Source organism: Lipophrys pholis, assembly GCF_963383615.2.
Source record: "Lipophrys pholis genome assembly, chromosome: 22".
Lineage (NCBI taxonomy): Eukaryota > Metazoa > Chordata > Actinopteri > Blenniiformes > Blenniidae > Lipophrys > Lipophrys pholis.
The window spans coordinates 3893345-4023107 of record NC_137644.1 but is presented as its reverse complement, the minus strand read 5'-3'; the positions used below and the strand labels follow the sequence as shown (position 1 = coordinate 4023107).

The 129763-nt window shown below is 45.4% G+C and overlaps 6 protein-coding genes across 10 annotated transcripts in view; 3 read left to right on the top strand and 3 right to left on the bottom strand.

The window, feature by feature from the left end:
• The window catches only part of tmem178bb (transmembrane protein 178Bb), an 82063-nt gene extending 78950 nt beyond the window's left edge, over positions 1–3113 (top strand). Inside the window, exon 4 of the mRNA XM_080492374.1 lies at positions 1–3113. This exon is cut by the window's left edge and continues 448 nt beyond it. The gene's annotated coding sequence lies outside the window, so the exon portion shown is untranslated.
• A 6172-nt stretch (positions 3114–9285) lies between these two features.
• LOC308126920 (toll-like receptor 1) lies at positions 9286–12666 on the bottom strand. The gene is made up of 2 exons (XM_080491616.1): positions 12605–12666; positions 9286–12510 (listed from the first exon to the last, which is right to left on the bottom strand). The coding sequence occupies exons 1-2, from the start codon at positions 12616–12618 to the stop codon at positions 10056–10058; spliced, it is 2469 nt and encodes an 822-aa protein (XP_080347742.1). The 5' UTR covers positions 12619–12666; the 3' UTR covers positions 9286–10055.
• Positions 12667–22158: 9492 nt separating this feature from the next.
• mkrn1 (makorin, ring finger protein, 1) lies at positions 22159–38202 on the top strand. Of its 2 annotated transcripts, none has more exons than XM_080492201.1 (9): positions 22159–22227; positions 22547–22833; positions 24580–24711; positions 31013–31194; positions 32748–32968; positions 33771–33985; positions 34237–34347; positions 34806–34950; positions 37193–37986. In XM_080492201.1, exons 2-9 carry the CDS (start codon positions 22760–22762, stop codon positions 37403–37405), a joined length of 1293 nt encoding a protein of 430 aa, XP_080348327.1. In that variant the 5' UTR covers positions 22159–22227; positions 22547–22759; the 3' UTR covers positions 37406–37986. The 2 variants fall into 2 exon arrangements, with proteins under 2 accessions (XP_080348327.1, XP_080348328.1); XM_080492202.1 differs by lacking the exon at positions 22159–22227 and adding an exon at positions 38036–38202 and having other exon boundaries at positions 22672–22833; positions 37193–37333.
• Positions 38203–39294: 1092 nt separating this feature from the next.
• tmem121b (transmembrane protein 121B) lies at positions 39295–40485 on the top strand (the record flags this gene model as incomplete). Its single annotated transcript, XM_080491567.1, has 1 exon — positions 39295–40485. One exon carries the CDS (start codon positions 39295–39297, stop codon positions 40483–40485), a length of 1191 nt encoding a protein of 396 aa, XP_080347693.1.
• A 2407-nt stretch (positions 40486–42892) lies between these two features.
• Positions 42893–54322, bottom strand: il17ra1a (interleukin 17 receptor A1a). Of its 4 annotated transcripts, XM_080492200.1 has the most exons (12): positions 54023–54322; positions 52166–52294; positions 51966–52038; positions 51499–51645; positions 50153–50274; positions 49432–49558; positions 48569–48616; positions 47651–47796; positions 46514–46588; positions 46357–46426; positions 45965–46075; positions 43809–45889 (listed from the first exon to the last, which is right to left on the bottom strand). In XM_080492200.1, the coding sequence occupies exons 4-12, from the start codon at positions 51635–51637 to the stop codon at positions 44469–44471; spliced, it is 2259 nt and encodes a 752-aa protein (XP_080348326.1). In that variant the 5' UTR covers positions 51638–51645; positions 51966–52038; positions 52166–52294; positions 54023–54322; the 3' UTR covers positions 43809–44468. The 4 variants fall into 4 exon arrangements, with proteins under 4 accessions (XP_080348323.1, XP_080348326.1, XP_080348324.1 ...); XM_080492197.1 differs by lacking the exon at positions 52166–52294 and having other exon boundaries at positions 42893–45889; positions 51966–51990; positions 54023–54290; XM_080492198.1 differs by having other exon boundaries at positions 51966–52178; positions 54023–54311.
• A 3434-nt stretch (positions 54323–57756) lies between these two features.
• On the bottom strand, positions 57757–116242 carry arhgef39 (Rho guanine nucleotide exchange factor (GEF) 39). Its single transcript, XM_080492089.1, has 12 exons — positions 116167–116242; positions 113602–113794; positions 111328–111422; positions 103986–104106; positions 101223–101341; positions 89004–89074; positions 82721–82849; positions 73533–73762; positions 62265–62353; positions 60365–60482; positions 59241–59314; positions 57757–58800 (listed from the first exon to the last, which is right to left on the bottom strand). The coding sequence occupies exons 2-12, from the start codon at positions 113749–113751 to the stop codon at positions 58761–58763; spliced, it is 1236 nt and encodes a 411-aa protein (XP_080348215.1). The 5' UTR covers positions 113752–113794; positions 116167–116242; the 3' UTR covers positions 57757–58760.
• Positions 116243–129763: the final 13521 nt, after the last annotated feature.

The following is a 129763-nucleotide window of genomic DNA, read 5'->3' as shown; positions in this document are numbered from 1 at the left end:
CAGCGATGGACTGAGAGACTGCAGAGGACTGAAGGAAGAATGAAGTGGTGGATGAAAGAACTCCTCCGTGCTGAAAGAGACAGATCGTGGTGCTCAGCTGGAGATCCGCTTCACTCATCTCGGACTGCGACTGCTGAGGGCTCAGTCAGGTTCTGACGGACTTCTGAGAAACCTGTGTGGAATATCCGGGAGCACTTTGTGACTTTGGGGAGGCGGGTTCATGTTCCAGCTTCAGAACCTCACCTGATGTACATTCTTGTACAGACGTGACGACCAGGACCTGCCATGTTCACCACGTTCCTTCCTGTGCAGGTTCGTCGCTCTCCGTCGACGATCCGGACGCCATTCAGTATTTTATACATGTATTCCTCTTTTCTCAAAGTGTAATTTCCTTTTTATCGAACCCTCGTGTTGTGAACGATATTTGTTTGATTTTATTCATTCTAGTCATAAACTGTGTGTCTGTGTGCAGGGCGGTTCTTTTGCAGACATTATCGAGAAAAAAGTAGTAAAGAAAAAGCTGTGAGTGACAAAGTGAAGCCCAGTCAGCGGCTCTGACGGATGCAGTGTCCTTTATAACCCTTCTGGATCTTTTCTGGAGACTCCCAGCAGACATGGAGGAGAGTCCTGAACAACTAGTTACTCCTAATGAAAACCCTCTGTGAGAAGCTGGTTTCTGTGACTGGAGCAGGTCCCGCTGGTCTTTATCCTGGAGAGTTGTTCAGACCACATTCACACAGCAGGAGTCGTGCTGACCGTCGGTCATGAGCAGGTACTTCAAGTTGGTTCACGATCAAACAGCATCGGTGACTTACTGAAAAGAAATTGACCAAACCGATGAATGGATTAATCAGTGTGACCACCGACACTACGCACATTGGAGCTACGTACTGCCTGCAGGCCAAAACTGGTCCCACAATATGGTCCAGACTTTACAAACAGAAATTAAATGATATCAACCCCAATGATTCAATAGAAATAACTGCTGTTCCTGGTTTAACCACTCGGGGGGGTCATCACGGAAAACCGAGTACAAACAGCAGATGTCATCAATGTGATTTACAGATGTCCCTGAATGCCTCACATGCACATGACAAAATAAAATGAACGAGACGACCTTAAGTAGCCATCCAGCTAGCATTAGCATTGAAAATGTGCTTGTCGGCCACAGGAGTCCTGTATTCTGACAGTATTAAAACTTTAGCAAGAAAAGATCTGTTCTTTATAACAATGTTATAAACTGTTTTTTTTTTTTTTTGTTTTTTACTTCAAAATGCAGCAAATCCAAAACATTTTGAGGGGTAGACATATGCACTGAAACTGCTGGAAAACTTTGGACAAACTTTGACGTCAATAATTGTAGATACAGATGTGAAAACCACTGGAGTTATCAAGTAACATTCAAATAGTTGGTTTATTGTATTAATGGGCTCAACCTGAGTCAGTGTTTAAAGAGAAAGCAGAGCCACACGTCTGCTGAGTGAATCTGGTCGGTACAATAACAATACAAACGTCTTCAGTGTTTCCGATCCAAAAGCCAAGATCCAGACGGATCTGTTTTGTTACGGATTTGTTTTCCACCTGTGAGGAAGTTTTTATCTCTGTGCTGGTGCGTTTGAAGGAATATGGACTCAGGTGAAGATTGTGAGGACGCTGCATCGGTTGATGATGTGAAGAATCCAGCGAATATCCAGGAGCCATCTGGGCTGGCTCTGTCAGGACTGAGTTCCTCCAGCAGGTACCTGAAGAAATATTGTTCCAACTCAATACCATCTGCCAGTTTTCCTGAATGAACCTGTGCGATGACAAACCATTTTACTTTCAGACGAGCTCAAGATAAAGGCATAAGAAACTGCTCATTAGGTTTTTCACAACTGCTTCAACTGGAACCAGGAAACCTGTACTTGTACTTGTACCTGTACCTGTATCTGTAACCGTACCTCTACAGCCACCGTCCCACTGTGCAAGTACGTGCCGGAGCGGAGCAGGAGGGTATGGTATGGCAAAGAGCGCAGGCCCAACTCTATCAGACAGTACGGTTCAAATGTAGGCGGGGTTGTGAACGACGTGGGGATGTGTAGGGCGAAGAACACGGAAGCGGCCGGCAGCAGACGGCTGTCCAAGTAAAAGTCTTGAGGGTCTTGTCTCTGTGACACGGCTTAAATGGTCTCATAGTGAACAGCAGCGTCCAGCTCCTGCTGAATACTGAGAGGAGCGCCTGCTGCATTGTCGCTCCTCTCTATGAGACCCTTCGTCAGCGCTAGGTACCTCAACGGAGGGGTGATGAAAATCGTAACAGGTGATCACGGTTTTTTCAATACCATCCACAACTTTTGTCAGTGGAGCTGCATGAAAACTTATCTGTCCCTGTTCCGTTCCGGCACAAACAGCGCGGTGGGACCCCGGCTTACCTGTACTTGTACTCATGCCTGTACCCGTACTGTACTGTACTGATGCCCGTACCATACCTGGACATCTACCCGTATCATGCCATACCATACCATACCCATACTATACCGCATCTATTTGTACCCGTACCATACCGTACTGTACCATACCCATACTTGTACCTGTACCTGGTTGCAGGCGTGTGAATGTGAGAAAGTTCTTCCTGAATGAAGGACGGCGTGCAGCAGAGGCTCCTGATGTGGACCCATGCAGCCTGTTTCTTTGGTTTCCCTTCAGTGTCCAGTTGGAAAAGTCTTCAGCTTCTCTTTCCAGACTGGTTCTGGAGATGTTCTGCTGCCTCCTCACAAAGATCAACCCTGAGAGTGGATGCTTGGTGATGCCTCATGGATGTGTGGTCATGGTGGTTGTCGGAGATCTTCTCCACAGACGACAAGGCCTCCCGGGGTCCGGCTCGACCTCGTCATCTGTGTGCTGACGTGAAACTAATGACGACTTTCAGACCAGAAACGACCTTTCAGGTCTGCTCCCATCATCTCAAACTCAACCAAGCAGTCATCAAGCAGCTTCTCGGTGTGTGAGGGGGATTCACCGTCACACTGGCTGAAGGGAAATCATTTCAGACGCAAAATAAAGGTAGAAACTGTGTGGTTGTAAAATAACTCAGTAATGTTCTAGATCAAATAAAGTAGTCTTGTCTCCAGATGAAGTCTGCAGCTGAAGTCTGGTCCTTGTGGGTGTGCTGGGGGAGACATGAGAGGAGACAGTCTGAGGCGTTAACGTCCGTCAAAGCGTCTTTAGAAGAGAAACCGTCCGGACCTGCTAAACCCTGACAGTCACACATGACGGAGTCGGGTTTCTAATGGAAAGATGATTCCGCGTGAAACCCGCAGAGACGCTCTGACTGACCACAACACATTTACCATATGTCTTTTATGACAAACATCCAACATTTATAAAGTGTCCATCAGCCATTGTTTTCCAGGAACTGCAGGACATTTTATATGTACGACTAAAAGTTGTTTTTCTTTACACGAGTGGGCAGATCAATAATAACAATGGAGGATTCAGACTTTTATTACCATCGACTACACCACCGCCTGCCTACGAGGTTTCTGTGCCTTGTTTCATCTCAAAGACGAAGCACTGTACATTTTCTATAACTGAAAACTCATTGGGTGGTTTCCAGCAGGTCACTCTGAACACGCTGATATTCTTAACATCAGAGATGAACCACATTCAGCACTTTGACCTTTAAAGAAGGAAGCTCCTGAGGTCTACGTTGGGGGTTCCTGGTCCGCTTCAGTCCACAGGATCATCAGCAAACAATAAAGATTTACAAAGTCTTTATCTTCACGTTTGATCAAAGTTCTGGCTGTTTGTGGTTTACGTCCTGGAAACAGCTGCTTCAGTAGGAGTAACATAAAACCTCGCTCTTAATACCGGAGCAACTTTATTACAATGTGAGGGCAAATTGATAAAACGAGCATCCTGAACGCCGCAGAAACCCGAATCATTCGATCCGCTTTTATTCACAACCTTTCACAATTTTGAAAGAATAAAAAATGACAAACGAAAAAGAATTGGGAGCTTGAATCTGTTGTAATTGTACTATTTTCTTCATAAACTTAAACTTTTACTGAATCCCTAACTTTAAATCCATCTCGACATTGAAAGTGTCACATAGCGCAATGAGGGCTGAAAATAATACGACTCAAATAACTCGCATTTCAACATTTTCTCATTTTGCCCGTACGGCACCGGATCGCTGTCAGAAGAATGAGCGGTGCGCCGAGTGAACTTGACAATGATCGGTTTGGAAATGCAATAGTTACCAACCATGAACACAACGTCCAAAAAATAAGGTGATTGAGGATCCGTCCCAGGAGGAGCTGCTGTGGCTGCATGGATTGGAGCTGCGCCGTTCTTCCGGCTGCGCTGTTTATATAAACAAATGTCCATGTGGTGCACCCAGACCCCAGGTTTCATGTGGTGGAATCAGAGTTTTTCTTTACAGGCCAAGTTCATTTTCAACTTTCAACCTCCAGCAGCTGCTCTTAAAAATACTGAACTCAAGAGTTTACCCAGATTCCATTACATTAAACAAAAGAATTAAATGAGGTTGAATCTGAATGAGCAAGGATTTTAATATATATATATATATATTTTTGTAGCTTTAATTATGTCATAATGAATCGAGGCGGCCCCAGAAGCAGACTCACACAGGAGTTTTGATTTGAACAGCATTTATTTACAACGATAAAGGCAGAAGTGTCCAGGGGCTAATCCACACTGATAAACTAATCCATGCATTTGTTACTTCCAGAGTAGACTATTATGTTATCAGGGTGTCCCTATAGCTTATTAAAAAAATGTTCAATTGATTTAAAATGCAGTGGAGGGAGTCCTGATGGGAACCAGCAGGAGAGATCACAATATGAGCTTCTCTGCATTGGCTTCCTGTTAAAGCCAGTATAGAATAAAAATCCTTCTTTTAACTTAGAAATCTTCTATTAACCAGGTTCCATCATATCGTAAAGAACCTTAGTCCCATATTATCCAGCAGAACACTTGGTTCTCAGTGCTGCCCCCTGGAGGTTTCCCACCGGTAGACTGGAGCTTTCAGCTCTCAGGCTCCTCTCATGAGGAACCAGGTCCCAGTTTCAGTTATGGAGGCTGACACAGTCTCTTCTACTTTGAAGGTTAGTCTGAAGACTTTTCTATTTAATAAAGCTTCAGTGAAGCTGCGTCAGGACCCTGGAACATTTTCTAGTGCAACTGCTGGAGGTTTAAACTGCTGGAGGACCTTCCTTCCTTCCATACTCACCATGTGTCACTTCTTAGAGAGAGAGAGAGAGAGAGAGAGAGAGAGAGAGAGAGAGAGAGAGAGAGAGAGAGAGAGAGAGAGAGAGAAGGATTTTGAATATATAAATGGCGTTTTAGTGGCTGTAATGTGACAGGAAATACACGTGAGGGCGCCAGAGGTTGAGCCGCTTGTTAGATGAGCTGGTGTGAAAAGAAGCTCAAAATGTTTGCTGCAGTGGCCACAAAGTTGTGTGTGTGTGTGTGTGTGTGTGTGTGTGTGTGTGTGTGTGTGTGTGTGTGTGTGTGTGTGTGTGTGTGTGTGTGTGTGTGTGTGTGTGTGTGTGTGTGTGTGAGTGTGTGTGTGTGTGTGTGTGTGTGTGTGTGTGTGTGTGTGTGTGTGTGTGTGTGAGAGAGAGAGAGAGAGAGAGAGAGAGAGAGAGAGAGCTTCAATATTCACAAAAATCAAATGTATCTAAAACGTACATGGAATACGTTGGACTTAGTTTTGACTTCATATTTTCAATTTCAGTTTAGGTTTAATCACATATCCGGGTTTATTGTGTCTTGAAAGTCGAGTTCCATTTATAATTCTGTTGTGAGCATGGAATCATACACACAATGACGATAAAATGATTCTGAATTTATTTTTATACATGTTTGCTAGTTTTGTTGAGTTTAGATTATTTTACATATGGCTTAATTTCAGCCATGAAATTAAGACAATTCCGTATAAAATTGGAATATCATTCAGGTGCAACAGGAGAGAGAATTGGAAGCAGCTACAAATCCATCCATCCATCTTCTTTCCTGCTTACCCCATCCAGGGTGGCGGGGCGCTGGAGCCAATCCCAGCCTACTGTGGGCAGGGGCGGAGTACACCCTGGACAGATCACCAGTCTGTCACACAGCGTAAACACATATAGACAAACAACCACACACACTCATATTCACACCTCGGGGCCATTTAGCGTCACCAATTGACCTCATGCATGTTTTTGGACGGCTAAAAAATAAATATAAAAACATGATTCAGAATGAAAAGACATATATGCTCACTTTGATTTTAATTCCAGTATTTAAATTGATGTAGGCTATTACATTTTTAACAATAATTATTCAGTAGTTACTTCAAGTAGTAATTTAAACCCTGAACAAAGTGTTGTGAACCCGTCCTCTCTGTTATTAACCTACTGAGGAGATTAACACAATGTTTACACATTGTTATTACAGTGGAGTCATTTAAAATGTGAAGCACACACACACACACACACACACACACACACACACACACACACACACACACACACACACACAGAGAGACAGGTAATTTGCCCATGCAGCAGATCGTTCTATGAAAATGGAAAATTGACCAAATGAGCAGTTACTGACATAAACTGACTCAGCAGAGTGTTTTCTCTGTGGAGCCTCCAGACTGTCCGTCACAGACCAGATATAATAAATATGAGAGATATTGGTGGGATCTGTCATGTCTTCAGTGTGGAGCTGCTGGCTTCCACCACTGCACTCATTTTTATCCTTCAAATAGAAAAAAGACAGAGTGTCGTCACATGTTCAGTCTGTGTTCAGTCTGTGTTCATTCTGTGTTCAGTCTGTGTTCATTCTGCTTTGTTCAGTCTGTGTTCAGTCTGTGTTCAGTCTGTGTTCATTCTGTGTTCATTCTGCTGTGGTCATTCTGCTGTGTTCAGTATGTGTTCAGTCTGTGTTCATTCTGTGTTCAGTCTGTGTTCAGTCTGTGTTCATTCTGCTTTGTTCATTCTGTGCAGTCTGTGTTCAGTCTGTGTTCATTCTGTGTTCAGTCTGTGTTCAGTCTGTGTTCATTCTGTGTTCATTCTGTGTTCATTCTGTGTTCAGTCTGTGTTCATTCTGTGTTCATTCTGTGTTCATTCTGTGTTCAGTCTGTGTTCATTCTGTGTTCATTCTGTGTTCATTCTGTGTTCATTCTGTGTTCAGTCTGTGTTCATTCTGTCTTCATTCTGTGTTCATTCTGTGTTCATTCTGCTGTGGTCATTCTGCTGTGTTCAGTATGTGTTCAGTCTGTGTTCATTCTGTGTTCAGTCTGTGTTCATTCTGTGTTCATTCTGTGTTCAGTCTGTGTTCAGTATGTGTTCAGTCTGTGTTCATTCTGTGTTCAGTCTGTGTTCATTCTGTGTTCATTCTGTGTTCAGTCTGTGTTCATTCTGTGTTCATTCTGCTGTGTTCATTCTGCTTTGTTCAGTCTGTGTTCATTCTGTGTTCATTCTGCTGTGGTCATTCTGCTGTGTTCAGTATGTGTTCAGTCTGTGTTCAGTCTGTGTTCATTCTGTGTTCAGTCTGTGTTCATTCTGTGTTCATTCTGCTGTGTTCATTCTGCTTTGTTCAGTCTGTGTTCATTCTGTGTTAATTCTGCTGTGTTCAGTCTGCCTTCAGTCTGTGCTCATTCTGTGTTCGGTCTGTGTTCAGTCTGTGTTCAGTCTATGAAACAGTCCGACTGCACACGCCTTTCAGGAAAATCTACCAAATAAACACTTTTTATTTCCCCATTTAGACCAAAATAAAGCTCAGCTGGTTCCTCTTTGTTTCTGCGAGGAGCAAACACCCACCAACAGTCACTTTAATAATATCATATAATAAATGTGGCAGAGAGGCGAGGCAGCGCACCTCATTCCCCTGCAGGAGGCGCCGCCCACAGTCTCAGCAGTGTCTGAGTTTGTGTGGAGTTTTACTTTAACTCAAGAACACTGTACCAGCAAGCATTTACATGCATAGAGAGTACATTAAAATATATAGAGAGTACATTAAAATATATAGAGAGTACATTAAAAGAATAATAAAACAATAGAGAGACGGGGCCACTGGCATCAGATGGAAAACTTGACATGATCTGTCACATTCATCCAGTGAGCAGCTGGTGGAAACGAAGCTGGCAGCATAAAGATTGAGCTCACGAGAAGTTGTGATTTATCTACTAGAGCTGCCGTTTGTTTCAGTTTGAGACAATAGAGCCGTGCAGCAGCATCACGTCCAGCTTTTGGGGATTTACTTTTATTTCTCTGAAAATTGTACATGATTCTGTCCACACAAGGAGCTGAATGGGTCAGGAAGGGAACCGCAAACCTTTCTACTCCTACTTTTATTTAATCCTCCATTTAACCAGTTTTTTTACAATGACACACTGGAAATAAGAGGCGGAGTTATTAAGAATATCAAGGGAGGAAATAATCATAATTCTTTTTATTTGTATAGCACTGCTTTAGACACTCAAAGACACAGCATTATTATATCAACAAGCATGAAATGGAGAAATACAAACAGTCATAAAAACACATAATAAAAGAAATAGAATGTCCCTTAGGTTTTTAAAGTCATCCAGTTTTCAGTTACCACACTGACATCCGGCTCCGGCGATATGAGAACCTCAGTCTCTTTATTTTCTCAGCTTCAGTGTAGTTTCACACAAAAGGTCCTTCATCCCTGAACAGTCCAGTTCAATCCGTCACGGAAGTGCGTCGTGTTAAAAGTTGTGTGAGGATTGAGAATAAAGCACAGATCATGTCTCTGCTGCTGTGATGCCTTGCTCAATAACCAGAGACCCCGCAGGACGAGCAGAAGACAGAAGAGGACGTCACCGCTCAACCATTGATTTCACAACAACATGACTGTCTGAGCTTATTTCATTATTTAATGACTCATCACAGATCGTATTTAAAATGGTTTCACGCCTTTGTGTGAATAATATATATATATATATATATATATATATATAGAGCACGTTACATTAGACTCTGTAAAAGGTTTGACATGCCGGATGTAGAGCATCGTTCTAACAGTAGATGGAGACTCTGGAATCTTTGTCCTGTCCAGTTATCTGGAACGCCTGAATTATCTGCAGTTCTGTTTTTAGCGTATTAAATTCCAGGTTTAAGTTTGAATCAACTTTTATTTAACTTTGCTTCTTAAAAACTAGAATAATCATGAACCAGAGATTATAAAATATCACCCAATGATTCTTATTTTACTCAATGAAACACCTGGAAATTTGAGAAATTAACATTTTTACTGTTTGTTTTTATCTTTGTGACGATTTAAGGTCAAGAAACAGAAACCAAATTATATTCTATTCATCAAAAGAACCTTTGAATATTTTCTATCATAAAAGCTCTCTCTCTCTCTCTCTCTCTCTCTCTCTCTCTCTCTCTCAGTACTTTTACTTGTCTTGGACTCAATGCAACTATAAAAACACACAGACCTACGTTTAAATACCTTTTGACGTGTGCTCTGCGGCGCATGTGTTTTTCTGATGTTTCAAGATGTTGAAATATTAGAATTTAGCAGGTTTTATGAAAAAAAACAACACGGATTACTGTTTACATAATTTAATCACATTGACCTTCATCGATAGACATTTAAAATTTATTTTTTTTAAACGTAGAAATCATCAGATATGGTCCCAATAAATAGATAAGAGTCGTTGATCTGATTAGTTTTTGTGATGTGCATTTGAAGGAAATGAGGAAATCTCAGAATATGACAGGTTCTTTGTAATTACCAATATCTGGAAGTCGACGGGTATGGATTTGTTTTTAGACGTAATTTGAAAAAAAAAAACATGACGGTGAATTCATGTTGCTGCTTCTTCAGAGTTTTTCTTCTTTTCGATTCCAAATCAAACATGTTGTATCTCCGGCAGTTAGAAAAATATGCACCATTTCTTGTGAGTTAAAATGGGTTAAAATGTTGTACTGGGGTCAAACCTCAGAGGAAAATGTATTGTTGTCAAGCTGCGAAGGTTTGGTGTGGACCTGAGTATCACTTCAACATTCCATGTTCTTCATGTTCTTCACATGCTACAGCTGACCTGACAGCAGGGGAATTGTCTCTGAGGTTTCCATCGCCACGTTCCTCTGCACGGACCTGTCTGCACTGTGCAACATGGAGCGAAGGCTGGCCCAGAAAAGCTGCTGCTTGCGGGGCTCAGCGGGCCACTCCAGGTACGTCTGCTGCCTCAGCAGGCTCCTCAGTCTCAGGAACTTCTTGGGGAGGGAGTCTGTGGGGATGGGCTCCAGCAGAATGAAGACCAGCGAGTCCCGCTGGACGCTGATGGCTCTGTGCTGGGCAAAGAACAGCTCGTAGTTGCACCACTCGCTCTGCACAAAGTGTCTGGAGAGGACAAACAGTGTCTTATAGCTGGACTCCACGCAGCTTATGATGTTGTCTATGATCCATTCCCCCGGAACAAAGTCACGCTCGTGGACACAGAGCGAGAAGCCAGCGCCCTCCAGAGAGGCAACCAGCTGGTTGTCCACCCACTCCGAGTCATGGTGGCTGTAGGAAATGAAAGCATGATAACTGAAAGACATGTTATTCAACAGGTTGGAGCGTTTCTTGCCTCTCCTCTTCATCCTGATCCACACCCACAGCATCTTTGAGTACCACACTCCGTCACATTTATGGAAAACCAGACCTATGACTGCAGATATCACTACGATCAAAGACACGGAGACTGCAGCTTGAAGCCACACCTCACACGAGAGTCGGCTGGTTTTGTACTCGGACAGTGGAAAGCCAGAGTAATGTGGCGGGGTGCTGCAGGTGTAGTCCAGAGGCCAGTCCGGCAACCAAGACTTGTTGAATGCAGTGACAAACCAGTAAGAGTCACAGGAGCAGACGAAGGGATTGTTTCCTGCTTTGAGGGTCTGAAGTTTGGGAATACTTGCCAAGGCCTCACTGACTATGGAGGTAATAGCATTCTGGTCAATGTAGAGACTGAGCAGAGCAGGCCCGAAGAGGTCTGTGGGGATGACCTGGATGCTGTTGGAGCTCAGTCTGAGGTGGGTGAGTTTAGGGAAACCGGCCAGATCGTCCTGCATTATGGCTGTTATTCCTGTCTTTGACAAGTCCACCCTCTCAAAGTGCGGCGACAGGAACTGGAAGATGCTGTTTCCCAGGTTGTTGTTGGCCAGGCTGAGCTCGATCAGCTGGGTGGGCCAGGAGCAGGGCCTGTCCAGGGAGAGGGAGTTGAAGCTGAGGTCCAGAGACTCCACCGTGGGCATCAGCTTCATGTTGTCCGAGATCAGGGACAGACTGCTGAAGCGGTTCTTGCTCAAGAACAACTGCCGCAGTTTGGGAAACACAGAGGTGTGTGAGCACATGAACCACCAGAAGCCGGACTCTGACAGAAGGTTGTCAGACAGATCAAGAGTCTCCAGCGATGGCAGGACAGATAGAAGTCCACAAGGTAAGATATTCATCCCGGTCCCAGAGAACTTCAGAGTGGTCAGTTCGGAAACAGCCTCCACACTCATGTTAAAAGTGGGATACCTGTACTGGTAGTGGTTGATACCATTGAAGGTAAGAGTGTGCAGATTAATGGTGTGATTAATGCTGTGAAACTGGAATCCATCCGGCGTGTCTTCATTGTACGTCATGTTGACAAAGGACAGTTCGTGGACGCTGGAGAGCCACACGTTCTTCAGAAGCGCCTCCATGAAGGACGAGTTGAGCCACGTGTTCACGATGGTCAGGTTCTGGATGGAAGGCATCGTTATCAGGTTTCTGAAGGGATCCCCGCGCACGTCGCAGCTGTCCGGAAAAAGAGTGATGAATGTCAGGGATTGTGCTCCAGTCACATTCAGATCCTCGAGGAGGTGCTCAAACATCTCAAAATTTCCACAAAAAGGTGCGGAAAGAGAAAATTCTTGGATGGACCAGATTTTTGCCAAGGCTCCAGAATCATACTTCTGCATGTGAATGCCCGCCCCGAGGAACAGACGAGTGAGCGAGACGTTCCTCAGTGAGTCAAAGTCGTTGTAGCTGAGCGAGGGAGCGACGCTGCTCCCCAGCAGCAGAGTGCCCAGGTTCCTCAGGCTCTGGAAGGACGCTGGCAGCTGGTACGTGGTGTACAGGTTGAACGTCAAGTCCAGAATGCTCAGGCCCTTCAGGGGAATCTCAGGGATGAGAGACAACTGGTTGTGAGATGCATTGAGAATTTTGAGGGCTGGAATGTTACTGAACACAGCAGGAGATATCAGCTGGAGGCCACAATGGGTGATCTTCAGGAAACACAGCTGGGACAGTCCAGAAAGGTCCACTCCTGTCAGGCTGCGGATGAAATTGTGGGAAATGTCCAGGTACTGCGTGTCGTTGGGGAGACGTGAGGGGACGCTGGTCAGGTTCTGCTGGGAGAGGTCTTTCACCCCCCGTCTGGATGTGACACACAGGCTGAATCCTTCGTCATGCTCCTGCGCAGACGTGCTGTCCAGATTTTGTAGAAACGTGATGACAACGGCGTAAAATAATAAGCTGGAACCAAAATGAGATATATCAGGCCAAATAAACACCAGAAAAAACATTTTATAAACTAGGTTTTTTTTTTTTTTAGAAATGGCTCTTTTACCTGAAAGGAGGCATAGCTGTGGAGAGGGGCAGGAGGTCCGTTCCGAGCTCCACACACTTGACAAAGACTTTTCATTTCTCAATAGAAGTTTATTAAACCCTGAAAACCCACTTCTTGTTTTTTCTTTCCTATAAATTCCTCTTTTCAGAGGCTTTATTTCCTTCTCATATGACTGTAAACCATGAAAGGGGATGTGTGAACTGCTGACGACAGCAGTGAACCCACACTCAGAACTACTGTACAGGTTTTCCCCAAAAACTTTATTCATCCTCGTTATTTTATTTTCATCTTGTAAATGGGTGTGGGGGAATATATATTCTAGCTTAAGGATGGTGTGCATAACAAATGTCCGTGTTCTCTGACTTAAAAGCTGCTTAAATGTGACGAGTACACAGAAGACTTCACTACTTATTGTCAAACTCTTCTGACAGTCATCATGACCAGGTGAGAGTCTCCAGGTGTCCCCAGGATGTCTCCTGGTCATGACGCCTCACTTTAAACTGGTTTTGTGTCTACTTTTATTTCTTATTAACACAGTTTGGGCTCTTCTTGTGATCATCTCGTCTTTAGTTTGTATCCAACAGTAAAACTATAGAAAACTATTGATTCAAACTACAAGAAACTTTAATTCAAACTGCTGTTCCGGACAACTCGTCCACAAACTGCAACGTCTGACAACTCGTCCGTGTGATTCCGGACAACTCGTCCACGACTATTTTTTTCAGCATTATTGATTTGAAGATTGGATTTCAAAGTATATTTGACACATTTGGAAGGATTATCAAGTATATTTTACACAAAACGAAGTGTCCCAGAGTCAAACTCAACAGGAGCGTCTTCAGAAAAGCGGTTTTCAGAAATGTATTTCTGAAAACAAATAGACTGTGCAGTGGAAATGTTAAAACGTTGCTTCGTAGCTGACAGCTTTGAGTGATGCGTTCATGTGCATCACGTAAGTCCGCCTTCCGACATGTTAATGAGCTGCTGGGCGCATACAGCAGCAACGTTACTTGATAAACATGATTAAAATATGACTGATACAGTCATTAGAGAGTTGGAACGTGCATGCGCAGCATGTGGCAGTGCTGAAGTCATGTGCGCAAAGAAGTCCATTCTTTGCGAGAAACAAAGATATATGATACTATACTAAATATATGTGGACATATACTAGATATATATAAGATATATCAAATATGATTTAGAAATAATATTTAAAAGTACATTGTACAGGATTTATTTTCTCAAACTAAGTCTGAAATCTCATCCATGGACGAGTTGTCCTTCAATCCTTTGCTTCTATATGGCCTGTGTCCTGCTGGGTCTGAAGTCCTGTGTCCAGCTGGGTCTGAGGGCCTGTGTCCTGCTGGGTCTGAAGTCCTGTGTCCAGCTGGGCCTGAGGGCCTGTGTCCTGCTGGGCCTGAGGGCCTGTGTCATGCTGGGTCTGAAGTTCTGTGTCCTGCTGGGTCTGAGGGCCTGTGTCCTGCTGGGTCTGAGGGCCTGTGTCCTGCTGGGTCCTGTGTCCTGCTGGGCCTGAGGGCCTGTGTCATGCTGGGTCTGAAGTTCTGTGTCCTGCTGGGTCTGAGGGCCTGTGTCCTGCTGGGTCTGAGGGCCTGTGTCCTGCTGTGTCTGAAGTCGTGTGTCCTGCTGGGTCTGAGGGCCTGTGTCCTGCTGGGTCCTGTGTTCTGCTGGGTCTGAGGACCTGTGTCCTGCTGGGTCCTGTGTTCTGCTGGGTCTGAGGACCTGTGTCCTGCTGGGTCTGAGGGCCTGTGTCCTGCTGGGTCTGAGGACCTGTGTCCTGCTGGGTCTGAGGGCCTGTGTCCTGCTGGGTCTGAAGTCCTGTGTCCTGCTGGGTCTGAGGGCCTGTGTCCTGCTGGGTCCTGTGTTCTGCTGGGTCTGAGGACCTGTGTCCTGCTGGGTCTGAGGACCTGTGTCCTGCTGGGTCCTGTGTTCTGCTGGGTTTGAGGACCTGTGTCCTGCTGGGTCTGAGGGCCTGTGTCCTGCTGGGTCTGAAGTCCTGTGTCCTGCTGGGTCTGAGGGCCTGTGTCCTGCTGGGTCCTGTGTTCTGCTGGGTCTGAGGACCTGTGTCCTGCTGGGTCCTGTGTTCTGCTGGGTCTGAGGACCTGTGTCCTGCTGGGTCTGAGGGCCTGTGTTCTGCTGGGTCTGAGGACCTGTGTCCTGCTGGGTCTGAGGGCCTGTGTCCTGCTGGGTCCTGTGTTCTGCTGGGTCTGAGGACCTGTGTCCTGCTGGGTCTGAGGGCCTGTGTCTGCTCTGCGTTCTGCTGTGTCCTGCCGGGTCTTCTGACCTTGGGCTTACCCTGGGTTATTTTAGTTGTATGAATGCGTAGGAGAAGTTTTTATCTCCATAAATTGTCTGATCATCTGTTTCTGGTGATCTGATTTATTTGATCTTTTCCTGATTTGCTATTTTTTGGTATTATATTGTCAAGCCTTTGGATAGTTTTGTTTAGTTTGGTTTAGTTTTCAGGCGATGGCATATAACCTGTGATATTCTTTTGTTCATTCCATTGGAATGAATGTGTTTAGGATTAATGCTATTTGGTTTATTTCGGCTGTGTGATTGGAGGGAAGCCCCTTTTTAATTGCCTCTTTCCTATTGTTCAGAAGCTGAGTGTGAAGGTGGCACGGGTGTCCTTGGGTGGCGTCTCCATCCTGTGTGATGTGCTGTGCACCCCTGGTCCCGAGTGTGTCCATCACACTTTGAGTGTATGCGTGTCCTTTTGAGATCCTCACCTACCCTAGTTGACAGTTCACCCCACTGGAAACCTCAGTTCTGATGAGGCTGGCCTCTTGCTCTCTTTTTAGTGTATGAATGAGACTCTTAAAATTGTAAGTATTTGCTTAATAAAATTTTAACTTCTTTGAAACAGAACCACGTCTCCTGCTACTTAGTAAACGAACCTGAGTGTCCTTACCCATACTACCACTGGTACTCGAGGTGATTTAATTCCCTGGGTGGCGTCTGGATTTCAGTGTCTGGAGTAAATACATGTTGACTCTCTCTAGCTCATATACATCTTACCTCCCCTGTCTTGCTACATAAAGAAAACTGTTGATACAAACTCCAGGAAACAGTTGATTAAAACCACAGAAAACCTTCGATTCAAACTATGGAAATCTGTTGATTCAAACTATAGAAAATTGTGGCCACAGGATGTTGAATATTTCTCCTCTTTCGCCTGTCGTCATCAAGCTGTGAATTGTGACGTTTGCAGACGGTGTCTACGTTCTGAATAAACTCCCATCCTCAGTCAGTGGTTGTAGTAAGTTCACGGGATTTAAAATGCAGAATAACTAAGGAAAGAGCTTTATTAAGACACATTTTATAAGGTAAGTAAAAGTCTACTGATTATTCAAAAGCCTGTGCGAATAAGAGTTGCTGAGAACAAAACACACACACACACACACACACACACACACACACACACACACACACACACACACACACACACACACACACACGGGGATTCCAATATTGCTGAATATGAAACCACATTGTGAGACACAAACTCTTCATGGTAGTGAAACTGATGTTGTGAAACATGTTGTTGTTCCAGTGTTTTCTCAGCTACAATCAGTCCGACCGCGAAAGTAAGAAGTGGAGTTGTAGTTGAAGTTGAAGTTGGAGATGTCCCACAGGGGGTGCTGCAGTCAGGACTCCTCCTCCTCCTCCTCACTGCTGATGAAGAGTTGTTTTCAGGTATTTCCTGTCACTCTCTGCCCTGTTGTGTTTTGTTTCCACCTGGTGAGTCAGAACAATGAGCCACGAATCCAGAACCTTGTCAACCGGCTCAGAAACAGCAGAGGGAAGCTCGGGAAGAGGAAGCAATAAGTTACTGATTGATATCAAGAGCGGAAAAGCTTAAACGCAATACAACCATTGCTTCTAGTTACATGGACGTTTTCACTTGGCGTTGAATTCAACGCTGCAGTTATAAAATATTTACTCTAAAATGATGTAAAATTTGTTTAAACGGCTTTTCTTCTTCTCATAAACCAACAGTGCATGTACAGTGTGTTATGTAAAGAACGGAGCCTGGGGGTCTGCATGTGGCCCCGGTCTGATACGAGGACCAGTCTGATGGAAGTGACCTGCAGGGTCCCTCACATCCAGACTCCTCAGTTTAGAAAGTCTTCAGGGATTACCTCAGTGTTCCCAAAGTATCTGTAATCTTGTGTGCAGCTCTTCACGGGAACACATGAAGAACAAACGACATTCATTCACAGATATTACAAAAAGCCAAATATTTACACTGGTTGTACAATCCCCAAATATTAAAGGAAGGGTTTCACACAAAATCATGAATAATGACTGTGCTATGATCGCATATTCCAGAAAATAATAATCATCCAGGACAACGATGGTTTTTTTAGCAGTATGGTTTAAAAAAGAGGTCTTCAACAAGAGGTCAGCCACCTCTGGGAGTTTGTAGAGATACTGCAGGCCACACTCCATAAATGGAGGAAAGACTTAACTTTATTCAAAAACACATAAATGGGTAACAAATAAAACATTCAATCATCCTCATAAGCAATACAAAGGAGACAAACAGCCTGAAACCAGAGAATGGTTTCACACTGTGTGATCAACAAAAACTAAAATCAACACAAGATCACACACAGTTTAAAAATTCATCATAGGACAGTTTCCCTCTCTCACGGAGCGCAGGCAGGACCTGCCCAACTCCCCACACTGAATAAAAAACATCTAAGTTCAATTCAAATTCAACTTTATTTCTGTGGTACCGAACACAACGCAGTCACTTCAGGATACTTTTACAGGGAAAAAACCCAACAATTCCACTTGAGCCAGCTTAAGCAACTGTGGAAAGGAACTGTCGGCCTCGCCAACCCAACTGGGAGCTGGTTCCTCATGAGAGGAGCCTGAGAGCTGAAAGCGCCACCTCCCCTTCTACTTTTTAAAAAAAACAACCTGGGAACCTCCAGTAAGCCGCATTCTCAGAACAGTGGGGTGCACAGACATTTTGGGGGGGGGGGCAGCTGCTCAGTGAAAACTAAGGGTACCGTGTGCAGCATGTGGAAACGCCGTGTGCAGCATGTGGAAACGCCGGCTGCCTTACTATAGCAGTGTCAAAACAATCTTCCCTCCATCGCTCCTCATTTTGATCACCAGAGAGCACTGTTTCTGGAACTGTCCGTGAGCCTGGCGCTGCTCTGGACTCTAACATTTATGCTTCTCTGCTGCCTGTCATGTATTCTGATGATCGAACTGCCTCATCGTCCGTGCAGGTGGAGGCTCCATTGCAGGACAGCAGAGAGAATAGAATAATGACAAGAGTAAATGCGTCACAACACTCCAACTAACACCAGACTGTAACTGTCATAGCCTAACTTCAATACCACACTGCATAGCTGTGTTCTGCAGACAAATTTTAATTGGGTAATTATCATTGTCAAAGGTTTCATAATGGCCTATTAAGGTAAATGCAAGATTACCGCAAGAGTTCTAACATAGAAATAACCACTTTGTGGACAGCTTTTTACTGCCCCATGGGGCCACCCCCGGCACCATGACTCATCCTGAGGCAGAGGCCCAGAATCCCCTCGGAGCCCATCCCCCCCCCCCCCCCCCCCCCTCCCTATGTGAGTGAGTGTACATAATGCGTTAAAAACAGGTCCACCAGGTGTGGGGCATTAAAATGAGTGTGAAGTGTGGGGTGATTGTGATGTGATGTAGGAGGCAATGCAAGTGTGCGCCTGACCAGGAAAAGACAGGACAGGGAGGTGCTGCTGACCCCCCCCCCTCCCCCCCCCCCCGCAACCCCAGCGCCCCCCACCATGCGCCCCCCCCCCCCCCACCCACCCACACACCCACACACCCACACACACACTTTCTTTTCCCTTTCATGTTTAGGTATACTGCTATTGATAAACGAAAAGGGACCAACAGTATCAATTGGTGACATCACAACAATGCAGATGGCGACTTTTTCTGTTTGACATTTATAAAATAAATTACTGCAAGTGTTGTATTTGGTCTAAACACGACTTGCACAATAGTAAATATTCAGCTATCATAAATAGTACGATAGCTTCACGTGCTGTACCAAATTATAAATTTGGTACAGCAAATTATAAATTTGGCAAATTTGGCAAATTATAAATTTGGTACAGTCTGTGTGTTTAAAAAATGAGAACTTTGGTAAAGGCACTTAATCGTCCACAGGGCTACAAGCAAGTGCTCTAGCACCACCTAGTGTCTGTCTGTGCACACCTCTGTCTGAGAACCAGTGCTGTTTGATAAAACGGTATGGAAGCGAATATGGCTGAAAAATCCATTTGAAATGTATTAACAGAAATACTTTTTCATTTTACATTTCAGTTAATTCCACCCCGGTCAGTGCAGCAGCCAATCACTGACAGGTTCGTACGTGGCAGCGGTAATATATCCAATCAGCAATGTGGATGTTGATGCTGCAAGGGCCCCATGACGAGGCTTTCCTGGGGAACATCACATGACATAAATGCCAGAATGCTCTCTCACACTCACACTCACACTCACACTCACACTCACACTCACACAACTGCATATACAGAGTAGTTCATAAAGTACAAAGAGGGGGTGCGGGGTAAACTTCGGCTACACTGTATTGATGCAGGAATTGTGTATACGTTAGTGTCTTCTGGGTTCTGCAACTTCCTTCCTCAATCCTAAATCATGTGTTTGAGGGTAACTGGTGACTCTAGAATGCCTGCAGACATAAAGTGTGTTTGTTGTGTAGTTTGCCTTCACCCACGATGCTCAGCTGGATAAAACCAGATACAACATAGATGGATAGTTGTATAAATACATAATCACTGCATTTGACAGAAGCTGAGTAAACAACACAAAGTGATTGAAGGCTTTCGTATTATGATTTAGAAGTTACACGTGAGTATTCCAATTCCTTGCTTCACTTTGTCACGTTGCAGCCACTGATTGTGTGGATGCAGGTGCTCTCTAACAGGTGCACTGTTAAAGTACGTTCCTGCGAGGACAGCCTCCGCTGCAGCGTTCGCCTGTCTTCCGTTTGTTAGCCGGGAATAATCAACTGCAGCCTCGATCAACCCAGTGAGCCAGTGGTCTGCTTCAGGCCACTTCCTCTTCTGAAGACAATGGGGCGAGAGAGAGAAAGAGAGAGAGAGAGAGAGAGAGAGAGAGAGAGAGAGAGAGAGAGAGACATCGTATCACGGGGTCCTGTCATTGGTATGAAAGACAGGCTCAGATGTGCAGGGAGATTCATGAGCTATTTGCAGGACGGTTAGAGGGCGACAGGAGAAGGAAAACAAGCAGACATCAAGGAAGACATCTTTTTGACCCCTGCTGAAGAAGATCTGTCAGAACAACGACCACATTGCATATAACTTGGTGTACCCGTGGTGTGTCACATTGTGGTGTGTCATATTGTGGTGTGTTATATTGTGGTGTGTCATATTGTGGTGTGTCATATTGTGGTGTGTCATATTGTGGTGTGTCATATTGTGGTGTGTTATGTAGCAGAAGCACGAGCGTTTCAGGGAAGACTGACATCAGAATTGCAGCAAAGTTGCTGAAACCAAAGTGGGAAGTGGAGTCAGCAGGACCTGCAGTCCCCAGTGGATCCCACTCTATTAATTCCTCGCTTATTTTGAAGATAAAGAGGCTGCTGTGTGGAAAACAATGGCCCCATTCATGTTGTTGAAGTCCCCGTGTCTACTGTCCACGGGGATGTCAGAGGTAGCCAAAGTCAAAGGCGTCAAAAGTTAATGTCCTGGTTTTCGCCATATGAAAGCATCAGTGAACAGTCCAATAATCATGGAGCCCCTCCATCAACACACCAACACCCAGGAGCGTCCGTTGGGCCTGAAGCTATTTTTGTGACGAGGGCTGTCAGTCCACACGTTCACTCTGACTGATGTGAGGCGCAGATGAAGACTGTCACTATGGCGGAGGGGACAGAGCCGTGATAATTCACCCCGAGGCGGAGCAGCCTGACCTAACTGAGTCCGTCACCCAGTCTGAGGCGCGAAGAAACTTTTTCTTTCATTTCAAATAAATATGTTGAATTATTGCATCAATCCTTCTCCTTTTAGAAAGATTTTTTTTTTTTTTTACAGTAACAAACCGTCCTTGTTCTAAGTCCACTTTTCACAGTAAAAATAAGAAATGAATTGTCATAATTTACAAATTAATGTGAATTCTGTATAAATCAGGATAAACATCGCTTTGATTTGGTCACAGTGATTTTCTACAGCATCAAAACTTGTCATGTGTTCTTTTTGACTAATTTCCTCAATGCTGTATGTGCAGTACCATAATTTGGTCTTTGATTTGTTGACGCGGTAAAAGTATTTACTGGTATTTTCAGTATCACGACTTTTAGTCGTTTGTGCTTTTAGTAAATTTTATCATTGTGTCATCCGATGTATTTTAAAGTTCTGATGATTCACAGTCACGAACTGGGAAGAATTCTAAGTATTTACTATGAATGTACAGACGTTTCCCACGGTGTTGTTATCAATGTGTTGTCATCAAGCTTTGCAGAATGTTGACGACGACCAGTTCACGGGAAAAGCAGGAAAACGTCTAAAGAAACACAATTTCACAATATACGAAGCATTAATACTACAAACTACACAGGAATTGACGTCAGAAAGTAGACGCAACTACGTAAAAAAAACAAGGTGAGGAAAAAAAGAACAATCATTATTTGAATTTGAATTCGTTCACCAAATAGTCACAGGACGGAATCACAAAGCAGCTCCAGCCTCTGTTTGGTTTAATGCTGATCTGAGGAGGTGGTAGGGGTCAAGTGTCATGCTCATGGACCCACAGTGATGACCTGTCTGCTGTGGGAATCAAACCTGTCAACTTCCAGTCCCAAGTTCAGTTTTCTAGCCTCGAGAGTCTCGACCCAGAACCAATGCCCGTGGCTGCCATGTAATATCGCTCTGTCCATCCAATGGGAGTGATTTGAAGTTCCGATCCTTCGTCAAGGACACGTCGACATGGAGGGCAGTGGGAGACGGGAATCGAACCTGTAACCTTCTGATTGAGAGACGACCCCATAAACTGTAAAGATAAAAAATAAAAAAGTCAGATGGAACCTTATATTTCAGAGTCACATATCTAACATTTCACACTTTATCGATATGATTAAAATACACAACAAAGGGAATTAATATATTGTTATTGTGAATGTTTAAGTTTCTCCAAAACTGGTTATATTGAATTAAACATGCTGACCACTTGGTACAGATCCATTCATTTCTACCTAAATTCTCCCTGTGAAACCTCTTCATCCCTGTATCAAACGATCAGTATATTACGGTGGCCCAGAAGGGCCAACAACACAAGACAACAACAAAAGCCACAACACACCAATAAAAGTTCCTAAAAGTTCTCCAACTGCTGCGTCCTTCCGATGTGGCGTTATGTTGTTGTGTTGCGACTGTTGTGTTGTGGCTTTTGTTGGTGTTTATTGTTATTGGCCCTTCTGGGCCACCGTAGTATAAGACATGAAAGTTTCTCCGTGAAACGACGCCTCCACCGGCTGTGACTCACCTGCAGTCTGGTTTCGTTTCGGGCTGTGGTCAAGGTGTAGTCGACTGGAATCTTTCCACAAGGTGCACAGGGTCGTTGTTGTTTATGTGGCACGAAAAGCGAAGTGAATAAAAACAGTAAATATCGACTCACCAGACCCACTTTGCACATTTCAGCTGTATTTATTTCCAGAATAAAAGAAAAGATATAAAGTCGTTTATATACAGAAATGTTAGCTCAGATGGATTTTATTTCTTGTTTTATGCGTTTTATTACGCTTGTAGGAATTAATCTGAGGCAGGACTGTGTAGAAGTGACTCAAAAACCCATTTGCCATGTTAAATACAGCTTAAAGTTTATTAAAGCTACTATCTCTATCTAACCTGTCCTTATTGCGTGCAGAAGGCCTTCGATCGGGAGACACCGGGACAGCGCCCGGTAGCCCAGATGGCCAGTCCGCCCCTGTGTGTGTGTCATACACTCGGTGTTTCTCGGTGTACTCGGTGACCCTGCGCTCGGCTATCTTCGGGTGTCGTCGGGCTTTAATGCGAAAGCAGCCGAGCCGCGGCGGAGCTCTCCGGAACATCCGGCTGTTTCCTCTCAACATAAACAGCTATGGCGGAGGCAGCAGCAACGGCTACGGGGGCTTCAGCGGGATCCGGAGGCTGGACAAAACACGTAACCTGCAGGTGAGACAGCGGCACCGGGACGGCGGAGGTGGTCCGGTGTGTGGCGGGCCCGGGCAGCGGCGGTGCGGCGCCGGAGTCCGGCGGTGGTCGCTCTGCTGAGCGTTAGCTCGCTGCTCCGTGTTGTTGTGTCTGTTGTTGTTGCTGAGAGGAAGGTTAGCATGGAGACTGCAGGCCACACACACACACACACACACACACACACACACACACACACACACACACACACACACACACACACACACACACACACACACACACACACACACACACACACACACACACACACACACACACACACACACACACACACACGCTTTAAAAACATTATCATCATGCTTCGTAACACATCACCTGTTAGCCTCCACGTCCACAATAGAACACACACACACACACACACACACACACACACACACACACACACACACACACACACACACACACACACACACACACACACACACACACACGACCTTTAGTTCTGTCAGGCATGCAGTGGTCAGGTGTGGTTAATTGTTGGATTCAGTGACTGTAAACAGCAGTTTGGGCTCTTCAGACAAACACAAAGCTCAGCTGGACATTCAGCCTTCATTCAGTCTGGAGACTGAAACTGGCTCCAGGACACCAGGCCTGGACCGCATGTGAACCCCAGCTTGGTCTCACATCAGGGTTAAATGTTGGTACCAGTGTTGACCTCTGTTATCTGATTGTAAACAGCAGTTGGGCATCCACCTGAAGGCTCTGCATACAGTCTGCACAACAAAAGTGGCTTGAGGACACAAGGCCTGGACCACACACGCTCCAACCATACTGGATGTTTACTCAGACATATCTAGTAATGTATTAAAGTCTACTTCTTCCCTGTGGAGAAAATAAATAACCATATCATAAAGTACTTTTTAGCCAAAGACACAGATGAGGACAGTTTTCTCAGAGGTTATGCGAAATGATTTGTGATGCTCAAAATATTCTGTCTTCAGCAAACAATGGTAGAACAATATCTACACTCGTGATAGAGTTAAAGCCTGTATAACACAATAACAGCAGAGAGTGTTTCTCCACTTCCTTTCAGGTGTGCTTTAAATTTTTGATATCTGTGTTATCTGCTCACAACATTACAGAAAACAGAATACAGCAGTAGTCTGTGTAATGGCGATGTAAACACCTGCTGGATAATGCTGGGCATGTTTTTCATTTCTTTCCCTTACTCAGCCTAACTTAAGATATCCGTGCCTTTTTCATGTCAGTCCAAATATAAATGAACTGTCGACCTGCTCCCATTCAGCTTATAGTTAACCCTTTAAAAAGCACTCATTAAAATACTCCCAGAGGGTGATGAAAGTATAATTTCAGGACCTTAAAGTGAGATTTCACTCATTCATGCACCACTGACCAAAACGACACTCAGTCCACCAATTCTGGCGTTTTTAAGTCACTTAAATGGGATAAACTGAGTTAGACTAAACCACTTACATTTAAAAAACCTTAACTTTTGAAGCATTCAGTCTCTGTTTGCAAAGGGACGCTAGTTTCATGAGCACATCCATGGTTTTCTTTTTCTTTTATGTGTTCAAGTTAAATAGAGCAACCCAGTGCACTTTCTCGGAGGCAAAGGTGTTTATTAGCGGTATTTGATCATGTTTCCTGTCGCAGAGGTTATCTTAACATGATTATTTCCTGATATAAGATGAAGCTGAACATAGTTGTAGTTTAACAGTGAAAAGAAACATCTGTGTCTTTGTGTTTCAGATACTTCATGCATGGTCTGTGTAAAGAGGGAGACAACTGCCGATATTCTCATGACCTGATCAGCAGCAAACCTGCAGCCACCGTGTGCAAGTTCTTCCAGACAGGAAACTGTGCGTTTGGAGACCGCTGCAGGTAACAGTCCCACTTCGAGACGTCTGAAGTTTATTCTGAGCCGACAGGCTCGGTCAGGTGGTCTCACATGTCGGCTCAGCTGTATTGGAACTGCTCTGTTAAAGCGGATGCGACACCCGAGTCTGCTGCTCATGTCCGTCTGTGTATTCCGTCTCCGTCTGTCTCCGTCGTCTCCGTCACCGTCGTCTCCGTCACCGTCTGGATATGCTTGGATTAACCATTGTTGGCTTGCAAACTCAAATTCATGGTAAATATTAGTCCACTTAGATTTGATCTTTGATTGCTTTGCTTTTAGGTTTTTGTATTTATTATTTGATAAATGAATCATTGTTCAGTAGAGATCTGAATAATCTTTTTTTATTAACTTGGTGGACATGGAAGTGAGGCCGCATTCACGCCAGTGGTCCAGTTCGATCCGGACCAGGGATCATGTCAGGGATAGTCTGCTTCATTTGGGCCGGTGTGAAACTTCACCCAGGTTCTGATCCGGACCAAACAGTGCTGCTGTGAAAGCATCCCGTCACCAGACACCCTCACTGGGCACTTTATTAAGTGCAGCTTGCTGGTTGGCACTGGGATTTCTGAAACGTTCCTCAGACATTTTGGTCCATTTTTTAAAATAATTTCTCACAGTTCTGCAGAATTGTAGATTGAACCGAGATTTGTGGACTGTGGAGGTCTTTGGAGTCCTAACAAGTCATCATCATGTTCAGAAAGATGGTCTTTGTGAGCTGCTGGAAGCTGTGGAAGGCTCCATCAGAAGTTGGTCTACTGTGGTCCATGCTCGGGTAGACTGGAGTTTAAACTTGCTCAGTCGTTGCGAAGAAAAAGAAAATCAAGTAGCATCACAGCAGCAGCAGCATTTATATTGGAAAAATTAAGGTAAATGTTTTGTAGTTTTGCTGGTTGTAGCATCATTTTACAGACTAGATTGCTCCCTCTGTTGAGCCCGGGTCCAGTTGAATAGTTTAGTCATTAAATGTGGTTTTAAGTGATTGGAGCTCCACGGTCACGTCAACTTGTCTGCTAGTGAATTTTAGTGCTGACAGATTGTAAAGCGGTGTCTTCCAGACATGTCTACACACTGCAGGACGCTATGAATGGGGGTCAGAGCATCTGTAGTAATAGGGTTCAAACATGCTGTGATAGCTGCATTCAGAGGGGATTAGACTCCCCTCTGTTGTCAGGCTTGAGTGTACCCAGACACCAGCAGCAGCATCCAGTGTCTGCTGCATGTCTGGCTTCATCCAGCGCACCTAGGGCTCCAGGAGCATCCAGCGCACCGTGGGCTCCAAGAGCATCCAGCGCCCCGGGGGCTCCAGGAGCATCCAGCGCACCGGGGGCTCCAGGAGCATCCAGCGCAACGAGGGCTCCAGGAGCATCCAGCGCAACGAGGGCTCCAAGAGCATCCAGCGCAACGAGGGCTCCAAGAGCATCCAGCGCACCGGGGGCTCCAGGAGCATCCAGCGCAACGAGGGCTCCAGGAGCATCCAGCGCAACGAGGGCTCCAGGAGCATCCAGCGCACCGAGGGCTTCATGCTAACAGCAGCAAGGGATGCCCCACTTTCACAGACTCCTTCCTTCAGAAAACCCCCTCTTTACTAGATGGTGCTCATGTGTTGATAAGTCACATTCCTTCATAATGTGATGGATCTGCATTAAGAAGGGAGGCTCATTCTGTGGGTGACCCCTGTGGGGGCAGTGTATCGGGGCTCCAGAGAAAAGCTCTCACTGTGGGGGTTTATTATGGCTGAATTCCCCCGGCTCTCTCTATTGTGACGGGCTCTGTCTCGCTCGCTCCTGCAGCCCCCAGGGCCAGACACGGTGCACTGCAGCCTGCATTGCAATTGCATAACACTGTCTGTCTCTCAGAGCTGCCCGCTCCTCCTCCTCTCTCTCTCTCTCTCTCTCTCTCTCGCCCTCCTCCCCTTCTTCCTCCTGTGCTGTTGCTGTGTTCCCCAGGTTCACTGCCGCTGCAGCAGCCTCCTTTTTGTTTGTGTGTGCACAGATCCAGCCCCCCTCCCCTCCCCTCACTCTCTGGTTAACAGTGTGTTCTGATGGAGAGACAGCCAGGTCACTGTTTTACACTGCTGTACATCCTGGTCTCCAGCACAGGGTCCACTCAGGACTGGGTTCTGTTCATCCTGCACTCAAACAGCGTCACACATGGTCCCGAAAAACTGGTTAAATCTGTGTGACCACTCTGTACTTCCATCTCCTCTTCACTGTCGGACCATGTTATCTGCTGTGATGGCGTCCTCCTCCATATAAATATTCTACAAATGGAGCAAACCCAGCTTCGTACTTGTTGAAAGGTTCAGATTGGATGGATTGAAATATTTAGGAACTGTCTTTAAATGGTAAGGTGACATGAAGTTGGAAAGTTTACCCAATAAAGTGGTTCCCTGTGTGGAAGGCAATGGGAAGACATTCCCAAGGTGTCATCCCAGATAGACGCTTCCCACATAGACGCTATATACACACGTGGACACTATTGTTGGAACCCCTCTGTTAATGGAAGAAAAACCCCCAATGGTCACAGAAATAACTTCAATCTGACAAAAGTAATAATACTCAAGAATTCAATGAAAATAAAGCAATTAAAATCAGACATTTCTTTTGACTTGTGGTTCAAAATAATGAATTTAAAAAACAAAGTCATGAAACGGGCCTGGACAAAAATGCTGGTACCCCTAGAAAAGATTGAAAATAATTTCACCATGGGGACATGTTCAACCAATGTGTGTCCTCTGATTAGCATCCCAGGTGTCTACACACTTCTAATCAGTCAGTCGGCCTATTTAAAGGGTGAAACGCCGTCACTGTGCCGTTTGGTGACATGCTGTGTACCACACTAAACAGGGACCAGAGGACGCAAAGGAGAGACTCGTCTCAGCAGATTAGAAAATAAATGACAGACAAACATCTTAAAGGTGAAGACTATAACACCATCTCCCAGCAGCTTGATGTTCCTGTGTCTACAGTTGCACATGTTAATCAGAAATTTAAGATCCACAGGACTGTAGCCAACCTGCAGGTGGAACATTGATGACAAAGTGAAGAGACGGATAATACGAATGGTAACAAAAGAGCCCAGAACAACCGCCAAAGAAATGAAAAGTCAACTCCAAGGTCAAGGTACATCAGTGTCAGATCATCTGTCGTCGTTTGAGCCAAAGTGGACTTCATGGGAGACGACGGAGGAGGACACCACTGTTGAACGAATCATAAAAAAGCCAGACTGGAATTTGCCAAACTGCATGTTGACAAGCCACAAAGCTTCTGGGAGAATGTCCTGTGGACAGACGAGACAAAACTGGAACTTTTTGGCACATCAGCTCACAGATGAGGAAAAAAAATCGCAATTGGATTATTTTCCAAAATCGTTCAGCCCTAATCTGACATAGGGTGTCTTGAATCTGTCCAATGAAATCTCAAGGTATTGTAGAGAGAAATGTGCTGCCCGGTTTCAGGAAGCTTGGTCTCAGTCGCAGGTCATGGGTCTTGCACAGGATAATGACCCAAAACACACGGCTAAAAACACCCAAGAATGGGAAAGAGGATTTGGAGTTGGACTATTCTGAAGTGACCTTCTATGAGCCCTGATCTAAATCCTATGGAACATCTGTGGAAGGAGCTGAAACATGCCGCCTAGAGGAGGCACCCTTCAAACCTGAGACATCTTGGGCAATTTGCTCATGAGGAATGGAATACCTTCTCAGAGTTGCAGAAGTCTCATTGAAAGTTACAGAAATCGTTTGATTGCGGTGATTGCCTCAAAAAGTTGTGCAACAAACTATTAAGAGTATCATCATTTTTGTCCAGGCCTGTTTCATGAGTTTGTTTTATAAAATAATCCTGTTGAGTCACATTTCAAAAGCAATGTCTGATTTTCTTTGCTTCATTTTCATAGAATGTTTATTTATTATTACTTTTGTCAGATTCAAGTTATTTCTGTGACCAGTGTGGGTTTTTCTTTCATTCATTTCTAATGAAAGAAAATCTTTCATTTGTGCCCGAACATCTCACTGCAGGGGCTCCTGCAGCCCCATGAAACTCCTCCCCCATTCCTGCTCAAAGGACACTGATAGGGCTTTTCCACCAAAAAGAACCAGGTGCTAGTTCTGGACCGGCGCTATTGCCAGTTCTTAAATGTGCACCTCCAAAGAACTGGTTGATTTTTCATTGTCAAGGGAGCCGAGTGAGAACCGGGTCATTGAGTCACTCCAAAACGTCTTACGTCACCGCATATGTAGCCCCAAGCACTTCTGTGGAAAACCTGCGAGAGGCAGCATTGTGCCGAAAGTCATCTGAATAGCCGGAAAAAGGATGAGGAATATGAAGAAGAAGCATGCAGTGCCCGCTGAACAGAAGTCCACACAACGCCAACAATGGCGATGCTTATGGTGTTTCTGCGAGCCATGCTCTCCTCTCCATTGTTGTTTGCTGTCGATTTCAAAATGCCGGTACAGCGTCTCTTCTGCCTCGTAGGTCAAGATAACTCATAACATATTCAGTCTCATTCATTCATATAACCAGGACAGTATTTACGTTGGACTCGGTGATCTTTGGAATGTATTTTCCTGCGAGGGCAAGTGAGACTTTTACCTGTTTTACCTTCACAGACCGATGCAGACCTCCGAAAAACAATTGAATGTGTTGATTCTTATAAATAGACTGAAAACCTAAACACCTGAATCGTTGTTCAATTTAGAGCAGAAATATGAAGTTTTTGTTTCCAATACTTCCAGAGGGTTTTATTCTTCCTTCTTTCAGTGTGAAGCTGCAGTAGAAACTTTTCATCGTCACAAGTGACTCAAACACTGAAACAAGCAGGACAAATCAAATGTTTTCAGAGGGGGAGGTGAGATCCAGACTTGACCTCTAATCCCTCCCTTCCCCCAACTCACACTCTCACACTCTCTCTCACTCACACACACACACACACACACACACACACACACACACACACACACACACACACACACACACACACACACACACACACACAGGTCCTCCTCTGATCAGTCTGGAGAGCTCCAGCTACATGAAGCTGCCGTTTTGTGTCATGGTTGTGGGGTTTCTCACTCCCCTCAGTTATCCTGGGCCGCTGCACTTTTGTGAGCAAACTAAATTGCCTCTATAACATCACAATTACAACATCTGCTCATTTGAGAGCGGTATCTCCCAAAACAAACACTGACCAGAGAAGAAGAGCACGAGAAAGTAGAAACGCTCATTGATGGGTCGGGACTGAAAGCGGAAATCCCCCCATTTAGCAAGCAACAGCGATATATGGTCTACATCCATAAATCATTGAGGGCTTTCCTCACGTCACCACGTCTGATTACCACCCAGAATGCACTGTGCTCTACTTCACGTCCACTCGCTCCGTCCACTGATGGTCCCTGACATGTTCACCGGACGTCAGTTCATTTGCAAGTCAACCGAGAACCACGTTGTCAAATGGACCAGAGTTCATTTGTTTGATCCAGATCAGAGTTCAGGGGAGCTTTCACACCAGCCCAAACGAAGCAGACTTTCCCAGAAAGTCCCTGAAATGAACTTTGTTCTGAATCGGACGGCTCTTATGTCTCTGTCCTTCTGTGGACCTGCTGACATTCAGAGGGACAGTGTGCTGAGCTGCAGCACGCTCCGCCCTCTCCACCTCCACCTCACCCTGTCCACCTCAAATTCCAAGGGACAGCCTGCTGAGCTCCAGCATCCTCCGTCATGCTCACCCAGCTCCCCCCACCTCGTCGCCCTCGTCCTGTCCACCCTGGCCCTGTCATCACAGGACTTCACAGTAACAAGAAAGCCTCATTCTTAAGAATTAATAAAGCTATTCTTCTTCTGGAAGAATAAACCACGCCTCAAACACAAGCTTTTATTTCTTTCTTCTTCTTACAGGAAGAATCCACTACAGACTTGTGGGCCTCACACTTGAGTGGGCAGGACTACTTCTGATTGGTCGGATATGTTAAAGACGTCGCCATGCACTGAGCATTCATCTCTGCGTGTTATCAGTGTTTGGTCGGTCTGTCATAATGCTGAGGTTACCAGGATGATGCTTTCGTGACATCAGCTCTGAAAATGTTTGTTTCAAACTCTCCAAAGTTTGACGTTACAAGAAGTTCACACTTTTTCAATTGGAGAGTAAAACGTCATCGTCGGCCTGTTTTGTTTATGGATTTATTTGCAGTGAATTTGAGGAGGAAATACAGTTCATGCTGTTAATTAATTTGAATTGTTGAGTGAATCTCTGACGTTTTGAGTTGAATATTTCTCTGCTGCTCCTCAGGTATGAACACAGTAAAACCACAAAGAGCGAGGAGCCGCAAACCTCCCAGACGCTGCCGCTGCCTTCTGCCTCGCTGGCCGGTCCTTCAGAGCTAGAGTCCAGCGGGACGCCGCCAGGATTGGGGGCGCAGGACTGGGTGAATGCTGCCGAGTTTGTTCCAGGCCAGCCGTACTGTGGACGGGGTGTGTGATACTTTCTATTAAATCTGCTCGATGGGGTTCAGCCAACCTGTTCATCGGGGTTGTTACCAGGTCCGACGGCGGTCAGCTGTGTAAACTGACCCTTTGTGTGATCAAGGTGTGCCAAGAGCCAAAGAAAGATGGCTCAAGCCAAAGATGGTCCAGTAAGAAGGCAGCAATACAACCCGAGATAATAACATAACCTGCAGGATCATTTTATATAAGCTGGGCAGGTTGAAACCTTTAATGAAATATAAGTACATTTTACAACTGAGAATGCAGTAAACACCCTGGAGGACCAGTTTTAGACCACTTGCAATATTTTTTACTACCCTGTTTATATCGATAAAACAGGTTAAAAAAAATATTCAATTCAACTATATTTAAATAGTGCTAAATGCAGCACAGTCATTTGTCATTTCAAGGCACTTTTATAGAACAAACCCAACAATTACACATGAGCAAGTGGTGGATATGGTGGAAAGGGAAACTCCCCTTTTTCAGAGGGGGGCGGGGGGGTTCGGGAAAAGTCTGCTTCTTTTGGCCAGCTGTGAACGCTCCCCTGAGCTCTGACCCGGATGCAACAAGTGGACCCTGGTCCTCTTGAAAATGGTGGTCTCAGTTCTCATAAGCGGGCGGGGTGGGAGGACGTGACGTAGAGCGCAATGCATTTTGGGTATTAGAGAAACAAAGTTAACGGTGCGAATCAGAAGAAGTGGACCTTGAAAGAAGAAATTGAAAAATATCTCACGGGCAGACATGACGACGTACAGAGGAAGAAGTAGGTTGGAACCCGGCCTTAAGCCCCTCCCTATTCTTTGATCCTCAACTTGGTTGTCTGAAAAAGTCTCAAGACCGCAAGAAACGTTTTACCATCAAATTAAACAAAGATGGCCAAATGCAATGCGCAGCACTGGGCCCTGAATGTCTCACGCAGGAGCTCAAGCAGAGTGTCCAACTTCCGTTGTTTGACATTTTCCTTCGTGATGGGGGCCACACCCCGACGATAAGTCGGCCTTCAGCGAAATTAATCTATTGTGTGTGTGTTGTTCTCTGGAGCAGCTGAATTCTAATCTTTTGCTCTGCCACCATATGTCAGGCTGATAGCAGAACACACTTATTAACGCTTATTAACAGCGCCCCCAAACCAGCAGCTGATGTAACTGCATGACTTTTTGCCGGCGGTTTGATCGGGTCTCAAAATGCAGCGTGAACACAAACCAAACCAAATGAAATCCACAGGAAAGGCTGCTATACTAGAAACTAAATTAAAATCAGAATGTTCTCTGTAGCGGAACAAAAACCCTCAATAATCAAATGCGGATTGTAAAATATCTCAATCTTTTTTGTCCGAATGTTTACTCGTAAGGGATTTGATAACTAATCACAGTTTTGATTTAAAGTAATTATGTAATGCAAAAATAATTTTAAATGTGACAGAAAGACGTGACTATTTATGATGAATTCAAATAGGCTGCGCTGAAGTCCCTGATTCAACCAGGCTGGATGGACGGCAGCTGAAATCCGTGAGTAATGAGCGGGTTCCTGTGTTGCAGCTGAGCCGGCGAAGGACGGCTCGGTTCCTGTCATCGAGGAGCCGGACCGTGAGGCGACTCCAGACAACAAGGAGCTGAGGAAGCAGCTCTGTCCGTACGCCGCCGTGGGAGAATGTCGGTACGGAGTCAACTGTGCCTATCTGCACGGGGACGTGTGTGACATGTGTGGTCTCCAGGTGCTGCACCCCACTGACAGCAGCCAGCGCTCCGAACACACCAAGGTAACAGCTGCTGGTCCTCCTGCAGAACTCCGACTGCTTCCCTCTGGATCTCACACACCCTGTCTCCGGCTACTCCTCCACCCAGATCCCACTCAGTGTGAGAGCTGTGAGGTTTAATCTCGTCCTCCCGCTGCACGAGAATCTCTTTGAGAACTGATTCCTGACTTTCTAGAGGGAAAAAGTTAAATATCCAGATATGATATTATGTTGTTTCTGTTTCATACTCTGTGTAGCAGTCTGTTTTGACAGAGTGGACATCGTGGAGGGTGCTGCCCTTTAAGCACTGAGAACTGTCCTGTATACGTCTGTCCTGTTTAACGATGGTCAGTGTGAGGAAGATGCTCTATTATCTGGATGTTACTGGGCGGAAGATGCTTTATAATCTGGATGTTACTGGGAGGAAGATGCTTTATAATCTGGATGTTACTGGGAGGAAGATGCTCTATAATCTGGATGTTACTGGGAGGAAGATGCTCTATAATCTGGATGTTACTGGGAGGAAGATGCTTTATAATGTGGATGTTACTGTGAGGAAGATGCTCTATAATCTGGATGTTACTGGGAGGAAGATGCTTTATAATCTGGATGTTACTGTGAGGAAGATGCTCTATAATCTGGATGTTACTGAGAGGAAGATGCTCTGCTAAACTCTGGATAGAAGTGATGCTGATGCTGGCAGTGAGACTTCCTCCATCTTGTCATCTGTGGGACTGAGCTAATTGTTAATGCTCAGTGTTCTATTGAGGAGATCTGTAGTTCAGCTTCACCTCTCCCCCCCCCCCCCCCCCCCCCCCCCCCCCAGGCCTGCATCGAAGCCCACGAGAAAGACATGGAGATCTCCTTCGCCATCCAGCGCAGTAAGGACATGATGTGCGGGGTGTGTATGGAGGTGGTGTTTGAAAAGGCCAACCCCAGCGAGCGGCGCTTCGGCATCCTGTCCAACTGCAGCCACTGCTACTGTCTGAAGTGTATCCGCAAGTGGAGGAGTGCCAAGCAGTTCGAGAGCAAAATCATCAAGTGAGCATGTCCTCCTGTGTGTTTGCCAAATCAGAGGGAGACTTTACCGAAGCTTTTCTAAATGATTCTACAGCTTGTTGACAAATAACAAATCTGCTAATATTTGTAAAACTAACCTGCATCAGGCTGATCATGTGAAACTTATTTCGCCATTTGAAACTTGGTCCATTTCCACCCTGACGTCAGAGGTTCGACTGCAGGTCAGCACTTAACGCCACGGTTTCTCCCTTCTGCCCGGGCTGCGTTTGCAGGTCGTGTCCAGAGTGTCGAATCACTTCCAACTTCGTCATCCCGAGCGAGTACTGGGTGGAAGACAAGGAAGACAAACAGAAGCTCATCCAAAAATACAAAGACGGCATGGGGTACAGACTCGGCGACCACGAACACCTCTCCTCAGTCCAGCTCACATGCAGCACAATGTGACCTCTGATCAATGACTCCTCGGGAACCTGAAGAACACATTTCACACACTGTTCTAACTGGTTCTAGTACAAGTTTAGATCAGCTGAACAAGCTCAGAAGTCATTTCACTCACAGCAAAAAGCCACATTCACTGACGACCATATTCACTGAGGGAGTTCTGCAGCCTTTATGGACGTTTTGACTGAATTTACTGTTTTTACTCACGGTGCTGCTGCAATGCTGACCAGTAAGCTTCCTCTCACTGGCTCCACGATACCCTGATCCCAGTCCAGTCAGATCCGTCTAATTAAAAAAGCAAGTTGGTGTTTTCTTGTGGGTCCGTTTGGGCCTCCTGGTCCCACAGACACTCTCTTTTTTCTCCGTCCTGTGACCACGTGAACTTCCTGTTCCTCTGCAGGTCCAAACCGTGTCGGTACTTTGACGAGGGCCGTGGTACGTGTCCTTTCGGCTCCAACTGCTTCTACAAGCACGCCTTCCCTGATGGACGGCTGGAAGAAGCTCAACCTCAACGCAGACAGACCGGCTCAAACAGCAGGAACAGGGTAACTCATCTCAGTACCATGACACACCAGCCCCACCAGCTCCACCTGCCCCATAAGCTCTACCTGCCCTATCAGTCCCCCACTATATGTTCCCATAATTAGTGTGATCCAAACACCCCAAAATCCTCCCGGTCCGTCTGAAACCTTAGTTAGAAACACTTGCAGCAGCACATTTCTTCTCAGAGGAGTTGAGTTGAGCTGCTTCACTGCATCTAGGACCTGAACACCAGTTTGCTATGAATCTGGAAGAGTCATGCGGCCTTTCTTACGTATGAAGACCAAAAACAGCCACTCGTGAGAAAAACAAATGGTTGGAGGTAGATTATTTTCTCACCATGCACTTCAAAAAAAAAGGGTTTAAATAGCCGGCGCATGTGACCGACTGCTTCTGCAAAGTGAAACTATACTTCAGAATCGGCTTTAGTAGCGAACACGTTCTTTCTCTCTTCGCTCACAAACACTGTGAAGTTCTCAGTATCAGGATTTTGAAGAGACCTGCAGCGTGAGGCTCTCCGTCGCTCTCCCTCACTGACTTTCTACGAAGGAGTGTGAGGGACACAGCCACCGATCCCAGAGCTGCTCCTCCGCTTGAGATCTCACTGAGAGGGTTGAGCGGTCGCTGGGGGACAGATGATCCACAACAGAGAATGAACCAAACCAAATGAATGATCTTTAGAAAGCTCTGCTGCATTGGCTGGAATCGAACCTGAACCTCCCTCTTGACGGGCGAGAATTCTACCCACCGGACGGCCATGACTATGTTTGTTCAATCGAGTTCTACTCGACTTTAGTCCCCATGTTCGCTGTATATAGTGGCTCATTCCACTATAGATGTTCAAAAATGATTAGAGACTCGAGGAGGCCTTTCCACTTTATTCTCCACATTGTAGTTCCGGTTTTTTGACATTGGAGTTAAACTTTTTTCCCGAAGTGCACGATGAAAGAATAAATCTACCTCCTATCTACCGAGCTGTGTGCAGATCGCACCATGAAACAAGTGAAATCGTGCGACTTCCCTCTAAAAATCGTGCGTTTGGAACGAAATCCCCCAAAGATTTTTCCGTCCCACAACCTCTGTTTTGACAGGTTTTTCCATCCTCGCTGCAAAGCTTCTATTTGGGTTTGGCTCCAGCGTGGCGCTCCAGCGTGGCGCTCCAGCGTGGCGCTCCAGCGTGGCGCTCCAGCGGGGCGCTCCAGCGTGGCGCTCCAGCGTGGCGCTCCAGCGGGGCGCTCCAGCGGGGCGCTCCAGCGTGACGTCGTTTCATAACTTATTTCTATTGGTTGGTTAGTTGATGAAGGTGGCAGCAGCGTCACCGTCTCCACTAATTTCTGATGCTGTCAGAATGTTGTGGCAGGTTGTGTTTGGTTAAAGACTAAAGACGGAGGACCAGAGGTTCAGACCAAAGACCCTCACCACCATTGTTTTCTTTTGTCTGGGACGGACGGAACTGCACAGTGTGCGGGGGGGACATCAGACACAATGTGTGTGGGACTCTGGGCCCTGTGAAGAGCTGGTGGAAGGCTCAGTCACCTCCCGCTGTGCTGCAGCGCCCCCTGCCTGCAGAAACAGCGAGAGCTCGACATCTTCAGCTCTTGGAATGTGTTAAGTGTTGGCCGACACATTTTTTTTTTTACCCTTTATTTTCCCCCCTTTATAAAATAAACAGCTCAGTTTGTGTCGCGTTCCCACAGTAACGTCTGCCAGGTGTCGTCAGGGCGCCTTCAATAGTGAACACAGTCGTGCGGGACATGCCGTTTCTGTTCCAAACCTCCCGGCACCACCTCTCTACAGAGGAGCCGCGGAAACACAACTTCTTCCTGTTTGAGTTCCCTTAACATTCTAATAAGTGAGGAAATACAGAGTGGAGCAGCGTCTCCAGGTCTGCTTCCGTTTCATTACAAAACCGTGGAGGAAAAGAAACTTCTCCAGTCATTTTCTGTTTTTTCACTCAGGTTTGTACTCAAGGAGTTTAAAGTTGAAGTTCAGAGAACGGATGGAGCGTCGTCAACAAGATTTTAACCTGACCTTGGAGTTTTGGTTTAGATGTGGGAGCAAAGTGCTGACCGAAGCTCAGATCAGGTCGGATTCTGTTGTACAGAGCGGAGGTGTGGCGTGTTCACTTTAACACATCGCGTGAGAGGCTGGAGCCAAAGACACAGAGTCTGTGCTCCTGGTGGCTTTTTGTAGAAATGATGGTGACGGTATTAAAGCCCGTTGGAACTGTTTCTCCCCCCCCCTCAGAACTCGCGGCGGACACCGCTCTGGGACATCTTCGACGAGAGGGAAAGCACGGACTCCTTCGACAACGACGACGAGGAGATGGTGACGTTCGAGCTGAGCGAGATGCTGCTCATGCTGCTCGCCGCGGGAACCGACGACGAGGTGACAGACTCAGAGGACGAGTGGGACTTGTTTCACGAGGAGCTGGACGATTTCTATGAGATTTACCTATAGCAGCCCCCCCCCCCCCCCCCCCCCCCCCCCCCCATGTATACTAGACACTAGAATGGACTGTCTTGTGCGAGTGATGGACAGTAGCTTTCCTCCCGCCCCCCTCGTATTGTGGCAGTGCCTTTAAGCAGGCCATTAATAACTGAACTTATACACCAGAAAAAAAAAAACTGAAAAAAAAAAAAGTTCCAACAAGTGCTCGTGCTAAACATTTTCTAGACATCTATTCTCGTGAGTCTTTCTCGTGCGGTTCTTGTCCAGATTGGAATGATAAAAAAGAGGTCAATATGAGATTTAACAAAGTGATGACTTTCTCCAGATACTAAACGGCTCAAGTTTCTCTGTGGGTGTGGGTTTGACGTGTTGATCATCTCCCAGGTGTTTGTACATACGGAGACTCTAAAGATGCACTTCAGCTTACTCAGCACCATTTACTGTACCTGTCAGGGCATGTTGTAAGATTTTTACATACGGTTTTTGAAGGCCGGCACCTTTTTTTCTGTTTATTGAAGCTGCTGATAGCCGATATATTGTGCTGATGTTTAATGAAATGACAATAATCACTTTCTTGTACAGTAGAGTATATCCAGTGTCCCGAGTGTGCTGTTTATTCTCTTTGAACGGGTCCTTTAGACGCCGAACAAGCTTCAGTCTGTCTGAGAGAGAGAGAGAGAGAGAGAGAGCCGGGCCTGATGCACAAGCTTCAATTACTGAGCAGCTCAGAGGTCAAAGGTCAGCAACACACGGCCCCCCGAAAAATAGATTTTTACTCTTTAAGAACTTTCAGGTCATTGAGAAAAAGATAAAAACGACTGAATACAATAATGACAAAGTTCTGCAGTTCTTTGATTGTTGACCTTAAATTCATGAATGCCAACATGCACGGCACGCAGAAGTAATTTCAAAAGCACAAACTCCTCCGAGCTCCAGGAAGAAGTTCCCCGGTTCAAAGGTGTGTGAAGCAGAAGGATTACAACTCGAAGAGCCGGCGAGGAAGAGCTGAGCTGTTCAGTAGTGGAGAGCGTGTCCAGGACCGGTTCTCGCCGCGCGGCCCGCAAAACTCCCAAGACTCAAAAGTCTGTCAGGTGAAACCTTCCCTGAGTGGATCCAGTGTCCTGTGGAGTCCTCTGGAGGACGACCAGTCCGCCCGAGGAGGCGTCCCCGGGACGAGGAGTCGTACACTGACTGGGTGAGCTGATCAGAAGTGACTGTAGGATCCAGATGCAGCTTTGTGCCGCAGACATGTTGGACTCCGTCGGAATGCATATGTTTATACAGAAATGTGTGTTTTCTATGTTCCACAGCCATCCATCCTAACTTGAAATTAAAGTTTATTATCAACCTCTGGCGTGAGCGTGGTCTCTCGCACCGCGATGCCGCGGCGCGTCGATCTCTTCGCTTCCCTGGTTTTGTAAGAGTGAGATCTGGACAGGAAGTCAGAAAAGAGGCTAAAATCTCTGAAAAATATTTTCCACATATTCAGGAAAATTCTTCTGAGAAAATAAGATTCTAATTCTGACTTCTGAGCAGGTAAAACAAATGTCATCTATTTTCTAAATGACAGCTGGAGGTTACTTTATAACAACAGTCTGGCGAGAAGAAAGTCAAACTTGTGATCAGGGAAACAACAAATGATTGTTTTCAATGAAAGTTTGTCCAGTTTTAATGTGACGAAACAGTCCAAATGATAAAACATCAATAATAATTGATTCAAAACAAGAACACATTTCTTTCTTCTGGGACTTTATTCTTCTTCAGTGTGAATAAAGAAAATAAGAATGTGATGAGTGTGCGCCCCCCCCCCCCCCCCCCCCCCCCCCTCCTCCTCCTCCCCTCTATGAGAAGCACCAGGAGGAGGGAGACGGAGCAGAAGGAGGCTCCGCTCTAATACAATGATCTCTGAAACCGGCTCCGTCCATCCACAGGCCGACTATCTGCGCTCCGTGCCCAGCTCCTGCCCTCCCTCCCCGGACTCCTCTTCCTCCGAAGCCGGCCAGCCGCTCGGGAGGCGGAGCCCGCAGACCAGCAGCGGCAGCCCGGTCCCGGACCCGGAGGAGGGCGGCAGCAGCAGCATCCAGCCCCTGGTCTCGTCGTCCGCGGCCGCCGACAGCAGCATGACGTCCGGGGAGCTGGCGCAGAGCGCGCCGCTGCTGGCGCAGCCGTCCCGGAGCAGCGCGCTGTACAAGGCGCTGTGCTTCGTGCTGCTCGTCCTGCAGGGCGGCGTCCTGGACTTCTACCTCATCATCTTCACCGACCTGTCCTGGTGCTCCTGGATCGCCACCGACCTGGTGGTGGTGTCCGGCTGGGGCATCTTCTTCATGAAGAACGCCCGCAGCAAGCGGGAGCGGGCCTGCGGCTTCCACCAGAAGAGCTCCATCTTCGGCTGCAACCTCGGGGAGTTCACCTACGCCTACCTGGCCTGGCTCATCTACGTGATCGCCTGCACGCCGAAGGTGGTGCTGATCCTGGAGACCTCCATCCTGGACCTGATCGCCCTGAAGGTGCCGTGCGGGCTGACGGGCTTCAAGATCGCCACGCTGCTGTCGGCGCCGCTGCTCTTCTGCCTGATCAGCGCGGTGATCGAGGACCTGAACGGCTCGACGCGGCACCGCGCGCACGGCTGCTTCCTCGGCACGTGCCTGGACCTGCTGGACAGCTTCACGCTGCTGGAGATGCTGCTGCGGAACGAGCTCCCCGGAGCCTACCTGCGCTACACGGTGCTGGCGGTGTACTTCGTGGCCCTGTTCGGCCCGGTGCTGTGGCTGTACGAGCTGACCGCCGCCGAGCTGCGCTGCCGCTGGCTGTGGGCCCGGTTCTGCGGCGGCCTGCTGGTCAACGCGCCGCTGCTGGCGGTCCGCTGCTTCCAGGTGTTCGTCTACAACTCGCCGGTGCCCCTGTTCATGCTGAAGAACGTCTTCTTCCTGGCCTGCAGGTCGCTGGAGCTGCTGGAGCAGTGCGTGGCGGTGCGGGGCGTCCGGCGCCTGGCGGGGGGCAACAACCCCGCACAGTTCTCCCACTGCGTGTCCGAGAACGACATGTGTCCGCAGGGGTACGTCAACACCCTGGCTGTCACCCAGTCCTAGAGCCCCGGGGGGGGGAGGCTGGGAGCTGCCCCAGAGAGGGGCAACAAGGTCTGACAAGCTGGGAAACCCTACACACACACTCACACACACACACACACATATATCTGCCCCAGAGAGGGGCAGTGGGGGGCAACAGGGTCTTGCAGTGACAGGATGTGATCAACCTGCTGCATAAAGTCTCTAACAACTCATTTGGTCACTTCAATGTGTATTTGAACATCTTTAACAACCATCAGCTTCAGGATCTCTGAGCTCCACCTCAAACACCACCCTGCTCCTTTAACTTCAGGTAACCAAGGTGCCACACTCATAATCCGTATTTTCCAAAGAATTCTGGATTAAATGAAATTCCCCCTGAAGTAATAATCCTGGGGCTGATTTGTAATCCAGGATATTTGGATGTGTAAACACGTGATGGCATGTTTCTCATGGAATGCAGAGGATTCGGTTTATTCTGCAGCCTGAACAGCAGGTCATCGCTCCATCACTGCACTGCTCTGGTCGCTCCATCACTGCACTGCTCTGTCGCTCCGTCACTGCATTCCTGCGTGTTTCAGTCCCACTAAACGTTTGAAGGTTTGCTCCCATGAACCTGGACTGGGGTCCGAGGTCTCCTGGTGTTGTGAAGCAGCCTTACAGTCGTCCCTCTTCAGAACAGACCACCGGTGCTACAGTCGACCTCCAACACCTTTCACAGCCTTGACGACCCCCCCCCCCCACCACCACCACCACCACCACCACCACCACCACCACCCACAGCAGAGGAGCTGCTCTCTTGGAACAGACGACTGAATCGATGCCAAGTGCAATTTGAAGAATCCCTGGCCCTGAGCTCTGCTCCAGTGTACAGCCTTTCCTCCCTGGTTCTCCTGGTTCTGCCCTGGTTCTCCAAGCTGTGCCCATAAGGTGTGTGATGCAGTGCCGCCCGTCAGTGCCGTTACTAACTGGTTTTCTATGGTCCTTTTCACACAGACCTCCTTGTTGGGGGGTTTGGCTGTCTGACTGTCTGACTTCTTTCTTCGTGCAGGACGTGACAAAAGACTGTAAATGTACACATTTATTTCTTATTACTTCACAACACTAAGGATTTTTCTTTATTTTTTTTCAAAATCAAAAATAGAATTAAGTTTTGTACAAACACAGATTTTGTGATTTTAAAGACTAAAACACGACGCATGGTTGAGAATAATTCTACTGAACGTCTCACGTTGTCATGTTACGGGCGTCACAATATCTTAACCAATCAAAGTGCCATCTTCCCTTTAAGAGCAGTGAAAACACACCACCGACCTCAGACCTGATCTCCGCTGCTTTCTCCACCTTCTCACCCGTACAAACACCAACAGCTCAGTGGGACCATGGGACAGGAAGACCCCTTCTAAATGGAGTCGGAAGGAAACTTTCCATCGCAACGTTTGACTCCTGAGGAGCCGAGCTTCTTGTCTGGAGGTCCGAGCTTCGTTCCGTAGAATCACTTTATATCTGGACACTTCTGTAATCTGTAATCTGCCTTCATCCAGAAAACACGTCTGGTCCAACATGACTGAGGGACATTGTGCAATCCGAGTCTAAACTTTGTTTAGTGCCTATTGTTTTAATCCAGGGTGTCAAACTGAGGTCGGTCGGATCTTTGTGGGCCACAACAGTAAACGTAGTGATAAACCCCAACAACTCCAAAGTTTTAGTAAAGAAACTTTAATCGAGCACACGTTCACCTCCTGAAGTAATTTTCTGTAAAATATTACAAACAAGTGGTAATTTGCCAAAATGTCGGAATGACAGTTTCTCTTCAGTCTGATGTGGTCCAAAAACCCGCAGCGTGCTATCCTAACTCATGCTAATGTTGTGACGCGTATGCAAAAAATTTTTTTCTCTGCTACGATCAGCGCTGCCCCCTGCTGGTCGATGTGTATTCTTAACCTTTATCCTCAGTGATACACTCCCAGAGGACAACTTGGGGACAAGATGGCATTTTTGGTATTTTTCCGTTTGGCAGTTTTCCCATAGCCGGATCGAATTCTGTTTGGAGGGTTCGGGTTCGGGTCTGTGGACCACATGTTTGACCCCCCTGCTTTACAGACCGATGGAGTTATAGAGGTTGAGGGAGTTGGTGCAATCAGTGCGAGCGTGGTGAGACTTGTGCCTTGTGTGGGCGACCGAGGAGGAAGACTGAGGAGGAAGACCGAGGAGGAAGGACACGCTGTGGACTTCCAGCTACTTCCGGACATCCTCCCGTTTTCAGGGCGTCAGTGGTCTGGAAGTCTGCTGGACACAAACTGGGCTTCATAGTATCTCTGACTAATGTGCAATGTGGCTGGAGCACTTTACACTGAAGCAGACGTCTGTAACCTGCAGCTGCTCTGGAGTGACTCTGGAGTGACTCTGGAGTGACTCTGGGGAGCGACTACACATTATCAGAGTTTTATTAATACAGACTCTTTCTAACAGACTCTTATCTCACAATTGAAGCGAACAAATATGACAATTGAGCTTAAAAAAATATTAACATTAAAACTGTAGTAAACAGTTCAGATTATAGCCAAAAAAGAAAAACAAAACTAATATTAGTCAGGAAGCCCCTACGTGATCTCCACCCTGTAAATGTCTTCACAGCTTCCGGGGCTCCAGATATTTGTTGGAAGGTTGACGGTTGCAGACGTCTGGTTCAGGTAGAAGAGGTTCTGCCTCGTGGGAAGAAGGACTGAGTTCAGGACGGATCTTAAACGCTGTGGATCCCGTTTGCTGCCGGTTCCCTCGTGGCTGCTGCTCTCCTGAAGACGACCGACAGGACGCTTGTGTGGACGGCGTCCTCTGGGTCTGTCGGTGCACTGAGAGCAGGACCGCTTCCGTTCGTCTTGTTGCTTATCGTATCTTGCCAAAGTAATTCAAATGTTATATTTTGTACTATTTTCTATCATTTTCTCGCCATCGCTCTATGAGGTCTTTGCTCTTTTAGCGACACTTGAACAACCTTCATGTGGATTTCTATATCAACCCGCCGCAGTTTGAGTCTTTAAAGTGACGCACAGCATGAGACACCAGTGGACATGGGACATTCAAGAAGCCAATCACGCCACAAAGACAGAGACTCTGCTTTTGATTTAGCCTTTGTGCGGTTGGAACTGTCTTCTGTCCTTTCTTTAACGTGTTGCCAGGGACAGTGGTGTTGTTTACAGACGGGAACTCGCCTGTACTGTAAAGTCATGTGCTCTGTAGCTGTACTGGTATAAAACAATTGATGTGCTGTGGCTGTAAGACAGAGTGTTCTGTGGTCCAAACCTGAAATAAACCCGAGCAAAGCGCTTTAAACTATGTTTTTTTTTTATTCTCTTTATTGCCAAGGAGCATTTTACCGACACCGCTTGTGCTTTTTCAGTAACTTCGTATGAGAGGGAAAAGTTCAGGATCCATTGGAGGCCGGATGGAAACAACTTCCCATGGTGCTCCGCTTCATAATTACAATAACAATACGGGACACTTAGTTTTAGCTTTGTAACTCAAACAATACTAACATGGTAAGAAGGTAGAAGAGGTTGGAGGGGGATGAGAAGAAACGTCAGGAGTTAAAGCAGGTTGAATCGGTAGGTCTGGCTTGTTGAGAGCTAATGAAGGTGAGGAAGAGGGAGTGGGTGAGGACGGGTGGAGGAAGGTGAAGTGCCGGTGGAAAAAGAGAGTTTGATCAAAGATGACACAATATTGGGGATGCGAGGAGACGTGGAAACTGGAACGGTCGTTGGTGTGAGTTGGGTGAATGACTTCGATCCAGTGAGAATATTTGGGGATTAATCAGTTTAACCTCAGATTGTTTGAAGCCAGGATTTTTATTTTCCAGTGTGCAGCTGCAGCTACCAACACATGTGCAGCGTACGATACTAGATTCAGTTTCCCACAGCGAGGAGAGCGTCGAGCCTACTGGCTACAGACGAGCTCGTAAGGACCAGTTTTATTTGTGAATCAGTAGAAGTCCGATCCTTCAGCATCTCTCAGTATCTCACATTCTGCTCAAACAGCGCCTCCTGCAGCCGGGCCAGCGCCACCAGTGGATCCTCTTTCAGACGGACTTCAGGCTGGGAGGACGTTTTGGATCCGTATCCCTGATCGGATCCACTGTTTGAACCTTTTACAGTCGGATCCAGATCCTGGTTTTCCTCCATCTCCACAGGATGAGAGTAAATGATGTCCGATGGAGGAAAGTAAGTGTCTTGTGTGCTGAAGCAGGACGCTTGTGAAGCATTCGAGTCCATCGTGTTCTGGAAGCTCAGCCACGTCGGTGCAACGGGACCAGAGAGCAGAGCGTCCTCTTCATCCTCCTCGGTGGGAATTCCACCAGAGGCCTCTTCACTGAGGCAGAACCGCTCCTGTCTGGGGAACGTTGGTCCGTTTATGACGGGCTGGGCGACGTAGACCGGCTCCCGACCGGAGCTGTGCACCCCCCGAGGATCCGTCAACACTTCGAGCAGAGCGGCTGGACGTTCATCTTCACACCCGGCGGGGATGACCGGTGCAACCTGTGCTATGGACAACATCTGTGGGTTCATCTCAGGAGCAACAAGGTGGATGTTCTCACCAGCGGTGCTGACCTCCACCTCTTGACTGTAGACAGGAGGCCCGTCCCTGAGCAGAGGAACACGCTCCAGAACAGGAGGCATCTGCAGCTGGTCGAGGGGCAGAGTGGCGTCCAGCATGAGTTCCTCCTCACTGTGGACACACTCCTTCTCAAACCAGTCGGGGTGTCTCAGCTGGTACGCCTGGAAGGTTTCGATAGCAAGCCGCAGGGCTTTCCCTGAGGGGCAGTTGAAGTACTCGTCTCCGCTGATGCCCTCGATGTAGTTCACCTGACCGGGCTGGTACTTCTCCATGTCCAGGATGCGGAAGTACAGCTCCTCAAAGTGCTTCATCAGGCTGTACTTGACGGCGATGTCAAAGACCGATGGCACGTCTTGTTCACAGCCGACGTCCTCAAAGTAGGCGACCATGTACTTTCCCAGCATGCCTGTGCGATGCATTTTGGGTAGGAAGAGGTTGAGAAAGGGCGTGAGTATGTCGTCAGTGGGGGAGAGGACGTCTTCTCGCAGCGTCACCTGCCCGTGACCACACATGGCCCTCCACTTGGCCTGGACGCCTCGGGAACACAGGACCAGGATTTTGTCCGAGGGGTTTTTCAGCTGCTGCTGCTGACACTCGAGCCAGCGCAGCCGCCCCACCACGCTGATGGAGGTGGAGTCCAGCAGGTCCACCAGCACCTTGGTGCCACACTTGGCCTGGAGGAAGGCGCAGAGCTTCAGCACCACGTCTCTGTACAGGTGGTGGTCCTGGGAGTAGATGACGAGCACTTTGGGGATCTGTGTCGGTGGCGGCGGCGGCGGCAGCGGAGGTTTCTCTCCCGGTCCGGCGCCAGATTTTCCTGTAGGAGGAGCCGCGTTAGCACAAGAACCACTGTCATGAATATTCACACCTTCAGTGACGGAGAGAAACTCACCCGACCTCCTGCAGAACAAACACACAGCCGCTGTGACGCCCACACACATGAAGACCAACCCCAGGACCACGAATGTGTACGGACGCACATCCGGGGAATCGCGAGGCTTTTCTACGGGGGCAAACGCACAAATCAGAAATCGGCGCTTCTGCACAAAACACTGTGCCACTAGTCCGAGTCCCTCCTCAGCAGGTCTGCTTCAGGGTGTATTTCCTTTATAAACTAAGCTCAACATGGAATAAGTGACTGATACTTCATTATAAACCAAAATAAAGCTGAAAGCCTGAAACATCCTTCAGCCGATATGTGATATATACAATATGAGAAAAGAAGATTCAACACCCAGAACTCTGGGAAGGAAAGATGTCCAATGTGTCCAATAACCAACATACCAGGACAAATATCTGAAGTGCGGCTGACTCGTCGACAGTCCTCGCCACACTGTGGAAACAGAGGTTTGATCTGCACAGAAGAAACAAAGATGGAGGTCAGCAGTGAGGCGAGAGGCCTGAAGTGTCACGCCACAGGAGCAGAAGTAAACAGGATCACCTCCACTTTGAACTGGCAGCACGACCGGGGCCACCGATCCAGGCTGAAGGTCGCGTTCAGGGCCGTCCGCCCCGCCTGGAAAACAATGGCCATCATTTCAAATGGTGGGACAACCGATTGTGATTCTTTAGATACAATCGAAAAACATGACCTGTTATTCACACACACACACTAGAACGCCACACTGAAGCAGTACCTCGGCCTCACTGTAGGGGGCAGTGCTGAGCACAATGCTTTTCTTCACATATTATCCAGCTATTCAACACGTTCACATTTGTCTTGTTGGTCCAAAAGCATTGTATTCAAGGTTTGTTGCCCCAAATCTAGTTTTTCCTTGATTTTCCTCCATTTGAATATTGGATCATAGGAGCTGCATTCAGAATCTGCTGTGTCTGTGTGAGCTGGACTGGCTCCGCCCACACATGCCCATCTTGGAAGAGGAGGAAGTACTTCCTCTCGTGGTGCCATGTGCCAGAGCAGAGCTGCCTAATTGTGGGAGGAGTCAAAGGGAGGGCCTACCTTGATTGGGATTGGCTAAACCCCCGATGACACTATTTAGGGTTTGATTTCTGATTGGCTGGTTGGAGCAACACACTTTTTAAAACCTGAAACAGGCCAGGGACAGAGAGGACAGACTGTCTTCACGTACTAAGTTGTGTTGTAATAATTCTTGCAGAATTCCGTTGTATTTATGACAATGACAATAAAGCATTTGAATCTTGAATCTTTAAGGAAATAGGTCCTCAAAACAAGAACATGGAAGTGTGTGGTAATTAAATTAAAGTTAATTAAAAGAAAAACTCAGAACATGATCATTCTGCATTAATCTAAAGGTCGAAATCTGAACTTTAGATTTTTTGAGATCATTTGCTTTTTTTAAAAAAAAAATTCAATCTGAACTAAAAAGACTGAAGTGTCTGCTTATTTAACCCAGACTGTGTAAACCTTTAATAATAATTAACCAGCTCCATGTGACACATTGTGAGGGAGGTTAAAGTCTCCGCGCTGTGTGAAGAGACAGCAGCAGACAGGACAGAAGAACTCTGGTCTATAGAGACAAAGAGGACACTCCGTTTCCTGCACTAACTTAAAAAAAATAGTGTTTTAATATTCTGGGTGAAATCCTCCGGACTCTACCTTGTAGAGGACGGCTGTGTGTTGGACTGACAAGCAGCTCACGATAGTCATGTACTTCTCACACAGAGAGTCAACCAGGAAGCTCACAGCCAGAACGGATCCTCCACCAACCACATCCAGGGTGATGTTGGGACGCCACAGGCTCCCTGAGACAGAGAGACAGAGGGACAGAGAGAGAGAGAGAGAGAGAGAGAGAGAGAGAGGAGAGAGAGAGCGAGAGAGAGAGAGAGAGAGAGAGAGGGACAGAGAGAGAGAGAGAGAGAGAGAGAGGAGAGAGAGACAGAGACAGAGAGAGAGAGAGAGGCAGAGAGAGAGAGAAAGAGTGAGAGACAGAGAGAGAGACAAAGACAGAGGGACAGAGAGAGAGAGAGAGAGACAGAGAGAGAGAGAGAGAGACAGAGAGAGAGACAGAGAGAGAGACAGAGAGAGAGAGAGAGATAGAGGGAGAGAGACAGAGAGAGAGGGACAGAGAGAGAGACAGAGACAGACAGAGAGACAGAATGAGTGAGAGACAGAGGGAGAGAGAGACAGAAAGAGAGAGACAGAGAGAGAGAGAGAGAGACAGAAAGAATGAGAGAGAGGTAAAGAGACAGAAAGAGTGAGAGACAGAGAGAGAGGCAGAGAGAGAGAGAGAGAGAGAGAGAGAGAGAGAGAGAGACAGAATGAGTGAGAGACAGAGGGAGAGAGAGACAGAGAGAGAGAGAGACAGAAAGAATGAGAGACAGAGGTAAAGAGACAGAAAGAGTGAGAGACAGAGAGAGAGGCAGAGAGAGAGAGAGAGAGACAGAAAGAGAGAGACAGAGAGAGAGAGGCAGAGAGAGAGACAGAGACAGAGTAACACACACACGTTACTCCAGGCCGTCCACTGGGAGCAGACGGAGCAGACGGAGCAGACGGAGGACTCGGGGTGGGACTCACCTCTGTCGATACAGAACCGGGTCAGATGCATTCTGGGATCGTCACAGTCTGAGAAAACAAAAACAAACAGCCTCATTGACTGAATCCACTCTCATGAGAACACACCGTGTTGAGCTGGTGTGTGTTGGTGATGAACTGACCACTAGGAGCAAACATGAGGATCCAAATGTCTTCGACTGTCTTATTACTACATGAAGTGGACACACAGGTGGGTGTGGTGGTGGAGGAAGACATAGAAGAGTAAAACAAGGTGCTGATCTGCTCCAGAGCCACAGAAGAAGAGCAACAGAAGAGATTCAGAGAGCTGAGGAAGCTCCTCCAGGCTGAACAAGTCTCAACACTACAACAACAGGAGCTCATCTACAAGTTAGAAACTGATACTGAAACAACATGAATGTTCAGACTGTCAATCACAAACTAAATGTGAAGGATCATCAAGACGTCCTCCCAGTGTTTCCAGGATGGAACAAAACTATGTGTGATTTAAAACGTGTGTCAGGTTCAGTCCTGGGAGCAGATCAGCAGGGAGGAAGGTCCTGCAGGGTTAACATTAACCACGTCATCATCATCACCACTTCATCATCATCACCACATCATCATCAACACCACGTCATCATCACCACCACGACTTCATCGTCCCCACGACTTCATCATCACCACCACGACTTCATCATCATCACCACAACTTCATCATCACCACTTCATCATCATCACCACCACGTCATCACAGCCACACAGACTGAGCAGCTGGAAACGTATCACAAAAATAAGAGATGTTGATTGTCACACACACACACACACACACACACACACACACACACACACACACACACACACACACACACACACACACACACACACACCTGGGACGGTGACGTCTCTGCTCACGTCGTACCAGGTGTGGTCCAGCTGTGGTCTGGGGACGTTGAAGACGGAGACTTTGTATTTGAGGCCGGGGTCCAAAACCAGCATGTCTGCAGAGAACGACCACTGAGGAGACATGAGAGAGTGTGAGTGTGTGCGTGTGTGTGTGTGTGTGTGTGTGTGTGTGTGTGTGTGTGTGTGTGTGTGTGTGTGTGTGTGTGTGTGTGTGTGTGTGTGCTGGAGACCGAGGTCCAGGACTTCAGTCAGAGGACAGTCACTGTCATGTCCTCTGAACAGTGAGTCTTAGAACAGGAAGAAGATGACAGGATGAACACAGAAACTTGGCACGCTGCCAGGATGTGACCAAACTGATAAAGCTGCACTTCCTGCTTTGCTCACTTTGACCTGTTGTGCTACAGTGAAGAGTGATGGTGGCAGTCTGAGGACGGAGACGTGCAGTCAACCTGCATTTTGACTGTTCCTCCTCCTCCTCCTCCTCCTCCTCCTCCTCCTCCTCCTCCTCCTCCTCCTCCCAGAACTCCACCATGAGGGAGGAGCGGGAGGTCAGATTGAGTTTCTGTTTACTTTCTGGTTTTTTTGCACCAATAAAATGTCTCGTCCCGGAAAACCTTCTTATTTAATGGTACCAGGTAAGAAAGTGTGAAAATGAAAAGCAACCCGATGAGGCTGACAGGACCAGAGGAGTGAGGAGACACTCACCTTCTCCCCCGAGGGACTCCTCATCGGGAGCTTGTCTTCGAAGGAGTATCGCACACACAGGTTCTGATTGGTGGAGAGCACCAGGACATGGAGCTCTGTGGCCTTCAGGTAACGGATGCTTCCTGCAGACACACGACACAGCTCACTCCCTGCTATCACACCAACCTCCTGTCCCCATCAACCCACAACTCGGAGGACATGCAAACAGGCACAGTGAAGAGTGAACTGGTGAAGAGTGAACTGGTGGGAGAGTAAACTGGTGGGAGAGTGAACTGGTGGAAGAGTAAACTGGTGGAAGAGTAAACTGGTGGGAGAGTGAACTGGTGGAAGAGTAAACTGGTGGAAGAGTAAACTGGTGGAAGAGTGAACTGGTGGGAGAGTGAACTGGTGGGAGAGTAAACTGGTGGGAGAGTGAACTGGTGGAAGAGTAAACTGGTGGGAGAGTGAACTGGTGGGAGAGTGAACTGGTGGGAGAGTGAACTGGTGGGAGAGTAAACTGGTGGGAGAGTGAACTGGTGGAAGAGTAAACTGGTGGGAGAGTGAACTGGTGGGAGAGTGAACTGGTGGGAGAGTAAACTGGTGGGAGAGTGAACTGGTGGGAGAGTGAACTGGTGGGAGAGTAAACTGGTGGAAGAGTGAACTGGTGGAAGAGTGAACTGGTGGGAGAGTAAACTGGTGGGAGAGTGAACTGGTGGGAGAGTGAACTGGTGGGAGAGTAAACTGGTGGAAGAGTGAACTGGTGGGAGAGTAAACTGGTGGGAGATTGAACAGGTGGAAGAGTGAACTGATGTGTGTGTGTGTGGGTGTGAAGAGATCAACAGGTTCTCAGCTGCTGGAGTTGTACTTGGTTCCCCAGAGCCCTTGAGCCTCACTGAGTTGTTGAAGAGGTACTAATTCTAGAAATCGTGGTCAAAGGTGTCGACAACAACAACAACAACAACAACAACTTCTGGTGTTTCCCTTTCATGATACATAAACTATCTGCAATCTGGAAGGTTCCAGTTGGGCTGCATGTTCTCCACCATGTTCTCCACCATGTTCTCCACCAGGTTCTCCACCATGTTCTCCACCATGTTCTCCACCAGGTTCTCCACCAGGTTCTCCACCATGTTCTCCACCATGTTCTCCACCAGGTTCTCCACCATGTTCTCCACCATGTTCTCCACCAGGCCGTTTGCTGACGGAGGCTCTGGACTCTGAGGACAGTGAGGATGAGGCGTCCTGACAGGACGACTGACCTCCATGTTTCATTCTTTGATAACAAGCTGAGCTTCAGGCGGGAGTTTAAAACACGATGACTTCCAGAACCTCCTAACGTCACAAACACCGTCGTGTTGGATCCCTACCGTCGTCTCTCAGGGTCCACTGAGCCCGGAGGACCGGCTGCAGTCCACCGTCCCCGTCCTGCCGGCTGCTGACCGACACCTGAAGACCCTCAGGACCACTGGGAGTGTAGGCATTGACCTTCAGCTCACCGGGGTCCATACAGTTACCTGGACACACACACACACACACACACACACACACACACACACACACACACACACACACACACACACACACACACACACACACACACACACTGTTTATAGTATTTCAGTTACTCATTATTTTGGATGTTTTACTCTTTTCTCAGATAGTTCGTGTGACTTATTCCTTATTTTCAGACTCAATGTCATTGTTGTGTAAAGATCAAACACACGGACTGTGTACAAGTACACACATACACACATAATAATCAGGAAAATACAGGAAACCGACTTTATAACAGTTTTATTGTGATATTAGTCTGATAGAAAAAGGCTGGACTCACTTTCACTGGCGGTGCAGTTCAAATCCTGTGAGTCAAAGAGAAAGGTGGAGATTAGAGAGAGACGAGGTCATCGCTAGAGTTCTCCAGACCGTCGGTCACCCCCGAGGAAAAGGTCATGAGTCACCAGGTGTCACTGGGTCAGAGGTCGACCCGTGACGGACAGAGCAGGATGTCGCTCCGGTACCCAGACGTTCACCAGCCTGACAAGCGCCACTGCGAAGCAGATCAACAACTCGGGAATTCATCCCAGAGTTTTCCCTTCAGGATCAGTGTGCATGGAAGGGGCGGGGCTTAAAGCGTCTGGAGAAACCCAGAGGAGCAGCTATTCCCTGAAAATATGAAGAGTTCAAACACGTCCACCGGAGATGAGGTCACGGGGTTAAGGAAAGGTGTTAGGAAGCTTCCTAAAGGAGTTAGTAAAGGTGTTAGGAGGCTTCCTAAAGGAGTTAAGGAAAGGTGTTAGGAAGCCTCCTAAAGGAGTTAGTGAAAGGTGTTAGGAGGCTTCCTAAAGGAGTTAGGAGGCTTCCTAAAGGAGTCAAGGAAAGGAGTTAGGAGGGTTCCTAAAGGAGTTAGTAAAGGTGTTAGGAGGCTTCCTAAAGGAGTTAGTGAAAGGTGTTAGGAAGCTTCCTAAAGGAGTTAAGGAAAGGTGTTAGGAAGCCTCCTAAAGGAGTTAGTGAAAGGTGTTAGGAGGCTTCCTAAAGGAGTTAGTAAAGGTGATCACGGTGGTGAGGCAGTCAGACTTTCACTTAGTGACGTCATAATAATGTGACTACGGCTCAAGTTAGTGACGTCTGCCATGGTGGGGAAAGAACTACAAGTTTCTGAAAATGAAGTACAGAAAGTTCTTATGGGTTCTAGATGATTTTAAATTGTTCTTGGCAGATTGTTGCTTTGGTAACTTACATGATCTGCTCCTTTTTCAGTCATCCTGAGTTTCCCTGAACGCTCCGATGAGCGGGTTCCTTTAAATGTAGCTGCAAGGAATTGTGGGGGACCATGAGCTGGTCTCCTTTGGTAAAGGAAGCATCAGTGGTTCCTAGGCTAAAGGAGGTTCTAAAGGAAGCATCAGTGGTTCCTAGGCTAAAGGAGGTTCTAAAGGAAGCATCAGTGGTTCCTAGGCTAAAGGAGGTTCTAAAGGAACCATCAGTGGTTCCTAGGCTAAAGGAGGTTCTAAAGGAAGCATCAGTGGTTCCTAGGCTATAGAGGTTCTAAAGGAAGCAACGAGCCTCCTTTCCTTTGCTTGTTGAGAATTCATTCAATCCTCATCATGGCCGCCACTTAAACACTTCCGGAGTGAAGGAAACGTCCATAGTTCAGGAGTTAGGAGGGACAATTCGGACGTCTCCGGAGTTTGGACACCCCTGTCCTAAGCGCTCGCTCAGCTCTTAAGCCGAACACCAATCAGAATCTTCAACGAACGGGCAGGTCATTTTCCAAGAGATCTGATTGGTCCGGAGGCGGCGCTTATATGCTGGTTGATCTCTGATCCAGAACATAAACCTCCTCCGGAGCAGGTTAGAGGGTCAGTATGTTGCCATGGTGATAATGAAGCAGCGTCGCAGGACAGAAAACCCCAAGTCCAGAGTCGTAGAGGGAACCGTTTGATGTGCACTTAATGGTTCCCCCGTCCTGCTGGGAGTGTGTGTGTGTGTGTGTGTGTGTGGGGGGGGGGGGGGGGGGGGGGGGGGGGGGGGTGCAACTAAAGAACCAAACCAAATCCACGAACCAAACAAAGACTCAACGAACTAAAGAACCAAACAAAGAATCAAAGAACCAAGGACTCAAAGAAAAAAAGAACCAAAGACCGAAAGAATCAACAAACTAAAGAACCAAAGAACCAAACAAAGAATCTAAGAACTAAAGAACCAAAGAACTGAAGACTTAAAGAACAAAACAACTAAAGAATCAAAGAACCAAACAAGCAAAACAGGAGCTTTTAGATATGATCTGTGTGTGTGTGTGTGTGTGTCTGTGTGTGTGTGTGTGTGTGTGTGTGTGTGTGTGTGTGTGTATGTGTGTGTGTGTGTGTGTGTGTGTGTGTGTGTGTGTGTGTGTACCTGTCTGGAGCAGCGCAGCTCGGACCCGGGCAGGACTCTCACTGCGGAGTTCATCGATGAGAAAAGTAACAACAACAGACACCCGCTCACACACATGTCGAGGCTTCAGGTGTGTGTCGGAGTGTGTGTCCTCAGTTGGTGAAGTCAAGGAGTCTCTGTCTCTGTCTGTCTGTGTCTCTGTGTCTGTGTCTCTGTGTGTCTGTCTCTCTGTGTCTCTGTGTCTGTGTGTGTCTCTGTTTCTGTCTCTCTCTCGCTCACTCTCTCACCCACACACACACCCACACACACTTCCTGCAGGAGGGAAAACACCTGAACTGTTTACTGTAACTCACCTCAGGCTGCGTTCAGGACGCCTCGGAATGTACAGCTCTCACTGATTGGCTTAAAAACAAAGGAACGTTTAATCACTTTTTAAAAATCACAAATATGACATCGAGGCAAGAATATATCGGTTTATAGAAAGCCGGAATTTTAAAGACAAACGTGAGAATTTTAAGAACAATAGTCCGTGTTTTGAGATGAAAAAAGTTTGAATGTTTAAAGGACATTTAACATTTTTAAAAGGCTTTAATCTTCAGTAAACCAACAGCAATCAGGGCATTTCTATGAACAACTTAAAAAAAACAACTTCAAACTCCAATCTTAAGTGAATTAGTTTGTTTCAGAAGAAAAATCTGTCACAACGTCAACATTGCTGAACACAAAGTGTGTGAAATAAACCACAAAACCTACAACGAAGTACTATATATATCCTTTTCCCACAGACATTGAAGGCATCTACAATCAGAAGTTCTCTTCCTGGTTCCTCTCTCAGATTTAACCCTTCATGGGCCAAACGACCCCCTGTGGTAACCCAGCACTAAACATTGTGCTGTGATGAAGTCTTACATGTAATATTGGGTCATTCTTTGTAAAGTATACAGTTGTTGATCTGTAGTACTATGTTATTATTGCGTATGAATGGATTAAAACAGAATATTTCCTGACTTTATTAAAAAAAAAAAAAAAAAAACCTTCAATAAGTGGTTAAATTCTTTACGTTCCATGAAAATAAGACGTCATATCGTTTTTGCTGATGACGCACTGTGTGTGAGGGTGTGTGTGTGTGTGTGTGTGTGTGTGTGTGTGTGTGTGTGTGTGTGTGTGTGTGTGTGTGTGTGTGTGTGTGTGTGTGTGTGTGTGTGCGGCAGCGGGGTTTCCCACACAGCACTCAGTTGCACTGTGAGCTTTATGCCGCCAGATGGCGCACATACACTGTATTATACGATGAATGAAAGAATCTGGTCAAATTCATTGTTTTTTTTTTTTTATTGTAGTTTAGTTTGTTATTCACTTTGACTCCAGTTCACACACACACACACACACACACACACACACACACACACACACACACACACACACACACACACACACACACACACACACACACACCGCTCCTCAGCAGTGTGTATCAGTGTGTAAACAGGTTTTTCTCTCAAATGAAACGGACTTTCCCAGAAAGTCCCCGAAGAGAACTCTGTTCCGCATCAACCAGGAATGTGAACGCTCCCCGAGGGCGTTTCCGTTTGGCGCGTACGCAATCGGATGGCAGCGCCGTGGAACCGGTTGCAGCGTTGATGAAAGACCCAGTAAAACACGTCATTAGCTTCCATGCGGTTCTCCAGTGAGGTGAACGCACCGCTGCGGTGCGATGCCCGGCTCTCCTGAGGGTCTTGGATTCAGCGTCCCGACATCCAGAACTTTTTGGGGTCTTGTGGTACCCGGCTGAGGAGCGGCGCTCCGAGAAGCTGTGCGTGGTTGGAGGCGGCGTGGGAGAGCTGGGAGTGAGAAGGCCCCGACAAACGTACGAGTTTCCTGTGCTGCGTTCAGCAACGCCGTGACGTTGAGCGTCGAGCAGAGCTGCTCCAGAGTCCAGCTGGAGGAAACCAGGACCTTCTCAGGACCTTGTGTAACTCGAGGAACGCGAGGACAGAGTCCAGACGGTCTTCGTCAGCAGCTGCTTCACACATCACCTCCACCGCCCCTGCTCAGTCTGAACTCTCACACATCAAACTCACACAAAGTCCGTTGCAGGAGACATTTTATATCTTTTATTGTTTGTTCTTTTCATGTTTTCATGTTTTCACCTGTAAGCTGGGTTTAAGTTCACACACATGGGGGCAGTTTGGGGTTCAGCGTCTTGCCCAAGGGCACATCGGCATGTAGGCAGGCAGAGATGGGAATCAAACCAACCAACCTTCTTATTGGGAGACAACCGCTCTCCCAGCCGAGCTACGCCGAGAAAGGTCACTCACCTCTTCTCAGAGTTTCTGCCGCCCCCTGGTGTCCACAGCGGGTACTGCGGGTAAAACGCCTCCATCAGTGTCAGTGAGATGAAGTGAGGTTCCATCATAGATGGTCGAAAATAGAAAGTTCATCCCTCCGCTGCCCGCCGTCCACTTTTAGAAGAGCTGAATATTTAAAACATCTTCATTAGCTTCAGGCTGCCCTTCCAACTGCCTGATGAATAATCCAAGTCAGGAGTGACTCACTTAAGGACACAATTTAACATTAAATGCTTTCTCATTAATGCAGAGCTGCAGGAGCCAGTGGACCTGACACTCTGCTCCACCAGGAGGACGCTCTGCTCCATCAGGAGGACGCTCTGCTCCATCAGGACACTCTGCTCCACCAGGAGGACGCTCTGCTCCATCAGGAGGACACTCTGCTCCATCAGGAGGACACTCTGCTCCACCAGGAGGACACTCTGCTCCATCAGGACGCTCTGCTCCATCAGGACACTCTGCTCCATCAGGAGGACACTCTGCTCCACCAGGAGGACACTCTGCTCCACCAGGAGGACACTCTGCTCCATCAGGAGGACACTCTGCTCCATCAGGAGGACGCTCTGCTCCACCAGCAGGACACTCTGCTCCATCAGGACACTCTGCTCCATCAGGAGGACACTCTGCTCCACCAGGAGGACACTCTGCTCCATCAGGAGGATGCTCTGCTCCATCAGGACACTCTGCTCCACCAGGAGGACACTCTGCTCCATCAGGAGGACGCTCTGCTCCATCAGGAGGACACTCTGCTCCACCAGGAGGATACTCTGCTCCATCAGGAGGACGCTCTGCTCCACCAGGAGGACACTCTGCTCCATCAGGATACTCTGCTCCATCAGGAGGACACTCTGCTCCACCAGGAGGACACTCTGCTCCATCAGGAGGACACTCTGCTCCATCAGGAAGACACTCTGCTCCATCAGGAGGACACTCTGCTCCATCAGGAGGACACTCTGCTCCATCAGGAAGACACTCTGCTCCACCAGGAGGACACTCTGCTGGATATGATCAACACGTGGGATTCTCTTGTCCACGAGCGCCGGCGCTTCTCGAAAGCTTTACAGTTAAATCAGTGGACATTTCATCACTGAAGAAGTTATGAGATCAAAATAGTTTATAAATGTGGCAAAAAGTTCAAACAAGGAAAACCTCCAGATTTATAAGTGAAGATTCTTATTTCTCATTAACGTTTTATTATCATGTAAAAACATAAAGTTTGTGTTTCTCCCAGCCTGAGCCGTCTTCTGTCCCATGAGGATGTCGTTTTGCAAATTAAAAGATAAATCAAAAATCATTTAGTACAATCAAAAAAGGAATTTAAGACACTTAAATGGTGAGATTAAGAAGAATTAATCCACACCCCGCTGCCTTGTGGACATGAAAGTCTTTTCCATATAAAAACTCAGACTTGCTTGATCAAACATTTATTTTCATCAGACAGTTTCAGGTAAAAATGTTTTTAAAAATAAATTTCTTTGGCCCGCAAATGTCCCCCGGATGTTTCTTCAGGTTTTATTAGGAAATGATCGTCTCCATTCATGACCCCGTCCGTCTCCAGTGGACAATAATCAATAATCAATAATCAGTCAGATGTCATCAGAAAGATTCTCAAAAGAAAAATAAATGGATATAATAAAGTGATTAACATTAAAAACAGGATATGAAGATACTCTGTCACATATAAACCCTCCCAGGGTCACAGACTTTACTGCCGTTCGTCAAACATTCAAAATCATTTCAAATCTGATGTAAAACATTAAATCTCATTAAATACAGGATTAATATAGTGAATCTTTCTAATAATGTGAAATCCTCCTCGTGTGTCAGAAACAAAGAGAAAACTGTGAGAAGCAAGTAAAACATGATTTATATGTCTGAATATATAATAAACAGCGAAAGACTCATAATAGAAAAGTGTTGAAAGGCACTGGTGTGAAGGGAAAGTAACAGACAGCAAATAAAGTGAACGCACATTTAAATATCTGGAGACACAAAATCAACTCGTAAAACAGAATCCGGTCTTTCTTTGGGTTCGACCAGGAGTGTCCCGCTCGTCCCGGATAGAAAAACACATGTCCTCACATTTAAAAGGTAAAATCGGGTTTGATTGAAGACGGGAAAAGTTTCCAGCTCCAAGTTTAAAAAAAACGATTTATAAAAGGTTTTCATGAGCAGAAGGTGAAAGTTTGCTGTTTAACTAACTCTCACACACACACACACACACACACACACACACACACACACACACACACACACACACACACACACACACACACACACACACACACACACACACACACACACACACACACACACACACACACACACACACACACACACACACAAACACACACAGGGGGTGTGGTTGGGGGGACGTGGCGACGGGACGTGTCCAGGCGTCTCACCCAGGGTCTTCAGAGCAGCACACAGCTGGAGGTCCAACCCTCGGCACTGCTGCACAGCGAGAAAAACCATCAGACGCTCAGACTCCCTGGTTCAGTGAGGTCAGTTTACAAATAAACAACAACAACAACAACAAAAAAACACACTTTTCTTTGTTTCTATTCTAAATCATGATTTTTAAAAAGTAAACAGACGTTTGATAATAAAAGGCGTCACCCAACCACTAACTGGTGAGACAAAGATCCTTCAGATTCACTGAAAAATGACCAAGAACAACCAGCAGGTCTGCCGGGGAACGTAAACTCATGAGCACGACTGTAAACGTCTGGACGGGCCGGCGTTTCTTCCTTCTGAAGAGGTAATATATACAGGAAGTGAAGGATTCACCTTCATGTCCTGGTGTCAGGACTTTCAAACACACATCAGGAGCATCACAGCCAGAAAACCTGGTTTTAGAGAAGGAGAGAGAGAAAGAAGTGAAGAGGTCTCACCTCTGCTGCGGGGCGTCGCACGGCTTCATCCTCTTGGGGGCGCTGCAGTCCTTCTGAGCATGCTCACTGCACGCCTGAGGAGACACAAACACACACATGTTTTCCTCTGCCACGTTCAAAACACACACACACACACACACACACACACACACACACACACACACACACACACACACACACACACACACACACACACACACACACACACACACACACACACACACACACACACACACACACACACCCGTCCTTGGTTCTTGGTTCTACCTCCTGGAGAGACGAGAGTCTCTGAATGAGTGGACCTGAAGCAGGGGGACGTCCACAGACGTGGCGCTTTGAGAAGAACTCTTTTAAATTCTAACAAGTGAGCAGAACCCTCCGAGTCCTCCAGCGCTAAAGGTCACCGCTCACACAGGAGCAGAAACACTGGAACTGATGAGGGGAGTTTGATTTTCCTCGTTCATGGAGGGATTTACAAAGTGCTGCACTCGGGAGGACGTCCTCGCCTGAGAGACCATCGGCTCTGCTGGAGGAAGTTTCCATTGTCAGGTCTTTTCTGACCCGTTGGAAATACGCTGTGGGCAGCATGAAGGAGAGGAAGACTCTCTCTGTGACCTCACACTTCCTGTCTGAGCTCTATGACCTCACACTTCCTGTCTGAGCTCTGTGACCTGACACTTCCTGTCTGAGCTCTCAGTGACCTGACACTTCCTGTCTGAGCTCTCAGTGGCCTGACACTTCCTGTCTGAGCTCTGTGACATGACACTTCCTGTCTGAGCTCAGTGACCTGACACTTCCTGTCTGAGCTCTCAGTGGCCTGACACTTCCTGTCTGAGCTCTCAGTGACCTCACACTTCCTGTCTGAGCTCAGTGACCTGACACTTCCTGTCTGAGCTCTCAGTGACCTGACACTTCCTGTCTGAGCTCTCAGTGACCTCACACTTCCTGTCTGAGCTCTGTGACGTGACACTTCCTGTCTGAGCCTCCAGCTCGTCTGCAGCCAGCAGATTTATAACAAGTTGTTAATGTTGCTCTCTGAATAAAGTTGAGCTGAATAATGGCGGTCAGAGTCCCGGTGCCGGGACGAGTCCTTCCTGAAGCTTTGAGACGAGCAGCAGACTCACCATGTTCCTCTTCCTGCCCTGGGGGCTGCTGGGAAGGTTCTGGCCGTCGGTGGAGTGCAGAGGTCTGCGGCTCAGCTGGTCACTCTGGTACACCACCGTCTGTTTGGACTGCAGCTTCCTGCAAACACAACTCAGATGAATCACCTGCAGAACTCCACCCTGCAGAACTCCACCCTAGAGAACGTCTCTGGAGAGGAGGACAGACGGTTTTCTGAGTTTCCACTTTCAGTGAATTGAAAAACAGAACAGAACCTTTGGAGCTGCAGTCAAACACCAACACAGTAATCAGATTACTACACAGTGGTTTCTCAGTAACTGCCGCCCCTTCAGCTGACGTCTTCCGATTGTTTAAGGTTGTTTAGGGTCGTCGTCTCCTAACCCCCACCCTAACCCCCACCCTAACCCCCACCCTTCACAACCAATCAGGACAGAAAAGCATGTTTAAGACGATCATGAGCAGCAGTGCTTGAATCAATAACGAGGCCTGCTGCTGACCCTGCTCCTCCCTCACTCCTCCACCCAGCCTGCTGCTGACCCTGCTCCTCCCTCACTCCTCCACCCAGGCTGCTCCTCCCTCACTCCTCCACCCTGCCTGCTGCTGACCCTGCTCCTCCCTCACTCCTCCACCCAGGCTGCTCCTCCCTCACTCCTCCACCCTGCCTGCTGCTGACCCTGCTCCTCCCTCACTCCTCCACCCAGCCTGCTGCTGACCCTGCTCCTCCCTCACTCCTCCACCCAGGCTGCTCCTCCCTCACTCCTCCACCCTGCCTGCTGCTGACCCTGCTCCTCCCTCACTCCTCCACCCAGGCTGCTCCTCCCTCACTCCTCCACCCTGCCTGCTGCTGACCCTGCTCCTCCCTCACTCCTCCACCCAGCCTGCTGCTGACCCTGCTCCTCCCTCACTCCTCCACCCAGCCTGCTGCTGACCCTGCTCCTCCCTCACTCCTCCACCCAGCCTGCTGCTGACCCTGCTCCTCCCTCACTCCTCCGCCCAGCCTGCTGCTGACCCTGCTCCTCCCTCACTCCTCCACCCAGCCTGCTGCTGACCCTGCTCCTCCCTCACTCCTCCACCCTGCCTGCTGCTCACCCTGCTCCTCGCTCACTCCTCCACCCAGCCTGCTGCTCACCCTGCTCCTCACTCACTCCTCCACCCAGCCTGCTGCTGACCCTGCTCCTCCCTCACTCCTCCACCCAGCCTGCTGCTGACCCTGCTCCTCCCTCACTCCTCCACCCTGCCTGCTGCTGACCCTGCTCCTCCCTCACTCCTCCGCCCAGCCTGCTGCTGACCCTGCTCCTCCCTCACTCCTCCACCCTGCTCCTCTTTCACCCTGTTTTATAAAACATTTCAAGCGTTTCTACTTGGTTCATCTGTGATAACTGATCAAGCCCAAAGTTAGAAAAATAAAGGAAATATTCCATCTGAAATATTTGTAATTTTGATTTTCAGGACTGAAAAGTTAAAATTTAAAAGAAAAAAAACAAAACTATTTGGTTTATAATAAATCTAAAATATCTGGAAGATAGAAAGTTGTAATTAAATAAAGTGAATGTGGCTTGTAAAACAATTTGTCTCATAAATAATCCAGAATATAATTCTATATATCTTTTAAGGTCAGAATTAAAGTCAAACAAGTCGACTAATTTGTTTTTTAATTGTTGGAGAAGCGACAGTGAAGCACAAGCTTTGCTCTCAATTTGTCAGATGTTCACTTTTCTCATCAGACTTTATCACCAAACATCAACTTTTATGGCTCCGAGGTGTAATTTCATTATTTCTTTGATCAGAACTGCCAGAATAAATGTTTTCATGTGCTTTTTCGTTTTTTTTTTTTTTTTAAGAGTCAAATGACGTGATTCTTGCGCCTGCCGTGTGACGGAGGTGAGGGCGGTGTTCACTGACCCGATGGCCGACGTGAGGTTCTGGTGCCAGTCGCTCAGATCTTCATGGTTGTTGGACATCAGGAGGAGTTTGGCTTTAGGGAAAGTTAACTGCAAGAAGAGCAGACGGCATGATCAGTTCTTCTCTTTCAACAGTTCAAACAGCCTCAGACGACAATGATCTGCCAACCTAATAATAATAATAATAATAAAAATAATAATAATAATAATGATGAAATGATAATAATAATGATAATAATAATAATAATGATAATAATAATAAAATGATGATGATAATAATAATAATAATAATAATAATATTAATAATAATGATAATAATAATAAAATGATAATAATAATGATAATAATAATAATAATAATAATAATAAATGATGATAATAATAATAATGATAATAATGATAATAATAATAATGATAATAATAAAAATGATAATAATAATGATATTAATAATAAAATTATAATAATAATGATAATAATAATAATAAAATAATAATAAAAAAATGATGATGGTAATAACAATAATAATAATAAAATGATAATAATAATAATAATAACGATAATAATAAAATGATGATAATAATAACAATGATAATAATAATAATGATAATAATAATGATATTAATAAAAATGATAATAATAATGATATTAATAATAAAATTATAATAATAATGATAATAATAATAATAATAAAATTATAATAATAATGATAATAATAATAATAATAATAATAATAAAATGATGATGGTAATAATAATAATAATAATAAAACATGTCAGAAGTGATATTTCTGCATTTCGTTTCAATAAAGATGAAGCAATACTTGGAAATCAACTAATAACTGAAGTAGCTTGGTCTTATCTGCGTCATTAGTTCATGATGTAACAGTAATCTATTACTACCAGAGGAGGCAGAGCAGACAGAAACAGGTTGTTAGAGAGGATCATCAGTGGTAATCCAGGGGTTGGTTGGACTCGTCTCGTCATCGGGACAGTGAGTGAGTGAGAGCAGCAGGACAGACCAGATTTATTATATATTAATTTATCAGCTGGTCTCCGGATTTGAACCATAAATCCATTCGCCATGTTGTGGCAGACAAGCTTTTATTTATAACATATATGAACCAAATTATAAGTAAAGGGAATGTGGAAATACAGTCAGTACAGTTCATCTGACAAACTGCAAAAAGCCACGAATCAGTATTAAGATGATCCGTTTATAAAGTGGGATAACATCACCCAGAGAAACAAGGACCGACTGATCAGAGTTCAACAATCTGAATATAACAGTGATGAGAAGACTCTGTAGCCGTACAAGTAAAAATAATTAGTTATTATCATTGATGGCAACTTTAATCAGACATCTTCACAAAACCCAAACAAGTCCATCTGAAAGAAAATGTAATGTAATTTCAGCATTATCGAGAAGATCTGAAATTCATCTTTTAATTAACATCAAGTCCGTGTAAAGAAGGAAAACTGGGACTGAGCAAGGCACCGTGTTTATGAACCTTCAGCCCCTCCTCAGCTGGTTTAGAATGTTTCTGCATCACTAAACAGTCTTTTCTTTTTGCCGGAGGCCTGAAACGGCCTCATGCTGGCCCTCCTGCAGTACCACCAACACAGCAGTAGAGGGCAGTGCAGATCAAGAAAAAACAAACCCCCTATCCGGCTCCTGCTTGGCAACAAAAAGAAAAAACCAAACTGATTGAATGTGGATAAAATGAAGGACGACTTCCAGAAGCAGAAAGACGAGTTCACCTCAACATCCAGCTTAAGGTCAAAGGTCATCTCACCTCCCCCCCCCCACACGCACACACACACAGAGGCCTGGAATCGAACCCAGGGCCGTGCTGTGGTGCGGTGAGCGTGCTCACCACTACACCATGAGTCCTGAGTGATGGAATGACCTTCCAGATGTGCCTCTGCGGGCCGATCGATGGGTTCAGAGGATGAAACCCATCATCTTTCTCTTCACAGGCTCTTCCTCTCCGAACATCGAAAAGATTGAAGCGCGGCGGCGGCGGCGGCGGCGTTATCAGACGAGAGCCAGCGAGCCGATATCAGACGCCCCACGTGGGAGACAAATAGATTCCACTTCTATTGCAGTGTGGTAATTAGGGATTTGTCAGGGAATCTGACCCTCTTAGGTAGAAATTACTTTGTATAATAAGAACGGCAGAGCACGCTGCCTCGTCGCCGCACATAATTTAGCTCGATTATTTATACATCAAAGAGAATGTGGCAGGGATGTGGGAAAGTGTGGAGGCAGCGGGGGGGTGGGGGGATATTAGGCTGCCGAGGAGGAGGAGGAGGGTCGAGACGAGGAGGAAGACAAAAAGGGGGGCGAGCCACAAATAAGTGTTCGTGCGACCGAGAGGACGGAGAAGAGAGAAAAAACAAAACAAAACACCACCTGAAATTTTAATAAAAGTCCGTTTTTTTTTTGTTTTTTTTTAAACTTTGCATATAGATTGCCGTGGCATTTACAGCTGTCAAATTTAATTTGCCTTTAATTCTTCATGGCCGCGCAGGAGTCGGCCCCGGAGTGCTGACAGCCCTTTTCCCTCCGCTCAGGTACGGCTCCGGGATCAATAATGTGTCCTTATGAGGAATTAGGTGTAATGCTATTGAGTATGCAGGGTCCTGGGTGGGAGAGGAGGCTAATGAAACGCCATTTCTGCCATTAGATAACGTTAGCGGGGACGGCGTGAGGAAGATGTATTCACTGCAGGACGGGAAGAGACGGATCCGCAGCCTAATCTGATCCAGCAACACACACACACACACACACACACACACACACACACACACACACACACACACACACACACACACACACACACACACACACACACACACACACACACACACACACACACACACACACACACACACACACACACACACACACTTTTGCACATTTCAACGCAAAAACACATTTGAAATTGAATTAATTTGGCTGTAATATCAAGTTGTCACAAAAAAAAGTGTCTGAACACATAAATAAGAGTGAATTTAAAGATGTGACGAGAAGCCTCGGATTCTGCTGCTTCATCTATTTCTAGTGTGTGTGTGTGTGTGTGTGAACAGAAACTGATCGTGTGCTTTAGGGCTGCATCATGTATCTCACACGCACGCACGCACGCACGCACGCACGCACGCACGCACGCACGCACGCACACAGTCGTGAGGACACGTACACTGAACAAAAGACTGGCGTGGATCAAAGTTCATCCATTCATTGTTTCCACATTACATCTAACCTGGAGACGGCGGCATCAGAAATCGAAGGAACATAATGAACCTCAGAAACACTGCTGGAGCAAACCACGCACGCACGCACGCACGCACACACTTTGCTCATTATTTTCATAGTTGTAAAAGTGTATTTTCCCGCCCTGCTGCATTCCTGGATGATTTCACTCACTCATCTCGTGCTGCCTTCTTTCATGGAGGTAAAGTGGAAAATATTTTGCTTTTGGACGTTTTCATCCATTCAATGACATTTTTAGGAAAAGATTCAGTCGTTTGCTGCTGAGCGAAATATGATTTTTTTTTTTTTTTTAATCTTTGAAAATGAAAGAAAAGCAGGTGAAACCAGATCAAAAACTAGAGTTGGAGAAAAGCAACAAAGATAAGAAGTGATGTCATCATGTCACATGTTCATTAACGATGATTCATTGGTTTCATTGATTTTGAATCTGCATCAGAAAATAACGACGATGACTTGAAGCGATGACTTTTTTAAATGTTTGAAGTGTTTTAAGTCTGAAGATTTCTGAGGTGGAGTTTGATTAGGTCTCTCAGGTCTCCCAGGTCTTGTGTGCTTGGCCTCCTGCTGGAGTTCCTGATCCTGATGGGGAGGGGACGATGTGGAGACATGAAGGAGACGCTCTACATCAGCTACTGTCGTCACCAGACGAGCGTTTGGTGGTGGAGGTGTGACAGTGAGAGCAGGTGTAGCTCGTCTGTTCTACGCTTTCTACAAGACATCATTAATCCCGTCGTTTATCCCCGGCGTGACCAACACAAGCCTCACTTCATCTTCACGGACCACAAGGCTCCAGCAGCATGGAGGTGGCATCATCAGGGGAGGGCTGCCGGAGACTAGAGACAGTTGGGATTGTCCTGAACTTTCTCAAGTCCTGAATCCCACAGAAAAGCTCTGGGATCAGCTGAGTGGCCATGAAGAGGCTCGTTACTCTGTGACCCAGAGCGTCAACGACCCCGAGGGGCCGGCCTCCAAGCAGAGCGGGACGCCATGGCTCAGCAGATTGAAGTCCTGCCCTCCACTGGAGCTGCCGTTTGTTTCACTAGATGATTAGAGAGAAGGAGCTCACCTCTTCAGCACCGGGCAGCAGGAAATAGTAAAAGACTTTCACTTATAGTGCTTTTCCAGTGTGGGGTCCAGTGCCTTGCTCAAGGGTCGAAATGGGAATCGAACCAGCAACATTCCAATTGGGAGACGACTGCTCTACCAACCAAGACAACAGCGGTGGACGGCGTGGGCGGAGCCGAGGTGAACCCGGAGAACATGCAGCAGAACTAACGAAACGCTTTGGTTCCCGGATCAACGAGGCGAAACGCTTTCCTGACAGCCGCGGCAGCGTTTAGAGGACGACTGTCAGCCGGCAGCTGCACAAAGACAGACCCACAAGAGGACAGAGGACACAGAGGAGACAGAGGAGGAGACGAGGAGACAGAGGAGGAGACGAGGACGGGGACACCGGTCTTCTGACAGACGGACTGACGGAGTCTTGCATCACAGCGACAGTTCATGAGACAAAGTGTGTGGAGTCGTTCATGTGTGCAGAGGACTGAGTGAGCAGATGTTCCTCCACCTGCTGTCCAACTAATTCCTTCACTTTCTTTACTACGTCTTCTTTTCACACCACAAACGGCTGAAACCAGAGAGACTTCCTTCCCACCGACACGGATCATTTCAAACCTCCGTCATGAACACTCACACACACAAACGTGATGGAGTACATTCAGGGTGGATCAACTGGGATTTGATAATTCCGCCGATGGACGGAGCTGGCTCACTTTCAGCTGGGTCCTCGAGGAAAACCGGTTCAGGAGTTAGGATTAAGCTTTGTCCTCATTCTACACTGTAATCCTGCATGCACCAGGCTGAAGACACAGTTCATACGAAGAGAAGTCTCTTCAGAAAACGTTCTGGTGGTGGAAACATGTAATCTAGAGATCCGAAACCTGAAAACTCCAGCTAACATCCAGATTATAGAGCATCTTCCTGGCCTAACATCCAGATTATAGTGCATCTTCCTCCCCTACATCCAGATTATAGAGCATCTTCCTCTAACATCCAGATTATAGAGCATCTTCCCACTCTAACATCAAAATAATAGATCATCTTCCTCCTCTAACATTCAGATTATAGAGCATCTTCCTCTAACATTCAGATTATAGAGCATCTTCCTCCACCAACATTCAGATTATAGAGCATCTTCCTCTAACATTCAGATTATAGAGCATCTCCCTCCTCTAACATTCAAGATTATAGAGAATCTACCTTCTCCAACATTCAGATTATAGAGCATCCTCCTCCACTAACATCAGATTGTAGAGCATCCTCCTCCACTAACATCCAGATTATAGAGCATCTTCCTCCCACTAACTACTCGGGGTTTTACCATGAGTTGGTGCTGGAGAGCTCCTGCTCTGTGTGGTTTAGATCTCTCCCTGTTTATTGGAACATAATACATGCATCTGTCTCTGTTTGTTATATTTGCAATACTATCATTCTACAATCAGCATTGCACATTATATATATTGCATCTGATATATGATTATATTATTTAAAAAATGTTAGTGTATTCAACATTGTCAATAGATAATTTGCCATAATATAATAGTGCTAACATATATTATTTATTAATAGAGAAGGGTGGGATTTACTAAGTTTTACTTCTTCCCACTCCTTATTGGACATTCAAAATGATTCTATTTCACTGTTACTAAGTCAGTGTTTGATTGGTTAAATATCGTTGGTTTATCGGTGTGCACTGTTGATTTTTCAGTTTGAGCATGCTCAAAATAAAACATGTAATGAAATAAAATAACCACAGTTATTTATTTAATTAATTTATTTGACTCTTTTCTATAAGATATTTCGTGTTTTTGTATTCAAATTCTGTTAAAATAATATAAATAAATAAATACATTTTGCAGAATTGCCTTACTTTTATACCAATTGATTTTTCCCATTAGAAATAGGTTTTATTTGAATTGTTTGATATTTTGTTTTGTATTTTTTCATTTTACTTCATGTTTCACTGTTCATGAGACAACTACCTCAAAAGTTCAGTTTTCTTGAGTGCAGTTAGAAGAGTGTTGTTCTCTACCTTTTACTATGTTCACGTTATTTGTACATTTTGGCAAAATTGCACAAATTATATAAATGAAAATTGGTTCAGAAAGCTTCTTTGTGCCTAAATTGTCTTTTATTTTTTTCTGTTGAGGCTGTTTTACATCGGGAGATGGTTTGGTTGCACAAAAGAATTGTGATAAAATTGTCATTTTAATATAAAGAAATCGTGATATGATATTTTTGGCACATTGCCCACCCCTACGTAAGACTATAAAAGCTGCGTCAGTTAAAAAAGAAGCACACCATCAGGTTTTAAAACACAACTGTCTCCTTCGGTTGGGGTTATGTTGGAGTCCAGATGGGACGGCGTCTGGGTCCAGGCCATTTAGTGACCCCTTATCCTCCACTAACATCCAGATTATAGAGCATCTTCCTCATTCAATTCACAGGCAGCAGCTCTAGTGGACATTCCAACAGTCCCTCAAAACTGCAACATCTGTGGCATCAGGCTGTGGTAAAACTGCACACTTTGGGGCTTTTCCACCAAAAAGAACCAGGTGCTGGTCCAGGGTCGGTGCCAGGTCCAGTTCTTAAATGTGCACCTCCAAAGAGCCGCTTGTTTTTCATTGTCAAGGGACCCGAGTGAGAACCACGCCACTCCAAAACATCGTACGTCACTGCATACACAGCCACAAGCACTTCTGTGACACTCTTTTAAAAATTTTTTTTTAAGTTTATTCAGTTGCTGCTCGACAGTCCTAACGTACCCCGCCACAGCCGTGTCCAGTTGTATTCCCTGATACATCGGTTTGGGCCGGGTCGCTCCATCTAGTTTGGCCTGAACCTCGGATGCAGACCAAAGAGCGAGAAAACATTGTGTCCCCACGTCGCTCCGTTGTTGCTTTTTCCAAGTCCATCTTTCTGGGGATGTTCGCTGTAGATTTCAAAATGCCGGTTCAGCGTCTCTTTCGTCTCGTAGGTAGCGATGACGTGTCAGGCCCCGTTCTGGAACCGCTCTGGCCCAGCAACGAAGTGGGGCCAGCTTAGCACCCATTTAGCCCCTTTGGCGTGGAAACACAAAGAACTGCTGCTCAATCTGGGCCTGGCTCCGAACTAGCACCTTGTTCTTTTTGGTGGAAAAGCCCCCGCAGAGCATTCTTCCTTCTAATTGTGGCCAGCTGAAGGCGCCCCGGTAAAATAATCCTGCTGTCTGATCAGAATCTTGATAGGAATACCTGTGAGATGACAGGATTATCTCATCGCTCACTAACACAGATTAAGACAAATTTGTGAACAATGTTTGAGAGAAATGGGCTTTTTGTGTACATAGAAAGAATCTTCAATCTTTCAGTTCAGCTCAAGAAAAAACCCCCCGCAAAAACTGATGTGTTGCTTTTATACAGCAACACATTATACTTTATTCGGAAAGTATTCAACCCCCTTCACTTTTTCAACATTTTGTAATGTTACAGCCTTATTCCAAATCCTTTTCTTTCTCTTCAACACCCCTTAAAGACAAAGTGGAAAACGTTTTTTTTTTTTAGGATTTTTTGACATTTCATTAGAAATAAAACACGAAATTATCACATGTACATAAGTATTAACACCCTTGGCTATGGCACTCAATTCTGAGCTCAGCTGCAACCTGTTTCCACTGATTGTTGTTGAAATGGAAGGCGCCACCTTCCCGTGGGCTCTCCACCTGCAGGAAAGGTTCTTAATGGGTGCAGTGTGATCTGGGTGACGGTGCTCAGACTGACACCGCCGCCACCCGGAAACGGATAAGCGGAAGAAAATGGATGGATGGATGAAATGGCCAAAAATCCTAAAAAACTTTTTTCACTTTGTCATTAAGGAGTACTGCAAGTAGATTGAAGAGAAAGAAAAGGATTTGGAATAAGGCTGTAACATTACAAAATGTTGAAAAAGTGAAGGGGGTTGAATACTTTAAGAATACACTGTATATTTATTTCAGCGGAATAGATTATAGAGCATCATCGTCCCACTAACTGATGTAACTTCAACATCCAGATTCTAGAGCCTGTTCTTCTTGTTCTAAGAACCAGTATAGGGGTCTCAGGGGGCTTTTCCACCGGAAAGAACCAGGTTCTAGTTCTGGTCCAGGGCCAGACTTAGCACCAGTTCTTTGTCTTTCCACTGCCAAAGCCCCGGCCAAACAGGGGCTAAACTGGTGCTACGCTGGCCCCACTTCGTTGCTGGACCAGAGAGGAGCTAGAGTGGGAACCGACGCATCATCAGCTGGGGGCGGAGTTATCTCTAGAGTTATCTCTGGAGTTATCTCTGGAGTTATCTCTAGAGGTATCTCTGGAGTTATCTCTGGAGTTATCTCTGGAGTTATCTCTGGAGTTATCTCTGGAGTTAACTCTAGAGGTATCTCTAGAGGTATCTCTGGAGTTATCTCTGGAGTTATCTCTAGAGTTATCTCTAGAGGTATCTCTAGAGGTATCTCTAGAGGTATCTCTGGAGTTATCTCTGGAGTTATCTCTGGAGTTATCTCTAGAGTTATCTCTGGAGTTATCTCTGGAGTTATCTCTGGAGTTATCTCTGGAGTTATCTCTAGAGGTATCTCTAGAGGTATCTCTAGAGTTATCTCTAGAGTTATCTCTGGAGTTATCTCTGGAGTTATCTCTAGAGGTATCTCTAGAGGTATCTCTGGAGTTATCTCTGGAGTTATCTCTGGAGTTATCTCTAGAGTTATCTCTAGAGGTATCTCTAGAGGTATCTCTAGAGGTATCTCTGGAGTTATCTCTAGAGGTATCTCTAGAGTTATCTCTAGAGTTATCTCTGGAGTTATCTCTGGAGTTATCTCTAGAGGTATCTCTAGAGGTATCTCTAGAGTTATCTCTGGAGTTATCTCTGGAGTTATCTCTGGAGTTATCTCTGGAGTTATCTCTAGAGGTATCTCTGGAGTTATCTCTGGAGTTATCTCTAGAGGTATCTCTAGAGTTATCTCTGGAGTTATCTCTGGAGTTATCTCTGGAGTTATCTCTGGAGGTATCGCTGGAGTTATCTCTGGAGTTATCTCTGGAGTTATCTCTGGAGTTATCTCTGGAGTTATCTCTGGAGTTATCTCTGGAGTTATCTCTGGAGTTATCTCTGGAGGTATCTCTGGAGGTATCGCTACCTAAAAGGCGGAAGCAAGGCTGTACCGGCTTTCTAAAAACTACAGCGAACACGGAGCCCCAGGGTGGTTATAGAGAAAAAAATAAAAAAATACGTGTGGGAATGATATAAGTCATTTCCTGAAGTTAATAATACGAGGGAACGGGATTATTTAATTCGCGTTCGCTCCTCCGCGGCTCTCGAGAGCGCTGTCGCGCTCCTCCGCTGTCAGTCAGCTACGTCGAATATAATTTAGAAGCAGTTTACCATTGTCATTTATTTTTCACACTTTTCATGGTGACATTATTATAACTAACGTCACGTCCAGGTCTTGTTTCACCTTCTGACGGCAGGCAGAGGCGCTGCAGCCGCTGCGCAATGGTGTACGGCTCCATTGCGCTCCGATAAGCTCCAATATTATTTTCTAACCCCTAGAACTTCTTTATAATGAAACCAGACTTCTGGTTCCTCAGCAACTAAAAAACAAACGACATATTACTGGATTTTATAGGCATAAAATGAGCCTTTTAACGGCTTCATGTGAAAGAGAACTTTAATCAGTGTGTTTACGTAGGTTACCATTGGAAACAGCTTTTAGCGCTTCGTTCTATCATTCTACACCTCCATTCTTCTCCGATGTTGAAGCATTTGATTCAGACACGTCCAGAAATAAAGTGAAAGTAGCAGAAACTCTCAATGTAACGCCCAAATGTTGAATAATAAGCCCCAAACTCATACACGCGTTATTTTTTCTCCTCTATGTCCACTCCGGGGCTCTGGACGAAAACAAAACGGACGCGAAAAAACACCAATAGAGATACGAAGAGACGTAATGTCTTCTTTCTCTTTGGTCTGCATCTGAGGTTCAGGCCAAACTAGATGGAGCGACCCGGACTAAACCGACGAATACAGTCTCCTGGTACCTGTTTGAGGGCTGTCAGCCCCAAATTGGTGAAATCAGTGACGTATCACGTTTTGGAGTGGCGCAATGACGTGGCTCTCACTTGGCTCCGGTAACGGTGGAAAAATAACCGGTTCTTTGTTGGTGCTCATTTAAGAACTGGCTCTGGCACCGGCCCTGAACTAGCTCCTGGTTCTTTTTGGTGGAAAAGCCCTATCAGAAGCCTGCAGTACGTCCTGGAGCGGGGCGGGAGGGTACGGTACAGTACAGCAAAGCGTACCCAGACAGTACGGATATAATGTAGGCGCCGTATGTAAACAACAACGGGAGGGTTTCAGCCCGATGAAATATTTCAATATTACGGGCTTGACGAGAGGAACGATCGTCACTACCAATCAGCAGACGGCTGCGTTGTCGCTCTCCAGGGCTCGGTACCTCAACGTAACCGGTGGTTACGATTTTTTCCGTACCAGCCACAACTTGTGCGAGTGGGGCCGCACGTAAACCCGTCCTGCCCCCGGCACAAACTAACGTCCTTTCTCTGAGGGCGTGCACTGTTCAGGGTCTTGGTTGATGTCAGTAAAACCACAGAGGGGGAGGAGCAACACAGGACAACAGAGGCTCGAGAAAAGTAGAGAAACTGCAGGCTGATTCTGGTTCTGCAGAAAGTCTCCAATGTTTTATTTTTTTAATAACTGTGCTGTTTATGGTGCTATAGAAATAATATTATATTGAAAATTCACAATATACTGCGTCACTAATTCATAATTTATTTTCATATTTTTCTACAAACTGTGATTAATCGCAGAATTATTGATGTTTCATAATATGAATTATTGGAGGACAGGAGAAGAAAGGAGTTCTTCATTGTAGCTCGAAGCGATGGTGCTGTGATGCTTGGCGATGGATACTCACGCTGAGCAGGCCTCCTTGGCTCCCGGTGTGTCCGAACACCTTCTCTAGGGTGCAGTCCTGCAGGGGGAAGGCGTGCTCTCCACAGAACTTGTCTCCGTGGGTCGGGTGCAGCGGGCTGCAGCGTTTGGCCTGCAGCAGCATGTCGGAGAACAGGAAGAACATCTTGGGCTTGGCCTCCGCACCTTTCTGAGGAACCACCTTCAGCCAGCCTTCTCGGACGTACCACCGCCCTGTGAGGACACGGCAAAGACACTCAGCACCTCCGTCGCTCCGCTTCTACAGCTCTGCAAACATCTGCTGCCAGGAAAATATCTGAGGGATGATTTCTGCAAGCAAGCTGGTTTAGCATTAGCTGGTAGCTAACTGTTTAGCATTAGCTGGTGGCTGCATGATTAGCTTCAGCTGCTGGCTACATATTTACGGTTAGCGAGTGGCTACATGTTTACAGTTAGCTGGTGGCTACATGATTAGCATTAGCTGGTGGCTACATGTTTACAGTTAGCTGGTGGCTACATGATTAGCATTAGCTGGTGGCTACATGATTAGCATTAGCTGGTGGCTACATGTTTACAGTTAATTAGTGGCTACATGTTTACAGTTAGCTGGTGGCTACATGATTAGCATTAGCTGGTGGCTATATGTTTACAGTTAATTAGTGGCTACATGTTTACAGTTAGCTGGTGGCTACATGATTAGCATTAGCTGGTGGCTACATGTTTACAGTTAATTAGTGGCTACATGTTTACAGTTAGCTGGTGGCTACATGATTAGCTTCAGCTGCTGCCTACATATTTACAGTTAGCTAGTGGCTACATGTTTACAGTTAGCTGGTGGCTACATGCTTTGCTTCAGCTACTGACTACATGATTAGCATTAGCTGGTGGCTATATGTTTACAGTTAGCTGGTGGCTACATGATTAGCATTAGCTGCTGGCTACCTGTTTAGCATTAGCTGGTGGCTACATGCTTAGCTTCAGCTAGTGGCTACATGATTAACATTAGCTGTTGGCTACCTGTTTAGCATTAGCTACTGGCTACATGTTTGTTTGATATTTTCCTCACAGCTGTGCTCTTATCCACGCTTCCATCTCAGTTTTCAAACTGAAACTTTCCTGTTTCATCGTTGCATCTGTTAGCTGCTAATGTTAGCTTCTTTCCACTTCTACTTCTGACTTCTGTCAGACACCATGAAATATGAACTAAATATTCAAATACCTTTGAACTAAAGTAATTAAAATGTATATATTGACACCTGAACAAGAGAATCGATTGAACAACAGACATCCTTCCGTGGTATCAGAAGTGTGGATATTTTAGTATTGAGTGACAGAAAGTGATGTTTCTGTCCAGAAAGCTGATGGCTCTTGAGTTCATCACATTCAGAAGTGAATCTACGATTCGTTAAATCCCTTTCCTCAACAATCTCGGATAATTCAGTGAGCTTGGGTCCAGGTTTAAGCAGCATTCAGATGTCAGCATAAAAACAGAGGCGGGCCTCGTCTCCTCAGCATCGAGCTGCAGGAATAATGAGAGGAACTAAGCTGAACGGAGGATAAATGAAGGCTGTTTGAAGGGAGCAGAGAAGACGAAAGGCATTCAAAGACAGGCTCAGCAGGGGGGCTGGCGTGTCGGGGTGTGGCTCCGGTGGAAAACTCTCATCTCCCTCACCGTGATTGGCAGCAGGATGATGATAGCTAATAAGCAGCAGGCTGACATTTGGAAAGATAAGATGAAATTTCAACCTGGGTCCGGGTGTTTTTGTAATTGGCCCAGCCAGCAGCCTGCGAGCGGCCAGAGCCGAGCCGAGCCTCCGGGGCTAACGGAGGACATTTCAGCTACACACCAGCCTGCTGAGATTAAGTACCGGTGCCAGGCAGGGGTCAATCCACTTTCAAAATGCCACGGATCGCAGAGGAAAACAGTCAGGAGACACGTCATCGATCTGCGTGCCGGAGACTTCAGCGGCTTCTCTTAAAGTTAAAGATGAATTCAAACCACCGACAAACAGATCTGGAAGTGACGGTCAGAGGACCTGGAGTGACGGATGATTACAGACAGTCCCTCTTTAACCCTCACAACACCTCAATTTCTCTATTTTTCACCATCATTTTGCCTGTTTTAGTGCAAACGGAACATTTTTGGGTGATTAAAGCTCTTCACTTCTTCTACTTCATGAACAGAAAGTAAAATGCACTACCTTCTTCACCACTGAAAAATACAAAAAAAATAGCGAATGCTGAATAATAATACAAATAATCATCAGGTTTTAACCCTTCAAATGCCAGTTTTATGACATATTATTATACAATTGTCATCAATTAAGAAATATATAGTTACTGTCGAAGCATGTCAAATAAACATTTAGTGATCTATTTAATCTCGTGCTGTTTGACAACGATTGTAATGAGTCAACAGTATCGCTGCAGTTTTATCAGTAACAAATGTTAAAGTATTTAATGCATAAAACTAATGAGGAAGTCACTGATTATAATGTTAATTCCGCCGTCAGCTTCGCCACCGGCATCAATCAGCGGTTCGCTTCACGGCGAGTACGTTCATCCGTTTAATCGTCCTATTATGAATCCCTGTGATGTGCATGGAGCATGTGCAACCCCAAATATCTATCTGATCTTCACAGCGTCATTACCAGTCAGTGGTTAAAGTGAGTGACCTGATGTTTCTTGTTGAACTCCATCTTCAGATCTTTCTAAAGCCCCGATTGGCTCTGTGTGCAAAGTACATATATATATTTTTAACCCCGTGTGGAAAGAGTGAAATGTCATCAGCCTCACCTTTTCACCAGCGCACTTAATTAATTTGCAACAATAGTGTGCGATCCACTTAAGTACTGTATAAAATGAACAAATTAACAATAAATAAATAAAAGAAAACATAAGTACATTTCGTACGGGAATCAAACCCCAGCCTCCCACATGATAGGCAACAACTCTACCCCTGACCTACCAGTGTATGACGTGTGTAGAAACATCTTACAAGGGTTTTTTCATCGCTTTAATCAGTTTAATCTTGCTGATATATTTCATTTGGCCCAAATTAAATTTGCCCTCCATTGAAGGAAAGTTCTGGAAAAATCGGTCTGTGTTTGCGTAATGAAACACTTGCAGGGTTCATAAACCTTTCCACCGGTGGTTTCCAATAACTTTTCACCAAATTCCCCCGACCACAACAAAGCCTCACTGTTCACTGAAATGCATATTTCAGTATTTAAACATAAGGTGCTTCTCAATAAGAAAACATTTTCTATATTAAAATAAAAAATATTTGCAGTACATTTCCATCTGCTCATTTTTGACAAAATAATAAAACGTATAATTGCAAACACATAATTCACTCCAATTTAAATCAACTTTATTGTATAGTGCCAAATACAACAAAGTCAGTTCCGGAACACACCCAACAAATCCACATGAGCAGGCACAAACGGAGGAAACCTGCAGAAACAGGCTCAGAGGCGGAGCCTTTCTGCTTTTCTGATTGGGGTGAAGGGATGGAAGGAGAGAAAAGCAGAGGACAGACAGTAAAGACAGAGATCCACTCGCTGCAGACGGATCAGGGCAGGAGGCTTCAGACCAACAACTTCAGTTCCACTGTCAACTTTTCTAACTGCAGGCGACACCAATCGTCTCACTCTGACTTTGCGTCTCTGATCAAAAGGCAAATAACACTTGTATATTCAGATAAACAGACTCCTTAAATATCACTAAATCCAAATATACAATATTCAAAACTATAAACTAGGAACGGCTTAAAATGAACCCAAAACTACTCAATGGTTTTGAAATTCAACAGTGAGGTTCTACATTTCTGGGCGTTTGAGCTTACGAGAGGCGACCACATCAAATATGTCTGCAATAAAGTGATGTAGTCCTCTGGAGCATCTCATTCAGTCACTAAGTCCTGTCTAACGTCATTGTGCATTTAATATATCCATACCTCACATATTGTAATATTCTCCAGGACGTCTACTAACATCCTTCTTGACTTAATCGAATGCTCCTCATACAAAAACAATTAAAACACATTTTCTTGTGTGGGAAATAAACCGTTTTTGGGTTTCAACTTCCTCAGAAAGTAGCACTATATAATTAAAAACAAAGCACTGAAAGCTTGGAAAGGAAAAATAATGTCTAGTTTTGTGAAGGTTGTGAAGTGTTGAAATGGACTCTTTGATTGGTCGTGAACGAAGAAGACGGAAAGTTAAACTGATGCTTGAGGATTAATTAGCCACATAACTTCTGCAGAGATGAAACTGGACACAAAGACTTTATCTTTTGACACAAAGCAAAGCACCGGATTTCTAAAAATAACAGGCGTTGTACAGTACTTCTCAGTCAGCTTTTGTGTAAAGTTCCTCTACCAGGAGCCATGCGGGATAAATGTAATATTTTGGACCCAGTTTTAGTTGTCAACGTTTATCTCCGATACCCCTCTGAAGGAAATTCCTCTTTACACTCAAACATGTATTTTGTGCTTCTGTACTTTCTGAGGCATCGTGTCACAAGATCCCGTTTGTACATTTGATCGCGCGAGATCTTGACTCGTACTGGAAAAACGATTAATCCCTTTCGCAACACTTAAGATCGTTTCTTTTGGGCTTAAAGACTCTTTCTTTGAGGAAAGTCCGGCTTTTTTTCAGGCTTTATCGATCAAATGTTGTTTATACTGTCGCGACGCCATCTTTGATATCCCAGAAACCCTTGCAACAGGTCTCCCAAGATGACATCAGCTAGGAAACAAATTCCAGTTTGTCTGTCAGCATATTGACCTTGATGTGATCGATTTAGTCTACTGCGGGTTGACAATATGTGGAACTGAGTGGTGATGGTCTAGTTCTGTGTGTTGGTTTATTCTCTGTGCAGAACGTGAGACCTTTCATGGGAAGTAGATTTTAAGGTTTTTTTTTTCTGGCGGAGTAACTTTAAGTGATGCAGCTGAACTGTGTGAATGTGATGACTCAGTCTGTGTGGAAGGATTTTCTGTTCATGGGTCGTAATCTGAGAGACAATAAACTCCAGCGAGAGAGACGCGTCTGTCCATGAACGCAGATTGAAGCAGTGATGACCAAGGTGAGTGTTCTGTTAAGAGCCGGAGGACAGAATGAAGGACCGAACACCTACGGAGCACGCACGGGAAGCGTCTCACTGACCAGTAAACTGAAAGTGATCCGGTTCATATAAGAAGATCGAGAAATGTCTTTTTTTTGGTTTTTTTGACTGTGTCTCACTGGTCCAACTGTTGAATTGGAGTTGCTCTCTGCGCCGCTCCCGGAGACATCTGCTTTCTGGGAAACTTCTGGCCTGTTACACGGGGACCTGCTGCACACTGCTTGTCGTTCTGGTTTTGTTTCAGACACATGCAGGTCTGGAAGTGTTTGATTAGAATTACTGATCAATGGGAACAGCCGAAACATTCAAGATTCACTTGAGCAAAGAAGTTGTGAGCTGGACCTTCGAAGGCTGCTGTATATCAACCTGTCCGTCTTTCAGACCCACATCTTCGGACAGGTGGACTGGACTTCCCTTCAGTCATCATCGAAACCTTCAATTTCATCACTAAATTAAAATGAAAGAAACCCAGTGACGATAACTGAGCCTCTGACCTGGACACTGCAGAAACTGAGAGAACCACCGGTGGACCATCCCATCATCAAATACCGAAGGAGCAGACATTCAGTCATTGAGTACTTTTAATACTTCCCAGGAAATGATTGGTACAGGACTGACATGAGGAACAGGTTTCTAGGTCTGAGATTTCAGGTACGCACACAAAATAACTCAATCTGGCTTCACTAAAGCAACACTGATCCTAAAGTCCAGACCGTCTCAAAGCTTTCACTAACTTTAATATTCGGGAAATGTGACAGAATGAAAACAGTGGTGTTGAGTCTACACAGTGAAGCGTGGTTCTCCAGGTGTTAAGGCCGGTGGAGGAGCTGGCAGTCAGAGAGAGAAGCCTCTCCTCGCAGACCGCCTGCCTGCAGCAGGTTCAAAGAGCAGGAAGAACACTCGACACTCCTCCACACGGCTGGGCCTTAGCCGGCCTCGTCAAACAGCACCTCTGCTTCACTACAAAGTCTGGGCCAAACCAGGTGGTGGTGGGGGGGTAGAGAGCAAGGTGGGGCAGGACATAAAAGTGGATCTACAAAGAGTGGTGTTCCTCCTGGTGAGTTCAAGGCTACGGGAACATGAGAGGCGGAGGGCGGTCGCTGCGACACAATGAGGACAGGTCAGGCTTTTCTCTCTCGTGCCGGTCTGCAGGAGCACCACTGCAGTTTGGTAGTCTACTAATACACACCATACAATACATGACCCGCTCTGGCAGGCTGAGACAGGAAGGACCGCTGACGCTGATCACAGGAGAATATTTAAAGTAAGTCTTCTTCACCCCACCGTGGCTGGACTGGAGGTTATGACATCACCACAAAGTGGCGTGTCTGAAAGTTTAGGCTTTTCCCTGTATTGTGTAAACTCTGCAGGAGTTATGGTTAAAAACCCGTCGGCTGTAACGGGATGAGAATATTTTGATTTAGAGACACTTGTAGTATCTAAAAATAAATTCTGTTCAAACATTAGACATTAGAGCTGCATGACATCGGGTGATAATGTGATATGAGACGAACTGAAGGCTTTGTGATAAAGACAAACACTGAAGTCGATGATCTTCGCCCTGAATTGACACTTTGCCGTCTCGTTCACCATCAGAATGCTCGTGATACACACCGTGTGAACTCACACCCACGGCCGATTGGTCAGATGTGCTGACGCGCGGAGCATGACTGCACAGTGGAGTCAGCACTTATCGTTGTTCGCTCACTTTATTCAAAATGTTGTCGTGATGAAGACAATAACTCGCGCGCGCAATATTTACATGATCAGAGCAACATGGAGCCTCAGGGAGATCTTGGCAAACTGCATCGGTAAGACAGCATACTACCAATAAGACGACAGAAGACACCAGAACCACTGGACAGGTGAAGTCCTCCAACATGTAAGAATAGGACAATTATTTTACTTTGAACTCCAACAGGTGTTTCCTACAGATGTGTATGTACAGTATAAACGGTGTACTCAGTGAGGGTCTAAGGGAGACCACCTCTTTCTGGGCTAAACCCTGAGGAAGCTTTGGGGACCCTGAAATTTTAATATATATATATATATATAATATATATATATATGCTTTTTGAATTTTAACTTTTTGAATGGGTCTATTGGCTTACCAGTACTTCAGGTTTCTTGTGTGGATAAAGTTGTAATGTTACTGTGAATATAATATTGAGGGAAGCCGGCAGAGGAATAACACAGTCACACGGTCCTCAGACTTCAGACCAACTGGAAAAGTACATCCTGTATTTCAGCGTTAAACTGGCGAGCAGCATCAGCGTCCGGCGGGCAGGCGGGAGAAGCTGCTTGTCGACGCGTGTCAATGTGACGACTTCAATCAACAGCGCATTTTCTCAAACGTGAAGCGAGACGGGAATATTTTTCTATTTTTATTTGTTGGTCAAATTCGGTAAATTCCCGCGAAATGCTTCAAAACCTTTATTCTGAAAATGAAAGCAAACGTGCAGCATTTCTTTAAAAATTAAAATCTAACTTTTTGTGCGATTTTAAACTCACAGGGGAGTTACAGCATCTGATTGACGTTAACGTGACAAAAACAACGTGAGATGCGTGTGTGCATCAGTCAGTCATATAAAGGAATGAGCAGAGGAGGGAATCGATGTGAAACATGATAGAAAATGTGAAGAGGTTTGTTTTAAATTGAGGGAACAGGCATGCAGACACTGTCTGCCATATTGATGTCCCATTGATTCAGACTTTGTGTCTCACGATCGCCCCCCTCATCTCCTACAGAGCCACTTAATATGTCTGAGGGTCTTCCACACCTCTCATCTGTAAAGGAGCTGCAGCTCTGAAGTCTGCCTGCTGGGACCGACTGGAAGCTCACAGAGAGTCGGAGGCCTGAGAACTCGGATGAGAGGAAGCTTTGAAATTTCCCAACAGGGCTGCAGGATATCGCGCAAATATATTTAACAAAGTTATTGCAATATCAACACGAGCAATATGCATATTGCAAAAGGCGGACTGAAGTCATGAATTCATACACTGCGTGTCAAAGGATTGGACCAATCGGATGAGTCCTACTGCACTGGAGTCCCACCCACCAGGTAGCTGTGAGTGTGTCGATTACAGGAGGAGACGGAGACGAGCCAGCAAAGAAGAAGAACAAAGAAGTCGTGGCTACCGGCTAATGGCGAACTGCTGAGGCCCACTATCCTCCACTGCAGAGTCACAGTACATCGCAGCACATGTGATGGGAAGAAACAGAGTTTAACTTGTAAACAGGACCTCAGTCACATCGAGCGGCTCTCTCACACACACACACACACACACACGGTGATCCTGTTTCCACCTGCGGAGACTCCCCGGACAAAAGCATCCACACAGAGGAGATCCAACCAGGCAGGAGGTTCAACCCAGGCTCTTTCACACTTTGTGTTGAAACAAACTCAAACAAACACGCCGGTGAAAATGAGCCAAAAGAAATGAACCACCATCCAGTGAGTTCACTTCAAATCCTATTGTGATCGCAACGCTGAACGATATTATTACAAATGGCATGTTCACGTGATATGAAGCGGCCACACACACACACACACACACAACCACACACACACACACATGCGCGCACGCGCACGACGAGGCTGGCTCTAATTGGTCCTGGGGGAGATTGGCCGGGTGAGCGGAGCACCGATGAGGCCGGATCCTTTGGAGACCACCAACAGGAGGGGAGCAGGGGAGAGAAAAGGGCCACCGCTCCACAAGTAGAGAGGGAAGCGCAGCAGAAGAGGAGAGGAGGCAGATAAAGGGCTCCGAGTGCTCTGCTAACCGTTAGCTTCATTGATAGCGTGAGCTCACTTGATGTGCAAAGCACTTTCCTGCAGGAAGCCCAATAAAGTCCATTAATTTAAAGCAATCCAGGCGAGTCTTTACAATGTCTCCAAACTTCAGTTCATTTCCCTTCAGTTGATCTGTACTCATCCTGCTGCCTGCCTGCACTCCTCCAGTGTCCCCGAGGACCCAGGGAATAGATGCAGAAGGAGGCAGAGTGGAGACGGAGGCTCCTTTTAAAGGGGATGAAAGGAATATGTGATCAGACGGTCTAACCTGAAGCCAACACCTTTGTCTTTCGCCCCTTCAGCAGTTTCTGCACCCGGCGGAGCTGCAGGTCGTTATCATGGCGCCGGCGGTTGTCTTGGATACGATGCGACACCTCCGTCACCGCACTCACGGCCCCTGCAACAATCACACACAGTCACACTCATCAATAAAACTAATGTTCGACTTTATACCAGATACCTGGATGCTGCAACCAACCCAGTGTTTCCACCAATGTACCCTGGTGCTGCAAACCCAACGCTGCAACGGACTGCTTCAATGGGAAGCTGCAACCTCCCCTCACATCCTGACACCCCACACCGCCACGGCCCACCGTCCTTTACAGGTGTAGCCCCGGTTGAAATCATTTATTCGCTGCCTGGGCCTGGGGTTACAGAGGCTTGCTGCCGTTATCAGAAACTGATGAAACAACACTTTGATCTAATTGTTAATGTTCTCATCTCAAACTTAAAACCTGCATCACATCCTCACATCCTAACCCTAAAGTCAGGACGAGCTGCACTGTTAAAATGGCTGAAAGAACTAAAAAGATGGAGCGGACCACATCTAAACGTTAAAAAAATAATGGTCACAGTCAACATGCAAAAAATAGTGTTGTAGGATATAAAAGACTGTATAATGAAATGTTTCATCTTCATACAGGCAAACATCAAATGTAAAACTTTAAGTGAGTTTAAACTAAGTCAGTCAAGTACAGACGTTAAAATGTTGGACATCATTAATTTGTTTCGCCAGCAGTGATTTCACCCGGTAACACAAGCTTTTAAAGAATCCTCAGATAGACTGGATGAATGTATAAAACATTCATATGTCCATCTGTCAGAGCCTCTATCACATCCACTTGTTTCCTGTGGACACGTCCAGAGACATTCAACACTTCACTGTCATGTTGTCTCACCGTCTGTCATCCCGCTGAAAAAGAAACAAGTTTATCTTTATTAAAAAACTGTTTTTTGTTGTCCGTTATAAACTAAAAAGACAAAAATATGAATGATTTGATTCTTTTCAGCCTGAATTGTGTTGTACTGACTCGTAAAGAATTAAATCCCAGTTTTCACGACAAGGATAAGCCCGTCTTTAAAAGTGCACTTTGTGTGAAAAACACATTCTACCCGAAGTTTCACAGGTAAACAGACACCAGGTCAGAATCTGAGTTCCCGAAGCCCGCCTCAGCATCGCGGCCTGATTTTGCCTGATTTCATCAGTGAGCTCCTGCGGAGAGTTTAACTGAGCCGTGCAAATTAAAAGCTCCACACAGCCCTGATTGGGGCCCCGATAGTCGGCTGAACCGGTGTTCAGTCGGAATGTGTTTGTAGGGGCGTCCAACATGGTGGTAATAATTAGAGGGATGCTGGTCTGCACCACAGGAGCTCTTGTAGCCCATAATGCATTGCCCTCCTGCAAATCAGCTGAGCTGTCAGTCTGTAATTGTATGCAAACAACAGCAGCTTCCAACAAGCACAGCTCATTTGGTTAAATAAACCTATTTCCCTCCAAAGTGTTTACATACCATCAGCCGCTCGCAGCCCAACAACACCCAGCTGGCGCTGCTGCTAATTTGAAAGTGATACTCGCTGAAGGTTGGTACATTAAAACCAGCAAACGCCGCTTCATCTGCCGACGTCACAGGGAACCAAACGATATTCAATCACGCACGTTTTCACGTCAGTCCGGAGGATCCAGAGTAAATCCTAATCTTTTCATGAAATGAAAGAAAATGTCTAAAACACACAATCAGGTTTTGAGTCAATCGCACTGTTTCTACTAAATTCACTGAACCTGACGGGAGTGAACACGAGAACATGTTGAATGATGTGAAGTTGTGCCTCACTTCACATTTAAAATGCAGGATGTTCATGTCTTTATGCTTTAAAAATAAAAGCATTAGAAACTAAAGCAGGGCTATCTGTGAAGGAATCGCTCCAATGTTTTTATAAGTTTAAAATTCAGTCATTTTGTTTTGAAAATTTATTTTTGAATCTTTTTTAACAATCTAATTTGATTAGAAATTGATCTTACGGTTTTAGCGGAGTCCATACTAAAGTATCTATAAAGTCATTATTTCAGTAAAGTAATCTGAAGACAGTGAACCTTTAAGAAACGTGATCAAACAGCAAGCAGGAGTTTATCTTTCTACTTCATTCGAGAAGAAACGTGGCGACTGAGAATCAGAACCAGGAGAGCCGGGCCTCAGAGGCTGGGCTTCAGTCCGCCAGCTGCTGTTAACTGCCCAGACAATAACTGTCACATTTGATCAGTTTTTTATTGTAACACAGCTTACAAGTGTTGAGTACAGAGCTGTGCTTCATCAAAACTGTAGCTTATATTGCATTTATAGATTTTAAAAATTACAGTTGAGATTTTATGACCGTGTTTATCGGTTTTAATGATTTGTAGCTGTTAACGGTGGACAAACTGAACAGTCAGTGTGAGATCAGAGACGAGTGCAACATTGAAATGGTTCACACGTGACAATTAGAAGGCTATGTGGGCATAAAGCCAGTGTATTGTCACCAAAACATGTTGTACAGTTTACCAGATTAACGCAGCCTGCCAACAAACAGCGGGAGACCGTTGGGCCGAAGGTGAAGCTGGACTGGAGGATCATCCGCCGTCAGCCCGAGGAGCGTCGGCATTCAAACAGCCAAATCATCAGAATAGACACCAGCATCTAATCAGCGAGTGTCTGCCATGAGAACTGCTGTAAACATTTAGGGGTACATCATTAACGTCTCCAAAATAACAACAGAGAGATTCTAATTTCAGGCTCAACTTTCCTGCTTTTGTTTTGCTGAAACTCGGCGGATGAACTTGATCCTCAGGGCGACTTGTCTACACTAAAATAATCACAGCCTAATTGGCTCGCTTAACTTCACAACATTTACAATGTAAACCAAACAAGGCCTCCATGTAGACTTCTTCCCTTTGTTGTACGTGTTTGGAATATATTTTCCTTTTCCTGCTTTAGAAAAACAACAACTCCTAATTACAGTATTCTTGGGCTGAGTTCGGGCTCAGGCATTAATAATACATCCAGCCCATTAGACATTCACAAGACATCTTCCACTGCTCACAGCTCCCCGTTTCATTTATTCTGGGTTTAAATAGTGTTTGACCACGGGATGGCACAGTTAACGTCCACTGTTAAACCTCTGACAGAGGTGGAGGCGTTCTGCCGCTCGGGTCACTCCCGGTTAGAGTTACTGCTGCACAGACGGCGCCGGACTGTCAGACTCCAAGCAGGACCAGGAAAACTCCTCAACTCTGCAATTACAACCATTAAATCCAGGAGTGTGTGTGTGTGTGTGTGTGTGGGGGGGGGGGGGGGGGGGGGGGGGGGGGGGGACGAAGGGAGAGGAAAGAGGAACGAGAAGAGAAAGAGAAGGAGCAAACCAACAACAGAAAAAGAGAAGAAAAAAATCCTCCTGTGATTCCATCTGCTGCCTAATCTCACACACACACACACACACACACACACACACACACACACACACACACACACACACACACACACACACACACACACACACACACACACACACACACACACACACACACACACACACACACACACACACACACACACACACACACACACACACACACACACACACACACACACACACACACACACACACACACACACACACTATTTAAAGGCGCTCTAATGAGAGGAGGAAGGAGCGATGGAGGCTACAGTCAGAGATGTACCTTCATCTTACAGTCGGAGGCTGTTTTAATTTGTAAGCAAAGGCAGCACACCCGCAATCAGATTTTAATTGATACACATAAATAATTCCTTGTGTACATTTGAGCCCGAATCACATTTGCTGTTTATCTGATGGTTGAAATTAGTCATTATCGGGATCTGTGTTGATGTTGAAGATTTTATTTATTAATATCGCTCAAGCTTAATATTCTCTGATCTGCTCCCAATTAATTATGTCAAAATCCACATCAAACCAGAACTTACATGCATATTAAGCTTGGCCTGCCTTTCATTCCTCCACCAGCCCGCTGCTGCCGGGACAATAACAACAAATGGGGAACGAAAGGGAAAGAGAGCCGTTCCCTTTGTTCTCGAAAGAAGATAATGACTTCTGTCTTCCAGTCGGACCGAGTGGAGTCATGAAAGGTTTTCATGTTGCTTTCCTCCCAACCCGGAATCACGGCACTTTACATTCTACTCTCCTCTGCTGTGAGGCGCTCGGCTTCCCTCCGCTGGCTACCCGCGGGTTTTAGAATTCATTTTAAGAGTCTTCTTTTTGTTTCCCGGGTGGGACGTTCACCCCTTCATTTGGTTCGGGCGGTGTTCACGTTCTCTCCTGAGACCGGACCAAACCTCCTGGAGGTAAAAGTAACGCAATCCCACCAGCTGCTGGTTTGGGGGCGCTGTCGCCCGACACAATCCCTGACCAGAGAGGAAGTAAAGAAGAAACACGGCTCATTGATTGGTCGGGACCGAAACCGGAGGTTTAGCCCATGGTGGCTAGGCTAGTTAGCTCATGGCACAAACAACCATGATATCGCGTCTTCAGACCAGATATCAATGAGTCTTCCTCTCTACTTCTTCCTCACTACTCTACGTCTGAACGCAAGATATTTTCAAACTTTTTTTTTTTCCGCGTCTGCTTCTTCTGATTCGCACGGCTAGCTTTGTTTGTTTACTACCCAGAATGCACTGCGTCACGTCCTCTCATCCCACCTGCTAGAAAGATCGTTTGTAAAGGAACCGAGACCCAGGTTTTCAGCGGGGAACAGAGATCGCTTATTAGCCCGAAGAGAACTCCGGTCTGGACCAAGCAGGGGAATGTGAACACGCCCAAAGTCTTTCAATGGTCTCGCCCTGCCTTACGTCTCTGACCTGTTTCACCACGACACTCGTGATTTCTGCCTCACCAAATACACCCAAAACGCAGAAGAAGACATGGAGCACATAGAAATTTAGAAGTAGACTCCTGCTCATAAACTTCTATCTAACTCTGAGCTCTATGGGTCTATGATCTCGCTCCTCCTCCTGCTAGAATCAGTAGCTTCTGACGTGCGACCTGAGTACTACGACACTCTCATCGAGATCATTTCAAGGATTAACTCTGGTTTTCCATACGACTCTCGCTCAATTCTCACCGGGATAAGTCACCCAGCAACTGACGCTGAATGTTTAACCTGCCCCCGAGCAGGTTACGTTCTCGATAAGCTCACAATGAGTGGAACAGCTCCGCCTCCTGACCAATCAGATTTATGGGAAAATGACCTGCCCATTCGTACATGATGGTGACTGGTGCACGGGTTCAGCGCTGCAGCGGAGAGGAGAGGAAAAAGTATTTAGAGCGATCTTTTTGACATAATAAAATAAATCCTGGCCTCTGAGGCTTTGAGGAATGTTTTTGTTCTTGACTTGTTCCAAGTGTGTTTATCTCCGTGAGGGTTGACCTGGAATAACGAGGTCAATGATCACACCTGAAAGAACATGAATTTATGGAACGTAGAACTACTCGTGCCGTCGATGTGATGAATTAATATTCCAACACAAAACACTGTCACAAGAGAAACTCAGCCTCAAAACAACTGGATGGAGAATCTAAACTAAAGAAGATCAGTGAGGAAGTTCAGCCTGAAACGTTTCTGCTGTAATAAAGTAAAACTCTCCGTGTGCGATTGGTCAGACGCCGCAAACTCCGCCCCTTTCACGTGAACGCACACACGTAGTTCTGGGTTGAACCAGCAAGTCGATAATCTGCTTCGTAGTAACGGTGATCAGGATCGCGCACGTCTCGATAAGTCAACCTAGGAAACAGAGAGAGATCCTGGATATGATGATCACGGTTCGTAGTACAGGCCTCTGAAACATGTCGTCTGCAATCGTTGTTGTTATTAGATGACAGTGGGGAGGAGAGGCGGGGCGATTAGGTCATCTTTTTTCCAGGGGTGATCTTCTTTTGTCTTTGCTGTCCACACCTCAAAGCCGAGCTGGGGTTTTAGAATTTCCCCACTCTGGGACCCGTGTTAAAAAAAAAAATAAAAAATTTCATGCTCCTAAAACGCTGCCCTGTGTGGATGATCGGCCAAAAACGGTGCATAAACGTGAAACGACTTAGTGTTTTACTAAACACTTAAGGTTTTTTTTGTCGATTTATGTACAGCACTTTGGTTCAGTCCAGGTGTGGTGGTTTTAAAGTGCTTTACAAATTTGAGTTGAGTGTCGTCACAAGCACACACGTTTCTCTGGTTTTCTCCGTGAACTGCAGACGAGATTAGAAAAAGTACTCACTGGAAATCTGCTGAAACTCGGGGTCATCAGGACTGGAATTAGCAGCCAGGTCCTGCAGGAAGTGTTTATACCTGTCAGGGAACAAAGCACAGCTCATGGCGCGGAAAAGATGGAAGAGTGCAGTGAAACAAAGGTAAATGAGACCAAACCTGTGAGTGCAGGACAAATCTGGCAACGTGTGAAGACGGAGATTCAAGTAAATGCTGAGGCAGTGAGAAGGAGAGCCGCGCTGCCTAAGGGCGCTGGGTTTATTCTTCATTATCAGATCAGATTCCGTCATGATGTGTAGCTGTGAAAGTTCCCCTTTCACTCACAAAGCAACATGTTTTATTCTATATATTGCTTTTTGTCTGAAGCCTCACGCTTCAGTCTGAGAAGATTTTAGATTTGAACGTGAACTTCAAACCAGTTTTAGGTTCAGTTTGAATGTAAACTGTTTAGAACGTGCCTCTTCACTATAATAAAGGTAAACAGAGTGATTCTGAGGATACCATGTTGGTCCTTCTGAACTCCCAGCGTTCCCTGTACGTCACACCAGTCTGACTGTAACAGGCTGGTCTGTAGTAACAGAAAGGTGAAGTGCCCTTGAAGTGCATCGACGGTTCACATTGATCGCTGCTCGTCTGTCTCTTTCTTTGTCGACTTTGGGCTGGTGCCACTGAAGCAGGACAATAGATCTACCAGACTGCTCACATCGTGGTGCATCCGAGTGCAGTGCAGAGAGCTCCAGAGCCCTGCAGGGACAATGCTACATGCTAATGGCTAACCTCCAGAGCCCTGCAGGGACAATGCTACATGCTAATGGCTAACCTCCAGAGCCCTGCAGGGACAGTGCTACATGCTAAAGGCTAATTTCTAAAGCCCTTCAGGGACAGTGCTACATGCTAAAATGCTAACCTCCAGAGCCCTGCAGGGACAATGCTATATGGTATATGCTAAATGCTAAATGCTAACCTCCAGGGGATAAGAGAGGGTGAACAGAGGGTGGAGAGAGGAAGGAGAATCACCAAAAGGAGGGTGGAGGGTGAAAAAGGGTGAAAGCGGAGGGAGTGAGGGGGGAGGCAGGGTGAGAGAGGGTGAAAGCTCCAGCAGACTGAGTGATTTTAACTTTAACCCGCCACACTGCACACCGTAAACTAAGCCACGACATGAAGTTTGCTGTGTGCAGACTGTACGACCACGTGAGTCAACGTGACTGAGCAATAACACGTGAACACAACAACAACAACACGTCCTGAACATAAACATGAACGGAGCCTCGCCGGTCTGGCATTTATGTGTTTGGAAAGAAATCGCCAAAAAAATGAGCAGGAGGAGAATCTGGACGAGGTCGTGCTCGGAGAGAGAGGAAGACCTGGACGGGAATTTTATAAAAGGAGCTTGAAGTAAGTACTTCAAGTACTTCAAGTATGTATGAAACAAACAGGCTGCAGGTCGCAGCAGCAGCTACAACTGCCCCAAATATCTGACACTGTCTGATATTGATTGCAGGCTTAGGACCAGCACGTCAGCCGACCTTGACCCGGGCTCACGGTACGACGTACGACCACAGATAAGAGCCACGACACAAAGATTTCGCCACGATTGCAGTCTTTCTTCTGCGACGGCCAAAACTCATACAGTGTGTAGGAGGCTTGAGGGAGGAAGGAGAGAGTGTGAGAGAGGAAGTTCAGAGGAAATTAAGCTCAGTCTGCAGTGCGACTCCAGTCACCGCTGGTCTTAACACGGTATATATGGACAGTTGACTTAATGTTACTTATTTAACTTTATTTAAGCTATCGTCTTCATTCTGTGTGGAGCGATGCCAAAACATTTCCCTGGGGAAAATTCTAGCACTCTGGTTCTGAGAGGTGAATGGAGGAAGGAGAGACCAAGGAGAGAGGGTGAGAGAGAGAGAGAGAAAGAGAGGGGGTGGGGGGGGTAGCTCTTGTTGTCAATGACTCATTTTCCAATGAAACTAAACAAGTTCCAGTTAATTATTCTTCAATTAAGAGACATTTAAAGAGAGAAATAATTTCACTTCTTCTTCCTTCGTGTCTCATCTTGTAATAACAAATACATTACAGGCATTATTAACGATAGAAACCCTCGTCCCTATTAGGGAGCAGAGAGAAAAATCTAATTAACGTGGCTGAGTAACAAAAAGGGAACAGTCTAATGAGCATTATTAAAGCACATTTCAAATAATGTAAACGGAACTGTCTCATTTAGCTGCCCTTTCCCGCTCATTAGCAGCAGAGCAAAGAAGCGATAATGAGACAATAACGGGATGTGAACCACATTCATCGACGTTCTAATGAAGGATGCAGCTTCAGAAAGCTGTGGAGGGATGTGCTGCATGTCTTTGGAAGGCAAAGATGCTGCGAGGCTGCCTCCTCTTCTTCACTCTCTCACTCACTCACTTCTGGCAGACGTGTCGGGCCATGTGGGCGTCTGCACATCAGTGCACGTCAGTAAATAGAAAACAGGGGGATGAAAGAAAGATCTGACTAATTACTTTGCTTCCATTACATGCATTAAGGATTCAAATTTGCAATCAAGAGACAACAGACACTGGCAGGCTTCTGCACGGGTTACTGAACAAGGCAGGGGCTTCTGGGTAATTACGCAACATCAATAAGTTAAAAGGAAAAGAACTCACCCTACACTTAGATATAGTAAATGCAGAAAGCCAAAGATACCTACATCTGAACTGGTGAAACAAGGAATAAAGAAAAAAGGAACTTTAAGTAAACCGTGACGTTGTGACTGTCCCGTCGGAAGTATTTTCTTCATGAGGGTTCGAGAACTGTTGTCCGATTGGTCAGAATTTTGTGTTTATTTGGGCATTCTGCTGGAGGTAAAGCTAAAACGGGAGTCTGCAGTTTGCAGTGGACGTGGCCTCAGAGAATCACAACTGCAGTGGAAGGGTTGCAGTTTAACTCACAGCAGGTATGAAAAGCAAAAAGGAACTTTCTTGCTTGTTCCCACTGATGACGAAGAGAAAAAAAGTTCCCATCGAGGATCCTGAGGCCTTCACACACACACACACACACACACACACACACACACACACACACACACACACACACACACACACACACACACACACACACACACACACACACACACACACACACACACACACACACACACACACACACACACACACACACACACACACACACACACACACACACACACACACACACACACACACACACACACAGGACATCCGAGGTCACCAGGCCCAACCAGGACTTGAACCCATTAGTTTCCCGCGACAAGGCGAGTGCCAACCACTTCACAGTCCGTGATGAGTGACCCCCTCTAAAGTCACACATTATCCACTTTGTGGTCTATTAAGGTAATAACAGTGAAAATCAGATCAATTTCCGCCAACTTCACGACAGATCGTTCTCAGACTCCTTCAGTAACACCAATCAGCAATTAATTGCAACCAAAAGGTGCCCGTGTCTCATTCCAGGGGATCTTGGACCGACTTAAAGGGTCATTTGTCCAAGTCAGCCATGCTTGATATATCTCCAATAAAAGACCCCTCAAGTTCTCTCCAGATGATGGCGTTAGTCCGGGGTCCTCCTGGATGGATAAAGTCCTAATTACATAGAACAAACCCCACAAAGAGAATTATCCACTCAGTTTTCCCTCTGAATGTGTAACTGGAGTGAGTGGAGATGCAGACTGTAGAAAGTCCAGCAGACGCTCATCTCATCCGTCCTCCCATCAGGAAGATCCTTCAAGTCATCTTGAGTGAGGTTTCCTCTCGCTTTCCAAAGAGTTCATCATTTTCCACTTCAGGGTCAACGACCCAGATTTAGAGGTGCAGATGGACATAAGTCAACAGCAGCTCCATACTCCAATCCCACTCCTCCAGTCTGAGCTGGTACCATCAGACGAGGAAGAACGCCATCATCCACAAAGAACTTCTATCTATCACCTTTAAGCCTGTCACCTGGTCTAGGAAAGACCCATATTTTGTGTAAACAAGATTTGCTTTACTAAGAAAATGCCTGCTGATCCACTGCACTCCCGCAAATCAATAATGTCAAGCTGACATCCAACATTATTGCTCAGGATAAACAAAAACATCTAACATGTATGACAGGAAAGACGAGCTGCTCCACTGAGCTGCTGGTTTACTGAACATTATCTAAGCTGAATAACAGGGACTGTATCACGGTTGATCAATTAAAAACAGAAAAGCTGTTGACACTGATTATAGTAAGATGAGCAGGTGGAAGAGCACAGAAACACACGGGCTGCAGCTTTAGCAATTAGCACTGCTAATGCTAAAGCCGACTGAGCTCCAGCTCACAGTCTCACACTAGGTTCAACACAGACCCCAGTTCTGTCTGCCTTCACTTTTAAATCAAACTGTGTGCGTGCACGCACGGATGTGTGTGTCCCTCTTTTGAATTTCCTCTTTCTCTGTTCGGCATACACAGAATCAACACGTGAGTTACAACCAAACTCATCTCCCACTTTAACCTTGTTTCACCTGTAGCTTTACGTCAAGCTCACACTGAACCACGGGGACAGCACACAAATTATTAACTGCTTAAATACAAGCTGCTACCTGCAAAGCAGCTACTTAAGGATGTGTTTATCCCTCTAAGTTCTTTCAGCCAATTAATCAAATCTTGACCTTGTGCTTAAGAAGCCAGCAGGTCCAATAGTTGAAGCTGAACACACAAAGAACTCAAATCTTGCCTTGACAATTGAAAGATAAACTCTGGCAGAGCCCGTGTCGCAAGCAGCTACAAGCTCCTCAATGCTTACACAGTTTGCCAATGACCCTGAGACCTCTGAGCTGTATAGCCTTTGCGACGAGTGTGCTCGCTCTCTACAATGAGTCTACCACTGAGCCATTCTCTTGTTACAGGAAAAGATGTACGAGCAGATTTCTCCCAAGGTCTCCAATTGCTGCCATCTCTGAGAGCCACATCTCTATTATTGAACAAACACGCGGAATATAGGCAGGGAGAGCTGCTATTCTCCGCCACAATCAACTGGAGACCCCATCACTGTCATAATGGTAGGCTCAGTGGGGAGGACACTGATGACTGCTCCAGCCGGCTTGAGTGAATGGCACTTAATAAAAGCAATGATTTTATTCCTCCCCCGGCAGCAGGATAAGTGTCCGCACTCCAGGTCCCGCTTGCCATCCATTATCCTTGAATGGTGATAAGTGACAACAGCTTCCTGCTATTCCCAGCCATGGAACCAAAGCAAGGTGAGGCGCCAGCCACACATTATTATCCAGCCATGCCATTTAAAATCATCATACAATTAGACGTTTCCCTCGAGTCTTCTGAGTTTGCCTGAGACTGACAGACAAATCAATGATAATGATCGGAAGTGCATAAAGGCACAGTGAGAGAGGGCTGAGCCACGGAGAGATAACAAGTGAAATACAGGATGCGCGTCAGGAGAGGAAAATACTACAGTTTCTCATGTTGGTGAAACACTTTCTCCTCCTGGAAATATTTACTGCACATGTAAACAGAGCAATGGGTGGGAAGAGTCACACAGAATGATGCTGTGCTGGAAGCAGGCAGGTTGGTGGAGGATCGAGCCGTGCCATCTGAATGTTCACATTCAACCAATCAAAGACCTCCACCACTATGGGGAGGGAGTTTGGGGTTCAGTGTCTTGCTCAAGGTCACTTCAACCTATTGGGATCAGTGTGTCTAAAGCAGTGGTCACAAGTTAAAGGGTCCATAATATGCGAAATTAACTCTCTAATGGTTTTTTAATTGTAATTTGGGTCCCCATTAGGGGTGTGCCCCCCCAATACCAATCTTAAATTTCAATATCAGCCGATACCGAACCGACACCAGAAAACAGCACAGAATTACCCAACAAATGGTATGTCTTATTGTAGGAAAGACTGGGATCATTCTTTTGTGCATTCCCCTGAACTTAAAACATTTCCGTTACAAAAACAAAACAAAAAAACAACAAATGCGCAGATATAAATGCACTGAGTTATATACTTAATAACTGTACACCAGTACAACAACTGTAAACCAATTAATTATTCTCTACCTTCTTCAAACAATATGGAAGAAAACATTTAACGAGTGTCACTGGTTAAGTTGGTGCCATTAGTAATATAAAAGGAAATAAATAACAAAGGTGCTAATATTGACAAAAACAAATAATAGTTTCACTCGCTTGGTTGACAGATATAAAAAGAAAAAGAAAGAAAAAACAAATCAGCTCTTTCTTTACAATGGTTTAGTGTGAATGATAATTAAACAGCCAATACAAAAGCATCTTCATAAACCAATAGTTTCTTGGTCGAACATCGTACATCACACACACACACACACACACACACACACACACACACACACACACACACACACACACACACACACACACACACACACACACACACACACACACACACACACACACACACACACACACACACACACACACACACACACACACACACACACACACACACACTTATATAAACACAAACCCTCTTTGAAATGGTTCAGACAATGGGTTCAAAATCCAATGTAAAATTAAATAAAATTAAATAAATGATAAATGAGCTGAAATTGAGAAGAAGAAAACAAACAATAGCTTCGCTAGCTTGCTCGGTAGACATTCAAATGAAACAGCAATCGGCTCTTTACAAATGCTTATAGAGACCAGGAAGTTCGTAGCACTGAACATTGTGTGTCTCGTAACGTCCATCCAGCCAGTGTGCAGTTAAACTGAACAGTGACATGAGGAAACGTCGGCGTACCAGATGTCTGTTGTATCTTCTCTAACATGTCTCATGCACACTTTACCATGTAGTCCAGGTAGCGCTGTCTCGGACAAATATTTCCGGTTTACGGTTGTACCGCGACTCCCGGTGGCTGATTAGCTGCCAGAATCCCTCGTCCCCGACATCGACAACGGTCTCACCGACAGCGGTCTCCTATAGGTGGAAAATGTTCACATCTTTCCTTCAAAGGTAGCTGCTTCATAACGCTTCCTTTTTGTTTATTCCGTTCAGTGAGCTGGTGTGAAATCTCTGGGGACCTTTACTGCACATATGTTACAAGTAGCCAATCACAATCACGATAGCCTCTCCCCTTTGACCATCCCACCAGTAGTTGAGCTTGGCTCGGTGAAATCACTCGCAGGCGACCAAAAAACACACATGGCAAAAATATGAGCAAAACACTACAATTATTCTATTGTTCACTGCATCAACGAGCAGAGAAGTCTATTTTTATTCCCTTCGTCTGAGCCTTTGAAGACCCAGTGGATCCATTTAATTGTTGATGGAAATTTACCAACATTTTGTATGTGTGCAACATGGGCTTCTAGAGAGGCTTTGCTGAAAAACTGGAACAAGCGTGGATGAATCATGGGAGGTGTAAGTTATTCCATTTTCTTTGGCTTTACTGCGCAGGTCTACTTCGCGTGACAACCTGTTGAAATGGCCCAGTAGCATTAGCTCTGCAGCTAACGTAGCTCAATGACTTGCCAAGTGTGTGTCCTTTAATAATCTGGCAGAATTAATTAATATCAGCAGACGTTCAACATGAAATGTGCTGCTTAAAAAGTGTTCTAAGTTACATGCAGAGCAACCGGCTGAATAAATTCAGTATAATATGAAAAAACTAGGGAAGTCCCGATCACACTTTTTTGCCCCCGATACGGATACGATTTTTCAGAATTGAGTATCTGCCGATACCGATACTTTCCCGATCCGATACTCACATTGCTATTGCAAATATACTCAATAGTCTATTTTTGGAGCAACTAAGATGTCTGAAGCTAAAAGCACTATTGTCAGAAGCTTTGTTTAGCTAGAACTTATTGTAAAACTCACTTATTGAATCAAAATTCTTCTCTTTCTCTTTAGTTGTTGTTGTAAACTGATGGTACATCCACACGACAAGAAAACGATCTTTGTTCTCCCTGGCCTTCTCCCAAAAAACCGTCCACACCTCACTATGAACACGGCTCAACACGAGGCTTCAGGGCATGTAGTACACATGAAGTAGACTTCTGCACATAAACACATAAACCACTAGTTTTATAGGTCTATGGCCCCGCTCCGCCTGCTTCTAGCTTCTGCAGCTCGACCGGAGCTTCTAGTCCCTGATTGTTCTGGTTATTAGGGACGTTGCGAACCGCGTTTTTTAATTTTTTTTTTAGATCGGCGGGGTGATCGGCTGGATTTGCCGATCCCTGATCACTCACTAATATCACTAATATCGGCCCCGATCCGATATCTACCGATCGGATTGGGACATCCCTAGAAAAAACTGTAACAGTTAGCCTTACAGTTAGCAGGAGCTAGCGTTAAACTCAGGACCAAACTAAGTCAGACACATAATATTTTGAACTAAACAATCAGATTCTGATCTTCTTCTGGGGCTTCTACTTCTGGCTCAGATTCTGCTTCAAACGGGTTCAGTTGAAAAACAGTGTTTCTACAAGCCAATGAATCCAACGTAAACATTGGCACATGGGACCGCGAGATAAGACACTTCCTCTTCTCCCTAAGATGGGCGTGTTGCAGGCGGAGACTGACAGACAGAAGATTCTCAATAGAGCTCGTAGGATCAACGTGCTATTGTTGATAAACTATATAATAATATGGGATCTAATGTTGGACAGTGAACATGTTGGACCACCCTACCACCTTCGGCAGTTTGTATTTGTGTTACTTCAATAACATAGACGAATCATGCAGACCTATAGATAATACAGATCATTCAAAATGAGCTAAAAAAAATGACAAAGTGCTTGAATCTAGCTTATTTTCATCGAACAGACGTTTTAATATGCAACACATTCCCTGACACAGAAGCTTCTTCCTCTGAATTATGTTTATTTCTACCGTCATCACGATTAAAGGTGCTTCACTGGAGAAAATAGTCAAATGAAAGTCAACTAACTCTTTATTGAACTTCATATTTTTACAGGAAAAGATGATCCTGAGGAAATAAAGGACATTCATTGAGGGGCATCAGAAGCTTTCACTTGGACAGTGACAGCCCATCAAGCTGTAAGACTTCCACACATTTTCTTCACCTCTCAGGTTTGTACTGCCCTGAGCTGCACGCCTTGCCAGAGAGCGAGAGCTGTAATCACGCAGCTTGTTAAGACACCGACGGGCATGCGGATGGACCTCCAGCAGCCCGTTGCACTGCGTGTGGCTTCGACTGAGCACCGATGACGTCAAACCGTTCTGCATGCCACACTGCGGGAGGTGCTCGGGTTCAAAAAGAAGAACGGAAGGTGTGAGCAGAGCCGCTTATAGTTGTGCAGCACCTGTAATGTGATTTACGTGACCAAAGACGCCACACAGTGGCCAGCAGGATGAAGACACCCGACCACATGACTGCCGCCCAGAGCTGTGAAGCTGCTCTAGAATATCAAGTATGACAGCGTATACACCTACTGCGCATGTTGACAAAAACAAAATCGATGGAAGAAGTACAAGAAACCCGAAACAGAGCACGACAGTTAACCAGTGCTGTTTGTCGACGTCGGCACTTTTAGGAAAGCATTACTAAGGTTTTTTGGCACTGATGTGGCCCCAGTTGTTAATTCAAAATGGTTCAAAAACAGCTCCAGCTGTGGTGGAGAGCCATGAAGGAGCATAAACAAAAAAGGACAATAAACGAACCGTTGTGCCTCACTTGCCTCTAATTCACAGGCGTGAGGACTGGACCTTGTCTTTATTCCCATCACATGTAGAGTACTGGGGCCCGACCGATTAATCGGCTAATTATAGCCATTAGAAAATAATCCGTAATCTGCCAAAAATTGGCTGACTGAGGCTGATATTAACTACACCTGCAGCTGCTCTCACTCTGAGCAAGCTCTGCTCATGGCCCCGCCCCTACCTGATCGCATAGCCTCGCCCCTACCTGATCGCATAGCCCCACCCCTACCTGATCGCATAGCCCCACCCCTACCTGATCGCATAGCCCCACCTCTACCTGATCGCATAGCCCCACCCCTACCTGATCTCATAGCCCCACCCCTACCTGATCGCATAGCCCCACCCCTACCTGATCGCATAGCCCCACCCCTACCTGATCTCATAGCCCCACCCCTACCTGATCACATAGCCCCACCCCTACCTGATCGCATAGCCCCGCCCCTACCTGATCGCATAGCCCCGCCCCTACCTGATCGCATAGCCCCGCCCTACCTGATCGCATAGCCCCGCCCCTACCTGCTCTCACAGTCACTCAAGTCCCCAGTTGGCAGACAGACACAACATAGCGACGGACAAAGACAAAGCAACATCGACTAAAAATTCAAGCACAACTCACTTAATCTGACTCAGTGAGCCCCCGACCTTTAAATACAGTGACTCTTTCAGGTCATGTCAAATGAGTCTAAAGACGTGTCAAACATATGGCCCGTGGGCCAACACCGGGACACCAGAGGATCCAGACTGGCCTGTGAGTCGACTGTTCAAACGCAGATAGTTGAGTCCCCGTTGCATTTTTAGTTGCAGCTGATTGAAAGAGACCTTTCATTGAATTTTTGCACCAGGATACAAAGTTTAAAATTGGCATGATATTGAAATTGTGCTTTATTTTGAAGCCATCACATTTCCAACCATGTATTCTATCTATTGACTAAAACATTTGGGAGTTGTGGATGTTTGTGCATTATTGTGCCGTCATTTCACTTGTCTGACTCGTCTCGCTCCCTGAACTAAAATAGCTTTGGCACTGCTGGCTTAAACCCTACAAACATCTATTTTTTAATGCATTTTTAAAAGTCTAAATTCATAAAGACTGTGAATTTTATTTCCCAGAGCTTTATTGCCTTTTTGCACCTCATATTTTTGATTTATTTTATGGTCAAATAGTTCATATGCTGCATCTTCCACACAATTTCTGATTAAACTATCTGAAGGTAGTGAAATGTTATCCCTTCAATTTATATCTTTCTAACAAGTGTTTAAGACTATATCCAAGCCATCAGAAGCAGGTATTGTTTTGCTTTTGCTGGGAATTTTATTCCCCAATATAGATATCAGCCCCAGAAAATCCATATAGGTTTGGCCCTAGAGCGCCTGGCAGAACAGTTTCTAGTCGATTTTCCTCGACTTCTGATGTATGGACAGACGGACACGTTTCATAATGAATACTCAACATGTTTCTTGAGAATTCTGATAACATGCCATTGCTCTAATGGCTTTTGGTGATTCTCCAAACAGAGATCTGAGGATTTTGTGAAAAAGAGTGCACTGGCTCTGATCAATAAAGTATGCTGACTAATTGTCTTGGAGAGAAAATAATTGAGTGAGCGCATCTTAATCATTGGTATAATAAGCGCAGGAAGGTAGTTTGTTGTTGTGGGGGAGAAAGTGAACATAAATGAGATATACAGTAAAGCATCTCAGATGTTAAGGTGAAGGGTCAACTCATCTCAGACAACTTCTCTGCTGCATGATGGATGGATTAAACCCTTCAAGTGCTTCCTTGTACATCTGGAGGGATGAGAAGATGAAAGGGGCCTAATTAAGACACAATCTAGCAGCTTGATAAACCAGTGTCATGATATCTGCTGCCTCGCAAAGCACGTTTCAGCCCATTCCTCCTCTTCTTTCACTAATTAGCCAGCAAGACTGAGACCGCATGAAATTACAGCCAACAAAACCTGAAGCCTCACAAAAGAGACTCTGACAGTTTGTAGACAGCCTGAGTACTTCCATCAAATAATAATAATTACATCTGTCACACAGACGGGACGCCGTGGCGAGAGGAAAACAACTGAACAGCGGAAACAGAACTCAAGCATGAAATGTGTGACCTGCGGTGGCGAGCACACGGAATCATCCTACACCATCAGTGGCTACACACAACCGTGAACGTGCTGGATACAGGGTTCGGCTGGTAAAACAACACGAGAAAAAAAGATGTGATCAGTCATTTCTTACTGTATCTACTTGATTTAGAGATGTGAAAACACGATCACCCGCATGTTTTCACAAACTCACTCATAAGGGAGAACGTCGCAGGTTATTGTTTTAGGAAGTTCTGACACCAGTTTTCTTCTTTTTCATGGTTGAACTTTAGTGAGTTTCTCCTCTGACCCTGCATTGGTAGACGACGTTTGTGGCTCACACAATGAATCGACTCCTACCGATCGAGTTTCACAGAGTCACAGAACCTGTAACACGATATTGAACCAAAGCCCAAAGTGAGATCAAAACAGAAATCTTACTGATCGACCCGCTGGACGGGGAGTTGAAGCAAGTCCTCCAGCACGTGGTTGTCGAACTCTGGCCGAGCTTCCTGCAGTTTCTTGAAACGTCTGAAGGCCTTGTTTTTTTTCAGCTGGATCTGAGCAAACACACACAAGACGCCGCGGTTAATCTCAAGAGATTATCACGTTTACCACACTCAGCTGTGCACGGAGCAGGCGGATGTTTCTGAGGAGCAGCGGCCATTTTTTATGTTCTGTTGTGTTGGTGGAAAGAATCGTCCAATTAGAACACTTCAGGGTCGATTTATCATCATTCATCTTCTACACAGTTTAAGGTTTAAGGAGAGAGAGAGAGAGAGAGAGAGAGAGAGAGAGAGAGCACCATGGTGATTCTCATCAGGACATCAGGTATTAGAAAGAGATTATCATCCAGAGAATGAAGTCCGTCCAGCATCTGTATGCCTGTTGGAGCCTCTGATGGACACTTGACTGACCCCGCCTCATTTTCATGCTGCTTTCTGGCGGCGTTCCCCGGCTGACTCGCAGCCACACTGTCACTGATTAAGCTGCATTTCCCACTGACAGATGGCAAGGTGGAGGGGCGAGGCAGTCCTGCAAATGTCATTAAATATTCATTTGCTCCTCATGTCAGCACGAATATGTGTCAACGTTTACATGGCAAAGGTCTCTTCTTGTCATCCACGTCCAAATAACTCTGCAGCCGTGTTTAAGTAAGAGTGAGCAGATTCTCTCTCTCACGGCTTTAAACCTGACATGTTCTGCTCCTTTTTTTTCCCGAGGACACGTTGCGGTCTGGTGTCCTGATGAACTGTCAGTAACTTCGGAGGATAAATATTAGCAGCATCATAACGGGCCTTCTTTAGCGCCACTCTTTGACTGCTAATTGGCAGCTGCGAGCCATGTCCTCGTCTTTCAGTAGATGTACTGATGGAGGACAGCGTCTCCATCTCCACGGTAACCAGCATGTTTGTATGAGAGAATAGAACATCTGTGACCAGAGTCAGAGCCGGAGGAGGCTCTAATACGCCGTCATCACCACATTACAACATGCAGAGAGAGCACAAACGATTCAGAACTTCCATAATTCAGTCCAGATCAAACTGTTCAGAGGATCAAACTGTTCAGAGGATCAAACTGTTCACAGACCAGAGGATCAAACTGTTCATAGACTAGAGGATCAAACTGTTCAGAGGATCAAACTGTTCATAGACTAGAGGATCAAACTGTTCAGAGGATCAAACTGTTCAGAGGATCAAACTGTTCAGAGGATCAAACTGTTCACAGACCAGAGGATCAAACTGTTCAGAGGATCAAACTGTTCACAGACCAGAGGATCAAACTGTTCAGAGGATCAAACTGTTCACAGACCAGAGGATCAAACTGTTCACAGACCAGAAGATCAAACTGTTCAGAGGATCAAACTGTTCAGAGGATCAAACTGTTCACAGACCAGAGGATCAAACTGTTCAGAGGATCAAACTGTTCAGAGGATCAAACTGTTCACAGACCAGAGGATCAAACTGTTCAGAGGATCAAACTGTTCAGAGGATCAAACTGTTCATAGACCAGAGGATCAAACTGTTCATAGACTAGAGGATCAAACTGTTCAGAGGATCAAACTGTTCACAGACCAGAGGATCAAACTGTTCAGAAGATCAAACTGTTCACAGACCAGAAGATCAAACTGTTCACAGACCAGAGGATCAAACTGTTCACAGACCAGAGGATCAAACTGTTCAGAGGATCAAACTGTTCATAGAGCAGAGGATCAAACTGTTCAGAGGATCAAACTGTTCACAGACCAAAGCATTGAGCCGACAGGATTTAATGTCTCATGAGGAAAGCTACTACACAATGTTAATCCAAACATTAAAATTGTGATCAACCCAGTCTCACTCCAAATGGTGTAATACCTACGTTTGTCCACAGGTGAAAAACGTCACAAAAGGGCTCATCTGCCTATTCTCTTCTATAGGCAGACTTCAGGTCACTTGGCTACCAAGTTACTCCCGACAGGAAGACACAACATGGCGGACATCCTTTCTATTTTTGGTGGAAATTAATATATTTAAAGATTGATTGTGGCTTAAGCTTCGTTTTGACCGCTTTTCTAGCAACTAGCAAATGTACTTTACCTTCGCCAATGAAAGTTGTTTGCGTGTATTTACTTATTTATCAATTTGTATGTATGTATGTATGTATGTATGTATGTATGTATGTATGTATGTATGTTAACAAGTTTTTGCTGAAGCTATTGACCCGAATGGCATGTTCAGGGATGATTTGTCATCATCCAAGGACCAATCCATTATGTTTTGGGATCAAACAGATCCCGGGGAGGGAAGAGATTTACTCCATCAGGGCTGACGCTGCCATCCGCTGCCTGCTGGCACGCTGCTAACCACTCCCCACCCCCCTTTTCTACTCTCTGCCAATCACATGCCAGCTCACTCGAATGGCGCAGCCAAGCAACACAAAAGAATAGGAACAATCAGAACATCGTTTAACTTTAACACAGCAACAACATGAAGCAATTCAAACAACCACGACAAATGATGGAAAGAGTGGTGGATCAAATAACCTTGTAATCCGATGGTTTCCATGGTGACAAATGGGCAAAGGTACGCACTCTACCGAGTGACGCTCTAGTTCTGTTTTTGTTTCAGCAGTTGAATAATTTAAAGGTCTGGTTGTGATGGCTGTTAGGAGTGACCGAGATGTGAGTGACGCGGCAGACTCGTGCGAGCAGGCTGGACGTACCTCCAGCACTTTCCTGGCGTTGTACATGTTGTCCACGTACGTGTTGTAGAGGTGCAGATGTAAGCAGAACTGGTCCAGGCCCTTTCCAAAGAAGCCATTCTCCAAATGCACCAGCAGAGATCTACAAAAACAAAACAACGTCAGCCATTTCAAACCAAATTGCAAAACTTTAAACGGCACACTTCTCAGTCTTAAAGGTAAAATTGGAACCTGATCAAACTTATTTTGTGAGCATTGTCTTACCAAGCAGGAAGAAAAACTGCTGTTTAAGAATACTAATTAAGCTTTAGATTTATGTTGTTTATTCCTTTGAAGAGGAAACGCTCATGCAGACACATGTCATTAACAAACATGAAGTTCCAGGACAGAATTCGCAATGGAAAACTGTGAATCTACCAACAAACCATATACAGAATCTAGTCAGAGCTCAATCACACAGAAGAATTTCTGCATGTTCTTAAAATAACAGATACGAAGAAGATCTTTCCAGAAGAGGATCAGTGAAACCTTCAATAATGTGCCTGAAAAAAATTGTAATCTGACCAAAATCTCAGAATTTTGATTTCATGAATCAGATTAAAAAATAAATAAAAAGGAAAAACAGAGTTATAGTCTTTTTCAGGCTGTGATTCTCTTCTGGAGTCATCATACGTTGATCATACTTCACGTATGAACTGTCCTAACTGGAATCACGACGTGTTTTTTACTCAGTCCAGGAAGTGTTTTATCCTTTAAGTGCATCGCAGACATTTGACTCATTTTAAAGCCCCTCCAGCGAGCATTTAGCCTCCAGTCAAATCACACTGGGCTTTGAGCTCCTGCACATTAGCGCCTGCGAATGCTCCTCTGCATCGGGGGGGGAAGAAGAGAAGTTAAATAAAGCAAGATCACATCTGAAGCATCGCTTCAGCAAAGGCAGACATGTTTAGAAGAAGTGTGGAGGTTGAGCAAAGTTCAGAGGAATTCTTCCTTCCTAATGGCTGCTTCAGCAGGCTGTTTGAAGCCCCCCCCCCCGTGGGCGACATATTTACTGGGACCCAGACAGGGGGTCTACCTTTAGGGCCACCGGGGCCACTTTGTAGTGGGAACAGGCCCACTGAACTCAGGAAATAAACAAGTGGATCAAGGAGGAGGCAGAGCTGTGGTGGAGCCTGTCAGGCACGTTACAGCAACACGGACACAACCGGTGGGGTGTTGACACTGAAGGAGCTTGTTAAAACACACACACACACACACACACACACACACACACACACACACACACACACACACACACACACACACACACACACACACACACACACACACACACACACACACACACACACACACACACACACACACACACACACACACACACACACACACACACACACTAATGATGTTCTCAGAGACTTGTGTTTTGGAAAAAGAAGAAGAAGAAGAAGCAGCAGCACTTTGCCGTTGAAGTTGATTTAAATAGATTTTAATGAAGTAGCGCACTAAGGTAGGCTCTGTTCATAATCAGGAGATGCAGGAGCAGCCGAGAGGCTTCTAACAAGGGCAAAGGGCGGGAAAAACTCGGTTTCCGTTTTTTTTTCCTCCCCTTCTCTGCCAGAGGCTATTGTGATAAATATGAAATTAAGGATTCAATTTTTTATACCTTTTTCACAGCAATTAAATTGTCTGGCCATCAGCGGCACACTGGAGATAACATTAGCACTCTGTGTGTGTCACGCTAATCCACATTAATTCCAAGCAGTTGCGACATCGGGTGAAGACAACCTCGACCAAACAATAGCGGCGGAGGCGCCTTCATTTGGATCAGGCTTGTACTGAGGAATACTAAGTGTCAAAACAGGGAGACAGAAATGACTGCTTAATAAAAGGATATGTTGTACCTCTGTCATCTAGTGACAAACGGCAGCGAAGCAGCATGGTGGGGTTTGGTGCCGTCAAACACGTGGCCCATGGACCAAAACTGGTCCACAAGAGGGACAATGACTCCAAAGTAACTGCAATTTTGAACAAAGCTGTTCCTAACTTGTAGGAGAGGTCACAGCGCAGCACTGAAGCTGAGGTCAGTCTGGACCCCAGAGGTTGGCCCCTCTGGTAGGGAAGGGTACCGAATTCGGTACTTTTATAGGTACCAACCAAAATGTCGTCGGTACCACCGAGTAACGATTCATGTAAAACCAGGCGGTACCGTGTTTCGGTACCTAAACGCACCCTTGCGACTGTGAGAGTGGAAGAGTCGGCGATTTTACGAGCCGGAATTGAACCCAGCATTGCAGGCACACGAGCATAATGTCAGTAAGGGTTCAGTCAGCAGAGCAGCATGCAGAGCATGCAGAGCATACAGAGCGCTCGAGAGGCTCTGCTTTTCAAAACGCGATGCTGATTATGCGCGATGAAATATCTGCGACGTGAAGTGCGAGGACAGTGGCGGGAATGCTTCTAATCTGAGGAAGTTCCTGGTTCAGCACTAGATGTTTCTCCAGGTTGAAGAGATCGCTCATGAACTTAATTGGCCTCGATGTAGCTCATCACACAGTGTTTCCAGAGGGGCAAGGAATAGGAGGACATGGAGCTGGGATTGAATTTGTGCATTATTAAGAAAAAACACTGTCGAAACTTGTGAAACAACTGCAATGTTACAATACAAACACTTGGATGTTGTTTTTCTGATATATTTGTTATAGTTTATATATTGAGAAATAAATCCGCTTTTATTATTATTAAAAAATTTTTTTTTTTTTTGCCACATAAACATACATAAAAGTATCAAGTACCGGTATCGATTCCCAGGTACCAGGTATCAGGACCGTATATCGGGACCTCGTTTCCACAGTGCCCCTTGGTGCCGGTACGGGTCAGGTCGGAACCGGTTGTTGTGCGTTTCCACTGACTCAGAACCGTTACCAACCGGTACCATTGGTAACCATTTCTCGCTACCCCTCCACTTGGGGTACCAGGCACAATGTGCCGGATATGAGGGGGAGGAGCTTCAACACTGCCGTCTGCTCATTGGTCCGTGACGACCGCTGTTCTCCCAGCAAGCAGCCATTTCCAATCAGTTGTCCGGCAGCAATCAGGTCACTTCTTTGAAAATATCCTCCCGTTATGGCGTCACATCCTGCGTGATTACACAACCGTTCGTAACCCCGCCTACATTTCAAACCGAATCCCGTGTAATGGAAACGCGGCACTGATATGGGTCTGGTTACAGATAGCCGACCCCAACCGACTGGCACCGGCACCAAGGGGCACTGTGGAAACGAGGCTTAAAAGTGAAAGGTACCCATCACTACTCTCCGGACTCCAGACATCAGCAGTGCAGCACTGAAAGCTGCTTCACTACTTCACTACTAACATGGGGGAGTTTGGATTACAGTAGAACCTCTGAGGAGTAGACCCGGTAAGAGCGACACCCTGAACTGGGCGGACACGTCACTGTGCATGGACACATATTTAACTGTTAACTCACCGTAATGAGAGGACAGCCTGCTGAACGTGGACATCGGACAGGGTTTCCTGGCAAATTTTAAGTTGAGCGACACTAAAACGGCCAAAATACTTGGGCTGGACCCGATTATAAGAATATTCAGACGTTGTGGTGTCAGGAGATTCGTTTTGAGATCTGAATATTCGCCGCTTCCCCGCAGCACGGTGCTGCTCTGCTTTTCGCATTGCATGACTGTTCGTGGGCCGTGGGTGCTACACGATTAAACGTGTGTATATAATACACATGAATACCCAGTACAGGGTGTCCGCTCTTACCGGGTCCACATGTCAGAGGTTCTACTGTATATGTATATATATTGTAAACATATTTGTATTGGTTCAGTTATGTGCTTTTAAATAACCATAACATATTTGGTGCTACAATTTGTCCTCATGGCACGTCCCTCCGAAGAGAGAACACCTGTCTTCAGGGGACACTTGCCTTTGGATTTTAGGGCGTCCCTACATGAGGTTTTACTGTATCTAGAGGTTAGAATGTCTAGCATTTTAAATTGGCCGTTAAGTGATTCCTGAACTAGAGTTTAACACCACTGCTGTGGCTGAGCAGTATGAGGCCTCCTGTTGTGCTGACATGCAGTGTCCCTGTGCAACTGTTTGATGTTGCTCTCAGACTGCACCTCCCATTTTTATGACACCCCCCCACCCCTCGATTGGATGTTCCTGAAAGCTCTTTCAAGTACCTGATTCCTGTTTGTCATTTTAGCAGCTGGAGATAATTGGAGGATTCAGCTTCTCCTTGCTGCTGTCTGTTCTCTATGAACTTATAGAAATGGAGAATGATGTGGCACAGGCGTCTGCAACCTTTCTGATAAAATGAGAAGTTTTTACCCACTTTCTTCTAAAGAAATCCATCTGGAGCTGAAAAATATGTTTACCTTAAAAAAAAAAAAAAAAAAAAAAAGAGTACACTGTGGGGGCTTTTCCACCGGAAAGAACCAGGTGCTAGTTCGGCGCCAAGGCCAGACTTCGCACCAGGTCTTTGTCTTTCCACCGCCAAAGCTCCGGCCAAACAGGAGTTACACTGGTGCTACGCTGGCCCCACTTCGTCGCTGGGCCAGAGAGGAGCCAGACGCGTCATCAGCTGGGGGCGGAGTTATCGCCGGAAGTATCGCTACCTAAAAGGCGGAAGCAATCGCTGCTTTTAAGAGCCCGCAAACCGTCAAGTCACTGCAGAAGTTCCTGGGCATGGTGAACTTTTACAACTTTTACAACCACTTCATCGGGCTCATCTGATGCGTCCCATGTATGAAGCGCTGAGGGACGGAAAGGCCAAGCAGGACGTGGACTGGTTCCCAGAAAGGATCCTGGCTTTCGAGAAGGCCAAGGTTGCATCTTCTAACACCGCCATGCTCGCGCACCCATCTCCAACGGCACCGGTAGCGCTCACCAACGGTGTGGTATGGGGCCGGTATGTGAACTGCCGTTTTTCAGGAAGTACAGTACATTTGACAGAAAACTCTTGGCTCTTTTCCTTGCCATCCATCATTTTAGGTTTCTGTTGGAAGGCCGGCAATTTACTGCTTTTGTGGACCATAAGCCCCTCACCTTTGCCACGTCCAAGACCTCGGAGCCCTGGTCTGGGCGGCAGCAGCACCACCTCTCTGCCTAAAAACGTCCACAGTACAAAGTTTTGCAATATCTACCCAAATTGTAGTTCATGTGACAATTCAGGAATGTTTTCAATAAAATGAGGAACTTTCAACAATTTTGACAAGTATCTCATTTGATCAAATGAATAAAAGGAGTTTCTATTACTCCGTCTTCTCTTCCTCTAACCTCCAACCGGAATAGCAGAAAGTCTGAGGCTGGTTATGCAGATTTCTCCACATCTGAGTCTGGTTCCTCTGGTTCATTCAGGCTAATGGGGAACCTGCTGACGGAGTAGCAATGCGTGTACCTACAGCCCCTGAATGGTGTCACTCCCCACATATCTCGCCATGAAAACTAATTATGTTGTTTCTCCCACTTCTTCCTGTATCATTATTATGGAGTGTGTGCACCAAATGTCAGAGTGGAAGCAAGTGGAAAAATAAGGATAAATGTATTATCAGTCACTTAGTAATGGTAAATCAGGCTCGCACTAACACGGTGTGTCTTCCTGGAGCATTTTTAAATGGAGTTTGTTATTATGGATCAGCCACTAATACAATAAGAAGCTGGTAATAAAGATGCATGGGAGCCATTTATCCAACACATCACACTGGGTAACTCATACTTCCATCTTCATTGTAGCCGAAATCCTGTCACTCTGCTGAGGATGAAGGCCTGAGGGAGCCCACTACTATGAAGATTTAGTCTGGAAATGGGATTCCCAATCCACCGGCTGGAGCCTGCCATGGTGAGCACTGGACTCGCTACATATCGGAAGGTCCTCGGACGTCACAGGTTCACACGCCACACTTTACTCTCCACATTCTTCCATTCTTATAAGTTCGTGACTTGACAGACTGTGTCAATAAATGGAGCAAAACATAGGTTTACCCCCGACAAACACTTGTTAAAATAAACCTTAAATTGTGCATTCTAATGAATTGCGGACTCCTAAATACTACACTGTGACATGTGATAAATTGTGGGGCTGACGTTGAACGAACCAAAAGAAACACACGTATTTAAAATCGCATAACTGAACCAATATAAAGATGTCAACAATATAAATACAGATAATGTATACAAAGATGTATACAAAATAAATACTAAATAAAACTTGACTTCAGAAGCCACATCTATCCCGAGGACCAAACTCAGGACCATGGCTGACTGGGCCTTCTGCTGCCCCCCGCCTATGGAATTCACTTCCCGACCATCTGGGGCTCCACAGACAGCTGATTGTTTTCAAAAAGGACTACAAACATTCTTGTTTCCCAGCACTTGTTGACTTTTTATTGCTGCTTTGAAAGTGTTTTAAACTGTCGCTTTGGCTCGTATTGGTTTTAACACTTTGAGATTTACTAATGTAAAGTGCAATTGTTACTGCCCTGGCCATATATTTCACTTGTTTGTGTCCTGCTGTGTTTTTGCTTCGGTTCGTAACTCTCTGCGTGTGAATCCTCAGTTTTTTTTCACAGCGGCTCTGCTAGCCCCGCCCACTTCCAGACAGCGAGTGGAGTCGATCCCCTATTGGTCGTCGCTTCGCGCGCCAGGAGCCATAAAGGACAGGCTAAAAGTAGCACTTAGTGACGTCACTCTTAACATTTTTTTACTTACTCGGATAAAAGTAATTCACAAAGCATCTTAAGCCCTAAGAGAGATTTTAAGGTGGAAAACCGTTAAAAGGAGTGAGGAGGACTTTTAAGAAGCCTAGAAGTTTCCTAAACAGACAAGATGGTGGAAAGACAGAAAAGAAAGACGTTCTCCGTTTGTGTAACGACAACGATTAATGACACACTACCGGCTCGATCGTGCAGGAACACTGTTTGTTGGGACGAGCTTCCAGCAGGCACCGCTCGTCTGTCCAGTTGGGCTTTCTAGTTCTTTTTCTTGGCATCCATTCCATTTGTTGTTTTCATCATTCGGCCAAATCAACTAGTAGTCTGACGTTATCAAGGTTTCGGGTGTTTGTCTCCCATTGTCAAGACACATTAAACAGCCGCACAGACAACTCTTTGTTTGTGATATTAGTCAGCTGACACTCGGTAATGTACCCACTAAGGAGGAGAACCTGCAGCACCGTAACATTGCTAATGGTGACGATAACATCTATGCTTTGGTCAACTAAAAGTTTATCTCATCTGCTTTTTAAACAAAAGACAAACTCCTTATGCCTTTCCCTTAACACCATCTCCCACCACCAGCCCCAAAGCACAGCTCTTTTCTAAATTATTCAGGGAATACTTACTGGTTTGCTGAATGAATGGCTTTAATTGAACTGAAGATGGCTTCTCTGATGTCCTGCCTCAGGGTGCCTTTGGCCTTCAGGATCTCCACAAAGAACTGTGAGGAAGAGCAGAGCCGAGGGAGAGGAAGTTCTGTTACAATCGGCTGCAAGCCTCCCGCCGCTGTGACCGCATGTGCTTGTGATTAGTGGACATATGTTTGAGACGGGGACGCTTTCTGCCCGGCACCCCAAAACGTTTTTAAACAACCCGGAGGAACGTACCCTAACCACACCGCCTGAACTGTCCTGTAACCACGGAGACTGTATGTCTGCATGCTTCATATGAAGCGTGACCACAGAAGGATGTTGTACCACAACAGTGACAATAACACGACAGCTGTGCTGGCCTCAAGTCATTTGGAGTGAAAATGAGATTAGCAAATTGTACGCGCATTAGGCCTAAAATGACTCCTAATTGGAGTAGACAGGTGGGGGGTGAGTAATTGTGTAGGAATTAGGCTTCGACGGTGGGTGGAAAAGTCTGTTCCCTCGGCGGGGAGCAAGAGGAGCATGAAGGCTACCTTGAAGTACACGGACTGTATGAAAGAGCGCAGCTTTAATGCAGCAGTAGAACCTTCCTTACAGCGTTGAAGGTATATTCAGGCTTTTCCTCATAAATAGCAAATTAACTGTATTTGCTGTGTATTTTTTATCAACGGAACAATACCTGTTCTGTCCCAGGAGAGGAAGGAAGTGTACTGCCAACAGCCAATACTCTATATCCTCAGTAAAACTCAGGTGCATTCCCAGTGGGTTCGTGTTCGTTAACAATTCGTCTGCGCTGTTGTGACTTCTTGACTGTCGTTCTTTATTATCACTTTTTTCTCCTATATAGGTTTATTTTCTTCGTCCTGTTAAATCCATAATGGGAAATATAATGAACTTAAAGCTGAAAGCAGCAGTGAATGGGTCCTGGCCATCCTTGCTGTTCAGTAGTTGGAAGCATGTCCCCCAGGTGGCGCTGTGACTGACAGTGTATTTTGGCCTATGAGCCATTTTGCCAGACACATGCACAATGTCCATGTAATATCAAACCTTTTTGCCTCTTCTGACCTGCGTCCAGATGGAAAAGAAGGAATAATAATTAGGGTTGGGCGATAATATGCTAATAAAATATCCCGAAAATAGAAACAGTATCAGTTTCAATCCTGTCGTGAAAAAAAAAATACATTTAATCTGCTGCACATAGGTCTATAGATTAATAAATATAATTTATTTAATGCTTAAATAATGAGTGATACTCATGTATGTGTGGTTGAGTTTTCAATTTAATACTATTGAAACTACCAGTTTTCTAAAAAGATTCTCCTCACCGTTGTTTCGGGAGATGACAGGTAATAAACTTTTTGGATGTGACATCGTCACGTGACCGCTCCGAAGTTAAAGTGCAACACGAGACAAGATGGCAAGTCGCGCACCGAAACCAGTTGGTCCCAGAAAGCTTGCTCGATGTCCAGTACGAGCTGCCTGGACGGGAGGATTCAAGTGCAGCTTTCGGGGACGGACAGTTATTCCCTCACAACTGATGTGAGGACATCAGTTAACATGACACCATTTATTTCAGTGACTGATCACACCATTACACCTGAGTGGAACTTATTTTTCCTGAAAGCCATACAACGGACAATCATGCTGAAACAAGAAGTGATGTATAACTCACAGTCCTGCCCTGATAAATCCCACCGAACAATATACAGTCACAGAGCCAGCGCCACCTGGAGGACGAATTTTTATACCCTTGTGGGAAGGACAGTTCTACATTCAGGCCAAACTTTAGATCTCTAAAACTTAATGTCTCGGAGGCCCTCGTTTCAAAACGTCACTCATAACACAAGATGGCGGACTTTCTGTTGAGTTCAGCGCACGGGTGTCCGGTACATTGTTGTGCGGCCTGACGTGCTGCACATGTCTACCAAATCTCTTGGACATAGGTGAAACGTGTTAAACGCGTTTCCCAGAGTAGACGTTACAAATGTGGAAACCATGTAGGGGGCGCTATGAAGCCATTTTGCCAGATACATGCGCACAAATGTAAAATGGTTCACCACTTCTGACATGGGTCCAAATTGTTACGAGCGCTGGAGCACGTTTTAGTCGTCAAAAATGCAGCAGTTAGTGCAGCAGTAGAAAGTACATAATAGTAATGAAAAAGAAAAAGAATAATTCTTTGCACTTCCAGTGCTCGACCCTAACGAGTTAGTCAAACGATGGCTGGCGGACCGCTGCCGTACGTACGGTGGTGACGAGCTGCAGCCGCTGGCAGTAGGCCTGTTCAGTCTGAACCAGCTCTCTGGACGTGCGACTGCGTTTCCTCTCCCAGCGCTCTCTCTGCTCCTGGACACTGCAGCTCCCAAACTCGGCCAGCGGAGAAGGAGAGAAACTCATGGCGGCCGTGACGATGACGACGAGCTGTCAGCACAGCGGATACCTGCAACACACGGGAACATCGGGGCACCACTGCTTTTTAAAGCCGCATCCGTCCCATATGTGAAGTGTTGGGATGAATGTGAACATTTTGGTAGATTATGTTGATGTCTGCTTCCTCAATGTCGTGCTCTTCATCTTCTCCTAAGTTACACCAGCCTTGACCGAGTCCTCAGACATGTTTTCCACCTGCAGGGCTTCAGACTTAGTTTTTTTCTAACAAATATGACCTGTTGTCAACCCCATCCAGTGCAGTAGAACTGCAGCTGGTTGGTCAAATCTGTTGACATGCAGAACATGAGACATCGTTTGTTGCAGACAGTCATTTCGCATAACGAGAAAGTCGACATCATTACAACAATATATTTGTGATGTATCATGTTGAGGTTTCGTAAAGAAAATTTAAATAAATATAAACTCTTTGTACTCCTAAAGCAATGAGGACAGTTTGTATTCAGGTGGTATTTTTGAAACCATTTCAGAGGTCCAGCCCAATCAAGATGAAATTGTTGTCTGTCCACCAGACGTTACCCTCATGTTATCGTAAACTGATGTGCTCTGTTTGACTGTTGCTGAAGAATCGGGTAGAAAACAATCACCCAATCATTTTGTTTCTCCTCTATAGTGAATAACTATCAAACACTTTACACTTATTTCTGTAGTTCATCCTTTAATCAGTGATGCTGACAGTAACACGTTACTCTAATGCAGGGGTGGCCAACCAGTCAAGAGCCACAAAAATGACAAAGCTTACAAACTCCCTCTCACACAAACACAAAATGACATAACATGAAAATACATGTATTTTCTAAGCCAGATTATTTATAACACAATGAAATTATTACCCATGAATAGAGATACAGTCTCTCCCTGTCTTATATTGACCCCACGCACACACACACACACACACACGCACACACACCTTATTCTTCTTCTTTTTTAACTAATGTGCTGTATCGAAGAGCAGCACAATGACAAGCAAAGAGCAGCATGCGGCTGGCGAGCCGTGGGTTGCCCACCCCTGATCTAAAAGACCACTTCTTTTCAGTAACAAGTCAAGTCAGCTTTATTTATATAGAACTTTAAAACAGCTGCAGCTGAAGCCAAAGTACTTCACATAATATACTCTAAATTATAATAAAAGAGTAAGCAATAAAACAATCTAAAACATGTTTGAAAGCCAGAGATTAAAAGTGGGTCTCAAGATTACTTTTAAAAGTCTTCGATTACAAGTAATCTAACACGATCCAAACGAGTAATCAGATCATCCAAGTTACTATTCTTATAATATTCCTTAGTAAAAAGATAGAATTGCTTTCTTCTTGTGTCTCAGGGACTGACGCCACGTATGCAACAAGTCACGTTTTCACCATGAGTGTGACTCTCCAAACGTAAACAACAAAGGAGGGAAGAGAGATGCACACCTGACAAGAGTCACTATTTTGAGTTTTTGTCAGCTCACGATCAGATCACAATACTAAGGTTCGTTGTTCACTTTGTGCTGGCGATAAAGTGTTATTTAGCTTCAAAAACACTACGTCAAATACAGAATAGAATAGAAACTTTGTCATTGTCACCAGTACAATGAGATTAAAAAGTACCAACCCAATCTGTGCATCATAAAATCAAACGATTGATGGAGTCTCGGAATGCCAGGTGGCGAGGCAGAGAGCTGCGACTCACAACTGCTGGCGTGAAATTTCATAAATATAGTAAAGGAGAACGCCTGCCAACATAAGTATGGAAGAGCCTTAATGCAGGAGACTGACAAACATCAGACCGCAATAGATTCAGTCAGGGCAGTTTCTTTTTAATGGGGGCAAATCCTGTAGAATAGAACAGACATAACTCAGCAAATATGGTCACAATAGAACTTATTTATATTATTTAAGTCTAAGGAGACCTAAGGACTAACATGTAACTTTTGAAAGCAGATCAAATTGACCTGAAGCATTATTGTTAGAAAACTGTAGTTTATCAGACTTTACTCAACACCTCGACACTACAACCTGCATTAAGCTCTCAGTTCATGTAAAATCACGTCAGTTCATGTAAAATCACTCCAGTTCATATAAAATCACGTCAGTTCATGTAAAACCACCTCAGATTGACTGTCACTCGATGTTTCTGTTTGCTGTTCAGAAGGGAAACTCAGTGGACAGCTGAGTCGACACAACTACTTAAACTAGTAGTTTTAGGCGTGACCCCGCAGATGTCCGGACATCTGGACTCATTAAAAAGTTAAAGATTTAGTGATTTACGCCATTGAATCTGTGAAATCTGATCTGTATTAAAACTAGAAGTAGTCTTAGAAGTGAGTCCGCAGATGTGTGAACATGTAGAGTCTTTCGAGAGTAAAAGATTAGGTTTATTTACCGTGTTTACTCTGCTCTGCGGTAACGTCTCCCTTTCAAGCCAGGCGCGCTTTTCTACAGCGCGACTTCCGTCTTCCGGGCTGCGCTGTTTACGAGCACTCTGATTGGCTGCTGGAGGAGCGGTGGGCGTGGCTCCGGCTCAGGACGAAGATCAGTTCAGTTTTGCTTCATCAGGAGATGAAGTGCAGATGAAAGACATGCCGTCAATAATCAGGCTCAGGAGGCTCTGAGACTGTCTGACGTTTTATCTGCAGCTCACAGAGCACAACACTGACATCTGCTGGTGTGTGTGTGTGTGTGTGTGTGTGTGTGTGTGTGTGTGTGTGTGTGTGTGTGTGTGTGTGTGTGTGTGTGTGTGTGTGTGTGTGTGTGTGTGTGTGTGTGTGTGTGTGTTCTTAGGGTTATGCAAAGGTTGCTTGGAGAGTTTGGCCTACCGTCTGAGGCCACGTTTACAGCAACCCAGGTTTTTTTTTGTTTTTAAAAAGGATATTTCCCCCTCTATGTTTGCAAAAAATCTTCATTGACACCGACTTGCAGTGAACCTCGTTGACAGCTATTATGAGCATGCCAAACCTGTAGGGGGCAGTGTAACTAGAAGCATGAAGCCATGATAACCAATCAGAATCCTGAAAACAACACAACGTCATGAATTGTGACATAAATCTCCGCCTCCATCCCTTTAGATGCAACTGGAGACTCTGAAAACTCATTGCTGCGTTTATGTGTCAATGCAAGGCCCAAGCGCAGAGAAATATCGCTGTTGTTTTAAATACCCTGGGTATGTGTAAACCTGGCCTGAATGTGGCAACAGAAGTGGAGACTCCTCAGACCTCCTCTGGTCCAGTTCTGGTGGTCCTGTGTGAACTGCAGCCTCAGCTTCCTGTTCTTAGCTGACAGCAGTAAACAACCAGCCTGGTCTTCATCGGCTTGAAGCTTCACCCTGGTGGAAAAGCTCTCAGATCTCTTCTGCACATTGCAGGTTGGGACCGGAGGTTCTTTGAGTTGCTGTTTTCTTTCCATCATCTCCAGCCAATCATGTCCACATGCAAAAAGAGTCTGAGCCGATCACATGAGACTGGAGGAACAGTGATTTACATTAACAGGCGAACAGATGTACCTAATGAAGTTGCTGAGTGTATGTGCACATAGAGAGGAGCCCGTTGTGGTTGTTCAGGGATTCATTAGGATGACCCCCCCCAGAACCAGAGAGTCTGAACAGAGAGGTTCTATCTCCAGGCTGGTCACCCAGCAGCTCGAGGTCCCCCCAGGAGCCGGAGGAAGACGTGTGGACAGGGACGTCGGAGCCTGTCTGATCTCCATGCTGCCACTCAAAACCTCTGAAGGAAGCGATTAGTGGACGGATGGGTGTTAGAAAAATCAGCAAGTAACCAGATCTGATAACTTCCTTATATGCCACATTGAAATTGGAGCTGCTTGCATTGGAGTTTTTAGAATTTGAATAATAAAGAAAACACAACGCTTTTGGCTTCAAACTTTTTCCCACATCCACATAAACCCTGACGTGTTTTTAACCAACTTTTCTTTTAAAAGTCACGTCCAGTCAGAGAACCTGATGGATTATGAAGACATGTGAGACACTTTATGGGCCTTTTTACCAGCCAGGGTTGTAAATAACAGATCGGACTAAACGTGTAAACCTCTTACAGACGCATAGGAAAACAATTTAGACACTTTTTAAAGCTATAAGTCATGAAATATGGTAAATTCTAGTCAGGTATATACTTTTCCACAAAAGGTATTTTAAATAAATGGCACATAATGCTAATGAGTTGGTAATTTTGTGAGACTATTTCGGTTAAATGTTTCCAACTTAACATTTCAATAACCAAAAAACACTGTTTAATTCTGTGGATTATAAATTAGAGTTTTAGGAGCACCGGTGGCCTGAGAGATGAGCAAAACTGAACAGATCAAATTCATATTAATCGACAGGATTTCTTAAAAATCCATGATACTGGTGGCCTTTTTTTTATTGTTTTCAGTTTTATTGTGATTCCAGTACATTTTGCTTTATAATAATTGGCGTCAAAACAGACTGGTGCAAATTGGGAGTTTTGCCTGGAGGCGATGGAGGCTTGAACCAGGCAGGGGACCACAGACAAAGGTCCACTCTTTACCTGAGGATAGGAGGAGCAAAAAGAGTAAAAGCGTCAATAATCTACACAAGCAGAGGAACTCTCCCAAGGTTTTGCAGCCCTGCGGTGTTTTATTCATACCAGCTATTGCCAGAGGACTCATAATTGACCTCTGCACTTTGTAGAAGAAAAAAAAACTTCATAAGATGAAAGAATGTGATGTTTTGTAATTCAACTTTTGAGTCTCCTCCACAATCCAATAGTACTGGATTGCCACTCATAAATTATTCAACACGTGGAGGCGAGGCTACCTTAGCTGGAAGACGTTATATGAAACAAGGTTGCCAGACCCAAAGATATCAAATGAGTTGCCCCACCTCAAAAAAAAAAAAAAAGCCGAACAAATAAAAGCCACGTCCAAATGAATAGGTGCACCGTCGGACAGAAATCTCCTGACTGAAATATTACCGTCAAATCGAACAGATTTTCCACAGGATTCTGCCACTTGACGTGAGGAAAATCTCTCGGAGTGTTTCTAGATGGGAATCCCATTATCTACCTGTGCTGAAGGGGAGCAAAGGCTTCATTTGTGCGGCGGTGTTTTGCAGCCAGCTCTTCACTCAGCTCCTGACTGGTAATTAACAATGTTTTTGTCAAATGGTAATCACAGCGTCAAGTGTTGACACTTGAGTCAAGCTTCTGGGCCGCTCACAAGTACATAATTGTTTCAGTCGGAAAATGTCACATTTTGGACTTTTCTAACGTTGTTCAGTGACTCTTTGGAGTCTCTTTTCATGCGGCGTCGTCAACTCTTCAAATGAGCACAATTTAATTATTATTACTAATATATCTTAAAAATATATGTCCACTTCATGGTTTGTAGATTTGCGGCTGTAAAGGCGTTAAGAGAGGGCGATATACTTTCAATAAGCAAGAGAATCTCACGTGTGGAAGGAGGACAAAATTGCGAAACAAAAGCAGAGTAACTAGATGTAATTGTGACGGCGTAGCTTTAGCAGCCTTGGTTTAAAAACTCTCCATCGGCTTTTGAAACACACCGCTTACCGCTTTTGTGTTTTTTTTTTTTTGTAGAAAGGGAAGCTCATTAAAGCAAAGTCACCATTTGGCCTCGTGAGAGAAAAAAAAATAATAATCACATGAAAACAAACAGCTACACAACATTGAGTGACACTCGAGTGGTGGAGGGCCATCAAAACAGCCACGTGCTTTTCAAAATCCAGCGGTGTTCATGGGTAATGATGAACTGCGCCGCTCACGATGACTGAAATCACTGAATCGCACAGCTTTTCATGTGTGTCAATGAGGTCTGCTCCTAATTGACGGTCAGGGACACAGACGCTGTCACTCAGGTGTCGGGCTGCAGAATGACTGTGTATTAACTGTCAGATAGACAAGGTCCGGAGCTGGAGAACTATTATGTGATAAAAAAAAAAAACTATCTAAAAGCCTGCTGTATACTTTAAATCTACAAATACAAAAGAGGTGCTGATACTAAACGTGGAAAGCAAGCAGTAAAAACTGTAACACCTGATGTTACCGCGACATTCAAATACCAAATCTGGACGTGTTTCACACATCGATCCGCCATCATGTTATAACCACTGACAGCTGAAGGCAGAAACACCGATTATCTTTTTATCATGTTGGGAGAAAATTGTGTTGTGAACATTTCATGAGGACACCAAGACTGCAATGAATCCTGAAAACAGGACAGAATCCATCCATCCATCCATCCATCCATCCATCCATCCATCCATCCATCCATCCATCCATCCATCCATCCATCCATCCATCCATCCACGTCGTTATTTGTCTTCCAGCCACGTGCCGTTATCAGGCGGTCAGGTCCACCTGCCGGGGCTCACAGCTCCACCTCTCCTCTCTGTGATGTCACCAACCTGGTCGCAGCTGATTGGCCAGCCACAGGCATCCCGCTGCTCCCTCCCTCTTCACACCGGCAATGGAGCAAGAACCCAGGAGCAGAGCTGCTGAAGCTCCGGCTCACAAAGAGCAGAAAGACCCGACCGCTCTATGACGGCAGAGGGCTGCGAGAGTGCCAGATAAAACCTCCATTACTGCTGCAATGACTGACAGACCCAGAAATATATCCCTCAGAAGAAAAATCTGAATTCAAAGCAAAAGAGCGCAGCAGACAGAGTTCGGGGTGTGTGACTTGTCGGGGACCGGAGAAAAGAAACTGTGTCTGTGACCAAGAAAACTAAAAAAGGCTAATCATGAGCTAAAAGCTGCAGAACAAATTGTTAGAAGGTTCTGGAACAGCAACTGCTGGACCTAAAATATCAACAGTTACATCTGGACATGAAGAATATATGTTGTCACACACCAGTGAGAGTCAAAGATGTTTCTTCATTCTTCATGATGCATTTTCTGATAGATGTGACTTTTAGTCCAGAGAATACGTCTTTACTCCGTCCACCTCAATCCACTGAAAGGAAAGTGCTTTTTTAAAGAACAAAGACTTTAGAAAGTCTGATCTTTGCCTCGGTTCTGCTTGAGTTTCAGGACCTTTTTGCTTCTTAAAGTTGTGTTTGTATGATTGTTAATCTGATAGACTTTTTGAAGTTCCTTTGAATGTGGATCGGAGGAACTGACCTCCCTCCAGTTGTATGTTCAGCCTGTGAGTTCAACAACTGATTTTAACATGTCAGTACTTGTTATGAAGTCTTTTAACAGTCAGTCATGCTTCTTATTAATCTCCTCCCAGGATAGTTCTTTACTAATTTGGCCCATCAGTCGCAGCCACACAGCGCTGTGCTCTGGGGGGGAGCCGATTGGGGTCGGCGGTCTTGCTCAGGGACTCACGGTGCATGTTTTTGGACTGTGAGTTGGAAACTGATGTCCCTGGAAGAAACCCAAAGGGAGAACATGTAAAGTCCACAAAGAAAGGTCCTTTTCTAATATTTGAACTGGGACCTTCTCACTGTGAGGCGCGAGCGCAAACCACTGCGCCTGAGACTCTCTAAAAGCAGTGCTTGTCCTTCAAATCTCCTCTTAAAAGTCATAATTTTCATAAGAGCATTTTCTCTATTTTTCATATTTAAGTGAGAATTCTGTATGAATATTTATTGACTGTTTTTATTCTGTTTCAAAAGTCGTTTGGGCTCATTTCAAAGTGCTTTGTGGCATTAGAAAAGCAACGTGTAATGACACGTTACTGCAGAAAGATGATGTGTTTTACCTGAGTGACGGTCACACGTTGAGAAGTGGATGTCATTATCCTAACACACTGATTTTGATATCATTAAAGCATGGGAAAAGTAACCAAATACATTCCTACATTTGTCCACACTGGCTTTGCGATGTCACAAAGGAAGTTGAGTTCCGCAAATACGTGTGTAAATAGAAAGTGATTTTTTTTGTTTTTGTACCACAGCATTCACAATTAAATAAAAACATGGAATATCTTAATTCACCATTTAGTTTTTTTTGCCGTGTGAACAGATTGTGCAGCCAGACTCTAGCCACACTTGGTCCCAGTGAAAAGCTGGTTGGTTGCATCAAGAGGAGAGTGAGAACGTTTGTCAGCTCGCTGCTTGTTTGCATCATGAAGCACATCCCACCTCTCCTAATGATATCTCTCTGCCTCAGAGTAGCTCCCCAAAGCTCAATCCCCCAACGGGAATGGTGCCTTTAAACTCAGCAGAAAACCTATTTATCCGCAAATTAAAGCGCCGCACTGGTGTGGCGCAGGAATCTGTGCTCTCTGAAAAAACAGGGCAATTACTTGGAGAGAGTGAGCCGGGGGAATAGGCCTCATCCTGTGAGTAGGTGCGGTGTGAACTGAAACGTTGTGTTTAAACTGTAATCTGGTGGAGGTTTTGGGTTTGGAGGAGGACGAGGAGACACGCAAATAGGAGAGGAGAGGATTTTAACTGCCTTTGTAAGAGTGAATCAATCAGCTGAACACAAAAGAATATCAGCGTGTGTGTGCGTGTGTGTGTGTGTGTGTGTGTGTGTGTGTGTGTGTGTGTGTGTGTGTGTGTGTGTGTGTGTGTGTGTGTGTGTGTGTGTGTGTGTGTGTGTGTGTGTCAACACCCCCCCCCCCCCCCGTTCTCTAAGATTAATCGAGATCGGATGCAGGAAACTTAAGTATTTGGTGTGTGAGCCGGTAAGGAGCTCTGCAGCACGGAGGCTTGGAACGGGAAGTCACTGAGGGACAGGAAGGAGCTACTGTAGGAGAGGTTGCATCAGAGACTGTAGGAGAGGCTGTATGAGAGGCTGTAGGAGCAACTATGAGATGCTGTGTGAGCGGCTTAAAACAAGAAGAAATGCTTGATACTGCTTGTTTTCAGGAGCTGTTCTCCAGAGTGGGGGAACTCTAAAACCCTGGCTGGGTTGGCTCAGTGAAGGTTACCTGAGGTGATTATGATTAGATTGAGTAGAACCTCTGAGGAGTAGACCCGGTAAGAGCGACACCCTGTACTGGGCGGACACGTCACTGTGCACGGACACATATTTAACTGTTAACACACCGTAATGAGAGGACAACCTGTTGAACGTGGACATCGTACAGGGTTTCCTGGTCAATTTCAAGCTGAGCGACACTGAAACGGCCAAAATACTTGGGCTGGACCCGATTATTGGAATATTCAGGTGGTGGGTGCTGCATGATAGCATCCATACTCCACTCTGGGCTCACTTCCTTAACCTTCCATAACATAACGGAACGATCCTGAAAATATCTCCACTTCTGCTGCCCGGCGTTCTCCACCTTTCCTCAAGTGGTTTATGTTTCACTTCAGGACTTCTGAGCCTCTGGATCTTTATTTGCTTTTAAATTGTGATTGTTCAGACGGGGAGACGGAGGATCTCTTCACACAAGCGTCCAGTAGCTCTGGAGCATGAGCAGTTTGCGCGCACAGATCAGGCTTTCAACCAAGAGGCTCCAATCTGGTCCCACCAAGCAAGGAGGTTATATAGGATTTATACAAGTTTTATTTTACATTTCATTGTATTTTGCACCAGAATGTTTCATTAAAATTGACTTTATATTGAGATTGTAATTATTTTCAGTACTAACTGTTTGATCTTGCAAAAATATAGAGAATTTCATCACATACATTGTGACCACAACAAAGAAAAACTTTGAAGTGTAAATTTAAAGGTTATTACAGTTTATTTTACCAGTCTGGTCCACTCAGGATGAAACTGGACTGTATGTGGTCCCTGAAGTAAATTAAATCTTATTTAATAACTTCTTGTACACATCTTATATACATGTGTATATATGTATTTCTATTGTATACATCTTGTATTGGTTCAGTTATTTGCTTTTAAATAACTATAAAATATTTGGTGTTTGGTTCTTTCAATATCATCTGGTCCTACAATTTGTCCTCGTGACCCGTCCCTCCGAAAAGAGGACACTTGTCTTCAGGGGACACTTGCCTTTGCATTTTAGGGCGTCTCTATATCAGAGGTTTTACTGTATATCAGACCAGCCACCATATGAACGCATGATAATTCAATGCAACTTTATTTATATAGCACCAAATACAACACAGTCATTTCTAGGTGCTTTTAACAGAGAGAACCTGATAGATCCATAAATAGTTTTAAGCAGAAATGTCAAAAACTAACGACATCGCAAGCCACTCAGAAAAACCGCTTCTCTCTCTTTCTCCACAACAAAACGGCTTGAGTCTTAAACAAAGCGTAATGATTAGGGATGCATCGATACCACTTTTTTATTTCCCAAATGAGTAGTGTATGAGTACTTGCATTTGAGTACTCACTGATACAGATACCGAGTACTTAGGCCAATACACACACTTTCCACAGATGTTATTTGAACAACATTCCTACATTCCTACTGACATTCAAAATTAGTAAACCCTAACCCTAACCCTATTATGTCATCACTGGATATGAACCTTTTTATAACTAAACTGGGGAAGAAAATCACTGATTGGTCATGATGGAGCGTCTCACCATATAAATATTCATAACACTGGTGGAGTATTGCTGCTGATCAGCTCATCAATACCTAACCCAAACCTTCATAGGACTGAGAAATAATTGAATAATTATTGAAAATGTATCTTTAAATACAAATCAACTTGACATCAGTCCTCACCTGTTCTCCTTTCTGGATCTATTATAATCAACAATACAGTTTTTAAACCTGACCTCACACCCTGAAGCTCCACCTCCTCTCATGTCTCTTCCCTGGATGGATTACAGTTCATCTCATCATAAAATAGGTTGTTTCAAAAGTATTTGGAACGGAACAGAGCGGAGCCGCCTCCTGCACAACATGGCTCGAAAGAAAACCCGGAGGACGGAATCAAGCCTCCGACCCGTAACAGGAGCACCTGGAGGAAACCCAAGGACACCATGCAAACTCCACACAGAAAGGCCCCAGGCCATATTTGAACCCACAACCTTCTCGCTGTGAGGCGGCAGCGCTAACGACTGCGCCACCGCGTTCCTTTGCAATCCAATAATAAATGGAGTAAACAACTGCATACATAATGTCTGGAGACCACAAACTATCTGGATGATAACGATGATGGCAACGCAGTGTGTTGGAAACCAAAACTTGTGTGTTGTGTTCAACAGCACCTGACCGCTAACAGTTATCACATGATGCACGACGCAGATCAAACTAGGACTGTAGTAACCTGCTGTCCGAAAATACCAGCGCATGCCTCCAACATGACACGGTTTCTTTAGTTGTAGACATTCTGCTGAGTCACTCGTGCTGCTCCTGCCACACACGCCCGCCGTCTGTTGTTGTCTTCCAACGCGCCAACGCACATTTTTTTGCCGGCGCTGACGACCCAATAAGAGATTGGAGACAGAGAGAAAAGTCTGCAGGAAAAACTATGATTTTTTGTAAAGATCAACTTTTAACTGGACCAAAGATCGACAGGTTGAAGACTGCTGGTATAGCGGTGAGCACTCTCACCTCACAGTGAAAAAATCATGGGTTCAAGTTCAGGCTCCTGTCGGGAGCATAGACATAATATAGAGTAGACGCCACATAGGCTGCCGTGGAGCAGGAAACACGGCGGCCATCTTGGCCCGGTCGTCAAGTCCGTAAACACAAACTGCAGCAACAGAGAATCCAAGACACCAGAGCACCGTGTGGAGTATTCCTGTAGAAAGCAGGGCTGAGGGGGATTACTTTTCACAGGTAAGATGGAACATTACTATTGTTTGAATTTTGCAAACATAAACTTATTGTTGTGTATTTCTGTCCACTAGTGAACTCATAGCAGCTGCCATGAGCTGGACTTGTTGACCTGCTAAGAGTCCAACTGAGACTTTATAAATCAAATGTTCCACGATACAGACTGAGACTACAACTGACTCAAGAATGCTGTTGTAGAAATAAACCAAATATTGCAGGTATAACATGGACCAGCACGTTTTACCAGGTGACACAGGCCGTATTGTTCACATGTAATTCTTTCACCCTGACAGAAGTCAGACTCCTCTCATGTCTCCTCCTCCTCACCGACTGAGAAACACAGACTGAGAAACACAGACTGAGAAACACCGACTACATGTGACTGTAGAATAGACTGAAACAGCTTTACTCAGTTTCAGCCGCTTTGGTTTGTTATCAACATTTATGCATCAAAATAGGAGTTTTGTTGAAGAAAGGTTGTGAGAAATTTGAAGGAAGAAAATAGCAAAGAAGGAGAAAATAAGCTTCATCTCCTTTTTAAAAGGTTTTTGTTTTGACTCTCAAATCTCCCGTTTTCATTTTGAAGGTTTCCCAAAGACAACGATTTGAGGAAGAAGAGGGAGGTGGCTTTGAGGAGGAAGGATTCACCGAGTGAGTTCTCTATGGTTTGCAGGGAACATTTTAAACTGGATGAGTTCATCCTCCATCTTCATCTACATCTTCCTCTTCACCTCCAAAGAACAGGTGTATCATCAATAAGCTATTAGCTTCCTGAATGTAAATATTCTATTGAGAACCACAGGGCGGGTGAAATACTCTATATACTGTGTGTGTGTGTGTGTGTGTGTGTGTGTGTGTGTGTGTGTGTGTGTGTGTGTGTGTGTGTGTGTGTGTGTGTGTGTGTGTGTGTGTGTGTGTGTGTGTGTGTGTGTGTGTGTGTGTGTGTGTTTGTGTGTGTGTGTGTGTTGTGTTTTACAAATTACCTATCATAAATCAAAAATCAGGACATTCTATTATTGTTTGTATCATTCTATGAACATCAAAATACACCAAACCTTGTGTCCTGGATCAGAACTACATGTATGACGTTTGCAGGAAAGAAAAGCAGGTGAAGATCAGTTTAGTAATTATCCAGTTATGATTGATTAAAGTCGCTGGCACTTCATTACTCCTGCCAAGCAGATTAGACTGAGCGGAGCGGACGACCGGGCCAAGATGGCGGCGCCACCGCTCGCCAGCGCCAATAGGTAGTTGCGGTCGATGCGGCGTCTGCTCTTCATTATGTCTGTGTCGGGAGTAACTCAGCAGTCATGTGGCCTGAAGTCTGTCCAGAGAAAAGAAGAGTCAGATGAAATGAGCCCGTAGAACAACTGCAGAGTCGTTTTGTGCAATTTTGTGAAATGAACTACCTTTTTGAGTCGTGTACAAACGTGGGTATTACACCATCTGGAGTGAGACTGGGTTGTTTTAGACATCTTCCCTGTGCTGATTTCCTGCAGAGGACCCACGTGATCTCCACGATTCCTCACAACGATGGAGGACAGATAGAAAATGTTTCTCTGCCTGCATCACTGGCCTTTTCTTCCCATTCACTGCTTCTGCATTTACTGAAATTACATATCTGCTAACCTAACTGCCCCCATTCTGTTGGCTTTTGACTGTAATAAATTTCCTGCTGAAATGTGGCTTCATGAAAGGCTTTTAAATGGAGCTCTCAGGCGTTGGTCTGATGATGTTTTAATTGTAATTTGCAGAATGTATTAGCTGTGACCTACAGTCTTTTGTGGCAGCTTCCATTCAATATGTATAAGCATTCAGACACCTTGAGTTTAGAAAGGTTAATTAACCTCTGGTGGTAGACCTTTCCTTTGCACTTAACTTGGTCTATGTCCTGATAGTGCCATTAACCCACGACCTAGCCTCTTAACCTCCTCTATCATTACCCACGTAAAACCCATTAAAACTTCCTATTGATTTTTTTTTTTACAACTTCTACAATTTCTCTACAGCTTTATAACATTATTCATATTGGAGACACGTTAAATTAGCATTTTAGAAGCACAAATCAGTATGTCTGACCAGAGTGTGGATAAAAGACCTGAGGGCAGTAAACTTAAGAGCGACCCTTTTAACTTTTAACCAGGATTTCAGATGAATCATATTTATGTATTATTTTTTTTACTCATGCATTCATTTATTTGATTCACTTAGATTTTAGTTCTTTTTACAGAGATTGTTTAGTCCTGGTTCTGCTGGTTCATTCCTCGTTTTGTTTGAGTTTTTTTAAGTGAGACAGGTGATTTTCTCTTTGAATTGAGTCCCTCCCTTTGATCCCATTAATGACTCATGTTAACACATATTGTGACCTTCAGCTGACTCGTGGTACAAACAGTCGCCTGATTGACAAACCAACCAGAGTTTCACCGCAGGGGTTGGAAGGGTGTGAGTTATGTATATTGTGTTCCAGCATGGGTGTCCGTGTTCGATCATCTGCTTATTAGCGAAATGTTGTTTGGAGAAGCGACATGCTGGCTGTGAATGAATCTTTTGTGTCATTTCAGAGTTTTTCAGAGGGGTACGCTTTATTGATCTGATGAATCATCCAGTCAGAGTTGTCAATGCTTCCTTCTGTTTTCACTTTGAAAACAATCAGTGGAAGAAAATGAACAAGGACTCTGCTTTGATGTTTGTTGGTTTCCGCGGCAACAGCATTAATTAACACTTCAGCAGTCGCCAAACTAATGAAGTAAAAGCTCCCATAAACAGCAGCTGGGAGCGGCGGAACATCGCGGGTAATGTGCAGGTGTTAAAGTGGAGGAAGACCAGCCTGCTGCGCTTATCCTCCTCAAGTCGCACATCAGCTCGCCTCATTTAGCAGAAGTTCACAGAGGACAGGGAAAACCCAGCTCGGAAATGATCTCTTGCTCCTGAAAATCATTTTAACAATACATTGATTCTCCTGTAACCGTAAGGAGTTTATGAAGATGAAAACATGTGGAGCTCCACAGTAACAGCACACCAGTCCGGTCAGAGAAAGATCTCACCTTAATTCCTGCAGTAAAAACCTGTCTTTGAGGTAAGTTGGTGACTGTAAATGTCCTGCAGTCTGTCTCTGCTCACCTGTCCAGGTGAACCTTACTTCACTGATCAGAATCAGGACTCAGGGACTCTGAACTAGATGAAGCTGTATAGACGGAGGCACTTCGTCTGTTTGTTGAGCTTCTTAGGAGTCAGTGTCTCCGTCCACAGGGCTGCAGGGAGAAAATCTGAATTCCAGGGTGGTTGGCCTTCAGCTGGCTTACTTCTTTATGTGGTGATGTAGAAGAAAAAGTCTGACAACACAAACTAAGTGTCCAAGGGAAACATCTTAGGGCCGGATTTTCTAAGATACTGCATATACCTTGTTAAGTGGCATTCCCATACAAACAGATTGCACTTTGGGTTGAATGTAGTTTGTGGATGATGGACTAATAATAACACCATGAGTGACATCAGGCACAAATTAATAGTATTAGTCGTAGTATTAAATGAGGGTGTTGCTGCAATATTGCTCCAATTGATTCCCTCACCTCGCAACATGGAAAATCTCGTGTCATAATTTCTCTCCACCAAACTGTGGAGACAAAGCCGAGGAAAGGTCTCAGACCACAACAGCAGCAGACCTCTGCTGAGGGCTCAGCGAATTTACACCCACCTTCAAACATGTGACACAAACAGCCATTAACAGTACAAATGTTTACTAAAATCACATTAATGCCTCCAGTATTCTGCTGTGATTTGGAACACAAGCCAGATATTTCATATGTAAGAAGGCAAATATGCCACGCTGAGTGCTAAGTGGGCTGCAGACAGAAGACATTCTGTAGAACTGTGTAGTCCAGCACTGTCCCCAGGTCCAGGGCCAGGCTGTCACAAACGCAGAGGACAGGACTGCTGTGGATGTTTCTCAACTGGTATCCCATGCGATTCCCCTCATGTCAGCTGGTATCAGGGTGAGCGCCTGCCCATTCTGTCTGGGACACACAACGTTTGAATCTCTTCCACCATCGCGTTGACATCGTGATGCTCCAGGGTGAATGAATCGTTCGCTAGTTCGCGACACCCGGCTGTTAGCGTCATGTGACTGTGCGTTGCTCCTATGTCCGCCCTAATGAGACATGATTTGTGAAATTTTGTGTGGTCTCTAAAGTATTGGCAAAATGCAGTTTTTTCCCCATGTATTTCCTTTTAGTTTTTTGTTTGTTTTTAATTTTGCCATGATCATAAAATGAGGCTTGTTTTAACCTTTGATTTGTCACGAGGGTGAATAATCACTCTTTAGCTTT

Excerpts from the sequence above, each read along its gene's own strand:
- mkrn1 (XM_080492201.1), top strand. The coding sequence starts at position 22,760 with ATGGCGGAGGCAGCAGCAACGGCTACGGGGGCTTCAGCGGGATCCGGA. Across the intron at positions 31,195-32,747 it reads CCAGCCGTACTGTGGACGGG|CTGAGCCGGCGAAGGACGGC; the intron begins GTGTGTGATACT and ends CCTGTGTTGCAG. Across the intron at positions 34,951-37,192 it reads GCTCAAACAGCAGGAACAGG|AACTCGCGGCGGACACCGCT; the intron begins GTAACTCATCTC and ends CCCCCCCCTCAG.
- il17ra1a (XM_080492197.1), bottom strand. The coding sequence starts at position 54,118 with ATGTGTGTGAGCGGGTGTCTGTTGTTGTTACTTTTCTCATCGATGAAC. Across the intron at positions 50,275-51,498 it reads GTGGACCCTGAGAGACGACG|GAAGCATCCGTTACCTGAAG; the intron begins GTAGGGATCCAA and ends GTGTGTCTGCAG. Across the intron at positions 46,589-47,650 it reads ACACAGCCGTCCTCTACAAG|GCGGGGCGGACGGCCCTGAA; the intron begins GTAGAGTCCGGA and ends ATTGTTTTCCAG.
- arhgef39 (XM_080492089.1), bottom strand. The coding sequence starts at position 113,751 with ATGAGTTTCTCTCCTTCTCCGCTGGCCGAGTTTGGGAGCTGCAGTGTC. Across the intron at positions 73,763-82,720 it reads GACAAAGGTGTTGGCTTCAG|GGCGGTGGTACGTCCGAGAA; the intron begins GTTAGACCGTCT and ends GTGTCCTCACAG. Across the intron at positions 58,801-59,240 it reads TGCGACGCCCCGCAGCAGAG|CAGTGCCGAGGGTTGGACCT; the intron begins GTGAGACCTCTT and ends CTCGCTGTGCAG.